A 140,597-nucleotide genomic window follows, 5' to 3' on the forward strand; every position below is an offset into this window, starting at 1 on the left:
TTAACCAGTGAAACTTCATTGTCACTGTGATTCAGCAGCAAATGTTGGGCAGATTTTATTCTGATCAAAAGCATCTAAAACTTGGAAATTGTGCCTGACACCCAGAAAGGATCTTCATCAGGTTGTCTTTCTGGCATAAAGAAGAGGCAATGCGGAATATTACGGAACACCATGATTGATGTGAATTGGAATGTATGCGGTTTTAAAATTATTTTAAAAGTAGGATACCATTAGTGAGCAATTCTATATTTCACATACTGTTTTTTTTTAAAAAGTCAAATAATTCCAATAATGCTTTGCCAATACAATCTTTAGGGTGATTAATTAAACATTTTAAGTGGTGATTTTAAACCCAAGAACAGGTGGGTTGGGGGCGGGTTGGAGTTGAGAATAGTTGTTTTTTGGGTCGCGACCGCAACCCGGCTTTATTTCCGGGTTTACCGTCTGTGTGTAAAAGTACAGGCTTCCCACTGGGAATGCCAAGTCCAAAAATTTTGCGGTTGCGACCCCAAAAAAACAACTATTTTCAACTTCCGCCGGCCCCAACCCACCCATTCTTGGGGTTTAAAATCACCACCATAATTTTCCTGTGGAAGAATGATGTTGGAGTTTTCTGTGGGTCATATTTTAGGATTTTTGATCAGTTTTCTTGCTCCACTTAAGAGACTTGGGGGTGAGGTGAGAGTTACATTTAAGGGTTGTGGTTCGAAAGCATTCACACAAGTTTTAAAATGGCCCTGAAATGAGAGGATTTTAAATGCTGATGATTTAGGATTTGAAGTTGTTTCCCCAAAGACTGCCAACAATTCATTAGATTGTTTGGGCATGGGGTGTTTATCAATTACCAATTGTGTTTGGGGGTCCATGGTTCTGGGCACTCAGCCAGAGTGTCTGGCATAGACACTCATCTTGGGTCGTAAATATAGGGAAATAAAAACAGCAATGAACATTCATTGACAGTCAGGTTTCTAAACAGAAAGCTGAGCGTTAGAATTCAGGATGGTAATTAGAGATTATTTTGTTTAAATCAAGCAATGATGTGGGGACGCATAGCATGTTCATTTATTTTGTATTATTACACACAGTCAAGTTGTACTATCAAACTAAGTGAGTCCATTCACAACTGTTGCTCTATAGGTTCACTTGCTGTGAAATAAGGCAGCTTACCAATTCATATTTGGTCTTGTCTGACCAAATGCTTTTTTGGACCACCTTCTGAAAAGATTGCAGAAGTACACATGGGGCGTGTACAAAAGACCTGAATATCCATTTCAGATCACAAGGGATACTATTGTTATACCCCTGGGTTATGCTATAGTATAGTTAGATATTGAGCAGTACGGGCACACTCTAAATGTAAGATGCTTAATTTGCTTACAGGAGTGCTGTACCTGAGAATATCTAAGGCATGAACCTGAACTGTGAAAGATAGTGATGTTCTGATAACTGTAATTTTCCTATTATTTTTATAGTACATGACAGAAATGGTAAGAGATTTTCCTACAATTGAATTTTTTTTTTCACGGGTGCCAAATGCTGCCATGGGGAGCTATGAAAATGTTAATGGCCATGAAATAAATCATACTGTGGCATCCCTACTCATCATACTGCTAACCACCTGCAACTTATGAGGCTTCATTTCCTAATTTATTTTGATGAGCAATGGAGCAGTCACATTAGAGGCAGCAACAGTTAACAGATGAAAACTTTACTGCCACTTTATGTAAAAATGTTAAGTTGAAATTATATGTGAAACAAAATGTTCTGAAGATCAGTGTTCTGGCAGCAATGTGGGAGGAATTTGTTGTGATGTGCAGTGTTTTTGGTTTATTTTGTTTGTACAATATGTACTCATTCAAATTAGATTTTTATCAGCATCTGCAAATAAAAATCTGGTGCTATGAAATTATCAGTGTGTCACCTTGAGGAAACAAGTGGTCAGGTGTATGGCAAGATTGTGCTCTGAATACCCCAACTATTTCAGGAAGTGGCTTTGTACATCATGTGTTTTCTTTTAAAGTTGTGGAGAAGGCACAAGTGGATCATTTTATTAAAAGACCCATGTTCTTTTTGAGATACTTCCAACAATGCTCTTTTTTAAAAAAGACTTTTGAGGGAATGGTACTCATTATTCTTACTGCTTTGCAGTGTAGAGGTGGGTGCAATACAGAGAAGCAATATATTTGTCTGCATCTCATTTATTTGTGCTTTAGCATCACTATGTGGAAGTTGGATGCAAAATAAACAATTTGTGTGATTGTAACCTGTTACACTCACATCCAACTTTAAATTTGCACCAGTGTAGATAACCACAGAATCATAGAATAATGCATCACCGAAGGAGACCATTTGGCCCATCGTGTCTGTGCCAGCTCTTGGAAAGAGCTATCCACTTAGTCCCACTCCCCTGCTCTTTCCCCATTGCCCTTCAATTTTTTCCACTTCATGTATTTATCCAATTACCTTTTTGAAAGTTATTATTGAATCTGCTTCCACCATCCAACGTGGACAAAAGAGCTGAATTCCAGAGGTGAGGTGAGAGTGATTGCCCTTGACATCAAGGCAGCATTTGACTGAGTGTGGCACCAAGGAGCCCAAGTAAAATTGAAATCAATGGGAATCGGGGAAAATGCTCCAGTGGCTGGAGTTACACCTAGCATAAAGGAAGATGGTACTGGTTGTTGGAGGCCAATCATCTCAGCCCCATGACATTGCTGCAGGAGTTCCTCAGGGCAGTGGCCGAGGCCCAACCATCTTCAGCTGCTTCATCAATGACCTTCCCTCCATCATAAGGTCAGAAATGGGGATGTTCGCTGATGATTGCACAGTTTTCAGTTCCATTCGCAATCCCTCAGATAATGAAGCAGTCCATGCCCGCATGCAGCAAGACCTGGACAACATTCAGGCTTGGGCTGATAAGTGGCAAGTAACATTCGTGCCAGGCAATGACCATCTCCAACAAGAGAGAGTCTAACCACCTCCCCTTGACTTTCAACGGCATTACCATTGCCAAATTCCCCACCATCAACATCCTGGGGGTCACCATTGACCAGAAACTTAACTGGACCAGCCATATAAACACTGTGGCTACAAGAGCAGGTCAGAGGCTGGGTATTCTGCGACGAGTGACTCACCTCCTGACTCCCCAAAGCCTTTCCACCATCTACAAGGCACAAGTCAGGAGTGTGATGGAATACTCTCTACTTGATTGGATGAGTGCAGTTCCAACAACACTCAAGAAGCTTGACACCATCCAAGATAAAGCAGCCCGCTTGATTGGCACCCCATCCACCACCCTAAACATTCACTCCCTTCACCATCGGCGCACTGTTGCTACAGCGTGTACCATCCATAGGATGCACTGCAGCAACTCACCAAAGCTTCTTCGACAGCACCTCCCAAACCCGCGACCTCCACCACCTAGAAGGACAAGAGCAGCAGGCACATGGGAACAACACCGCCTACACGTTCCCCTCCAAGTCACGCACCATCCCGACTTGGAAATATATTGCTGTTCCTTCATCGTCACTGGGTCAAAATCCTGGAACGCCATTCCTAACAGCATTGTGGGAGAACCTTCACCACACGGACTGCAGAAGTTCAAGAAGGCGGCTCACCATCACCTTCTTGGGCAATTAGGGATGGGCAATAAATGCTGGCCTCGCCAGCGACACCCACATCCCACGAACGAATAATAAAAAAAAATCCTTTCAGGCAGTGCATTCCAGATCATGACAACTCGCTGCGTAAATTTTTTTTTCCTCTTGTTCTTTTGCCACTTAACTTATGTCACCTCTTTTCCCTCCCTCCCAACACACAGACGCACCTATGCCCATACTGTTCAATTTATGAAAACCTGAAGAAGAAAGCTATACCGATTTATGAAGAGCTAAAGGTCCCTCCTGTTAAATACTATGACTATTTTACACTATTTTCTAAAGATATTGAGATTAGTGAGTTGAGGAGGGGCAGGGAGTGGTCTGCATTCCTTAGCACAATAACAAACTATTCAAAGTATGTAGAAAGCAACTTCCAACAATCTGCACAGTTAGTTTTGGACACAAATTTCCCACTGAAGTTAATGGAGGGAATAAAAGGTTTGAAAACTACATTGTACTTGCACTAGCGGTTTGATGTCCCCTTGACATGCTACAATCATATTTCGTACAGCAAGAATTGTCATTCTTGTAGTGTTGGTGACCTTTTATTTTGCTGGAGCAAGATATTTACCTTTTCCCTTCGAAAGGTTCAAAGGTGGCTCAGTTTTCTAAATGGAGTTAAATCTCTGACCTCTGTTGGAAAGTGGTGGTGAGAGTGTGGCAAGGAGTTTGTGTTCAGTTGTCAGGTCAGTTTAGTGTTAGAAGATCAGCAAGGTCATAGATGCCAGTTACTGAGAAGCATTCTGGATGAATGCTTTTTTTTTTAACCAATGAAAGCCAACTGCCACATCTGGTACTTTGAAAAGACATCATGTCGGTTTTTGATATGTGTTTCAGAAAAGAAACCGTTATTTCCACTCAAGCAAATAAATAAGTGAATATTTTTCCAATGCATGAATAGAAATTGAAAATCTAAAATGATTTTCTGTCTGGTCCCATCATATTCACTGCTGTTAAAGAAATACTTCTGACTGGAAACCAAATACCGTACTGGCCATGAGCACATTTTATACCATGTTTTCCGCCCAAAGAACACACAGTAACATTCTATCTTGTGTCCTACATTACTTCTGTGGTGTCCATGTCTCTGTGTGTATTATATATAATGTGAGTTTCTCTGACTCACTGCACATTGGTGGTAAATTAATCATAGAGTGGAGCCTTTGTAAGAAATTTTTATTTGATCTTATTCGAGACCCCTGCTTTTTTTTTCCTGAAATATAAACATATAGTAGAGCTTCTTTCTCCCACAGTACATCACTATTCCATGTAGTAACTGCTTTTGGAAAATTTTCCAAGTGTACTAAGCTACCTAGCAGCAGCCAAGAAAGTACACCAACATTTTATTAATCGCTGTGCAAATAGTGTGCTAATGGCAAGCCCATCAATTTATTTGTTAGCAAAGAAATAACTAGTTTTGTTCAGCTAAATATGAATTATTCTGAAGGATTAAACATTAGGGTTCAAATTCCTCCTTTATTGAAAAATGGGAGAATGACTTTTTTTTGCTTCATGAACAATTCAGTTACAAAAGTGTATTCTCAGAAATGGCATGATCAGAACATAGGAACAGGAATAGGCCATTCAGCCCCTCGTCCCTGCTCCGCCATTTGATAAGATCATGGCTGATCTGTGATCTAACTCCATATACCTGCCTTTGGCCCATATCCCTTAATACCTTTGGTTGCCGAAAAGCTATCTATCTCGGATTTAAATTTAGCAGTTAAGCTCGTATCAATTGCCGTTTGCGGAAGGGAGTGCCAAACTTCTACAACCCTTTGTGTGTAGAAATGTTTTCCAATCTTGCTCCTGAAAGGTCTGGCTCTAATTTTTAGACTGTGCCCCCTACTCCTAAAATCCCCAACCAGCAGAAATAGTTTCCTTCTATCCACCCTATCTGTTCCCCTTAATATCTTATAAACTTCGATCAGATCATCCCTTAACCTTCGAAACTCTAGAGAATACAACCCCAATTTGTGTAATCTCTCTTCGTAACTTAACCCTTGAAGTCTGGGTATCATTCTAGTAAACCTACGCTACACTCCCTCCAAGGCCAATACTCTAGGTGCGGTCTAACCAGGGTTTTGTATAGCTACACATTTCCCACAATGTTTGGTTTATTGGGCCAAAAGTTACAGAGAAGTGCAAACATTTTTTAATTTCACTCCAAGATTTTTTTTTCTAAATGGGATGGCATAGAAATTCCTCTGTGTCCTATTTTAATTTAACCTTTTTAAATGGGTTAGCAAAATAGCTATCCAAAGAATTTCACCTGGAACGTTAATCAATTCATTGAATTACCTACCTAACATCATTGTGGGAGCAACATCACCACAGGGATTGCAGCTGTTCAAGGAGAAGGCTGCCACCACCATCTTGTCAAATAAGATTCGTAAATGTACTATAAAATCAGATAGAGAAAGCGAAATAAAGAGATGGTAAGATTAAAAGATTGAGATAAAAGAGGCAATAAATGTGGCCTTTTCAGCATTGTCCACAATCCTAAAAGAAGGGGGGGAGAAAAGCTGAAATGGGATACTCATTGGTGCAGAAATTTTGAGTGTTATCCTATGTCCTACCACTTTGCCAGGTAGCACGTTGGTGTTCCACAGCTGGATCATTGTTGCCCCAGCAGGTTGTGAATATTTTTATTGCAATGACCAATAAAGTATAAGGGGAAATTGGATTGTGGATACATATTTGGAAAAATGGCTTTCTGCTTGGTGAATATTTCTTTCACAAGTAAATGCAGATAGTCTCTTGCTAGAGTTCAGCTGAATATCTATTGCTTTTGTTTATTTGATAGACCTATTAGATAGGTCATAATGTATTAGTTCATAGCCAGTGGAATAATGAACTAAAGCCATAAAGTCTGAGAAATCCCTCTTTCTTTCTTTCACCTACAGTATTCAGTTGTGCGTGTGCGTGCTCGCACGTAGTAGAGACTGAATATTTTGCCACCCTTCCTTGGTTTCCCTGGACTATGCATCACCTGCTGTTGAAAGGTTTAGTATTGACCTGCACCTATTTGTCCATCTGCATTGTTTTGAACCAATCTTGAAGTGTGTAAAAGCAACCCTGTGATGCATCTCCCCAGGGAGGAAGTGCTTAGTCCCAGCTTGGAATATCCCCACAGTGAGTTCTAAATGATTTGAAGACCACAGGCACAAACCTACATTCTGCCACTCTGCTTATTCAAGCTTCATACCAAGGAAAGACCATTCAGTCCATCAAACCTAGTCCTTCCAAGAAGCATATAAAATGTATCCTGTTGTGGATTCTAATCAACCTATTAAATCCTCTGAGGGAAGATTTTGCATGAATAATCTGTTCCCAAAAGCAATCAACCAGAATCCAAGAACGTTTCCATTCTCACTCCTCCAATATTTAATACTGACCTGCTGCTCTCCATAGATAACAATCCCCCTCATACAGCCATATGCAGTCTTAACCTCAGTTATAATCTCTGACTGTGATATAAATAACTCCAGCATTTTAGAACAACTATTACCTTCCTTAAGTATTAAAATTATATGGCAACTTGTCAAAATGTTTGGATCATAATTACAATAATTATAAGTGTGGAATCCTGTAAGATGAGGCATAAATGACATTTAATGATGTACAAAATGGTGATGTATTTTTATCCTTCCTTTAGCCAGGTATGTAATATTTGTGTAGAATTATCTTGGTGCTAATTTGCAGTCCCAATAAAGCCACCTTTGCAATAGGACAACAAGGAAGCTACATTGCTATTGTCCATTTTTACGAATTAAAATGATATATTGCTAGCTTAAGTCTCATACCTCCTGCTGCGGCAGGTGTCCCTTCACGACATTTCCTATAATTTATAAACTCTATTCCAAATGTTGCATGATCAGAGAAAAGGCCCTTCTAAATCTTGTGTGGGGGGGAGGGAGGTACTTATTCCTGTCCAGTGCTTGACACAATAAGGCCGTGGTAGCATAAAGTAGTAGAGACTAATTCTACTTTATTCTGCTGTACCATGACACAACTAAAACACTATTTCCTATTCGCATTAGATATAAATGAATTTAGCGTTTTGATACAACTGAGTGGCTTGCTCGACCATTTCAGAGGGCAGTTAAGAGTCAACCATGTTGGTGCGGGACTCGGTCCATATAGGCCAGACCAGGTAAGGACAGTAGGTTTCCTTCCCTAAAGGACGATAGTGAACCAGTTTTTAGGACAATCCGGCAGCTTCATGATTACTTTTACTGACACCAAATTTTAATGGATCAGCTTCTGGGGTTGTCAGAAGGGCTGGAAAAAGCTCTAACTGTTTTTCCCCTCCACCCCAAAACAGGGAATATCATTATAAAAGAAGCATCAAATATCAACCGCGAAGGAGTCTGTGGACCGTTGCTTGTTTTTTTTAACCTGCTCTCACAGCTACAAGAAAGTAAATTGTTTCGATGGCGAGGAATAAAAGGGGAAAAATTCATTCTTCCTTACAATTTTCTAATTAATAGTTTCTTTAAGGGAATTCTGTTTTGAAGAGAACTATGATGGAACTCTCAATAGCTCTGCACTTTTTTTTTCTCTGCTCCTAAAACTTTCAACTGCATTGCAGACAACTTTCAGATATAACAAATGAGATCCTTTCAACTATGATCCATGAGTATTAGCATGCCTATCTGCTAATAGAAAACAATGTTTATTATTTCCAGACAATTTCCAACTTTAAACTTTAATGTAAATGAATTTCATTCCTTTTGATAACTATTGTTGAGGATGGAAGGTTTATTATGTCAATGTAATGTTCTTTGGATTCATTGATGCTATAATTGCATTGATTTGTAAGTTCAGCCATTACTGTAATACCCTAAGCAATGCTAGGATACGTCTAGGTATGTTTCAGCACATTGTATGAAAGTAAACCATTGAATTCAGATCAGGTGCAATTGTCAAGAGATTGAGTAATGATGTATAAAATGTGATGATAATGTCCCCAGTGATACTTGAATGATCATTCAAAGACAGCATGTTACCTCCCTTTGGACAGTAGCTTGAGATTTAAGAATGAACCTAAAACAAAGACCTGAAAAATAACAGGAAACTTAGGGTAAAACCAGAGTAGGGCCAGTATACTTGCAGACATATAGTTACTGTTTTTTTTCATTCATTCTCAATATGTGGGCGTCGCTAGCAAGACTGCCACTTGTTGCCCTTTAGTGGTGGTGGTGGTGGTGGTGAGCTGCCTTCTTGAACCGCTACAATCCATATGGTGAAGGCACAATGCTGTTTGGTAGGGTGGTCCAGGATTTTGACCTAGCAACAATGAAGGAACAGCGATATATGTCCAAATCAGGATGGTGGGTGAATTGGAAGGGAACTTGTTCCCATTCACCTGCTGCCCTAGGATTTGGAAGGTACTTATGAAGAAGCCTTGGCAACTTGCTGCAGTATATTCTATAGATAGTACGCACTAATCCGGTGATGCAGCGAGTGCATGTTTAAGCTAATGGATAGGGTGCTGATCAAATGGACTACTTTGTCCTGAATGGTGTCGAGCTTCATCGGTGTTGTAACTGCACCCATACAGGCAAGTGGAGAGTATTCCATCACACATTTGCCTTGTAGGTGGTGGAGAGGCTTTGGGAAGTCAGAGGGTGAGTCACTCGCCACACAATGCCCAGTCTCTGGCCTGCTTTAGCAGCCATGATGTTTATGTAGCAGTTCCAGTTAAGTTTCCAGTCATTGGGACCCCCAGAATGCTGCTGATTGTGGATCTTGGCGATGGTAATCTGTATACTGTTAACCAATGTGTTGCACCGAGTACAGCGAAAATCATCTGCAAAAGTGCTACTTCCAAACATCCTTAGATCCAAGGGTGGTGCCAGAGGACTGGAGAATTGCAAATGTTACACCCTTGTTCAAAAAAAGGGTGTAATGATAAACCCAACAACTATAGGCCAGTCAGGTTAACCTCAGTGGTGGGAAAACTCCTAAATTTTCAGTCACTTGGACAAGTGTGGATTGATTAGAGAAAGCCAGCATGGATTTGTTAAAGGCAAATCATGTTTAACCAACTTGATAGAGTTTTTTGATGACGTAATGGAGGGTAGATGAAGGCAATGCAGTTGATATGGTGTATATGGACTTTCAAAAGGCGTTTGATAAAGTGCCACATAATAGGCTTGTCATCAAGATTGAAGCCCATGGAATAAAAGGAGCAGTAGTAGCATGGATACAGAATTGGCTAAGTATCCGGAAACAGAGTAGTGGTGAACGGTTGTTTTTTGGACTGGAGGGAGGTGTACAGTGATGCTCCCCAAGGGTCAGTGCTGGGACCACCGCTTTTCTTGATTATATATTAATGACTTGGACTTGGGTGTACAGGGCACAATTTCAAAATTTGCAGATGACACAAAACTTGGAAGTGTAGTGAGGAGGATAGTGATGGACTTCAAGAGGATATAGACAGGCTGGTGGCATAGGCAAACATGTGACAGATGAAACTTAACGCAGAAAAATGCGAGGTGATACATTTCGGAAGGAAGAAAGAGGAGAGGCAATATAAACTAAAGGGCACGATTCTAAAAGGGGTACAGGAACAAAGATCTTGGGGTATATGCACACAAATCACTGAAGGTGGCAGGGCAAGTTGAGAAAGTGGTTAAGAAAGCATACGGGATCCTGGGCTGTATAAATAGAGGCATAGAGTACAAAAGTATGGAAGTCATGATGAACCTTTAATAAAACACTGGTTTGGCCACGACTGGAGTATTGTGTCCAGTTCTAGGCACCGCACTTTAGGAAGGATGTGAAGGCCTTAGAAAAGGTACAGAAGAGATTTACTAGAATGATTCCAGGGATGAGGGAATTTAGTTATGTGGATCGACTGGAGAAGCTGGGGTTGTTCCCCTTGGAACAGAGATGGTTGAGAGGAGATTTGATAGAGGTATTTTAAAATCATGAAGGGTCTAGACAGAATAGATAGAGAGAAACTGTCAAGAACCAGAAGACATAGATTTAAGATGATTGGCAAAAGAACCAAAGATGACATGAGGAAAAACCTTTTTTTTTTACAGAGAGTGGTTAGGATCTGGAATGCACTGCCAGGGGTTGTGGTTCAGGCAGATTCAATCATGGCCTTCAAAAGGGAACTGGATAAATACTTGAAAGGAAAAAATTTGCAGGCCAAGGGGATAAGGTGGAGGAGTGGAACTAGCTGGATTGCTCTTGCATAGAACCGGCACAGACTCGATGGGCCGAATGGCGCCTCCTGTGCTGTAACCTTTCTATGATTTTCTCTGATACTGTGTTGATTCCTAATACTGCAACTTCCATACCATCTGAATCTATGAAAGGATCATGTTGAGCTTTAGTCCTAACCCGCTCTTCAATGTGCCTTGCTTTTCATTCTAAGTATTAATTAATTTAACGAGCTCCTTAATTTGTCCAAGTTCTGCCGCTACGCAGTGTTTTTAATTTTTAATTGTTGCTTAGACATTTTTGTTCCTTTTTTATTTCTAGGTATTTAATGGCCGGAAATTTCCTGCAGACATATCTATGTCGTGGGGTCTATTTTCCAGCACAAAAATCTCAGAAAATGAAGATGTAACTGAATCACTCCACTATTCACGCCATAATTTGCTGGGACTTCTGCCGAAACCCACGCCGACACTGTGAAAAATCGACAATCATGGTTCCGTCCCTGATTTAAGACAATTGTGATCACAAATTTCCTGGATTTAAGCTAGTTTTCTTGCCGCAACCACTTAGGCTGAAACATAATGGCGTGGGTGGGCCCTTAGTCAGCTGGTAGCAACGCGATTCATAATTTCCAGCTTGGGAGGACCATTATTCATAGATATGTCTTGCAAATGCATGGTTGAAAGGCTTACAAGTTTCAGAGTTTATCTTGTACAGCCCTGTTTTTATAAAATCCTTCACCTGTTGATTTTATATTTAAATCCAGATGATTTTCTCTTTTTTTTTTCCCCCTCTCCTTTTAAAGCGTTCAGATAGTTATATCAACAATGTGATTCAGCAAATTTAGTTTCATCAGGAGCTGCAAGATTAAACTATTACTAGTTTGTACAGTGACATTTATATTTTAAAAGCTGTCAGTCGGTGTAAGTGGGAATTAAATGACGGCTTTTTTGTGTCGTAATTCACTTTTTCGGTTCAGTGAAAAACATTGAGGGTTTTTGTTTTGCAATTCTAACTCAGAAAAGTGCCAGAAAATGAGTCAATTTTAACAGAATATATGAATTACTGATGAATTATAGGTGGGATTTTTTTTATCAGGCTTTTGTCATATACTCTGAAGTGAAATTATTTTTTTATTGTGAAGAATAGAACAAAGGTCTGGCTTTTTCAGACTCTAATTTCACTGTAATTCTGACATATTCAGACTGAATTGAATTTGAACATGTGGCCACCCTGTTTAAAAGCTATGAACCCTACTATAGTCTAATGTCAGGTTGCATCTGATTCAAGCAAAGCTGCTTAACCATTCTTGCGTAAGGTAACTGAATAGAAGCCTGAAGGCTAATACCTGAAAGCTGGTGCCTACGCTGAAGGTGTGAAAATAACATCAGTACCTCTGTGTACCTGCTTTAGATCTCAAAGCAACCTCTCTGATCCCAGCTACCTTTGCTATGGAGCAAACACAAGGTGCAATATCTTTCCAAACTGTGTTGGAGGCCACAATTGTGTGCAAACTTCTTCACCAACTTTAATTGAAACATATGCAAGTCCATCCTAAAACATTGAAATCCTCAGCAGCCACTCTTGTTCAATAACTGATGGGTTAGTCTTCAAGAGGTGGGAATTAATTATTATGGTAGACTGGAGGCCTTCAATAAACCATGGGCCTAATTCTAAAATGTTGTTTGTCCCTGACAGCTGGTAATCCCTCTCCCTCTGTCAACCGTGGCTCAGTGTGTAGTACTCTTACCTCTTGAGGTGGAAGGCTGTGGGTTCAAGTCCTACTGCATGGACTTGAGCACAAAATCCAGTACTGAGGGAGTGCTGTACTGTCAGAGGTGCTGTCTTTTGGATGAGACGTTAAACCGAGCCCCGTCTGTCCTCTCGGGTAGACATAAAAGACCCCATGGCACTATTTCAAAGAGCAGGGGAGTTCTCCCCGGTGTCCCGGCCAACATTTATCCCTCAACCAACACAACTAAACATAGATTACCTGGTCATTACCACATTGCTGTTCGTGGGAGCTTGCTGTGCGCAAATTGACTGCCGCATTTCCTACATTACAACAGTGACTACACTTCACCTCAAAAAGTACTTCATTAGCTGTAAAGCGCTTAGGGACGTCCTGAGTTCATAAAAGCCACTATATAAATGCCAGTCTTTTTTTCCTTTAATGTATTTGTATCTAATGCTTTATTTTTTTAAAAAAAAGCATCAGTGCAATAGTGTGGGCCAGTTCCAATGTAGTTTACCTGATATAATACCTGAAGGGAAGGAAAGGATAAGCTGTCAGTCCTGACTCTACATTTTACCTTATTATTGGGGAAAATTAATAAAATAATGGAGATCTAGATGTTTATATTGCAACAAAACCTGCCTTAAGGAGCAGACCTATCTTCTAATCCTCAATATTATAGACCAGTTTCATGGGATTATACTGGATCATGGGGGTTATCCTGCGTTCTGGCATATCCACTACGGAGCAGCACTCACGAGGTGCATCTCAGAAAATCGCAGGCATGTAATTTATGATTTTCCATCTACTATTGGTGGAAGGTTGTGAGCCATGTGCCTACAATTTCCCCAGATGCACGTCCTTCAAACGTGACTCCTAAATGGGAGCACCAGATTGTGGTATCATCCCTAATTTTTCATCCTTTTTAAAGTAGTGATGAAGACTAGGACATTATTTAAGTTGTCTTCCTTTAAGGACAAGCAACTCAACACCTACACACTTTTTAAAAAATAACTAAATAAATAAATCTGTGGTGAAAAAAGGTTGCACATGTATCAGTAAAAATCATTTCAAGATATTGAAGTAAGAGGACTCGCCTACAGTAAACTGGAATTGTAATCTTTACTTCAAAATGCTGAGATTTTTCCTAGATAAAGTTTTTCCCTGCAAAATGAATAATTAATTTAAAACTTAAATTTATAAATGACAAATTTTGAATGTTCAACTAACCTGGAGATTAAGTCTAGGAGCTGTGGAGGAGTAAAGGGATTTAAATGTCCATGCACACAAATCTCTCAAAGCTAGTAAACAGGTACAAATCAAAAAGGCTAATGAAATGCTGTCCTTTATCTCAAGGGGGTTGGAATTCAAAAGTGAGGTTTTGAAGTGATGTTTCAGTTGTATAGAGCCTTGGTCAGAGCCCATCTGGAGTACTGCGTTCAGTTTTGGGCACCAGACCTCAGGAAAGATATATTGGCCTTGGAGAGGGTAGAATACCAGGACTTAAAGGGTTCAATTATGAGGACAGGCTGCATAAACTTGGCTTGTATTCCCTTGACTAGAAGATTGAGGGTTGGTCTAATTAAGGTGTTTAAAATGATAGAGATTTGATAAGATAGGAATGGAGAAACTATATCCTCCTATGGGGGAATCGAGAACAAGGAGACATAATCTTTTATAATTAGAGCAAGGCCATTTAGGAGTGAAACTGGGAAGCAATTGTTCAACACAAAGGGTGGTGGAAATCCCAAAAGGCCGTGGATGTTGAGTCAATTGAAAATTTCAGTTGTAGTTGTTGGGTAAGGTATCAAGGGATATAGAGCAAAAGTGGGCAAATGGAGTTGAGGTACAGATCAGCTATGATCTAATTAAAAGGAAAAATAGGCTAGTGGGGCTGATTGGCCTACTCCTAATTCTACGATAGATTTTATATAAAAATTGGAAAAGTAATGGCCCGGATTTTGCTGTGAAATAACGGTGAGGCTAACAGCACTCACCGTTATTTATGTGCAAATCGGACAGCAACTTCCGGTGACCAGGAATTTGCAGTTAAACACGAAAATCCGGAAGTTGTTGTCTGAGATGCGCCGCTCCTCCGAAAGCTACATGAAAACGGCATCTCACCATCTGGTTCCCCATTCAAATGTATTGAACGGCATTCAGTTCCTGTACTGACGTCGTAGAAACAGACTAAACTCGCCAACAAAAGTTAGGGCTTGTCCATTCCAGTCTAAGTACCCTTTTAACAGCATGGTAAGTCTTAATTACTGCCAAACAACCTCGCTGGCACTGAAAATTAACTTTTACAAGTGGGGAGTCTCATTCCTTCAGCTTTTAATTATTGTTGGAGATTTTTTTTTAAATTGAATTTTTAAAAAAAAATTTCTCTCAATCCAATCTCTCTCTCTCTCTTTCGCTTTCTGATTTGACATTGAATTCACTATTCTAACTCACACTTCCTGGTTCAGACTCGGCGCTGCTCATTAATGATTCTCCAATCTGATTGGTTAAGGAGATACACAGTGGCGTGCCCTGTTCATCCAGGTCCCAGATGCCCTAAAGAGGGCACCACGCTTTTTCAATTGCCATGCAAAACCCCATAGAAAGTCTATGGGCAAGTGCAAGTCTAAGGAACAGCTGGTGCCCATTCATTTGCCACTTACAGCCAAATCCGGCCCATTACGTTGTCATTGATGAACACATATTTTGATGAAAGCCAACACATTCCATGTATTTCTAATAAAAGTTAGTGAAATGCACAAGTAATTTCCAATTCTACTAATAGATCCTTGCTTTCCACATCACATCCCATCATTAATCAATGAGAAGACAAATTGGTTCCATTGATTTTTGTCTTGACAAAATTAATTTTAGTGCATATCAACTGAAATTTCAAAATTTGCACTTGCAGGTGCCTGGCACCAGGTTTCATCAGGAAATGGCGGATGGGAGATCTAAAGGGAGAGAATACCCTTCTTAAACAAAAAAATACTTTTATATAGAAATCATATTAGAAAGTATAGTATTCTCTGCAGTGTTTTATGGACAAAAAATGTCATTTTGATATTTTCCATTTAAAAGGAAAATGCATTCAATTTTTATGTAGGTACCTCATCTGTCTACTTTCCTAAGAGCTCGCTTCTAATTGTGCATTTCCCTACTGTCTCAATGCCATGCTGTGTGGCTGGTTGATAACGATGCTTCCTATATCTTTCTCTGACACTCCCTGCTACTTTCTATCTCTATATTGTTTTGTGATTTATCTCCAGTCCTTATCGCACCCACTGTGTCACCCCTCTGTTCCCGGATTTGTAGTTCAATGCTATTCCCTACTTGCTGGTGGGCATTGACACCAACTCAGTTGGCAAGGCAGCAGGTGACTCACTATGGGAAAGAACAATAGCTGCAGAGATGAAACATTTATTTTCAATGAGAAGTATTATTGATCCAGCACCAGTGGTAGGTAATACTTACTTTTTCTGACCTTATTAATGGTACAGAAATGAATACCCTAGCCATCATCAGCATTCTCGTGCAATCATTCTGTCTCATTAAAAAATGCTCTGCCTTGCTCTTTTTCTATTGTGGTTCGAACAATTTCATCTTTTTTCTGTTTCTTTTCTTCTAAGTCTTTTCATTCATAGAACCATGGAAAGGTTACAGCAAGGAAGGAGGCCATTCAGCCCATCGAGTCCACACTGGCTCTATGCAAGAGCAATCCAGCTAGTCCCACTCCCCCGCCCATTCATTTGCTTTTAATCCACAATGTTGTAGTTCTACAAAGCAAGTACAGTTTTTCTCTGCTAAGCACACTAAGAACAAAAGCTTTTTACCCTTGAACACAAGAAAAGGCATTCATAACTCTTAGCGTTGGTTAAGGATGTGGGTGAAAACTACAATTGTTTGGTTTTACATATGACTGGACCACAAAACATCAAGGCCTGGAGTTGCTTCGGGTGAATTGACTTTTGAACCAACGTAAAAGATCGCGGGAACCCTAGCATGTATGGTTATGGGTATAACTCACTTGCGTTTTAAATTCCGCAATCTTATGTGCTATTTCAGTTGATTTTACCCAAATTGTGCTGATATCTGGGCGGAAAACATATGGAAACTCCGTGTCCCAATATTGTCCAACTATGATTTTTGACCTAGATGACATCTATATAAACTGTAATATATTAATTCTGCTTTTCTGTATGAAAACATGTTATAGTTGGCAGACATGGTTTAAATTTGAAAACAAAAGTACATACCACCATGGGAGTTTGATTTTTAGTTAGTCATTATGAAGCTTTAAAATTCAATGTCATCATAATCAGGTCTCCGTTTAATGCCAGTATATTTATGCATGATGCTGTCTTGCTGTGTGACAGGAACAAACTCTGAAGCAAAGATCGATTCTTCAATCATCCCAAATTCCTAACAGCGATTTTTAAAGACATGTTCCCTAATTACACTAATGACAAATTAGTAATCGAAACAACAGCAGCTCACTGCAAGATTAAATCGATGTCAGACACTTTGTCAGAGGAAAAAGCGCCACTGAGTGAAGGTCAGAGTATTTGACAGCCTCTGAAAATTAAAATGAACACCATGGTGTCTTCCTTCCTGTTAATACAGTCAATTGGTGTTAACGGGAAAACACTTAGTTGTCACCTGGGGAACTAGGGATGCAGGGTACTGGAATGCTATAATTTTACCTCAGGAAGCAAAAATTAAAAATACATTGATAGAAGGGATCAAGATCTGCTCCTAAAATTAGAAGTGTGTGTAATAAGCTCTGGCAGCCTCCAAAGGAGTTTTGCTTTTGTGTTGTTGAGTAAATTTGGAGCATATTCATTCAAAATGCTGCAAGAAAATTACTAATGCACCAAATGTAATTTTAGCACTTTTTAAAGTGATACCCTATTTAGAGCTAGAAAAGAACAGCTGACCCTGGTTCAGATTGCATTCTTTTTATCTTTTTTTCCACTCAGTCATTATAGATGAATAGCAGGGTTAAGGCTTGAACAATGAACCCCCCCTACAAAAGTGGACAATTGGACAGTGGTATCAATGAGTGAAAAATGGAAGAAATGAGGAGCAGGTGGACATTTGGAGAATGGGCTGAAGATATAATTGGGCAACGATTAGGATTGGGTAGAAGCATCTCCATCATGAACTAGGGCAGAGACTAACGTGAGTGCAAGAAGCAAGGCTGAAGCATTTGCAAACATCTTCAGCCAAAAGTGTCAAGTGGACTATCCCACTTGGTCTTCTCACGAGATCCAATGTTAAGCCAATTCAGTTCACTCCGCATGACATTTGAGAAAGGGCTAAGTGCATCGGAAACAGCAAAAGTTATGGGTCCTGACAACATCTTGGCTGCTGAAGACCTGTGCACTGGAATTAGGCAGCCCCTTAGCCTAGCTGTTTGGGAGAGGGCATGTGTCATAACTATGCTAAAACAATGTGGAAAATCGTCCAGGTAGGTCTTAGCCACAAAAATCAGGATGAATCTAGCCACCCTATCAGCCTCCTTCCAATCATCAGCAAAGTGATAGGAATTATCAATTGTACCGTTAAGTGACACCTACTCACCAGTGCTCTGCTCACTGATGCTCAGTTCAGTTTCCACCAGAACTGCGCGACTTCAGACTTGATCCAGGTATGGACACAGGCTGAATGAACACAGAGGTAGCAGCATTTCACCATGTTTGGCGTCAAGAAACCTGAGCAAAACTGAGGTCAATGGAGGGGGGAGGGGGGTTTCAGTCGGTCTATGACAAATCATCCAGCGGCTGGAATCATACCTGACATACAGGAAGATGTTTATGATTGTTGGAGGCTAACCATTACAGCCCCAGGACATCACTACTGGAGTTCCACAGAGCAGTGTCCTTAGGCCAACCATCTTCAACTGTTTCATCAATATCCTTCCTTCCATCAAAAGGCCAGGAGTGGGACTGTTTGCAAACAACTCCATAGTGTTCAGCTCCATTCACAACTCCTCTGATAATGCAGCAGCCCATGTCAGCCTACAGCAGGACTTGTCAGCCCCAAGCCTGGATTTATTCAAGTGGTAATAACATTGCCTTGTGCTTACTTGGTATGAATTACCATTTCCAATAAGAGAAGGTTCTACCACCTGACTTTCAAGGACATCACCATTGCTGAATGCCCAACCATTAACATCCTGGGGAATCACTATTGACCAAAAGCTTAACTGAACCAGCTATATTAACAGTATGATGGAATACTCCTCACTAACCTGGATGGGTGCAGCAGGACATCAATCAAGAAGTTTTACATCATCCAGGATAAAGAAGTGTGCTTGATCAAGGACTCCATCATCCACTCCCTCCACCACTGGCGCACTGTAGCTGTAGTATGTATTATCTGGAGGATGCACTGCATTAACTTGCCAACTTAGCCTGCAACCTCTATCAACAAGAAAGAAGAACAGTAATGTCCTAGGAACACCATTACCTCCAAGTTCCTCTCCCAAGTCACACACCATCTTCACTTGAACATGCACTGCCATTCATCCAATTTAACTTGGTCAAAATCCTGGAATTCCCCACCTAGCACCAACATGGAAGTGCCATCACCTCAAGGACTGCAGCAGTTCAAGAAGAAGGCCCATCATCACCTTCTCAAAGTAACCAGGGATGAGCAATAAATGTGGCCTTATCAGTGTCCCCACTTCCTGAGAACAAATTTTTTTTAAAAAAAGTATTGATGGGAAAGGCAGGAAGCCAGCACGAGAAACAATAAGAGGGCTGGACACATGAAGGGAGGTAGATAGAATTCAGCAGGGCTGTGGAAATTAGGCCAGTGTGAGTAATAGCAAAAGGAGACATGCGCATTGAAAGATAGATGTGGTTTGGAATAAATAGATTAAATGCTTATAAAAGACTTGCATTTATATAGCACCTTTCACAATCTCAGGTCGTCCCAAAGCGCTTTACAGCCAATGAAATACTTTTTGAAGTGTAGTCACTGTTGAAATGTAAGAAACGCGGCAACTAATTTGCGTACAACGAGGTCCCACAAACAGCAATGTAATAAATGACCAAAAAATCTTTTTTTAGTGATGTTGGTTGAGTGATAAATATTGGCCAGGACACCAGGAAGAACTCCCCTACACTTCTTCGAAATAGTGCCATGGAATCCTTTATGCCCACCTGAGAGCAAACGGGGCCTCAATTTAACGTCTCATCCGAAAGACGGAACCTCCAACAATGCAACACTCTCAGTACTGCACTAGAAGTGTCAGCACGAATTTTGTGCTCAGGTCTCAAGTGAAAACAACAAAAATAAATATGCCAGAAAGCAAAATGAATGGCAGGCTTTCTCGATTTAATTCCTTTGTTATCCATAGCTGTACAAAAAAAAATCCTGACATTTGGCACTTCATTCAGTAGTCTCTCTCTCTTATCTGTGTGAGAGAAAGTAAACACAAACATCAGGCAAGAAGCTTCACACTAGCAAGAGTAAGATAGATCCCATCAGTTTTAAAAATCTGTAGCCCGAGTTTCACTCAAAGCAGGAATTGGGAGGGTGGCACCTGAGGTGGATAACAAACCGTCCTAATCTCGGCAGTGTGAGGCCTGGGCAATTTGAATTCCGGGCCTCATCTGCATGTTCCTAGTCAGTTGCCCACCCAAAATTGACGGGAAGCAGCAGCTTGTTAGTGGGTGGGAACAGAATGTCGGGAAGCGGAAGGCCGAAGGAACAGTCCCCGGCGCTCAAGAAAGAGGGGGTTTCAGGAGGCCCTCGCGATCGGGAAGGGGGGAAGCCAGGGGGCAGGGGAGGCCTAAAGTGTTGTGGGGCCTGGAGGTTTGGGCCTCTTTTGGCCCCAACTCTTCCTCTCACTAGCTTAACCTAGCAGGAAAACCACAACAGCTTCCTCGCTCAGGCCACTGGATAAAATAGCAATTGGGCTCCAATGATGTCATCAGAGCTCAATCTGCATATTTAAAGAAGGATCCCACTGGCTTCTGGTGGGTGTCCTTTCGACAGGCTCAGAAGAACAGGTTAAAATACTGTGGGAAGGGAGTTGGCAGTAAGTCTCTTGGGCAATTTTAACTGCCCACCTGCCCAGCTTCCTTTGCATTTCTGTTCTCTTTCTGTCCACATTTTAACACAATAATAAATTGAGAAACATGGCCCCCTATTTTTGTTGAAATAAAGATTGACTCCCAAAAGCTTTTCCAATTTATAATTAGTTTTTGGATAATTGACTATGGATAATGAATGGGCCTGAATATTTTCTTGAGGGTCTAAAAAGGCAAATGAGAACCTCATTTATCAACTAGAGGCACTTTCTCCGGCATTTCCAGATCATGTTGTAAAATATGTTTCGAACTGATCTCAGAGGAGGTAAATGTCTCCAGCAAGTGTGCTAATCAATATCAAAGAATTAGAAATTCTTTGTACTCGAATCCTGAGGTTGTGAAAGGCTCAGCACTTGCGGATTGTTACTGATGGCACGCGAGAAATAGTTACACCATTACTAGAGAAAATGTTTAACAGATTTAATTTAAATCTTTGCGCAATTAATCTATTTTATTCACAGCAGTAGAAAAGCCAGCTGCAACTGACTTGCAGGGAAAGAGCCCAAAAATCCCAGCATCATCTTTTGTTATGATGGCGACATGCACAAGTAACGTTATGAGAATTCTCTGGTGCTATTATGGCTTTGTGACTTTGATGATAACTTAATGATGTCATTTTGCCATTTGTTTGTAAACTGAGAGGGAATTGGTTTTTCCAAAAACTTTAAAGTGAGGGGCAATCACCCCTCTGATTATACTGCTTCTGTTTCTCTTGATTTAAAGCGTTGCTGCATATTGGGTTTTTACCGAGTGGGTCTGCAAGACCTACTGCTGGTGCTTCTCCTATAGCTACTACCTTGAATCTCATTCAGCTGAAAGTCATTATAATAGAATGTATTTCAGTCTGTGTTAGGTTATTGATTTGAATGCTTTATTACTGGTAACAGTGCACACAGGGTTAATTAAGGTTTCTGTGGGTTGCTTCCTGCAAGGTGCAGAGCTGCACATTTTCATTCTAGCGGGAAAGGGTCGATTACAATGTATTTGGGCTTTTATTTCCATGAAACAAAAGGTGGTTTTAATATGCTCGTGTCAATTAAATGCAGATTCTTTGGGTTGTATTCTGTCTTATAGTATCAGTGGCTTTCCAATTATCAAACTGGGGGACAAACATCCTAATGCAATTGACAAAGAATGGCTAACCATCCAGATTAATTATGGAAAATGCAGTTCTTTGTCAATGAGCTTTGCTGGAGTACACCTTCCAAGGTTTTTGAATGATACTTCTGTGGATGAATTTACCTCAGAAATCAATCTACAGTCTTGAGCCAACAGTGCTAAGTCGATGGTAGCATTTTACCATTTATGAAGTGAGCAACGGTTTCAGGGATCTGATTATGTTGAAAACTTGGTAAGCATTTTATTGTTTTTGGTATGTCTCATGAAGGATAGCAAAGTCTGCAAACTCACTGTTTTACATTGAATGCTGTTCTATGTTGAAGCAAATTGCTTATTGTTTTATAGTCTTAGTCTGTCTGATGCAGTGTTTATACAATCTGCCTACCAATAGAAGGAGAATTGTGTGGCACCATATGACACATTCCAGTATGTCAACATACAGTGACAAGGGTTCTTTTGTTCAACCCCTGGGTCTTGCAACTGTTTATCTAGATATTGGGCAGGTAACAGCACACTCTGGTTCATAGGGATATGAGGTTTAAGTGATCTATTTTAACTAAACCCGAGTAGAATATCTAGAGCAAAACCCAAAAACGCAAGCGTCATCCAGACCAGCAAACCTTCCACTACAAGATTCATCAGCATCAGCTATTCTGGTCAGGATGTAGGAATCTAAACAAATCAGGCATTGTTAAACCAGAGTAAAATAATGGTAATAGTATCAATTGCAACCTGCATTTTCTTGTTTCTAAAATTTAAACAAAACACTGCAACTTGAAAAATATACTTATTTGCCCTCAAGGCATCCGTAATATGATTTCAATATCAAACTGATTTGTCTTGGTCTGGTCCATTTTGGATTGCCTGCATCCTAGGGAAAAATATATCTAAAACTGCAGATTTGAACCCTGCAGGCACCTATACAACATTTTCTGTCTATTCTGTTTGGATGCAGTTTGCTCATCCTTAACTTTCAATATCATTACCCTGGCCTTTAACCATGTCAGAAATAAGACCACCAACTGCGAGAGTAGTTCAAACTGCCATCATGGTGTTCCCTGTGAGATATGAGTCCCTTTCCAGATTTCAAGATGTATTAAGGAAAACATTTTTGTCTGGAATCATTTCATCATTCCAATGATGAAGTGATAGCGAGCTGCTCGCAAAGTATTAGTACAATCAGACACGACTCATTCTGGAAAAAGAACATTAATCGAACGACTGCAGAAATTTCATCCGCAGCATGGTATTTCATCAGAGTTCTAATGACAATGACAATATCTGAGCTGCTTATAATTAATCAATCATTGGAATCTTATACCTGCTAAATTTAGAGTAACATCAGAAGTCAAAAGTAAATGGCCCAGAATTTGTTGTCAAAATAACAGTGAGACCAATGGCGCTCACTGTTATTTATGTGAAAATCACACAGCAACTTCAAGCGAGGGCAGATACGCGGTTAAACGCGGAAATCCAAAAGTTGCTGTCCAGGATGCACCGCTCCGCCGTTAGCTTTATGAAAACGGGATCTTGCTGTCTGCCGTACCATTGAACAGCATGAAGTTCCTGTATTTGTGTGGTAGATACAAACTAAATTCGCTACAGAAATTTAAGTCATTTCAAGTACAAGTATCCTTTTAACTATGTGATAAGTATTAATTGCTGCCAGTCAAACTCACTGGCACTGAGAATTAACTATCACAAATGTGGAGTCTCATTTCTTCAAGTTTTAATTGTTGGAGATTTTTTATAAAAAATTTAAACTTAAAATGTTTTTTTTTACTTTGTCTCTTTTCTCTCTCTCTCTCTCTCTCATCTTTATTTCCCTCTTTTCTAAATTTCTCTTTCTGTACCTGATTTGACATTAATTCACCATTCTAACTTATACTTCCTTCTCAGTCCTTGCGCTGTTAATTTCACAATCTGATTTGGTTAAGGAGATACACAGTTGCTTGCCCTGTTCACTCAGATCCCAGATGCCCTGTAGGGAACGCCACGTCATTTCCATCTCGCACTTCCAGCAACTGGCGGTGCAAAATATCATGGAGATCAAATGGGCAAAGGCAAGTCGAACTAAAGACATTCGTTGACCGGCTACAGCAAATTCTGGCTGATTAATTTTGGTAGCAACAGGCTACCTGGCAAAGGATCTGGCCTTGCCTCCAGCAGCTTATAAATGGTGACTAAACTGCAGTCTTTATCTTTCAAAGGAATATCATAGTAACTGGCCTTTCTGTCATAGAGTCATAGAGTCATAGAGTTATACGGCACGGATAGAGGCCCTTCGGCCCATCGTGTCCGCGCCGGCCATCAAGCCCTGTCTACTCTAATCCCATATTCCAGCATTTGGTCCATAGCCTTGTATGCTATGGCATTTCAAGTGCTCATCCAAATGCTTCTTGAATGTTGTGAGGGTTCCTGCCTCCACAACCCTTTCAGGCAGTGAGTTCCAGACTCCAACCACCCTCTGGGTGAAAAAGTTCTTTCTCAAATCCCCTCTAAACCTCCTGCCTTTTACCTTGAATCTATGTCCCCTTGTTATAGAACCCTCAACAAAGGGAAAAAGCTCCTTAGTATCCATCCTATCTGTGCCCCTCATAATTTTGTACACCTCAATCATGTCCCCCCTCAGCCTCCTCTGCTCCAAGGAAAACAATCCCAATCTTCCCAGTTTGTCAGCACAAACATTTTTCAACATTCTACAAAATAATGGGCCAGAATTTGGTGTAGCAGGGCATTTAATGGCATCTGCCATTAGTTAGACTTGCCCTTGCACCCTTCAGCTCAAAAAAATTTTTGCCCACAAATTTGCTGAAAGTGCAAGCTGATAACGGCACAGCGAGGGAAACAGGGCATCTGGGGCCTGAGTGAATCAATAGGGTATCTCCCTAACCAAAGAGATTTAAGGATTGGGAAATAAATAGTGGAAGGACTGAGAAAGAGGGTAAATTAAAGGGAATGAATTCAAAGTCAAATCAGGTACAAAAAGAGAAATAAAGAGAGGGAAAGAAAGATTGTATTGAGAGAGAGAAAAAAAGAGACAAAGATAAAGTAAGAAGAAAAAAAAAATTTGACATTTTTTAAATCTCCCCAAAAAATTCAAAACCTGAAGGAATAAGACTCCACACTTGTAATAGTTAATTTTCAGTGCAAAGAGGTTGATTAGCAGTAATTAACAATTATCACATCGTTAAAAGAGTACTTGTGCTACTAACTACTAGCCCTAAATATTTGCGGTGGGTTTAGTTCTCATCTACTACACAAATACAGCAACTTCATGACATTCAATGGTGAGGCAGACAGTGAAAAGCTGTTTTTGTGAAGCTAACGACAGAGCAGCGCAACTTGGACAGTAACTTTCGAATATTCGCATCTAACCGCCCATCGGCTCCTGATCTGAAGTTGCTGTACCATTTATACCCCATTAGCCTCACTCTTTTATACTGACAGCAAGTTCTGGCTCATTGAATTATCACTGAATAAATAAGTCATGAGCACTATATTCTAATACCAGACAGTGCATTTCTCTGGTCCAAAAATAGATGGTAATTTGCCAGTCATCTAGGCCTTGTGCTTACTTTGACTACAGCAAAAAAACGTCATCTACATCTCACACAACAACTTGCTTTTATATAGTTTCCTTAATGTACAAAATGTCCCAAGGTGCTTTACAGCTAAATAAATGGATGTCAAGCCATCGGAGAGAAGTTAGGAAAGGCAAGGTTGAAAAGATGGGTTATTGAGGGGGTTTGTAAAGCAACGAAGTGTATGATTTAGAGAGGGGCCGAGGTGACTGAAATTATTATTGATTTCTGTTGGCTGTTTCTTCAAGGTACAGGAATGTATGTTACAGTATGGTAAGTCAAAAGCATTAAAATGCTTTTCAGGTTTAGTTCCTGTCAAACACCAATAATTTGCATGTATATAGCACCTTTTTTATAATATAGAAAAATGTCCCAAAGTGCTTCAAAGGCATAATCAGCAAAATGGACACTAAGCCAAAAGAAATATTAGGACAGGTGACCGAGCTTGGTCAAAGAGGTGGGTTTTATGAAGGGTTTTCATGAAGGAGGTGGAGAAAAATAAAAGGGAGTTTAATATGCTAATATCAATTGAATGAAATCATTGGTTTCAATCTGTCAAATAGTGTCCTTGATAGTTGGCTGAAAAACATATTGTCATCAGTTCATGCAAAGTGTATTGGAACAAACATGCTTTGGAATTTACATTGTGGGGGTTTCCCGGTTTTTGTTTTGATTTGGCAACTGTGTGAGCTGCAGACCAGAGATTCTTTGAAGTCCCTTTAACAGATAATTTTGTGACTACAGAGCTATCCATTTCTCAACTTAGATTTGGCAATGTGAGTTCATTAAGTCAGCTAGAAGCCAGCAGAGAGACTGACTAGCATTTTACCATGAACCAAATGTGCAACTTGTGTTCCAAATGTCAATGCTATATTGTAAAGTAGCACAGGAGAAGTTTGAGTTGTTTTGACATTTCTATGAAAATAGTGAATATTGTAACTATACTGTTTGTGCTGAGTACTGTTCATTTACCAGTTTAATGTTAAAAAAAATTAATCTCACATTTTTGGCACTTAATATCTGCATCAAGCATAATTCGTATGTAAAGTAAATCTCTCTACTGTGCCTCATCAATCTGGTTTAATTGCAACACCAGCCCCACTGTACCTGCAGGACTTCTTTTTCCCCTCCCCCATTTCTCACACAACCACTCTTTTGCCTTCTCTGAGATTATCAATTTAGTGCCAATTTTTGTTTTGGACCTACACCCTCTAGGAGCTTAAAGCTGCCCAAACTAATTTAACATGGGATCCTTTCAGCCAGCAGAAAGAGGAGACACTTATCTCATCAATCTCTGGGTTAGATTGGAAGGCAGATCCCAGTGGTATATTAACTGTGCCATCCAATTCTTTCATTTAAAACAACAACTTACATTAATATAGCGTTTTTAATGTTAAAAATGTCCAAAGGTCTTTGCATATGAAAAAGGAGATTCATTATCACACTGAAAGGGTTCAACATATGCTTACTTCACACCACACCATGTTTCTGCGTGGCGTTTTTTTTAAACATGGTAACAGACTATTGCATCAAGGGGGAAAACCAAGTGCTCAGGCATTTTGTTGTTTACAATCTCAACATCATGGTTGCAAAACCCATCCTTTATTTAAAGTCGTTTAACAAAAATTAATATTTCATATTCACAAATATGGTTTTCTTATGTTAATTAGAGCCACTTAATTCTACACCGTCCCCACTGAAATGCTATTAGTCAAGTTCATTTGCAAAGGTCAAGTGGCTAATTTTTAGTTATTAAAGCTGGTAAATTTAAATAATTTTGGCTAATTTATCACTATGATTAACATGCAGCAAGTAAGAAAATAAGATTTATTTTTAGCTCAATGCGAAACGCGCAGGGTTGATACTCAATTTAACCGAAAATGTTTTTAAACAGCCATCAAGCTGAAAACAAGCCAATGTTTTTCATAATGGCTTTTCACTGATGGCTCCAAAGTATGTCAATGATTTAGACTTGAATCTGAATTAAGAGAGCATCTGCCTATAAAGACCCCCATGAAGTCAATACCAAAGGCAATCATTGTAGATGGAGTTCGCTGTCTTAATTTGAATAGGTACTGTAGTTCTGAGAATTTATTCAGTACAGTCTTAAGGTAAAGATGTTGCCTGTGGGAATTGGTCAGATATGTACAAACTGAATATTGAAATGATAAATGCAGTCACCATTTAAACCCACATGACTGTGTAACACAGCTACCCATCTGTCTTCAGAGCAAGGAAAGCCACTTAAACCAGGTTTTAAAATAAGCTGTCAGGTCCAGTTAGTTGACAGCAGAAATTTTTAAAAGCTGTTTTGGGGAAATGCTTACAAATGCCCTAAATCTGAATGTCAACATCACCATAGTATGGGTTCAATGCATCATTTCTAAGTCTTTTGAAGATTCTTGAACCAACTCCAGGCATAATTCCTGTAATGTTTTTCTTTCTCTAGTGGATCTCCCATGGCATGCTCACAGTGAGTCAGAGGTTATTCTTGTGTGGCTGGAGGGGTGCTAGGAGGCATATAACCCACAAAGTATTTGGGAAGAAGTTTGTGAGAGTTGGGCTCAGAAATTGGTTCCTGGAAGATAAATAAATAGAGATGCCAATTTTCCCTCTCAATACAGCGACTACGAGCAAATGTTAGAAAAGATCAAGAAATGAAAGGGAGGACTGCTTGAAATTCAGAAACTGCTTGACACATAAAAAGAGGAAAATAAAGCAAAGTTGACAACTGTCAAATAGACGTACAGATATGTTCGAGGGGTAATGATTTCTTTCGTCATTTAAAACACCCAGATGTGTCTCTGGACATGAAATGGAAGTTGTTATAGAATGGGACTTGCTATCTTAGTATAACTCCGAGATACATTATTAGTCTTTTGCATTTAACATGAAAAGTGCATGTGAAGTCACCCTCTCTCTCTGTCTGGTCTTGCTGAACAGGCTAAGGAGTACTAACCCAAGACAATGGCTTGACTTCTGAACCTTACATTAGAATGGTTGGATTTATAAGTTTCATTTTTTATTAATTTTAATGAATTGTTGGAAATTGACCTCTGTCCATCTGTTTGATGTTTTCCTTGCCCACTGCATGTAAATAAATGTAATGTACTTGCATAAATAAATCTATGCAGAAAAGGTGTGAAGCATGAGTAAGAACCATGTATAATTGTTTTATCAAGGCAAATATTGTCGGGAATGAGGGCAAAGCGGCAATGTGCTTAATTGCTGACCACCTTTTAAAGATAATGGGAGTGGTGCAAGGGCCCCAGTCTCCTGAACCTGGGCCTGCACACTGGGAGGAGAACTAAAGCAGAATGTCCCAAAGAGCTTCAAATCCAATTAATTACTTTTATAATGTCATTGGCTCCTTCTGAAATGATACACATCAGAGAAGAAGGAAATGGTTGCAGACACTCTCAAATATGGTCCGGGGCATTTAAAGATGAAAATCACATTTTTGCCACCAGCAAAAGGGCACCAAATACTGCCAACATACTGGATATAGAAATTGGATTGAACCTTTTTAAGCAATCAAGGAAATCAATGGCCCAGAATTTCCTGGAAAATTTTGGTGTAATTACAGCGGAAGAGCGGATTTGCGCTGAAACCCCACTTAGCTCATTTTCGTGGGGGCAGAGCAATGTTAAAGACCAGAGAACGCAAGTTTCCTCCAGTTACACCAGTTCTGAACATGGATAAACTTGCGGCCACAATTTTAGGCGCAGCAGGATCCACAGTTACTATATCTGTTGTTTTATAGCGATTTGTTTTTATTATTTTTCCCAACAGACCTGCACTGTTTTCACTATGTCTTTGAATTTTTTATGCCTCCAGAGTATGTTACTTTAAAAAGAGAAAAGCTTCCACAATTGCATTTTCTTACACATGCTGTGCTAAATGTGCAAAAATTGTTATGAAAATTAAAGATTGAACCTTCAAACCATTGAAAAGATAATGAGGGACTTAAAGAAGATAGATGGCATATGTTCTGCACTTACCTTGAGCTCCTATTGTTTAGTGATTTCTACTTGTTTTACGCCAATTTTTACATTCGGGTGAATGCTCAGGAAATTTTGGCGTAAATTACAATCGGGAAGATCAGCAGTGAAACCAGCATAAATTTCAACCTAACTTGGATCGAGCATATTCTGACACAATGTGTCCTGCAAAGATTTCAAGGATAGACTTGCATTTATATCGTATCTTATTCTGAAACATCTGAGAGCTTCATACGAATTACTTTTTGAAGTAATGTACTTTTAAAGTTTGTACCTAAATGCAGCTGTTAATGACAGCAAGATCCACAAACAGCAATCAAATAAATGCCCAGATAATCTATTTTTGGTGGTTCTGGTTAAAGGATGAATGGTGGCCAGGACACCTTTTCTTTAGTAAATGGAATTTTGTCATGGAATTTTTTTAGTGTCCACCTGAACAGGCAACTGAGATTTCAGTTTAGCATCTCATCTGAAGGATAGTACATCTAGCAATGCAGCATTGAAGTATCATCCTAGATTATGAGATCAAGTCTTGGCATGGCGCTTAAACCAACAACCCTCTGGCTCAGAGGCAACAATGCGACCAACTGACAAGAGGTTTCATGATGTGAAAAGACTGCAGTGGAGCTCGAAACAGTGGAAGTCCAAAGAGACTTAGGGGTCCATATATATAGGTTATTAAAATGTCATGGACAGGTACAGAAAATAATCAAAAAGGCTAATGGAATGCTGTCCTTTTATATTTAGAGGACGAGAATACAAGGGGGTAGAAGTCATGCTACAGCTATACAAAGCCCTGGTTAGACCACACCTGGAGTATTGTGTTCAGTTCTGGGCACTGCACCTTAGGAAGGATGTATTGGCTTTGGAGAGAGTGCAACGTAGATTTACTAGAATAATACCTGGACTCCAAGGGTTAAATTATGAGGAGACATTACATAAACTAGGGTTGTATTCCCTGGAATTTGGAAGATGGAGGGGTGATTTGATCAAAGATTTCAAGAGATTAGGGGGAACTGATCGGGTAGATAGAGAGAAACTGTTTCCGTTGGTTGTGGATTCTAGGACTAGGGGACATAGCCTAAAAATTAGAGCCAGGACTTTCAGGAGTGAAGTTAGGAAACACTTCTACACGCAAAGGGTGGTAAAAGTTTGGAACTCTGTTCTGCAAATGACAGATGATGCTTGCTGTGAGATTGATGGATTTTTGTTAACCAAAGATATTAAGGGATATGGGGCGAAGGTGGGTATGTGGAGTTCGGTCACAGATCAGCCATGATCTCACTGAATGGTGGAATAGACTTGGGGGACTAAATGGCCTACTCCTGTTCCTATGTTCCATGATGACCAAGGTACTGAAGTCGAGGGGTTCTGAGGACAGGACAAGTGAGAATTCTAGGAATGTCTCGCCAATGATAGTAACATGAGTGAGGGTAGCATCAGGGTAAAGAGTTTAAAATAGCTTCAACAAGAATTGACTAACTTCATTCTAAACATTCATGAACACAAAAAAAATTGGATAAAGAGAAAAATGTTCAGCTATTTTCACAGAAATAACCCATAGAGTTTACGCGGACTAAAGATGTTTGGATTCAATTGTGCCCCTTTTCGGTAGCCAACAAAAAAAATAATGATGTGCTATGGTTTCCAACTGGCTACCATCTGTTGAAGTATTGTTGGATGAACTCCCTACATGTATTCCTGGCTCCCATAGACACAGCCTCCACAAGAGCAGAGATAGACAATGCCACCACCTGCTGTTTGAAAGCCACCTTTTTCTCCTTGGGAAGGTCTACCAGACATCCTCTGTGCATGCCAATATTGTGAAGTGCAAGGATTGCCAAGAAAAGTTGGCAGATCCGATGAGCAATGTATTGCGATAAGCCTCTGGAGTGGTCCAGACATCTGAACTGCATTTTTAGTACTATAAAGATCACTCAGTGACACTACATGGAGCAGAGTGCCTGATCCTTGATAGAATTACTGAGATTTAGTAGAGGGCCATCACCAATATATCAGGCTATAACCATTGTCAGCCACCAGCTGGCTACGCAGAGTTCTCCTTTAATAAAGATGTAATCGGGCTGAATGATGCATAGTCCTAGCATGATCCTATATAATCACCAACACAATTAATATTGCTAGCATTACAAACTATTTAAATATCCTTTCCACTATTAAAACTGTGTTCAATATTTATGACAGCATGTATTTCATAAGTGCACAATCTGCACTCCCCTCCCCAGAGCTTAGAACAGCTAGATGACCTATAATGTTCTCATTTTGTTCTCATTGCTCAGGTATCCTACATATATACAGATATATCAATCTACTGCTCTGACCATTGCCCCGGTAGGCTGGTTAATGTGATTTGAAATTGTTGAAAATGTCATGCTGTGGTCACCTGCTGAAGCTTGGAAAGGGGCAGCAGCTAAGAGTGATTACTGTATTCTTCTTCTTTGCTACTGACAGGCCTTTAAATAATCTTCTCCCCCACTCCCCACCCCGAAATAAAATCTTGTAAGACCTGACAAAGGCCAATTAAAAGAGGGTACTTACTCACTTGAGTATAATATTACACACTGCCAAACCAGATGAAAGATAAGATGTCTTTTCCCTTCATGACAGTAGATGTGTGGAATATTTTTCCATCAAAATCAGTCATCTTGATTACATTTTTATTTAAAGAAAAACTAGATGACAATCTGGTTAAGAATGGGTTTGAAATTTGATGTGATGATGTATAGATAAATAATATGTATGAATAGATACATTAATCTATGGAAGGCTATTGCTCCAGTACTACTGATACCAAGGAAAAATCACATGTGGAATGCAATTGGTTGGTGTTGAATAATATATACTGCAGTGTTAGATTGGTATCCTGGAGTTCTTGCTTCACTAATTTTGGGATCATGGAAAAGTTTTTGTGTTTTATTATCTTGGAAGTTTTAATCTTTTGGTTATGAGTCTACATCAGGATTTTTTTTAAAATGGTGCAAAGTGTACAAGCTTTTCAATGATTTTTTTTTAAAAACTTGCTATTTTCTTATGGTGGTGCTTTAAGTTTGGCTGTCTATGAAAGCCAGGAGTTGAAACAGGATCCATCTATTCTATGTAGTGAATGAGGCATCTCTTCCTATCCTCTCACTCCCCTATGTTCTGTACTTTACTATCCTTGCTTATGTGTGTGTGTGCTTGTGCATGTTACTACTTTACCAAACATAAAGCACAGGATTGAGCAGAACTGAATTACCCACACAATTGCTTTCACTCCATACCAAAATTACTAAAATTGGATGGTTTTTTTTCTTGGATCCTCCACCTTTTTAATGAGGTTCTGGATAAAACTGGGGAACATAAGCATGTGCTTTACATGTGGACAATCCCCAGCCAAGGAAAATGTGTACAGAGGAATGCACTCCATGAGGACAATTTTCTGTGTGCTGGGTATACAGAAATCTTGAATGCTTTTATAAATAATGGGTTTACTGTGCCTTGTGCATGAGGGAAATCCTCCCCAATAAAAGCACATTTGCACAGTGTGTTTTAAAAGTTATGCAGTGAAAAAAAAATGACATGTCATCCTGCTAAGTATGAGGTGTTCTTCTGAGTTGAATTTTAAGAAAAATCCTGAGTCCCAACTTTGAGATTTATGCTGAAAGATATCAGGAACAGAAAGTGAAAATTAAATTCCAGAATTTAATGAATAAAAGCAATGATCTCCATCCTCCAGAGGCTGGGAATTTGGTTGGTTTTTGCTTGGTTTTCTAATTCTTTCTGGCAGTTGCATGTTCTAGTGAATGGTCATTTTAATGCTTGGCTCTTTATGTGCCTGATCTCCCAGGCAACTGAGAAAAAAAGCCATGGCATTGCAGAAGCATTCCAAATTCAAATGAAATTGTGAATAATTAGTTTACACCACTAAAATCTACTTCACACTACTAAATAAAATGGCTTTCAGTAGCACGATGCTTAGAATTGCTCTTCCCAACAGACTTTGTGCCAACAACTGTAGGGAGAATGAAATCTTACATTATTAGGGCCATATGTTATCTCCATGAGAGCAACAAATCATAGAATAGAATGGTTACAGCACAGAAGGAGGCCATTCAACCCATCGAGCCCACGCCGGCTCTTTGTAAGAGCAATCCAGTTCGTCCCATTCCCCCGCTCTTTCCCTGTAGCCCTGCAAATTTTTTCCCTTCAAGTATTCAATAGAATCAATTATGTTTCAAGATTCATAAAAGATTTATATTGTTTTAAACTACACAGGATAATAAGTTACCTACTTATGCTAACATGCTTGTGTAAATCTAATTAGAAACTTTATTAATGTGTTCTTTGGTGAGTTGTTTTTTGCACTCAAGGTAAGGAATATCCATGTTGGGAAATGGAGCATGATGTTGGGCATCCAATGTCAACACCAAGCATTCTCCAGTGGATTAGATGCAAACTGAAGCTCTTTATGATACTCCAAATTGCACTTTAACTCCAACTCCAAGAGGAACCCTATACCACCTCCCTTATCAGTCATAATTGTGACTTCTCCTGAGTGAGCTTTCCAATTTATATTTAAATGTGATGAGTCTTATGTTGTGCCTACTAGGAACTGGGTTGAAACTGCCCAAATTCATTTCTTGTTAGGACACAGCCAGCAGGGAAAGGAGACATTCATCCAACAGTCTGGATTGAGTTCAAGCCCCGGGCCTGGATGTGATGGACCATCTGCTCCGTCACTGCACGTTGCACTGCTCCATCTTTCAATTTTCATGAAGGAAAAATGTTTATTTTTCTGAATTTTAGGGAAATTCTTTTTCAGAATAACCTAAATACAAAGTAAGTTTAAATTTAGTGCAATTTATAATTGTATCCCTTTGTGCATAGCCAAATACTCTCCCGGCTTTGTTTGGGTTTGGAGTTACGAGAGAAAGGTTTATGATGCCAATGCTATGTACAAATAAAAGAATGAAGTATAATTGCAAATTGTTTTTAATTTATTGTGATATATAAAGGCATGTTTCATTTTTCTTCGTTTTATGATGTGGTTACATTTTTCCAGGATTTAGGCAAACTATAAAATTAGCAAAACATAAAATTGGCAGACATTTGAGCCAGAAAGGGGCACAGGAAAACATTCATCAGTGACTGTACATGCCTCTACCTATTAGTTATATTACTAGAATTGAGAAGCTGTTTTGGCTGCCTGCAGCTAGTTACATTTGTGTAGAGAGGCAGAAACAGCAGGTTTAATTTGTAACCTATGGGAAAGAGGTATTGATAATCTGGTCTGACTCATTGGGCTGGACTTTGCTGTAAAATAACGGTAAGGCTAACAGCACTCACCGTTATTTATGTGTAAATCGGACAGCAACTTCCGGCGACCGCACACGCACAGTTAAACGCGGAAATCGGGAAGTTTGCTGGCCGAGATGCGCTGCTCTTCCAAAAGCTACGCAAAAACGGCATCCCATTGTCTGACTCACCATTCAAATTTATTAAACGGCATGAAGTTCCTGTACTGACGTCGTAGATACGGACTAAACTTGCCAAAAAAATGTTAGGGCTTGTTTATTCCAGTGTAAGTACCATTTTAATGGTGTGGTAAGTCTTAATTACTGCCAAACAACCTGTCTGGCACTGAAAATTAACCTTTACACATGTGAGGTCTCATTCCTTCAGCTATTTATTTTTTTTTAAATTTAAAAATTTCAGGTGGACAGTTTAGTGTGATAATGGCCTTCAGACCTGTCCTCCTCGCTGCATATTGCCCCCACTATTTCTTCTAGCAACACTTGAGCCTGTCCTTCTTGATCCTCTTACTACAAGGTTTCTCCTCTGTATGCTGAAATAGGCAAAATACATCAGACACAGATAATTTTGGACAGCTTGTCAGAACTATAGAATAGTACCTTCCATCTGATATGTCCAAAACATCAGAATCTATGAGTATGCTAACTGTATGTTTCACCACAATTCTGGCAGAGGAATCAACCTAATTGTATCTCTGGTCTAAAAACATAAAATTCAGGACTTCGACCTGAAATATTAACTCTGTTTCTTTCTTCACAGATGCTGCCTCACTTGCTGAGCTTTTCCAGCATTTTCTGTTATTTCAGATTTCCAGTATCCACAGTATTTTGCTTTTGTATCTCTGGTCTGCCTCTGTTCAGGGGATTCTCAATGGCATTTTTAGCTAGAGCTGCAGTGAGTATCCTTCATACCCTAGGAGCTAGGGGCCCAGTCTGTTTTTCTTCTTCAAATGATGATGGGACAGTGGATTGCCACACAATGTCTACTGCCAGGGTGTCGAGCATTACTTGTATTATATTCCTTTGGTCTGACACCATCTGTACATTAATGGAATGAAAGCTTTTTGCCATTAATGTATACCATTGTGTTTCTAGGAGAACTGATAGCCATGTGTATCCTATCAATGAGGCCCTGCACATTTGAAAAGCCTGCTTTCTGGTCATAGTGCTGTGCCACCCCCCTCCCATGCCGAGCTGATTTCCATAGAGAAAGTGATGGTGTTTCCCCTGGTAAACAAGGTTTCTGTGACTTGTTTTATGCGTTGGCGGACTGATTATTGTGGCAAATGTCTTGGAAGGATCATATTGCATAAAAAAATTAATGTTGTGGTAACCAACAAAGCCATGAGTAGGACTGTCTCTATGATAGGTTTTATCTTTAAGTGGCGCTTGAGGAGATGGCATAACTAACTGTTTTTATCACCAAGTGAAAACTGAGAAAGTGAAGAGTCCGATGCCCCCATGTAGGTGTGCCTAGGTCTGAAGAGCTGACTACTGGGATGAGGCTGGATGGGATCCAGGTGCCCGAGGTGCAATTGCATCTGCCATTATTCCCTCCACCTGAACTCTTCCTCTCCCAAATCCATCACTGCCATTGAAATTCCTAATAGAATTCCGATGTTTTATACTATGGTTTCTGCTAATGAAGCAGTTGTTGTCCATCAACAATGCTGTGGGAAAAGGTGTGTGTAAAAGGACAATTGCAATGCAAAAATACAGTGGCAAAACTTATGCACCGAAGATAATGTGCATAGGGTGGAACAAAAAACAAAATGGGTGTTATATTAAACTGTAAATCACACCTTTTAAGAAACAAAGTGCCAGAGCAGGAAATCCCATCAGCGCTTATTTTAAATGGGGAAGCAGTGCTGAAAGAGTGTTGAGGTGAAAAAGATTGTCCATTTCTGTGTGGAACCAATTTGCAGATGATTGATTACAATTATTGGTGTAATAAGGCTCATGTATGCTCTGCAAGGCCTTAAAGATAGCAGTAATTTTTTTAACTCTGGAATTCAGTGCCTTGATTCAGGTTTCAGGCCTACTAACTCAATTCAGTGAGGTGCGCTTAGAGTTACCAACTCCTGGAGGTATCGTCACATGACGCAACCAACCTGACCCCCCCCCCCCCCCCCACCTCACGCTCCCACCATTTGTCACCTGACGCACCCAACATCACGGCGTTCCACCTTCCCACACCAATTGGAAAGCGAACGGACTCTCCTTTACCCGATTGGATGATTCTTGACTGTCTGTCAAACAGCCTTTTTGCCCCCATCTCCAATATTTTTAGAATTAATAAATGAAAGTGTTCAAAGAAAATGAAAAAGAAACTTTTTTTTATTGCCCCAATAATTTTTCTCTTGGGTTGCAGTGTCCAGGGGATTAATCTTTAATTCCTGGAGACTCCTTGACAATCCTGGATGGTTGGCAACTCTAGGTGCGCTCCCAGAATGCACTGACACAGGGCCTATGTTTTTTTTTGAATATTACTAATATTTTCCAATTTGCCCACAAGAAGCTTTCAGTTTTGCACAACCTGGGTTGACGAGAGTGAGGAATGTACTTCTCTCCTACTCCAATGTCATTGTAGCTTGTGGGGTGAGGTGGCTTGCACCAGTGCTCCTTAGCCGGAGGTGAAAGGCTGTGCTACTGTGAGAGATCCCACCCAGCAAACCAACTGAGAAGTATCAAAATTAATCTTCGCTGTGGTTGGAGAATTGAAATATTTTATAACAACAAAGGTCATAAAAGCCCTGGGGTCTAATTGATTAGTTCTACATTCTACACAGATTAAAAAGGTAAAATAGGTCCTTGAGGCCTCCTCCATATATATGAAGAGATGACTTTTTACAAATTAGTTATTTTGAACTATGTTTTAGTTGTCAATCTTATCAAGCAGCTGACTATATATAGAACCAGAAAAGGACAACTGATTCTAAACAGACCAGACAACATTTCTATACGTTCTCTTAATTTGGTTTTCACCCCCTCCACTCTTTTACCCTCTCCTTATTTTCTCTCCCTTGTTTTCTTTCTCCACGGACCTTTTGAACTGAAGAAAATTGGGTGGGGTGTAAAACGGGCTACCAATTTGCTATTGCCCATTTTTCACTAATGCCCAAAACTAATTTCACCCCCTATTACCGTGAATTCATGCAGTGTAATGACATTGAGAAGATGTTTCCACTTGCGGGAAGACCAGAACTAGGGGCCATTAATATAAGATAGTCACTAATAAATCCATTAGGGAATTCAGAAGAAACTTCTTTACCCAGAGAGTGGTTACAATGTGGAGCTCGCTACCACAAGGAGTAGTTGAGGCAACTAGAATAGATGCATTTAAGGGGAAACTAGATAAACACATGAGGGAGAAAGGAATAGAAGGATATGCTGATAGGGTTAGATGGAGGATGCTCGATACAGCATAAACACTGGCATGGACCTGTTGGGCCGAATGGCCTGTTTCTATGCTGTACATTCCATGTAAAAGACATTTTTAAATGTGCAAGAGAAAAGAATTAGATACTGAGCATCTCCATTATTGGAGAATCGGATAAATAAAATGGTGGATGACTCCTCTGATCACAGTTTAATTTTTATTGTTTCACATTTGGAATTCCCAACAAAATCAATTTGCTGGACACAATTAGTCTGTGAGCAATATTAATAACAGTAATTTTTTATACTTTGACACAATATTTTAAATTATAATTTCCCAAGCTTGTTTAGATGACTATTGATAATTAATTCCAAATCAGTAATACAAGCCAAGTGTTAGTAGAGAGCAAATTTCATCAGATTTTTAAAAAACATTTCTCACTGCTTTTCTTCCTCTTCCTATCCTGAAGGCATTGGGCCAGATTTTACTGTCAAAATAACGATGAAGCTAATAGCATTCGCCGTTATTGATGTGTAAATGGTACAGCGATTTCAGGCGGGGAGTAGATGCGCGGTTAAATGCGAATATCCAAAATTTGCTGTCCTAGTTGCGCCGCCTGCCGTTAGATTCGTGAAAATGGTATCTCGCTGTCTGCCTCGCTATTGACACGCATTGAATGTCATGAGGTTGCTGTATTTGCGCAGTAGGTATGAACTAAACCCGCCACAGATATTTAGGGCTAGTAATTAAAAGTGTAAGTACACTTTCAACAATGTGATAAGTGTTAATGACTGCCAATCAACCTCTCTGGCACTGAAAATTAACTACTATAAGTGTGGAGTCTCATTCTTTCAGGTTGTCAATTGTTTTAGGAGATTTCAAAAATGCCAAGTTTCAAATTTTTTTTCTCCTTACTTTTCCTTTTTTCCTCCTTACTTTTCCTTTTTTTCTCTCTCTCTTAATCCAATCTTTCATTCCCTCTCTTTATTTCTCTTTCTGTACCTGATTTGACATTGAATTCACTGCCTTTAATTCACCCTCCTTCTGAGTCCTTCCACTGTTTATTTCCCAATCCTTAAATCTCATTGGTTAAGGAGATACCCTGTTGGTTGCCCTGTTCACTCAGGTCCCAGATGCCCTGGGCCACAAATTACACACCCGAGGATGTCGTATTGTAGCGCGTCCTCTCTGACCGCCAGCGAATCAATGGAGTAAGTTTGCGAATGCGCATATGCACAGTAAAATCCCGAAATCGCGAACTTGCTCCCATTGGTTCGCCGGAAGTTTGACAGTTACGAATTAAAGGGCCACCTACGCTACAATCAAGCACAATTGGGAAACATTCATAAACTTACCCATCCGCCCAGCTGGAATGAAGACACTTACACTTATGCTGGAGTACAGTCCTTTTTGAAAGCACGGAGACTGTTAATGAGTGCGAAACAACAAAAAGTTAAATTTTAAAAATGTGGAATATCAAATTACTCTCATTTGAACATTTTTTTTATTTTTTCACTTAACTTTTGCAAGTTTCAATAAATTAAACAATTTCCTTGGCTTTTTATAATAAAGTATGTTAAAATTTTTATTTACACTGACATAGGGAATGTCACTTTAAATGAATGAATTTTACTTGCCTGCTTGTGGGCGGGGCTCCCATTCTTGTAGCCATTTGCTATGCGCAGCAGCCCACCCTGTTCAAGGCTGGCCTGATTTCACGATTTATTTCCAGACTCTCAATTCAAGCAATTCCACGCCATGGATACAGGGTAAGTTAAATTCATTCATTTTATTTGTCGGGGCTGCTGCGGACTTTGCTGCACCGGTCGGAGCAATTTCCAGCCCCTGTTTCCCTCGCTGCGCCGTTATCATCTCACACTTTCAAACACTTTGTGGGCAAAAATATTTTGAGTTGAGGGGTACAGGGGCAAGTCTAACTAATGGCAGATGCCGTTAGATGCCCTGTTGCAGCAAAACCTGGCCTATTGAAACCGTGTTGGGGTACAGATCGACAGGCGCAGCGACTTCACTCTTTTATTCATGTTTGGTGTTAGCAGAGTATTCAATCATGAGGCATCACCACTTAGCCTAATCCCACCCAATGTTCTTGTATGCACACTTCCAGCAGAGGTTTTTATTTTTTTTCTTCATTTAAAGAGGTGTCGAGGCCAATTATACCACATCTATCACTCCTTTGCTTAAGAACAGCTAACTCAGCACAGATTGAGGATTGTACCTTTAACCTACCTGATCTCTATGGTTCAGGTACTCACTGGATAAACTTGCAGAGCCACCAGAAGAGAGATCTCATGTAAGATTTGTACACGTTATTTGAACTTTGAAATTGCCCACTGCCTTTAACTCTCCCTTTAACTCATTTAATTTCCAAATGTATACTTTTATATTGTTGTTTTTGGTTTTGTAAATTCTTGATGATTTACCTGCATTCAGAGTTGCTTTACATGATCAAGAAGTTACTTCAGAGTGTGTACGTCATAAGCCTTAGTGATAGGAGCTAATGCACAATATCCATTGATAGAGAGGCACAAGGGTGTTATATGGCCATTTTCCACAGGAAAATATATTTTAAACCTTTTTTATAGTAATATTTTAACACAAGTGGTTTCCTTGCCTAAACAACTTTTGTCCTCTACCCTTACTATGGTAATGTCAAGGATTGCAATGAGTTTTGGAACTAGTCCCTCACAGTCAGCTACCAGATTGTTTTCTACATCTTATCTAATATTTTCAACATCCAACAGAAGGTACACGTTCACATTTACATTGACTGAACCCACGAATAAGTTGACAGGTGACATTTTTTGAAGAAACATCACTGAGTGCAGAAATATACTCAAGTTATTAACATTAAAGTGACTGCAAGGAGTAAGGGTCATCATGTGAATGCACCAGGTATAGCCTAACCACACATGCCTGTCATCATTTCTATTGTCCTGACAGACTAATAGCTACCTCTGGCAGAAAATCCATACCATATTTACAGTCTGTATACTGGCTATAGTAGTGCAGTGAAGCGGCAGTATCAGCAGTGGATGCAGACCTGATCTAGAGAAAATGTGATTCCTAAAGTATGCAACAGTCATACAGTGGAGTCAATGTATTGTGATACCACTTTGTGTTAAAATGCACTCTCCATATATATTATGCTATCTAATATTTAAGCCCATTTTTGACATTTCTATCTTGTATTTAATTTAGTTCTCCTAGTTCATAGATATTGTTCAACTTTTCATCAGAGAGCACCCATTTAAGAAGGAAAATTGAAAGCAAAGCACTAGGGAGAAGATATTCTGTCACAAAATGCAAATAGCAAATCTGCAGCCTGTATTACTGCTTGCCTGATTTTGTTTTCCATTGACTGCATGTCGATTTGCTATCACCCACTTTGCGCTTCAGCCCAAAACCAATTTCACCCCCAACACTAGAGTAAAAATTCTTTATGGCCCTTTCAGAGTGCCGAACTGACAGCACACTTCCAGCGGCGCCTGAACCAAGAGGCTGAAGGCTCGACAGAAATTGGACTTCAGGCCACATTTTAATCAGGGTGAGCTGGCAGTGTCTTCAGAGACAGCTCGCCCATGTGGTAAGATTGAACATGGGCCATTTGCCTTGCCGGCAGTGGCTCTCAGGTAACTCCTGGAAAGGGAGATGGAGAACAGGAGGGGGTGGGATCGCAGGCCGGCAGTAGGCAGCATAGTGCTGTGGAGCCGGGAGGAGGGCTCCTGCCGCCCTCCCCCGTTCCACAGAAAGGTAAGATTAAAATGTTTTGCTGCCTCCATTGGTTAGGCTGCTGCAGAACTGTATAAACTAGTCAGAGCATGCAGAGCGCATGTTCCGACTACTATTAACGAATTTCACAAATGGGTTCTAAAATGAGCGCAGGACCCCCTCATTACAATATAGAAATGGGGCCTGCACTTGTTTCAGGCAGCTGCCTAAAGAAAGGTCCTGACGAATTTTGCAGTGGCCCGAACACATGCGCAGATCGGGCGCGGCCATATCACTGCTAAATTCGTCATCGTTGCACCCGTTTTACAACCCGAGGCCAATGGAGTTGAATTTCTTCCTCATTGGTAAAAAAGTTGCTAGATTCTGGGGGTGAAATTGGTCTTCAGCATTAACACAAAATGGGTGAAAGTAAATCAGCAGCCCAGTTGACTACAATAGAAAAGAAAATCAAGCAAGGCATAAAATGGGCTGTCAATTCACTATTGCCCGTTTGCGCTACCGCCAAAGTTCAATTTCACCCCTTCTGTTGCTTGACGTCCCTCAAAAGTCATTTCCCATGGAAAAGATAAGGCCAAAGTAAAAGTCTATTCACATGGCTTCCAAGGGTGCCAGAAAGTGTATACAGCTAAAAAATATAAGAACTGCTGAAACTCATCCAAGTCCAAACAAAATAAAGACTCAATGTTGGTGAAATCAGTTTTACATTTTTTTAATGCAGCGAGTTGATATGATCTGGAATGCACTGTCTGAAAGGGTGGTGGAAGCAGATTCAATAGCAACTTTCAAAAGGGAATTGGATAAATACTTCAAGAGGAAAAATTTGCAGGGATATGGGGAAAGAGTAGGAAAGTGGGACTAATTGGTAGCTCTTTCAGCAAGCCGGCACAGGCACGATGGGCCGAATGTGTTGTATGATTCTATAATTCTATGAAATCGATCCCTTAGAAGCTTTGCCTGAGACTGCATATTTAGTCACAAAGGGCAAGAAAACATCTTCAGTTATTAAACCCTGCATAACTACATAAGGAAAATAACCTTTCATTATCAATATACATTTTGGTTAGCAACAATGTTCAGAAATGCTATCAAAGTAATGGAGTCAGTGGTGATAGAGGCAAATGGAAACACATATAATGGTAATATGATTCAGTGATACCAGTGCGACAATGATAGCACAAAGCTTAAACTGTAGTATTGCAATAAAAAGGTGCGTCAGTGGTAGAGATAATCAAGTGTCTTGGAAATGAAAGGTACTATCTCAATGGGCCGTCCATGAAATGTACAATACAGTGCAATAATACTGTAATAGAAATCTTTCCACTCCAAAATAGATACAAATCTCTCCATGACTCCATATGTCGGTAGCTCCTTAACAAAATATTATTTATGTACATAAGTATAATATAATTATGTTCAAAATGGTTAAAAAGTATAAAAAGCATTTGTACCCAAAATTTTCCTGAAGCACAATGGTAGTCTACAAAGTGCAGCCTCTGGTAACAGATCTTTTCCAACCGAGTGGACAACTCGAGACAGAAACCATAAATACTGCAGCAGTTTATTCCCCCACCATGTGCGTTGGGAATAAATTTGCTGCACTGCTAAAATACAAATTGCACTCTATTGAGACCTGCTGGAGGTTTATTGTTCCCAATGCAATAAAGACAAGTGAGGTGGCACCTGCAAGATTCGATTTTCTGTGAGAAAACAAACGGTTTAATTTTGTAATGTTAACCCTCCAAGGACACTGTCTTACCAGTTCATAAAACAGAACACGATTAGAATGTTTTACTCTTTCCAGAGAACCCTATTAAAGTAACAAAATCTTTTTTTTGCAGTCACTTATCAACATCAAGTCAATACTCAATATATGTGCCACAAAAATATTAAGTTCTACAATATTTTCAGACAAGTTAAATTATCGCTATCTTTTGCGAGGAAAAAAATAGCTGCACCGTAATGTTGCAGTAATGATTGGCAAGTTCAAAATGTAATCGAGGAAAAATAATTTATTTGAAGATATTTAACTAGAGAAACCAATTGGGATGCCATATCTCATTTATGTTCATGTTCTGGAAGAGCTTCCCTGGGGGAATGATGGCATGGTTTTTTTTACAATAAGTGATGCAAAATCTTTCTGGTCCAGCAAAACAGTTACTATTCATAGAATCATAGAAGTTACAACATGGAAACAGGCCCTTCGGCCCAACATGTCCATGTCGCCCAGTTTATACCACTAAGCTAGTCCCAATTGCCTGCACTTGGCCCATATCCCTCTATACCCATCTTACCCATGTAACTGTCCAAATGGTTTTTGAAAGACAAAATTGTACCCGCCTCTACTACTGCCTCTGGCAGCTCGTTCCAGACACTCACCACCCTTTGAGTGAAAAAATTGCCCCTCTGGACCCTTTTGTATCTCTCCCCTCTCACCTTAAATCCATGTCCCCTCGTTATAGACTCTCCTACCTTGCAGCTCGCCGATATTGAGATCTCACTAATAAAATGGTTCAGACCTCCATGGAACATCAATGAGCGGGCAGTGGGCTTGCTCCGCCCATCGCCCACCTGATGAAAGGGGTGATATGAAAATCAGCCCAAAAATACCCTCAATCTCACTAGCTTTACTACGTTTCACTCCGAAGTATCCATCATGTTACATTCATCAGTGGCAATGCCCCAAATAGGGCACTATTAGCTCCAGGTTACCCAATAATGAAATGGGTTGGTTTGTCTCAAACCAGCTTCCAGACCATATCACAACATTATCCTGTTAATCAACACAAATTTCAATCCAGTAGGTCACAATGATACAACATGTGTGTAGGGTTTAGCCAAATCTAGCCCAAAAATTGGAGCACATTTAAGTTTGCTCAGTTTCTTTGTAATGGAACAAAACTGAGTTCACTTTGGTTGGAGATTTGACATTTAATTATAATTTTGTTTCAATTCAATAACGTTGGGAATGAAACTGATTTCCCACTAAAAGCTAGTGAAAATTTTATAATAAACAAGTGGATCTCCAATGTTGTTCAGTGATTGTCTGAGATCTGGAGTACAGTTGTGATATTGTGGTGGTAAGATGGAGCTGTGTTTAACATTGTCTTCCCCTTTGCAGGTCACTGCTCGGGTACTCTTGGTGGAGCAGTAGTCTAAATAGGCACATTTGTGGGAAGTATCTAAAAGTGGACAGCTATCAAATCCTCAGGTGCTGCCCTTGGGGAAAGGCCAAGGTTCTGAAAAATCCAGCAGGAAATGAATAGCTTTGCTTTTTTTAATACAACTGACGTACTGAAATGTGATGGTTGTGTGCTTATTACAAGACTTTCATATTTATATACAAACAGTTTGGTATTGGAGTATGTTTCATCATTTTGATTTGAATTTCTCAGTGACAAAGTTTAATGGCATTTTGCTATCATCAACTTCTTCCTATACTTTGAAACTTTTTTGAGCTTTGTTCATAGTTGTAGAGCCCAGAACTCCAGCAGTGGATCAGAAATATCTTACTGACTTTCACTGTTATAATTTCACCTTGGCCCAAATGGCACTCTTGAGGAAAATGACCCACCCTGCAATCTACAAAGTCCAAGGCCAAACAATTTTTGTGTTATCCTATTACAATCGTAGAGCTGATTGCAAAAAGTTCCACCATTTGAACTCTCAACGACTGAGGCTATATTGTGGAGAATGTCGATGGCGTGTTGCTTCTAAATTTCATCTCTGAAAGTCATTTGTCCCAGGATTTTACACAGTACAAAATTAGTTATTTAAATATAAATATAATATGTAAATGTTATAACTATCTTTTAACACTTCAAACTGTACATTAGTGTTGTGTAACTTTTTGCAATGCAGGACTTGAAACAGAGTGAACTTATTGTATGGCTAGCAGGACAATTTTGCAATCGAGCCAACATTAACATTCCCAGCAACTCTCATTGCTGCACTATTAATCTGGAGCAGTCACCTGCCCCCCATCTCCCAAGACTGATTTGCAGCAGGATTTAAATGGTCTGAGTTAGGATTTCTAGTAAAGAATTTCAAGTACCTCGGCAAGTGTACAATCTTTGGAGAAGGCACTTTCCAATGTGGATTTTGATGGAATTTAGGCAAATGAACAGTAATCATCAGGAAACCCTTGGTTAGCTTTTGGTCTTGTAACTCAGATGTTAACTAGAACATTTTGCAATGAACAGAAATAATAATTTTTTTTCCAAAGCAGCTATTAATATGGTCCTACTTGCAATAAACCATATTCCACAATTCATCACAATGTGAACTGATTGCAGAAAGTGGGTAATGCATATTTTAAATGTTTTCTAGCCACACCAAAATGTAATCCAGCAGTGAATTACTCTCGGTTGGCACTGTCGAACATTGGGGAATGAACACACAGCTGTCGTGATCTTAATTTTTCATCATTCTTTTTGGATGAGAGGATACATCTCAACAACTTGACATTAAAAGTTGCTGTGTACAACATTCTAGAAAAGTGGACCTCGATAGCTAACATACATGCGTATGCAGTAAAAGAAATGCTCTGATCCCCACTGAGTAGTCACTGTTTTCAATTTCCTTAGAAGAACTTGGGAGATATTTTTATAATTTAGAGCTATAACATTCAATTTGATTTTTAAACTTTTTCAATTTTTTTCTCCTCCTCTGCCTCTTTAAGGCACTGACTCTTATTGGGGAATGATTTGTACAGGCATTAACAGTCCTTCTACTTCAATACCAAATTTAAAATTTTAACTTTTTTACTTTTTATTTCTCTTTCTGCACCTGATTTGACATTGAATTCACCCACTCTAATTTGCACTTCCTTCTGTTTATTTCTCAATCCTTCAATCAGATTGGTTAAGGATTGGTTAAGTTGCTTGCCCTGTTCACTCAGGCCCCAGATGCCTTGTTTCCCTCGCTGTGACATTATCAGCTCGCACTTTCAGCAACTTAGTGGGCAAAAATGTTTTGAGTTGAAGGGTGGAAGTGCAAGTCTAACTAATGGCAGATGTCATAAAGATGCCCTGCTACAGCAAAATCTGGCCCATTATATAAGTCTTTGAGTTGATAAGGAAACGTTGTCTTTTAGTCCTAAATATTTTCTCTTCAAGTTCCCAATTCTAAAAGTTATAATGCACAACAAAAAAGCATTATCTTTTCATCGAACTCTGGTTTAATTTTGGACTCTTCCACCAAACTTCTTAAATAATGGCAGTTTAAATTCCCTATGGGTTTTTTTCTCCTTTTATTCAGAGTCCCACAGTCTCTTTTATTCTTCAAAATAAAGATCGGTGAATCAGATTCCTATTAATTTTGTTTGTGTGTGTGCGCGCGCACTGTAGAAGGTGGCAAAAATACATCCCCCATGATGTCCATTGTGAGATATCTATTAGAGCTACAGCAGGGATTATTACAGTGTCTTTGTGTCTGCGGAGCATGGAAGAATTCACTGACAGATTGGAAAGGAACAATAGTAACGGAACAGTATTAGAAAGATTCATGATTCAGAAATTATAGATCTTTTCCACTGAAATATGACTGCTAGCAAAGACTGAAAAAAAAAATGAAGCTGGAAAATTATAAGATAATTGTGGAACAAAACACAGAGGAGGAATTTGTAGGAGAAAATGCAAAACAATAAAACAATTACTAAGAAGCAAAAGAAAAAAATTAGAGATAGAGACAAAATTGAATTGGAAAAAGGGAAAATAAAGCAGAATGATGAGAGCAAAAGATGAAATAGGAAAAGAAAATGAAATAAAATAAATTTTAAAAAAGGAAATAGCACAGGAAACATAGAAGAAGTTTTAAAAATAAAATGTAAAAGAACGGAAGAAATAAAACAAAGTCTATAAAACTGTCATCCCGCCAAATTAAAGCCGGCAGGATGACAGTGAAAGAGCCAAATGTACCTCATTGATGTATTTAAGGCACTTTACCTGTGACAGATGAAGCACTTAGAAAGATTTTTAACTTACCTGGGTGGCTTGCGAACCGCTTCTGATTTGAAGGGTCGGATCAGGGAACAAGAAACTAAATAAATTAAATTAAAAAACCATAGACGGAAGTGAAAACACAAAATGAACCTACCTTTGCACCCTGCTCCGATGTCCGATGTCTCCCGCTCCAATGTCCCCCTCCCCCGGTCTTCCAGTCCAGCGCTGGATCTTCCACCCTCTCCCCGCTCCCAGTCTTCTAGTCCAGCACCGGATGATGTCTTACTCTCTCTCTTTCTTGCCCTCACCCCACTCACATTGCAGCTCGAGACGGCTGCCAGCCTGTCAATCAGGCTGGCTGCCAGGTGCAAAACTTGGAGAGGACATTAATCATCAGCAATCAACATGCGATCTCGTTGGAAATGATAAGTTTTGTTCATATGAGATTGCCACGCACACCTTCAACCCCCGCCCACCCCCCACTGCCAACCCGCCACCATTGTAAAATTGAGCCCAATGTGTTACCAGCAGAGGGTCGATTGCATCTTTGGAGCCAATAATACATTATGTAAATGGTCCATAAAGGGATTTTCAACAGTGTACAAAATGCTTACACTAAAGCACAGGAACTATGAAAGTGCCCTCCACATTTACAACAGCACAGACAAAAAAGAAACTTATTATTAGATTTCTCTGTTATATTTTATTATAATAGAATCAGTATGGGTGGAAATAAGAAATAACAAGGGGCAGAAAACACTGGTGGGAGTAGTTTAAAGGGCCCCCTGACAGTAGCTATACCATTGGACAGAGTATTGATCAAGAAATAATAGGAGCTTTTAACAAAGATATTGCCATAATCGTGGGGGACTTTAATCTTCATATAAACTGGACAATTCAAATTGGCAAAGGCAGACTGGATGACTAGTTCATGGAATGCATTCAAGACAATTTCCTAGAACAATGCATCATAGAACCAACCAGGGAACAGGCTATTTTAGATCTTGTCTTGTAATAAGACAGGATTAATTAGTAATCTCACAGTATAGGATCCCCTGGGGAAGAGTGATCATAATATGATAGAATTTCACATTGAGGTTGAGAATGACGTACTTAAGTCAGAAACTAGTCTTAAACTTAAATAAAACCAATTACATAGGTATGAGGGGTGAGTTGGCTAAGGTAGATTGGGAAATTAGATTAAAAGGTATGACGATAGATAGCAATGGCAAACATTTAAAGAAATATTTCACTATTCTCCATTGAGAAATAAAAACTCCATGGGAAAAGTGATTCATCCGTGGCCAACTAAAGAAGTTAAGAATAGTATTAGATTAAAAGAAGAGGCCTATAATGTTGCAAAGAAGAGTAGTAAGCCTGATGATTGGGAGAGTTTTAGAAACCAGCAAAAGATGACCATAAAATTGATAAAAAGGGAGAAAATAGAATATGAAAGTAAACTGGCAAGAAATATAGAAGCTCTTACAATCCATTTTTATGAAGTATGGAAAAAGGAAGAGAGTAGCAAAAGTAAACATCGGTCACTTAGAGGCTGAGACAGGAGAAATTATAATGGGAAATAAGGAAATGTCAAAGACATTAAACAAATATTTTGTATCTGCTTTCATAGTAGAAGACACAAAAAGCATACCAGAAATAATGGGGAACGAAGGGGCTAATGAGAGTGAGGAACTTGAAGTAATTAATATCAGTAGAGAAAAAGTACTTGAGAAACTAATGGGACTAAAAGCCAATAAATCACTTGGACCTGATGGCCTAAATCCTAAGGTTCTAAAAGAGGTGGCTGCAGAGATAGTGGATGCATTGGTTATGATCTTCCAAAATTCTCTAGATTCTAGGACGGTCCCAGTGAATTAGAAGGTAGCAAATGTAACCCCACTATTCAAAAAAAAGAGAGAAAAGAGGGGACCACAGGCCAGTTAGCCTAACATCAGTCGTCGGGAAAATGCTGGAATTCATTATTAAGGAAGTGGTAACAGGGCACTTAGAACATCATAATATGATTAGGCCGAGTCAACAGGGTTTTATGAAAGGGAAATCATGTTTGACAAATTCATTAGAGTTTTTTGAGGATGTAGCTAGCAGGGTAGATAAAGGGGAGCCAGTGGATATCGTATATTTGGATTTTCTAAAGGCATTCGATAAGGTGCCACATAAAAGATTATTACGCAAGATAAGGTCTCATGGGGTTGGGGTTAATATATTAGCATAGATAGAAGATTGATTAATGGACAGAAAACAGAGAGTAGGGATAAACGGGTCATTTTCAGGTTGGCAGGCTGTACCTAGTAGAGTGCCGCAAGGATCAGTGCTTGGGCCTCAGCTATTTACAATCTATGTTAATGACTTAGGTGAAGAGACAGAGCGTAATGTATCCAAGTTTGCGGACGATACAAAGCTAGGTGGGAAAGTAAGCTGTGAGGATGATATTTTTTTAAATTGTGAGAAACTATTAAATATTGGTGTTCAGAGAGATTTGGGTGTCCTCGTACAAGAAACACAAAAAGTTAACATGAAGGTACAGACAAGCAATTAGGAAGGCAAATGGCATGTTGGCCTTTATTGAAAAGGAGTTGGAGTACAAGTGTAAGGAAGTCTTCCTGCAATTGTACAGGGCTTTGGTGAGACCTCACCTGGAGTACTGTATACAGTTTTGTTCTCCTTATCAAAGGAAGGGTATACTTGCCTTGGAGGCAGTGCAACAAAGGTTCACTAGATTGATTCCTAGGATGAGAGGGTTGTCCTATGAGGAGAGATTGAGTAGAATGGACCTATACTCTCTGGAGTTTAGAAGAGTGTGAGGTGGTCTCATTGAAACATACAAGATTCTGAGGGGGCTTGACAGGGTAGATGCTGAGAGGTTGTTTCCCCCGACTGGAGAGTGTAGGGGGCATAGTCTCAGGATAAGGGGTCGGTTATTTAAGACAGAGATGAGGAGGAATTTCTTCACTCAGAGGGTTGTGAATCTTTGGAATTCTCTATCCCAGAAAGCTGTGGATGCTCAGTCATTGATTATATTCAAGGCTGAGATAGATAGATTTTTGGACTCTCGGGGAATCGAGGGATATGGGGATCAGGCGGGAAAGTGAAGTTGAGGTCGAAGATCAGCCATGATCTTATTGAATAGCAGAGCAGGCTCAAGGGGCCATATGGCCTACTCATGCTTCTATTTCTTATGTTTTTATTACTGATAGCAACAGCAGCAATTAAATAATCTCACCATGATGACTTCCTAAACAAAACAGTTGATATTGAGCCGGGGCTGACGGAATTTAATGGTAGATGGCGAGAATAAAACAGGAGACCAAGTAGAATGGAGAGGGAAAGATTGAAGCAAGAAAATACAATATGGAGTCACAAAGAGAGCTAAAGGTTTTAAAATTTTAAAGGCAAATTATTGAGAACCACAGTGATAGTTGACATGGAGATGCCAGTGTACTGAGGCAAAGAAAGGATTGAAAAGGAGATGCTGGAAAACAAATGAACAAGGCAATTTGAAACAGTTATCTGCCTAAACCCAGATAACAGTAGTTTGCTAATAGAGATTCTAATGCTAACAGCAATACTGAAACTCCTATTAAGATTAGTCTGGATAAGTTGTCTGTTGAGAGATAATTATAAAGACTACAGGAATAGTTATAGAGATATGACAAAATCCTCAATGGAATATTATGATTTCAGTCCTGTTGACGGCATTGAAATGCAGACTGTAAAATGCAACCAGTAAGTGTTTAATAATTTAGGTTCTTGTATTAAATTGATATCCTGACTTCTGAGGGTCAAGGAGAAATTTCAAAGTTGAATTTTCTTTGAAAAATGCATGGTTCCTCACCTCTCTGAGGAAATTGATTTGATTGGAAGAACCCAGTGAAAAGGACTGGAATGCTCATGCTCCTTCACCAGATTTGCCATGTTGAAATTGCATCATCATGGAAAATTTGAAGCCTGTTCTTTTTCTTCTTTATAATATGACAATACACTCCCTTTCCATTTCTGCCTCTATTGAGGGTAGATGCAGTAGACTGCTCGCTGAGGGTGATGGAAATGGCAGATTTCAGAGTGTCCTCCACCAAGGATAAGTATTGGCTCTAAAGTCTACTCCTGATCCCAAATCAATGCTTTACGTGCTGGGCCTTAATTTAATATTGAGTACTGGCCCCCGATTTAAGAATCATGGAAATTCACAGCATAGAACGAGGCCATTCATCCCCTGTGTCTGTGCTGGCTGTTTGCCAAAACAATCCAAAGCTAATCCTACTGCCCTGTTCTCTCTCCATTGCCTTGTATCATCTTCTATTTCAAATGTTTATCTACCCTTCCCTTAAAAGAGAACAATTCTCTGCATTAAGAAAATTCTCCGAAGCTCTCTCTTCACTCTCTCTGACAATTTTAAATTGATGACCCCTTGCTACTGACTCTCCAACTAGAGGAAGATTTTGGTAAAAATATGTTTTCTGGATGTCTGCCAAAGCTGCATTTTTTGCCTATTCCTTGCCCTAAGAAGTGGTATTGGGCCTTCTTCTTGAACCTCTGCAGTCTTTGTGATAATTGTGCTCCCATAATAGTGTTACCCTATCAGAATCCTTCATAGTTTCAAAAACCTCAATTAAATCTCCTCTTAGCTTCCTCTGTTCCAGCGTATCTCAGTTTCTCCTCATAACAATAGCTTCTCATTCCTGGTATCATCATGCTGAATCTACCTTGCAGGATTTCCATACCTTTTAATATGATTTCTATAATAGAGCACCCAAAACTGTGGCCTAATCATTGCCTTGTATTATTACCCTTATGCATGTACACAATGCCCCTATTAAAACCCAAATTGGTACTGGCCTTTTTTATGACTTCATCTACCTGCATTCAACTTTAAGGAATTCTTTATTTGCACCTGTAAGAAATACGATTTCTGGTCCAAATCATACTCATCGGTCACATCCTGCAAAACTTCAGGCGCTTGGCTAAAAAGCGAAGCGCAGACTTTGCGTCTGTGAGAATACAAAAGGAGCCAACATTCCACAGGAAATGTCTGACATCAGGCAAAGTGATTGGGAATATTGCAGAGACAATAGAAGCGCGAATCATAGAAATTTACGGCACAGAAGGAGGCCATTTGGCCCATCGTGTCTGTGCTGGCCGAAAAAGCTATCCAGCCTAATCCCACTTTCCAGCTGTTGGTCCATACATAGCCTTGTAGGTTATGGCACTTGAAGTGCATATCCAAGTACTTTTTAAAGGCGATGAGGGTTTCTGCCTCTACCACCCTTTCAGGCAGTGAGTGAAACCAACACATTGAAGACCAATTGTCAGAAACAGATAACAAGAAGTCCCAAGGCATAATCAAAGACTCAGCTCCTGGACACAGACTAATTCTGTTATGTTTTTTGCAGGAGCTTTGTTCAGATAATTAGGTAACCTTCGTGGTTGGCATATACAAGATGAGACATCTTAAATGTCTGCATCCAATACACAGAAAGATCCCTCCCCCATAAGCTAGATAGAATTGATAACAGTTAACCCCATAGAATAGGTTCGGACAAACAGTTAACACCCTAGAATGGATATCCGAAAGATGTCTGGAACAATGGGCACCCTGGGGGAGAAGATGTCCTGGACAGATGACATCATGAAACTAACGTTGTTAAACTACTAGAAGCAAATATGTTTCAGAAAGATGTAAAAACTGGGGCACTGCCCCACTAAAAGTTAGAAGCAGCTTCTCGGGACTGGTGAAGTCCACACACCCTACGAGCCAGGTCTGATCACCCTGAAGTTTCCTAGGGATAGTTTGTACCGTCCTTGTTTATTTGATATAACTATATTGGAACGTTGTTATATAAATAGTTATTGTTCTTGTGTCTATAATAAAGCTTGCATGTTCGGTCACACTCGGGCCTGAATCATCATGGAAGTTATTATTAAGAAAGATTAACAACCCTTGGTAGCATTAATAATAACATATTTCCAACAGCACCCCATATGTGTCTCTGTTCTTCCACACCTTCAGTGTCTTTCCATTGAATGTATACTTGTTTTCCTCCCAAAATGCATCACCTCGCATTCTTCCACATTGGTCTGCTTATTCTGTTAACCTATGTGTTCTCCTGAAGTCCTTTACAGTCCTCCTCACTGTTTGCCAAATCCCTTGATTTTATGTTGTCAGCCAATTTCAATATTGCATTCTCTGTGCCAAATCCAAGAATAGCATAGGTGGCAAAAGTGGACCCAGCACTGATCCCCATAGTACACCATTTTCCACCCTTCTCCAGCTTGAGCAACATCCATTCATCCAAACACTTTGTTTCCTGCCCATAAACCAATTTCTATCTATGCTGCTACGTTTCCTCTTAAACCACACACCTGAATTTTTGTAAGACAAGAGTTATTACTGACTTTGAGCATCGTGACACTTTTTTTTTAAAAAAAAGACTTTATCTGTACTTGTCTTCTGTATAGAAATTCAAAGAGTCAGATAAAAAAAGTTTTCAAAAGATATGAGTGCGTGTTCATTTTCATATCATTGGATGTCATGTCACGGGAAAAGGGGGATAGACATCCAATGCCAGGTCTCTACACCTTTGGTGCATTTTTGGGGGCATGTGGAGGAAGCTCCCACCTGAAACAGGCAGGAGCTTCATTATAATCAGATAATGGAGGAGTGATGTAAGAATATCTCCTGAATATTTTTCCAGCCTTTACATGGGTCCACACCGCTTCCATATCACGTCTGTAGACAACCAGGGTTGCTGAGCACTAAGCTGTACACAGAAGTAAGCTTAAAGGACCTAGAAAGAAGATTCGTACAACAGTTTTTTTTAGGCCATTTCTTGTTGGGTTTTCTTAGTTTCTTCTCTCTAATAGCATTTAAGTTCTCATCAATCTTTGTGCCAATTGTTTTAATTCTTTTTTACTCCCATCACCATTTTGGCACCAATCAGTTTTCCAATGGGAATCGCTCTATCTGACATGGCTGTAAGAAGAGGAGAAAAAAACAACTAAGTGGTGCCTAACAGGTCAGGCTGCATAGTAGGTGCTCTGTGCCCACCCTCCAGTATCTGTGTACCCAGACAGAGATGAGCAAACCTCATTTAGATGATGAGTTTATGCAGAAGTTCTAACTCTCAAATGAGTGAAACAGTGGCAGATGAGGTACAGCATGAATATGTCTACTGTTGTAACAGCAGGTCCAATGGCATAATATATACGAAGGCCTGATTAACCCTTACACATGTGACCTTCCCAGTATTCATTTATCCTCTCAAGATGGCAGTTAACACTTTGCAAATTTTATCCTGTAACTCAGCATTCTGGGATAAGTAGCACCAAACCTTAGGAGTTTTCTTTGAAATTCTTTAAGCCTGACTCAGAGCTACAATTTATTGATGTCAAGTTTACTTGGATTATCTTTGGTAATGGACAGCATGCTACTAGCGTCCTTTCCAGTGGACACTTCAAGAAAGTAAACTTTGAGTATACAAACTATTTTATGTTCTCTCCAAATGGCAGTTGCAGTAGGCTTAGACTGCATAATTGACCTAATTTTGGACTTTTTCTTTTAAGTGGAACACCAAAGAAGTATGCAATTCCTGCAATTAATATAAACTTAGTTTATGAGTGGACTATGGATGTGGAAGCTGAAATTGATGCCCAAATTCCCAAATGGACACAAAAATTGCTCTAAGTGCAGAACCGGTCAGTCAGCATCTGAAAAACGAAGAGTCTCACCGAGAACATTAGCCTTTCTTTTTTCAACATTTATTTTTAAATTTCTACTGTTGAATCTCTTTTTACCTTCCTGGTGTTATGGCTATATTTTATAGTATCAGAATAAAAAAAGGACTAACATTCCAATGAAGCTTTATCAGAAAATAATTTAAGAAGTTTAAATCAGTTCCATACCAAATTTCCATTTTTTTTTACAGCAATCACAGGATGCCTTATTGAAATGAATAAAAAGACAGGGGGGATGGCATTTTCTGGAATGTTCTACATCCAAATTCTTAGTAATTAGTTTCAGATTTCATCTTGCGTTAATGAGTTTTTAAAAAAAACTTCAGTAAATAATCAGAATGCTTTTGCGTGAAATCATTTATTCAATCAGCAATTCTTAAAAATTCCAATGTTTTTTCATTTTCATTAAAATTTGTCAGCAGTTTTATCATAAGGATGATGTATTGCTTGTAATTTTATTCATTTTCTCTACAATCTTCACACATGCAAATTAAAATCATCATATTATATTGGTGATGAAGTGACATTCCTATTTTTCTGCATAAACTAAATAAATCATAATGGTAAATTATTGTGCATTTCACACATGTCAGAATGTAGACCAGATCTTGTAAATTAATATGATCTACAACAGTCTCCTCTTTATATAAAACTAGCAGATCTCCTGTGGCATTGCTCCTGTTGAGTCAGAGGTTAAGCTGTTTCAGAAGGAACGGCATAGCTGAGGTAGGAAGGGGTACACATCGTCACAGATAGAAACTGGAAATCAGTTTGGGAAATAAATAGGCACCTGCAATTTCCACAAGGATTCTTCTGATCTCCCGTTATAACTTTGGAGGAAGATTGGCGGAAATCTTAGCGAAACAGAACAAATGTACGTTTCTCCGCGATTTCCACTGAACTTCTGCCAAAGTTACGGTGGGAGATTGGGGAACCCACGTGAAATTTCTACCCAATTAGTATTTCCCTTACACACTGCAAGTAGATAAATAAATTGGTTCCACTCACATACCACATATGCGTAAATCAATAAACTTCCATTTAACAAGCTTTTTACCATTACTGCCCATCTGTGTAGGATATGGGATTTTATGGAGAACGCTGAGAAATATATAAAGCTTTTAAAAATTTTTAATTAATTGGCATCTTTACCAATATCTCTGCAATAGTACTTAGTGTTACCAAAATCTTCTGCTTCAGCATATGTTTAAACTCATTACTTTTATTCCAAACCTTTCAAATTTAAATAATGATACAATCCTTCCAGAACTTGAATTATGACTTGATTTTGAGTTCTAAGATAATATAAATAAAAGGTAAATATTTATAAATGAAATACAAGTACAGCTGGTGTGAGCATTTAAAATATATCAAAAATATAAAAATCTGGTCCAAATCATCTTGCCTAAGTCAATTTTGGCCTCAGTTGAGCTTTGTTTGACTCTGTTACTTTACTTGCTGACTGTAGTTGTGGGAAGTCAGCTAGTATTGAGATAGATGGGGGGAGTTTTCACCTCCCCAGCAGGCAGGAGAGGGTTGGGGGGGAGTTAAATTGTTAAAAAATCCGACCCCAATCCACTGTAAACGCGCCTACTTTCGGTTTTACCGCGGTGGGTTTGGGGGCACCGAGTAACCCGCTCTGGAGGGCGGGTCAGTGATTATAATGTTTAAATGAGGCTGCGTTGCTCAGATTTTGGCAGCTATTTGAATTTAATGGCAGCGGGCCGAGTTTCCCAGTGTTCAGGAAACCCGGCAACTGAAGGGAGGCGAGAGCTGCCAGATCCAGCAGGTAAGTGCCTGCTCAGCACTGCTTGTCGGCCAGGAGGAGCAGAAGAGCCCCCCACCCCCCAGTCCCACAAGCAAACATTCTGCGATCTTTCCATCCAAGAGATCAGACGACCCCTCCCCACCGCCCCCCCCAAAACCCTAACTGCAAGCTCAGTCTCATCCCCCCGGGAGCTCGTTCTCTTTTCCGCCCCCCCCCGCCCGCGCGCTGGGTCTCTTTTAGTCCCCCCCCCCCCCGCCTGCAAGCTCGGTCTCTTTCCTTCCCCGCCCCGCGAGCTCGGTCTCTTTCCTTCCCCGCCCCGCGAGCTGGGTCTCTTTCCCCCCTCCCCACCCCGCGAGCTCGGTCTCTTCCCCCCCCACCCCCCCATCTGCGAGCTCGGTCTCTTTTTCCCCCCCCCCGCCCCGCGAGCTCGGACTCTACCCCCCCCCCCCCCACTGCGAGCTCGGTCTCTACCCCCCGCCCCGCGAGATCGGTCTCTACCCCCCGCCCCGCGAGCTCGGTCTCTACCCCCCGCCCCGCGAGCTCGGTCTCTACCCCCCGCCCCGCGAGCTCGGTCTCTACCCCCCGCCCCGCGAGCTCGGTCTCTTCCCCCCCCCCCCCCACCCCGTCCCACCAGCTCGGTATCTTTCTCCCCCCCCCCCCCCCCCACCCCGCGACCTCGGTCCCTTCCCCCCCCACCCCCCCATCCGCGAGCTCGGTCTCTTTTTCTCCCCCCCCCCCCCCGCCCCGCGAGCTCGAACTCTACCCCCCCCCCCCCGCAAGCTTGGTCTCTACCCCCCCCCACTGCGAGCTCGGTCTCTACCCCCCACCCCGCGAGTTCGGTCTCTTTTCCCCCCCCCCACCCCACGACCTCGGTCTCTTTCCCCCCCCTCCCCCGCCCCGCAAGCTTGGTCTCTTCCCCCCCCCCCCCCCAAACCCCCACCCCCCCGCGTTCTCTGTCTCTTTCCCCCCCCGCCGATCTCCCCGCGTTCTCGGTCTCTCTTCCCCCTTGCAATCTCGGTTTCTCTCCCTCCGCCCTCACTGCCACGCTTCGATTTCCCTCCCTCCAAACTCCGATTCTCTCAATTGCCGGAGACCGTCCCCAGTGCGCCCCGCTGCTGACTTCTACCACAGAATTTCCCGCCTGTCAGCCGGCCAGCCTCTCAATCTGGCCGGCTGCCGGGTGGGAAACAGAGCAAAATTTCTAATTACGTCCTGCCGTTAAATTCAGAAGGACCTCCGCTCTCCGGTATTTCTGGGTTTCTTGGCCACAGACACGCGCCCCCACTCCCTCCCCGCCTCCCTGTAAATATCGGGCCCATAGTTTGCTTTCAAAGTTACCTTAGAAAATGTTGATAAGTTCATATTTTACATTTGTTCTGGTGTTTCATACAAAGTAAAATAATTCTGGTTACTTTCATTGATCATATGCATATATGATATATAGTACTTTTTCTTTGGACGTTATGGTAGGCACATTGCCTGCTCCCAATTGGTACATTCCCTCCCTGTTTAGTTGTTATTACTTGCAGTTTTATGAACATAAAATTTGAGTCAGCCAAGTACACAAACTTATTTATAGACCAATATGACACTCCAAGTGTGCTGGACAAAACCATGCATTAGGTGCAACATTTTCATATATATTTAATGGATCCACTATGGACTTGATCGTGGTCATTGCCCAGAAAAGACTCTGCATTCCATCTGACCAGTCCCAGGAACTAATATCCCTTCATCACCCGCTCCCTCAAATATCTATCCAGTGATTCCTTACTTATTTCCACATTATTTATCCCCCGAGGCAATCTGTTCCACATGTCCATCACCCTTTGCAAAAAGTATTTAAGTAGTTAAATCTAAACTGTGAAGATATAGGCCCATAATTTCTTACAACGGCACAATCGATGAAATTCGCTGTAAATGTCACTGTTTTCCTCCCCGATCTCGCTACTGCCAACTTAGGACTAAATTTTTCTGGTTTCCTTATTGGAATTGCGGCAGTGAACATAGCGATGAGTCAGAAACTGTGCAGACAATTGTGTTTTGCAAATATATGTCGAAACATCAAAGGTTCCAAGCCAGACATAAAACAGAGCAACATTCATTTTAGGTTATTTAACGTTTCCATAAAAGTAAAAGAGCGAAACAATTTGTGCAGGTTTACCATTTTCGTATTTTAAAAACCTGAGTTGATTAACATGAACAGTTTTTCCTTATTTTGTAATTATTGCTCGTTGCTTATTCTTACATTTAAGATATCATTTTAATTTCATTTGGATCCGTTTATAATTGTGACAGCCTGAAAGGACACCAGTCAGCTAAAACAGGACCACTCACTAGTTGTAAGTACCTTAAAATCTGAAATTGATTGGGGAAAATGAATGGCCTGTGATTAGAAAAATTATCCTCGCAAAATCTTATTTTACAGTTTGACATTTTACTGCACCTAAAGACCTAATCAGCTTGAAAGATAATCTACTGAATGTTACAAGAAATTTGTCTGCATACTGATCATATTTCAATCTGTTTCAGTTTACCATTATTGTTCTGTTTTATCGAATGGGGATGGGCAATAAATGCAGCCTTGCCATCATCACCCCCATCCTGAGAACAAATGAAAATATGCCTCTATTTTGTTCTAAGTTACGCTCAGTGAGGTGACCCTGAGGGAGCACAAGCCATGGAATTTGGGGACTCCAAAGCCAATCATCTTCATTAAAATTATGATAATGAGCTCCTGGCAGCATCAGCGAACGAACACATGGAAGGCCCCAGATCGCATCACCAACCATAGTGAGTTCCGTTCCAGAATCCACCTATAAAAATTCTCATATTTTTGTATGCTAATTTTAAGGCAGAAATTCTTGAAAAATGGGGCATGATGTTTAATGGACAGCTAGAAGAAAGAGAAAGGAGGAGAAGGAGGAAGAGAACCACAGATGGGAGGCCCAGTGTGAAGCACCACCAGCAGAGACAGAACTCCACACCCAAGTAGCTGGCCCAGAGACTCTGTAGACCTCGAGTTACATTTACCTGGCAGTCAACTCACTGTGCCAAACTTTCTGCTTACCTGTTCCTGCCCCAGCCTGCTGCTGCAATCTTCAACCAGACTTGGATTTTTAAAAGACTGCACGCTTAGTTTCCGAAACCCCCACCCCCAGAGTTCTACTCCTATGTTGCACTACTGAAATACTAGAGGATATGCAAAAGAGCTGACTCCACACTTTATGGTGGTGGGGGGGGTGGGGGGAGTCAATGCTAGGGAGGATTGGTAGGTGGAAGTCCTGCCTCTGGACGTAACACTGACATTAGAGGCTGTGTGGATTTTCGGGGCCCAACTCTTCTCTCATTCCCACTCGCTCTCAGACTCTCTCCCACTCTATAAATGTTCTTTTTTATTCTTTGCTTGTCTGACAGTTTTGCTATGACTTTCCATATTTTAGCAATATGGGGCTTTTTTTGTACCACATGCACATATGGCGATCTGCTGGACATCTTTTTCTCTCATGCAATTTACCACAGTAATAATAAGCCATGACCTATCATTGATTAGCTAGATCTTTTTGTTTCATTGCATGAAATGACATCTCAGCTCCACTCCCAATACTTGTGGCACTGCTGGTATTGTGTAGGTGTCCTAGTTGTGTTTTGCTGGCCTCCACAGCTCTGCAAATATAAACTGCTTTCTGTAAATATAGATTCTGTACTTTCAGTAATCTGGTTCTGACTTGATCATCTATGAGCCCAGATATAATTCTGTCTTTACTGAGGCCATCTATGAGGCATCCATACTCACAACAGCTGGTTATTTTTTCACAAATCTATTACATATTGATCAGTGCTTTCCCTTTGTGTTTGAAACCTGGTGTTAAACACATTTCTTTCATTTGTAATATTCTTCTGAGGTGTGAAATATTCCTTAAAATTGGCCATTAATACCTTCAGTTTCCATTTATCCTCCCCCTCACCATGAGTAAATGTATAATACATAGTATTTCTCTTCCTTACTTATCACATATAGGGAAGTATTGGTCTGCACTGTTTTGTTTCCTAAGCCTGTTGCTGTTGCATACAACTTAAAACTTTGCTTCCATTTTTTTCCACGCATCCACAACACTTACTTCCAGAGCTTTGAACCTTCCATTCCTATCCCAGTTCTGACAGGACATAAAGATTGTAGCTTGTTTAAATGACTCTCAGGAGACGACAGCATGTCTCGAACATCATTTAAAACATCTGCTTCCTACTCTGAGCATACGCATCTGCAATTTCTTCAGCCGGCTGAAGATCGGAAAAACCCCTGGAGAAATGGCATTTTCGGCTAAAAATGTCTGTTTGCACTGTTTCTCCAAGGTTTCTACCGATCTTCCGCTGAAGTTAAGGGTGGAAGTTGGGAGAACCCCCATGGAAATTCTCCTTCATGGTGTTTAGATATCAATCCCATCTCTATACAACTTTTTACATATCATAACAAGAATGAGTTTTAAAAATGCATCCTGTATGTGTTTACACTCTATGGGATTTTATTATATTTGGGTATTGCTTGATGGGTAGCTAATTGGCTTAGCAAATGTTTTTCAAACAATGTAAAATTGATCATCCTTCAGATTCACTCTTTGAGACAGAAGCAGCCACCATGCCCTATGTTTATCAGTAGCTCTGCCTGTGAGAGTGATATAGCATCAGTAACACATGTTGGATTTCTACCTTGACAAATAAATTGTTCCTTGAAGATACACAGGGGGAGGATCAATGAATTATGAAAAATAAACCGTCAAGTGACGTAAAGCCACATAACTCATGACTGCCAGATATGCCATCCAACATCCTGAAAGCTTTATTTTTTCATAAATCAGTGGTTCCTTGTGTATATCCTATTTATACTACATGTGTTTCTGCTGCACAACAAGATACCTTGCAAAAGCAGATTATAGTTCATTATTCAACTGAAACTGTCAATTGATCTGACATTATTTTGTTACTTGACCAGATTGAATAAATTTGTATTCCTAGAGGTAATACAAAAAATTGGAAGCCTGGGGATAGATATATATTTACAGATAAAGTAGAATGCTCACTAAGAACTTTGGAAATTTTCATATGATCTATATGGTGAGTGGGTGGCATAATATTTTCACTTAGTTGTCATAGAATAAAAGCTCTTTAGGCCTTTGCCCATTGTTTCATCCTTGCTAGTGCAACATTTGCAGTGGTGCCAATTTCACCATCCAAGAAACGCCACCATCATGCTAATATTTAAACCATTCCTGGTGGCAATGGGCAGCTGATGGAGGGCATGTTTAGCATTTGACTCTACAAGCTTTGTGCAAAGAGCTTGAGGCAAATTATTATCAAGCAGGACTACTGCACAGTGTGTACTGCTTTCTTTTCTGATCCAAATTCACTCAGCATTTGTCATTTTATTTATTCTCTCTATTTCATTCCTGGTACTTCCATCTGAGATTATTATGAAGGGAGACATCTGATTTTTTAGTCTTCTATCAAGTTTCTATAATGTAAATTATTATTACGTTCTGTGTGGCTTATTATATTCGTGATGTGATTTTTGAAAATGTGGCATATGTAAGACATAAACCGCCATCTGTAAATCACCACTGAAAAAGCCACAGAAATAGTACAATTATTAGTTAACCCGTGTGTACTGAAACTTCTACAGTGAATTATAGGTGATGGGCTAGAAGAAATAGCACCTCTGGAACTGCTCACTCATAGAGTCATAGAGTCATAGAGTTATACGGCACGGATAGAGGCCCTTCGGCCCATCGTGTCCGCGCCGGCCATCAAGCCCTGTCTAATCTAATCCCATATTCCAGCATTTGGTCCGTAGCCTTGTATGCTATGGCATTTCAAGTGCTCATCCAAATGCTTCTTGAATGTTGTGAGGGTTCCTGCCTCCACAACCCTTTCAGGCAGTGAGTTCCAGACTCCAACCACCCTCTGGGTGAAAAAGTTCTTTCTCAAATCCCCTCTAAACCTCCCGCCTTTTACCTTGAATCTATGTCCCCTTGTTATAGAACCCTCAACGAAGGGAAAAAGCTCCTTAGTATCCATCCTATCTGTGCCCCTCATAATTTTGTACACCTCAATCATGTCCCCCCTCAGCCTCCTCTGCTCCAAGGAAAACAAACCCAATCTTCCCAGTCTCTCTTCATAGCTGAAGCGCTCCAGCCCTGGTAACATCCTGGTGAATCTCCTCTGCACCCTCTCCAAAGCGATCACATCCTTCCTGTAGTGTGGCGACCAGAACTGCACACAGTACTCCAGCTGTGGCCTAACCAGTGTTTTATACAGCTCCATCATAACCTCCTTGCTCTTATATTCTATGCCTCGGCTAATAAATTGTAAACAATTTTACAACACCAAGTTATAGTCCAGCAATTTTATTTTAAATTCACAAGCTTTCGGAGGCTTCCCCCTTCGTCAGGTGAACGTCAAGCTTTCGGAGGCTTCCCCCTTCGTCAGGTGAACATCTATTTGCTAGTTCTGAAGTAGGAACAAGAATCCAAGGAAGCGTGCAAAAGGTACATCTACCTTGGGTGTTCAACAATTGCCAGCTTTACCCCACCACCCATATATACAGGCCAAGACAATCGCCCCTGGCTCTGTCCAAGGAGATTTATATGAAGAGACTTTTCATGACGGATGGTGGGATGGAACTATGCAGTCTCCTAGAACCACACTTGATTGACACCCCATCCACCACCCTAAACATTCACTCCCTTCACCACCGGCGCACAGTTGCTGCAGTGTGTACCATCCACAGGATGCACTGCAGCAACTCGCCAAGGCTTCTTCGACAGCACCTCCCAAACCCATGACCTCTACCACCTAGAAGGACAAGGGCAGCAGGCATATGGGAACACCACCACCTGGCCAGTGATGCCCACATCCCATGAATGAATGAAAAAAAAGTTGTGGCTCCTCCACTATGCTCAATGATTCATCAAGTTCTCTCTCTTCCAGCTCACTAACTGAACCACCTGGAGTGAACACATCCATGGTGGTGCTTACCACTGTAGAAATGAGTGACAGAGTGCTGCAAGATGCTCATCCAGTGTAGACATTGGACTCTGCCACCTCCTCCTTTTGGATGCTAATAAAGGTCAAAAGTACAGCATATTTTAGATTGCCCTTGAAACACAGCTTATAAAGTATACACAGAATACTTATAGGACTCAAAGGTCGTAACTGCACAGAACACCAGTCATCTGTTACATGCAACTGTCTCCTGAAAGATAGATAGATAACAGCTATATGTTGGACAGAAGAAGGTGAAATAAGATCCGTCACCCAAGTGCCCAACCCACCAGTCACTTTATATTAATGCCCAAGAACTTGAAGCATTCAGACAACTTACAAGAATTATGTACAACAGTGCCAGTGCATTCGTTCAGCAGCAGTACAGTGCGCCCTGCAGGAACATTGGGCAAGTCTGTGCATTTGAAAAGCAGGTGAACAGTTGGTAGAGTGCCAGAATGCTGTGTATGTTTCTCTGTGATGTTTACAGTGAAGTGCTGCTGGCGTGCATTGTAAGGCAAGATTGTAAAATTGGGCATTGTGGAAGCACGCTTACCTTGGCAACCTTTCAGAAACCAACAAACTTCTTTCTGATCTGTTCACACAGTTGATGCATGTGACGCCACATTTACCCTTTCTGCAAATTCTATTCAGATTGTTCTGATGCTGCTCTTGACAGGAGGATGTCCCTCCACTCCAAATAGCAGCATCAATCGATGGAGGAACTGTTGCAGCAGAATCTTCAAATGCTGCAGTTCACCTTCTTTCAATTGGTAGAGCCATTTCTCCCTCTTCAGTAGCAGTAGTGTAAGGGTGACTGCAGCCCTTTAAATGCTGCTGGCATTGAATTTCTCGTTCATTGACCTTGGGGTGCTCCACATCATGCAATTTGTGCCAGGAGCCCTGCAGGAAATGAACTGGCCTCATTTTATAGTGGGATCTTTTCTTTCAGTGCAAAAGGTGAGCACCGTAAAGAGCAGCAGCCCTGCTGCCACAGGACTGCAATATGAGCCCCCATCATATATCAGAGGATTTTGAGAGAGTTATTTTATAGTCTTTTTCCATTGTCATCTCTAATTTTCTGCTTTGTAGCCTGAATACTGCTCTTGTTTAAACCCATGTATTCTATTTATTATGTGCACATCTGTATCTGACCGCTTTGTGTCCTGTCTTAAAGTTTTTAAAAAATGGTTTAATATAATATTTTTAGTTACATGCTCAAACTTTTTAAATTCCTTCTCAACATATTTTTCTCTTCATACATGCTTTTGATATGATATCTGCCATTTCAATTGTGCAGAGACGAGGATGTTCACTTCACAATATGTTGCATGGAGCTCTTTCAGTTTTTCGTCTGCTTACCAGTCATGACCTTGCACGGAAATGCATCTCAGCTCGGAGCGAGAGAGAAAATGTTGACAGGTTATATCCAGACCCTGAAACAGTGTGCTACTTATTGCCTAAGCACGAGCAGTACCGCCACTGAAACTATGGAAAAGTCCATTCTTTCTTGCCCTCAAACCTGAAAGTGAAAAAATACAGCTAGGAGCTCATTGGAGAGTTAGGAAGGCAGAACATAAGAAGATAGTTAATGAAATCATTAATGGCAGTTGGAATTTCATTTGGATCTGCAATGCCAGCACATTAGAACTTACAGGCCCATTAATTTGAAATGAGAAATAAAGCAATCTTAGTCTAAATCCACAATGCTCCATTATGAAGAACAGGTATTTATGACTTTCACTTTATAATTAGAGTTGGCTTCTTAACAAAAACTGCATTGCTGATGCATTTCACTGAGAGACATTTGGATTTTTGTGCAAGAAATCAATATTTTGCTTTGTTTGCAACAGCCTCCCAAACCATGGCCATCAATCAGAGTGATCTAAAGTTTGAGACGCTAATACACTTTGTTTCTATCAGTCACAGAGCAATGAGTGGCATCACAAAACTCATGTCATTCAAAATGACAGAATGGCCTCTTTAAGGAAGGTAAAGATGTGAAATTCCACCCTCTTAAAATTCAAAGGATATTCCAGCATATGTGAACTGAATTTATGAATTTAAAAAATGTGTTAATTTGCTTCTCATTTGAAATTAACTAGAATATGTTGACACTGTGATGATGGCACCAATGTGCTGCCACCATGTTCCGATAGTGTTCCAGGAACTATGGTTTGCTAACAGCACAGTCATAACAAGCCTTACAGCTAAGCACGTGCGTATACTTAAGATTCACTCAACTTCTTTCTCCGCCAGGACCTAAATAAGGAGACGTTAAATGATTAAATCATTTTCTAATCAAATATTTCAACTCTCATTTATGTGATTGACAAAGAGTACTGTCGAAACACAAAAATGCGTGACATTGTCTTTTCAGCACAGCTATTACTGTCTTAACCTGAACAGACAGCAAAGGGCTGAAGGCTGCCGGTAAATCCTCAATTCTGCAGGCAGGTCGGATTCATTCGAGAAATATTCTTAGCCGGATTACTCATAGAAGCAATTCGAAAAAGATGCTTCAGAGAGCTGAGCTTTACATTTTACAAGCACTCAACTAATCAGTGTCTTTATGCGGAAACAAGTCACTAAATGAACATACGAGTGCTTGAACCAACGCAAACTAGTATAAGTGCAGTGTGAGCATTGACAGGGGTGAACATCTGTTTGAGAGCAGCAGATTATTTACTGAGACATGGGTATAGCAAAGATGGTGAATTGCAAGCATAAGTACTGGTAATGTTATAGGAATATCTATTTATAATTTTTTTTAAACAAATGTACAACGGCACATACTTCCCATCCATCACACTTCAGGTGTTATTCTTCATGAGCCAAATTTCTGTCACGATTCAGATGCAACAATTAATTAGAAGCAAACACAAAATAAATTCAAAGCAAATTTTTTTCACACTTGCAGCTGATTGGCTGATATGCAAATGTATTTATCTCAAAGCAAATTTCTTCTAGCTGAGGTGAATTTATGAATTGTTATTTGTGCCTATGCAAATTTCTTAGCAAGGAGAAAGCAACCAAGTCAAATTGCTCAAAATACTTTTGAGTAGTTTGTCATCTGGTATTTTTTTCTCCTTAGCCAGCCAAGTTTCAGAATTACATGTATTACTTTCCCTGTAATGCATGAAGACATTTTGTAGGTCTGTTGGTCAGAATTGTTTTCCTTTTCCACCTTTACTGATTGATATCCCTGCATAGAGTACAGAGTTTTCCTGCTCTAGTTTCCAGAATTTACATTTATCCACATTAACATCCATTTGCCACTCCATTATTTGACCATGTATCTTGGTGTCATCACTGAAAATATTAAAATTAGTCATCATTTTATTCTTGGCACTCAACAGCACGTCTTCCATAGGAACCAAGACCATATCTTCTGTTAAAAGTTAGTAGATCAGTGGTTTGCAACAGATCTAGAAAGATCTTGGTGTGCAAGTTCACAGATCCCTGAAGGCGGCGGAACAGGTAGATAAGGTGGTAAAGAAGGCATATGGGATACTTGCCTTTATTAGCCGAGATGTGGAGATGCCGGTGATGGACTGGGGTTGACAATTGTAAACAATTTTACAACACCAAGTTATAGTCCAGCAATTTTATTTTAAATTCTAGTGGGATATACACTGATTATTGAGGCACTAGACAATTAGCATACATTTGGCAACCACCGACAGCTTTAAGAAGGTAATATTGTTCCAGTGGTGAAACTAAAACAAAAAGCATTCAGCATTGCTGTATTATTTTATGACAATTTAATTCTAATACCTACCAAGCAGACTCGCCTTTAAGAAAAGGGCCTCAAATGCCCAAACAGCTAACAGCCATTGCCCACTTTATGTGGGTGCTCAGCGACTGCGGAGTATTTCAGATGCTCTGACCACATTATGAGCCATCATTTAACATAAATAATTTTGGGGACTTCATGAATCTAACGCATGCCAGGTGTACAAGTCCTTAGTACCACATGCACTTCCCTGATGCATGTTGGTGTGTTAAGTGAAACGGACACAGAACATGGCAAAGGCTTGAAGACCTGATAGTCTGGGTCACTTGTGCCCAAAGCGCATCTGCACTATTGGTGCTGATCCCCACAAAATTGGACCCCATGACAGTAAAAATGATCCAGCTGATTCACCCTTTGGGTGCAAAGCCCAAATTTCTTTGCACTAGTGCTAAGCTTGGAATGTACATCAGGTGCCAAAACCCCGAGCAAAGCAGAGTGAGATTACTTCTTCCAGGGAGTCACACTGAACATTGTTCTAGTATTGAGTTGGACCCCAATGCCGGGTTCAAGTTGCATTTACCTTGTAAGTAAAATGTTACTGCAAAGCTTTGCACTAATGCTACAGTTGGAGTGTGAACGTACTCTGAGAAGCAATATAAAATTTATAGCATACACATGGCTGTCTTGTGTGTTATGTATTGTGTGCAATATATTTTATGGAAATGGAGATAAAATATTCATATAAATCTCCCCATTGTTACTCCTTTGTAAAATGAGTTTAAAAGAATTACAGTTAGCTGCAACATAATTTTATCTGATTGCATGTTTATCTTTTCAACCATTTTCACATAAATAGTAAATAATTTTTGAGCTCCAATATGTTGTACCATAGACTGTGTTATCAGAGCTCCAAGTTTTAGCTGCCCTGTGAGCTGAGGCCAAGCATCCACCTCTTTTCCCCCATCCCATGCCTCTAACGCAAACACTTAGAAACAAAACTGTAAAATGGCTCGTAATAGAAAATGCTGGCAAACACCCAGAAGCTTGGTTACCTGCCAGCCCTCTTGGTTTAAGTGTGAGTATGGAATGGGAAGGCCTAAAGAAGGGAAGGGATGAATTATTGAGAAGAAAACTCACAGTTTAAAAAAAAATTCTCATGGCTTCATTGAGCGAATTGGCATAGAAATGCTATCCAGCTAGTCATGTGAGGAAAATGAATTAACATCAGTAAATACAGTCATTAACACAGAATGCTTCAGTAATCATTGTCAATTCAACTGTGTATGCTAATTCAACTCGCTTGACATCTTTCAAGCCATTTCCCTCAATTATATAATCAGCATTCTCTGTTTAAGCAAAAATATTCAAAATATGTTAAATTTGATCATTAGGCTTTGTAACTGATTTTTTAAAAAAGTGTTGGTGATGAGCGGTTCTCCCTAAGATCTTTATCTAGGGCCTTACCACATCTCTCAGAAGCAAATAATTATTTTTTAGTGCAGTTAATGTTATGTTACCAGAAATGAAAACCATATTGTGTACAGTAAGATTCAAAAACAGTAATGAAACGATTGACCAGTTAATCTGTATTTGGTTGGTGTTGGTTGAGGGAAGCATGTTGGCCAGGCTACCAGGAGAACTCCCTGCTCTTTGACTGCTGCTATAGGATCATCAACATCCACCTGAACAACCAGCACAAGCAAATGGGACTAGTGTTGACCATCTCATCAGAGGGACAGAATCTCTGACAACGCTCCACTCCCTCAGTTCTGCAATGGAGTATCAACCTATATCATGTGCTCAAGTGCTGGAGTGGGGTCCGAACCTATACAATTGGAAAAATGATAAAGAAGAATTGGAAGAGACAATAAGGAAAATATTTGGTCCAGGCTGTATTACAATCAGCATTCCGCACATGAGAAATAAACACGTCTGTTTAGAAATTAAATATATCAAGCGATTTTTCTAGCTGCACTCAGCGTATTTATTCCTGCTAGCTAAATATTGTTTTTGCCATTACCTCCTTTGTTTTAATGTGGAGATGCCGGTGATGGACTGGGGTGGGCAAATGTAAGGAATCTTACAACACCAGGTTATAGTCCAACAAATTTATTTTAAAATCACAAGCTTTCAGAGATTATCCCCTTCGTCAGGTGAATGAGTGAAAAGGTTCTCAAATCGCATATCTTATACTAGGCTGGGACAGCATCACACCAATCAAAAGGTGTCGTTGTTATTCAAACAGGCCAGTCACGGAGAACAGCACGTCCCAGTACACTGGATATACATTGGGCTCGATTTTAGCGTCGGGTTTCCAGCAGGGGGGGCCCCGAAAATCCCGATATCCAGTCACGTGACCGGATCGCGCCGAGATCCCGGCCGCTTCCGGGTGCCGCGCTGACGTGCGGGGCTGCGTGCGCAGGCCCCGCTGGTGGGAATCCCGCAGGCAATTAAAGCCAGCGGGGTTCCACTTGAGTGTACTTACCTTGCTTGTTGAGGTCATTAAATGAGCTGAAGCAGCTGTCAAAACAGGAAGTGTGGGATTTTAGGTTCAAGGCAGTGTGTTTCACACACTGGGGGAAACAGTCTCCCTTCAACCGGTCGTGTTCCAGCCAGCAGCCTGTGGCAGCTGCCAAGGTGCACTCCACAGCGGGTGGGAGAGCCCTCACCCACGCAGGAGGCCACCGCGTCACGTAGGGCAACCCCTGCCTCCACCACCCCCCGCCAAGCCAGAGGACAGACCGACGTGAAACCGCAGCCCCAGTGCGAGGAACCACCTACCTACCCTGCACAACCTCTCAGACCAACACCTGCCAGATGGGTGGTGCGTTGACATCCTCGGAGGACGAACAGCATGACCAGCCCCAGCAGCCTCGCAGTCCACGCCGTCCACCTCTGACACGTGGAGCTCCACAACAGAGTGCTGTGACACATCCACCTGTACAGCAGGAGGGAGGGCTACCGCAGACAGAGACGCGTCGCAGAGGGCACTACCCTCCGCACAGGGTCCACAGACCGAGGCGCAGCTCCCCGGACCTCTCTGAGCAGCAGTGCACACGGAGGCGCAGATTCACTCGACATGTAGTCGTGGAGATCTGCAGGCTCTTTCATGCCGAGCTGCTCCTGGCTGGCCCCAGCACCATCTGCTTACCTGTCGCTGCCAAAGTCACCACTGCCCTCCACAACTTCTCCTCCGCATCCTTCCAGGGTGCAGCCGGGTACACCGCCGATGTCTCTCAGTCGTCTGCGCGGAAGAGCCCTGCAAATACACCTGCACCTACTCTGCAGTAACACGATGGGTGGCATCAGTGGTGGGTCCTCATAGTGATACCCAGGAGCGGGCATTATTGGACACAACAGACAGGATTCGCGGAGACATGGCAGTGGTGGTGCCAATATAATGTGTGATGTTTGTTGCTCTGAAATTCAATATAGGTAACACCCATGGCAAACCCTCAGACACCCTTGTGCATCCCCTTCATGCTCACGACACGTTTGCCGTACGCTGCCTACTGCACATATGCGATGCATGCTCTGTGGCTGCAGCACAGGTGGTGGCAGGTTGAGTGAGGCTGGCCGTGAGAGAGATGCACGAGAGGGTGAGTATGGGATAGAGCCATGAGATTGTATGAGGATTGGGTTGCGTGTTAGTGGCGGGTGAGTACTGGCGAGGTGAGTAGGTGCAGGTAAGATGAGGATGGGGTTTGAGTGGGTATGAGGGGTGATGTGACAGAGTAGTGTTGGCGGTGCCGAAGGAGATGTGGGGTGGGGGCAGTGTTGTGGCAGACGGAGTGTAGGGGAAAGACTACGTGTTCTCATTGTGGCTGACCTACTGCGGTCATTGGAGCGCCTCCTGCACTGTATGCAGGTGGGCGATATGTTGGTGGTGCAGGTGACCCCCTCTGCCACCTCGAGCCAGGCCTTCTTGGTGGCAGAGGCAGGCCGCTTCCTCCTGCCCGCCGGGTGGAAGATCTGTGTCCTCCCCCTCCTCCTCACCCCATCTGATGATACCTGGGGTGAGGCATCATTAAACTGGGAGCAGCCTTCCCCCTGGGCTGCTCCATGCTGTAATTTGTTCCATTGGTTGCAGCATCTGTCAGTGGAGGACTGCCCCTTTAAGTAGAGAGCCTCCAGCTGACACATCGTACTGCGCATGCGCAGCCCGCCCGACGCGCAGACCAGCAGCGCGGAGCCCGGAGGAGCAGGTAAGTGATTCCAATTAGTGCATTGCCTGCTACGATCGCACGGGCAACCCACTAATTTCACCGGGCGCGGAGGCCGCGCACCCGAAACCCAACCCGCCGGAAACCCGCAGGCCTGCTAAAATCAGGCCCATTGTGTCAATTACACAGACAGACAGAAAGAAACCCAAATGGCAGAGAGAGAGAGAGAGAGAGAATATTAAAAACATAACTTTTTTTTCCCCTTTTTGCTGGTGGGGTTACGTGTAGCGTGACATGAACCCAAGATCCCGGTTGAGGCCGTCCTCATGGGTGCGGAACTTGGCTATCAACTTCTGCTCGACGATTTTGCGTTGTCATGTGTCTCGAAGGCCGCCTTGGAGAACGTTTACTCGAAGATCGGTGGCTGAATGTCCTTGACTGCTGAAGTGTTCCCCAACTGGGAGGGAACCCGCCTGTCTGGGTTTCTTTCTGTCTGTCTGTGTAATTGACACAATGTATATCCAGTGTACTGGGACGTGCTGTTCTCCGTGACTGGCCTGTTTGAATAACAACGACACCTTTTGATTGGTGTGATGCTGTCCCAGCCTAGTATAAGATATGCGATTTGAGAACCTTTTCACTCATTCACCTGACGAAGGGGATAATCTCCAAAAGCTTGTGATTTTAAAATAAATTTGTTGGACTATAACCTGGTGTTGTAAGATTCCTTTCCTTTGTTTTAAGCCAAGGTTACACAATTTGTCTTGTTTACACCTAACTTACACAGACAGCTTCTGTACAACATGTTGCATCATGTTATTCCATCAGCCTGCCAACCAGCAGCAAGTTAAAGACAATAACAATATGAAACGGTTTACAATTTAATTCAAAGTATGCAATAAATTGAGCAACAGAAAACTTGTAATACTATTTCACTGTGAATTGCTGATAACTAAATGCTCCTGGGAAGTAAATTAATTGTTGTGTCAAGCAGATTATTCACTTAACACAAATTAACCGCAAGTTAAAACACAATCTGATACAGATTTCCCAAATGTGATACCCCCTGGGTTAAGCAAAGGAAGAAATATCCAGAGTTCCCATCCCTGATTTGTATCCAGTGATCCCTGCTGGTACTCCTGTGTGGAGGTTGGGTGAGGACCATGAATGGGGCTTAGCTGCGATTTCCCCAAAGCACTGTACAGCCTGCCTGCACTCGGCGCTTAAGGTCACAATTGGGCGAGGTACCGGAGGTCAACCATTGCCTGTGGAACAATATCCCAGGCAGAGTGAGCACCTTCAGAAGAGGAACAAGGTGTTGGTGGTTGGGAGGGGGTGGAATGAAAGGAGAAAACACTACATCATCTCCATAGCTACTGATTATCAGCTTGGACATCAACCCAGTAAGCTGCCATTTTATTGAGCTGGCAATCTGCTGCAAGTATTGCAGAATCCCACTAACTCTAGCCTTCATTAAAGATTTAAAAGTTGGTTATTTGGGTCTTTGGATTTCAAGTAATTGCGAACCCTGTACTTATTGATCTTGTGGTAGATGAAGATCAAGTGTGATGTTATTGGAACTACCGTTTTTATCAAAAAAAAATTATTTGAAGGTTATTCATGCCATCTCTCACTACAGAAAACTGAAATGAGACGTTAATTTCTAAATGTCAACCGGATTAAGCAGCTGCAGAGTAATCAATAGAATAATGATTTTTAAAAAATGTTTCTTTATTTATACACAGCAGCTAATGTTGGCTGAATTTCACAAAGTTATCAAAATAAAATTTAATTTGTACCCTTTAGATTTTAGATATTTTACTAATCTTTTATTTAAAGGTTACATTAAATTGCATTGGGCCGGAACTTGCTTGGAGCGGAGCACGCCGTTAGTTAAATTTTTATCTGAGCCCTTCAGCTCGAAGATTTTGTCAACTTGCACTTGCTGGAAGTGCGAGCTGATAACGGCACACGGGCAAAGGGACCTCAGTAAACAGCAGGACCGACAACGTATCTGCTTAATCAATGAGATTGAGAAAGAAACAGAGGAACAATGGAGAAGGAGGGTGATTTTGAGTCAAATCAGGTACAGAAAGAGAAATAAAGAGAGGGAAAGAAAAATTGGATTTAGAGAGAAAGGAAAAAAGAGACAGACAGGAAAAGTAAGAAAAAATGTAAAAATTTAAAATTTGACACTTTTTTCAAATCTCCAACAACAATTGACTATATGCAGGAATGAGATTGAACAGTTTAACTGTTCCCTTTCTGGGGCAGAGAGGTTGATTGGCATTGCATTAACAATTATCACATCGTTAAGAAGGTACTTGCGCTGTTAAGGTCCAGCTCTAACTTTCTGCGCCAAGTTTAATAGGCAATTAATGTGCAAATCTGGCAAGTTCTTAAGAGTAACATGGAGGCTACGGGCAGATTGCTGTTTAAACACAAGAAATAGGAGCAGGAGTAGGCCATACGGCCCCCTGAGCGTGCTCCGCCATTCAATAAGATCATGGCTGATCATCAACCTCAACTCCACTTTCCCGCCCGATCCCCATATCCCTTGATTCCCTTGGAGTCCAAAAATCTACCGATCTCAGTCTTCAATATACTCAACGACTGAGCATCTACAGCCCTCATGGGGTGGAGAATTCCAAAGATTCACAACCCTCTGAGTGAAGAAATTTCTCCTCATCTCAGTCCTAAGTAGCCGACCCCTTATCTTAAGACTATGGCCCCTAGTTTGTGCAAAGCAAACGGCGGAGCGGTGTAAATCGTCCAGCACGCTCTGGAAATTCACAACTCACAGCGTATCTCTGAATCCGCTGAACTCCCGATCACATCCCCTCCCAGTCACCCCCATCTCCCAGTCCCCTTTAAGGACTTATCTGAGGGTCACTGCCAGCAAGCTGCTTGGAGATGCAACTCGCCAATTCGATGATAATGAGGCCTGAGGCTCACTATTAGGCGCACCTCGGGCCTATCCATTCAGGTGCATGGATGGTTCTCTGGGCCCCCTGTGAGCCCATTTTTGGGCGTGAAGGAATTTTTACCCTTTAGTTGGTCAGCGTCAGTCTGAAATCAAAGACGGAATCAACATAAAAGAGCATGTCTGTGCAGTCTTACACAGAAAACCTGTACAAAATCATTGTTATTTTACAAGTACATACTTTAAATCTCTGTGTGACACTTGAATTCACCAGCTGCAAATGTGATGGGTTCGATAGTCTTAATTCCTATCACTAGCACCTTGAAAAATCAGTGTTTCCTCAAATCAGGAATTGGAAAAACTGCTCAGGCCAGTATGCTGTGCATGAGTGATTGTGGACCAGCCTGTAACAATCCCTGTCACAAACACAAGTCAAACTAAAAGGTCAGATGAGAAAAGGGGAAATTAGGAGTATTGTAAATGCAACTGTGATAAGAAAAATAATCAATATAAGAAATTGAAGAATACTCATCGTTATTTGTCAAATCTAGATTAGAGTCTGGACAGTCATAAATTCAGCTATTCTGGGAAATTAAAGTTACACTATGGTAAGTAGGGAGTAAAAGAGAGTGCTCATCTCAGGTTAGCATTAACTACATTGCCAGATAAGCTATAAGTGAAGGAGATGTTCTTCACTTGACATGAGAATGCTTGTTAATGATACCATCTAGTACAAAATAAAGAAACGATTACACCTTCCAGCACAGCCATTCCTTTCTGTGATAAACATAAGAAAATGGAAGACATTGTGTAGCTTTTATAATGAGCCCTGTTGAGTAGTAATGAAAGGAGACACTGTAACTTTAACATCAACTCTTTTTTGCAAGCATCTACTGCTGTGAAAGAGCCTTGCAACAAGCAGAGAGCTCTGATGTAATTACTGGGCTGACACAAAGAAAATCGGCCAGCAGAAGAGTTCAGCTTAATAGGTGAAAACTGTGCTGATGGTTTCAACCTTGGAACATCCCAGAAGATTGAAGTTGAAATAATATCATCAGTACAAATTACGCCCAAATGAAAAATACACTTACCGATTTTAGAAATACATTACAGAGTGAGTCACGGTTCAGTCGGCCAGGATTGTTTGGATTGTAAAAGAATACAGGCTGGAATTTGTGAACACAGCTCAGAATCCTCAGACTGATCAATAAACCATTTAAATTTAATGTCTTGGTCAATGCCCTGGAACAATAATCCGACTCGGTGTTGTGACTTGTATTTTGTCCAAGTTACTTCTCCTTAGAAGATATTTTTAAAAATATGTTGCAAAGATTTTTCATCAAATTATGCGGCTGGGAAATGAATTGAAACGGCAGCATTAATCTTGTACTGTTCACCCACCCATCAAGATCTATGCTTGAAAGAACAGCAACATTCAGATTTACTTTTTATTTCCCCAGTTTTTCTTCTCGGGGTTGAAATCGCCCTGTGGTATATTAGTAACATACTTACCATGTTTCATTTGAAATTTCTGTCAACTAATTTAACAAAAGTACGAACCCATTAAAGAAACCCATTTATGTAGCCTCAGAATGTCCCAAACCGTTTTACATAATAAAGTATTTTTGAACTGTAGTCACTGTTGTAATGTAGGAAATGCAGCAACCAATTTACAGCAGCAAGATCCCACAAACAGCAAGGTGATAATGTCCAGATAATCTGTTCTAATGATGATGTTTGAGGGATAAATATTTGTCAGGACACCAGGAGAAAACCCCTGCTCTTTTTCAAATAATACAATGGCATCTTTTACGTCCACCTGAAAGGACCAAGGGCCTTGGTTTAACGTCTCACCCAAAAAATGGCACCTCTGACAGTGTTGAACTCCCTCAGTACTGCACTGAAGTGTCAGCCTAGATTATGCACTCAAGGCTCTGAGAGCAGGACTTGAACCCACAACTTTCTGACTCAAAAGGTGAGAGTGCTATGACTGAGCCACGGCTGATATTGGATGAGGACCTTCATTAAAATAGTGAACAACAACTTGCATTTATATAGCACCTTCAACATAGTAAAATGTCCCAAGGCACTCCACAGGAGCAATCATCAAACAAAAATTGACACTGAGCCACATAAGGAGATATTAGGGCAGGTGACCAAAAGCTTGGTCAAAGAGGTAGGTTTTAAGGAGCGTCTTAAATGAGGAGCGAGAGGTAGAGTGGCGGAGAGGTTTAGGGAGGGAACTCCAGAGCTTAGGGCCAAGGCAGCTGAAGGCACGGCCACTGATGGTAGAGCGATGAAAATCGGGGAGGCGTAAGATGCAAGAATTAGAGGAGCGCAGAGATCTCGGAGGGTTGTAGGGCTGGAGGAGGTTACAGAGATAGGGAAGGACAAGGTCATGGAGGGATTTGAAAACAAGGATGAGAATTTTTAAATCGAGGCGTTCCCAGATCAGGTACCAATTTAAGTCAGCAAGCATAGGGGTGATGGGTGAATAGGACTTGGTGCCAGTTAGGATACGGGGTGCAGAGTTTTGGATGAGCTCAAGTTTATGGAGGGTGGAAGATGGGAGGCCAGCCAGGAGAGCATTGGAATAGTCAAGTCTAGAGGTAACAAAGGCACGGATGAGGGTTTCAGCAGCAGATGAGCTGAGGCAGGGGCGGACACACGTAAGGTTACAGAGGTGGAAGTAGGCGGTCTTGGTGATGAGCGGATGTAAGGTTAGAAGCTCATCTCAGGGTCAAGTAGGATGCCAAGGTTGCGAACGGTCTGATTCAGCCTCTGTGTCCAGGGAGAGAGATGGAGTTGGTGGCTCGGAACGGAGTTTGTGGCGGGGACTGAAAACAGTGGCTTCGCTCTTCCCAATCTTTAGTTGGAGAAAATGTTTGCTCATACTGGATGCCAGACAAGCAGTGTGACAAATCAGAGATAGTGGATAAGTTGAGGGAGGTGGTGGTGAGGTAGAGCTGGGTGTTGTCAGCATACATGTGGAACCTTTTAGATGATGTCGCCAAGGGGCAGCATGTAGATGAGAACTAGGAGGGGGCCAAGGGTAGATCCTTGGGGGTCTCCAGAGGTAACAGTGTGGGAGTGGGAAGAGAAGCCATTGCAGGTGATTCTCTGTCTACGACTGAATAGATAAGAATGGAACCAGGCGAGCGCAGTCCCTCCCAGTTGGACGATGGAGGAGAGGTGTTGGACGAGGATCGTGTGGTCAACCGTGTCAAAGGCTGCAGACAGGTTAAGAAGGATGAGGAGGGATAGTTTACCATGGTCACAGTCACATAGGATGTAATTTGTGACTTCGATGAGGGCCGTTTCAGTACTGTGGCAGGGGTGGAAACCTGATTGGAGGGATTCAAACTTGTAGTTGCGGGAAAGATGGGTATGGATTTGAGAGGTGACAAAATGTTCAAGGACTTTGGAGAGGAAAGGGAGGTTTGAGATGGGTGCGATAGTTTGCAAGGACCGAGGCATCATGGGTGGGTTTTTTGAGGGGGGGGGGTGATGACGGCAGATTTAAAGAGGAGGGGGACAGTACCTGAGGAGAGGGAACCATTAACAATATCAGTTAACATGCCAGCCAGGAAGGGAAGTTGGCTGGTCAGAAGTTTGGTGGCAATAGGATGGAGGTAGCAGGAGGTGGGTCTCATGGTCAAGATGAGCTTGGAGAGGGCATGAGGGGAGATGGGAGAGAAACTAGAGAAAAATGCAAGTTCAGGACTAGGGCAGGGGGGGAACCACAGGGGAAGTTTGGGTTGGTGGGCTAGGGGAAGAGAGGGAAGTGGCAAAGGCAGCCGAATGGATGGTCTCAATCTTGGAGACAAAGTAGTCCATAAGCGCCTCGCACTTGTTGGAGGTGCGGTTAGTTGGAACTAAGGAATTTCATACAAAGTGTTTCATAACAAACACCAGGTTTGTTTCCAATATCGCACCATGCAACTTCAACCCATAAACTCTCATTCTTTATATAAAAATATTTGTTCTATTATTTTGTGGTTTGGTCCTTGGCCATTGTAATACTTCCTCTTTCCGAATGGTTTAGTGAGCAAACTTTTCCACAATTGTCCGTTATTCTACTGATTTTCTTTTCTCTATTAAGATTCAGTGTTGCATTAGATTGAGGTGAGCCATGCTGCATTCTAGCCAAGAACTAGGACATTGGAGTTATTTACATTTGAACATGTGTTTAACCTGTGCCTTCTGGCCTGGGACTTCAGTGCTGTTTTGCTCGGGCTGCCAGGCTATTTAATGTTGGTCTTCTCTAATCGGGTGGCCAAGTTGAAAGCTTTAGGCTAAAATTCTGCCAAAAATATATATCGTTTTTATTTTTTGAACATTTCAGGAAAAAAGATCCAAAATTAAAAAAGGCAAAGGTAAATAGGCATATGTCCAAGGACACAAGTAGACAATTAATGAGCCTCAACAAGGATTGAATATTGGAAAGAATTATTCCCACAATATGGTGTATATGTGGAATAGATTCCCAATATAAAGCTCATTTAACTTTGATTTACTTGCATAACAGCATAATCACTGCACTTCAGTAATAATTAATTATGTGAAGTACTCTGATATTTTTCAACATTAGGCACAATATAAATGCAAGTTTTTTTTATATATATATAATGTATTAGGATGTAGCCAGGGAAATGCCTATCTGTCTTGTTTTGGGATTGATGATTATAAGGATATGTACAGTTGGAATTGAGCAAATGCTTATGGAACATCTTGGTTCCTCAGCTGCTGGAACCAGAAAAATGTCATCTGTGAAAAGCAACTGTCCAAGATTGAATAAGAATAGATAGATATTGTGTTATTTCATTGTATTATGTTGGGATCAGGGAGAAATATTTCAGTAATTTTCATCAGGGGGGTTAAATAAGTGGAGTAGGATCTATGACTTAAGGAGCAGATTTCATGGCTAAAATGGTTTTTACTCATTCCATGATTTTTACTTGCTGGTTACCCTCATATTTAAAAAAAACCGTAATCAATATATTGCCTACCTCCAGTTATGCATATCCTATTAACTACACTGCTGAAACTTTTGTTTCTCATCCTGGAAACTCAAATTCACATTTCAGTCTCAGCTGACACTTCGGTTGTCTTGGGGGTGGGATTGCTATTAAAGACAGGTCTTTTGGGATGGACGGGAGGAGGAAAACTGACCGGAGAATGACTGTTTCTTGAACTCAATTGCATCTGCTGACAAGCTGACCAGAGATCAGCATTGATAACATCAATAGAGATGTCTATAGGCTGGAATAGCCCATACTTTTGATTAAGGAGGAAATAATAAATGTAAGAGACAATCAAAGGGAGCAGGAGGTTGAACAGAGTGCCAACAAGTTTCAATATAATTTTTTTTTAAAAGCCTTGATGTCTTAGCTGCTATAGTAGTAATACTGAAAAAATATGGCTTCAAACTCAACACTGGAGAATGTGCAAAGCTCTTGGATTGTTCAGGTCTAAACTAACTTTTAACAGCATGGTAAATCTGAATGACTGCCAAAAACATCTCTGAAAATTAACTTTTAAAAACATGGAGTCTCATTCCTTCCGATTTTAATTATTATTGGACATTTAAAATAATTTTTTAAATTTTTTTCTTTCTGTCTCTTTTATCTCTATCTTTTAATTCAGTATTTCTTTCCCTCAATTTATTTTGCTTTCTCTAACTGATTTTACATTGAATTTACTGTTGTAGCTTTCACTTCCTGGTTCTGACTCTGCGCGGCTTGTCAAGGATGCTTCAATCTGATTGGTTGAGGGGACAGAGGGATCCTTTCCCTGCTCACGCTCCTCACAGATGCCCGGGAGAGGTTGCTGCAATTTTTGCAGCTCACCATGCGAGGAAGTTCCCACTCTAAAGCCTGTGGATCGTTTGTAGGTAAGTTTAAATTTAATAAGCGGCAGGTGGCATTCTGGGCCAATATCATTCAGTTATATTTATTCTTTTGTATTGGTACAGTATGGAAAGAGTTTCTGAAATTTTCTAATCCATCATTGAAATATTGATGGCAGTCTGTAAATTTCTAGTGAGTGTGTGCGACACCAATTTATCACTGTGATTAGTGTGTAAATCACTCGCCTTCCTCTGGTTCTGTAATTGGTGAAAACAAATGTGAAATATATCCTGATTGATGACTGATGTATAATTGAGGGGATTGCAGATTCAGGGCTAATATTTGTCAGGTTAGTGGCTGAATATACTTAGCTGCAAATTGGAGAAAGCAATGAGTGAATAACTAGAACTCACTGAATCAGAAATCATTATCCAGGGTTCTACTATGGCTGTAGCACATCTCAACATCAAAACCTCTTTTTATTCTCATTAGGGCGATGGTTGACAGCACTTGAGATTGGAATATATTTCCTTTGTATACCTATGATTGCTACTAATAATGATGCAATAATCATTTAGTCTTTGCTTTGATTTCCTATGATTCTCCCATTCAAGAACGAACCAAAGCAAATGACAAAAATTTCCATACCTCACTAAGCTGTCTTGAAATCAACTTATCCACTTTTTCACAAATTCAGCACTGTAACAATTTGTTTCTCTGTAACTGCCACAGACCTGGTATAAGTGCATCGTGAAGACGGGCATTAATGCTTTGCTGTATTTTTTCCTGTTTTTCAGTGCCACAAGGGTATGTTATTTTCTTTTGTAACATCTGGGCACTTACAACTTCTAGCCATCAGGCTCTATAAAGCTTCTGTATAAGAAGGTTGTAATCGTCTCCTTCCAAATCCCATATTGATGCTCTTAATTTTAAGTAGCAGACACAAATTTTTTTTACAGTTGTAATCTGCGGATTTAAAAACTAAAATCTTACACAAATTTTTCTAAAAATCCTATTTGTACAGATAATGTACAATTAATGGGTCTTCATTTTATTAGCTTTCCCTGTCAATTGCTAAAGCTGCCTTCAAGAAGATCAGTTCTCTCGTTAGTGTCAAACATTTCTTTTCCCCTCACCAACCCTTAATTCCCCATAAAGGCCAAGTCTGTCTCAGACTCAAATACTGCTGCAGTATCTGGGGAATGATTTCTAACACCCCTCTCGCACACCTGAACAGGACACAAAAATATGTTCCCCGCCCTTGTCTGCCTTTCTTTATCTCTTTTTCTTTCTCTTTATCTATCTTTATTTATTTCATCAATACCACTATGGTCAATACTTCTCAGAACATTCCTCTCTTATTTCTTCTAAGTTCTCTGCATGCGGTTCCTTCTCTCCATATCACACCATCTCTTACTCTAAGGACCTCAAAACTATGGAACTGTTGTCTCTCGATCTTTCCTTCCTCTTACAATCATCAGGCTATAATATAAGCTTGTCATCCTGTATGGGCATGGACTTTCACCTTTGCTTCTCAATTAAAAAAATAACCGTAACACTATCTAAAAAGAAGAGATAAGTGTATATTTTAGATTTAAGTTTAAACTATAACTAATACTTTAGTTAGTTTCCCACTTAGGTCTGAATATATTAGGAATTTAAAGTTAACTGCCGTATTTAACAGTGATGTGGAGATGCCGGTGATGGACTGGGGTTGGCAAATGTAAAGAATCTTACAACATCAGGTTATAGTCCAACAAATTTATTTGAAAATCACAAGCTTTCAGAGGCTTTCTCCTTCGTCAGGTGAGTGTAGAAATGAAATCCTTGAACGTTTCGCATTTATATTCAGAGAACAATACCTGGTGATTACAGATAATCTTTCCAACTGCCCGTTGTCAAGGCAATCAAAGTGTTCAGACAGAGAGGTGTTACCTACAGGACCACCGAATATACAAACGGCCAGAACACAAAACAGAGAGAGAGAGGGAGAAATACTATTTTTTTAATATTTAACACTGCAGTACTGTTAAATATTTCTTCTAAGTTAAGAGAGGAAGGTTCTGAGAAGTATTGACCATAGTGGTATTGATGAAATAAATAAAGATAGATAAAGAGAAAGAAAAAGAGATAAAGAAAGGCAGACAAAGGTGGGGAACATATTTTTGTGTCCTGTTCAGGTGTGCGAGAGGGGTGTTAGAAATCATTCCCCAGATACTGCAGCAGTATTTATTTTTAGTATTTAATTTAATACTGCAACAGTATTAATTTTTAGTATTTAACAGTGCAATGGCTCTACCCTGTCAGATGTTATTGAAGATTTAAGGCTGTTCATAGCAACCCCTCTTGTATGTCAACAGCAACTTGAAGAGCTAATTAAAACCAATTGCAATGTAAATGATTTGTGGAAGTAATTCCAGTTAATTAGATTTTAAGGAAACTTGTAGTAATCCAGAACAAATATATCTATTTAAGAGTCTTTCGCTCCAGTCTAGTGGGTATGTTTGGAAATCGTAACGGTATTGCATAAAGAATTGTTTCCCTCTGCTAAGTTTGAGGACTCCAATAAACGTTTAGAAGATGACCTCTCGTGTTTCAGACTGCCTTTCTACATAACAGTACAAATGGTTCAATAGTACAGCCCTTCTTGCTTATCTACTAGATTGCATTGCTTATCAACGGCATCACAGCACAATACAAGGTCATTCTCTAATGCAAATTGCAGACTTCCTGGTGTTCGAACTAATTTTGGTAAATCAGTCTTCAACATTTCTGGTACTAAATTATACCACTCAGTTCCAATTACCATAACATTATCTCAAAGTATGCGTGTGTTTTAAGAATTTTTTATTTATTTATATAAAAAACCCAGTAGAATCGTGGATGAATCAAATTTTTATGTTATTTGTTAAGTGTTCCGCCTTTTATGGTATTCTATTTTAATTGCTGTATTTTTGTGATCTTCCCATCGGCGAGATCATTTAAGTTAGATTCATAGTTAAATGCATTACTCAGTATAATCTATTAATAATAAACATGAACATGTGAATGTAAAACTGATATTCATAATGCCACTAAACTGCCCATCCACTAAATCAGTTTTATGTTGCAGTATTTCATGAGTAAATGGACTCTCCTCCATAAATGTTATTTTAAAAATTAATATATGCCTGCTTCATTAGTGTCAATCTCCCATTGACTACATCAATTTATGTAATATTGTTTCTGTAGAACCACTAATAGGACATGTCCTATTTGATCACCAGTATAACTCAATTAGCTGATAAAGGAATCCCTGAATGTGCAAAGCAATAAATAGAACTTCCACACTGAATAAATACATAGGTTGTAGGATGTCCATTGTAACTATATATAAAGTACCAAATGAGTGCAATGAGGTAGTTGAAACAGAAATTAGAATTTCCAAGGGCACCGTGTGCTTTCTTTACATAGGATAGTAATTAAGTTTAAAATATATTTGGGTAATGAAGAATTATCATTGCTCTTACCAAACAATAGTTTGTTTTCATCGTGAAACTCATTTTCTCAGATTGGTTCTCTAACACCTTTAAAGTATTTCAAAACATTTTGATTCCTGTCTCAATTTTATTTCTGAATATTAAATCTTGATCAAGTTCAATCCATAGGTGAGTTATTGGTAGAAATGAACATGACAGTTGGACCCAAGCTCCATTTTTAATTGGGATTCTGATTCAGAACTATATTTTTGGATCCCTCAATCCAAACAGGCTTTGCAATTGATTGTGTCATGGGGTTATTGTTTTCTGAATAAGGCTCCATGGCCTAGAAAAGGGGCATGCAGGGGGAGCGCGGGTTGCACACGCCTGTTCAAGTGGGCACGGGACCATGTGAAATTGGTGTTGGCAGCTCATTATAACAAGTCAGGCGTGCAGCCAGCACTACCCGCGATGCTTGTTGGCTGTGCACCAGTTTGGAGGGGGGGTTCCGAAATGTAGGCTGCCCTCACGCCACTTAAAGGTACCAGCACCTCTTAAAGGGGAGGTGCACTGTGGCTGCAGACAAGAGGCAACACTTATGAAGAGAGAAATGGCTGCACAACCTGTAGATTGGGCCCACCAGGTTCACCAATGCTTAGTCTAAGCGGTGGACAGGAGGTAGGAGATCCTATTCCCTTAGGGGGGCAGAAAGCCCTCCTGGCAACACCTCCATCGTCATTGGAAAGAGATGGCTGAGGCGGTCAATGCAAGGAGCTTAGCTCCCAGGACAGGCTGCAATGCTAGAAAAAGTTCAATGACCTCAGCAGAGTTGTCAAGATAAGAATCCTACCTCTCACTTCACTGATGGCCATTCACCAGGAAATGCTAGGGGCACTGGGCAGCCTGCCAGCAAGCTTGTGCACAACGGTTGAAAGCATAGAGAAGTCCAGCTCCAACTTGTGTCGGGGCTTCGCGCAAAGCATGGAGATCATTCTGTCGAGCATGGAGCCCGCCATATTGGACCCTTAGGCACCCATTTTATGCTTTAGAAATTGGCACGGTGTGACCGAAATTTCAGGGTACCAAGTCACAACACCTGTCTTCAATAAGTTGAATCTGCACATACCTGAACAGCTAGTACATGAGTTTGTCAAATTTTGAATATGACTTTGGAGTAATTCTATCAGTCACTTGGAATACTATATCGCAGCTCCATAGGAAGTGACCTTCATTATTTTTTTCAGTTCAGATATTTCTATAATGTATTTTTTAAGAAGTACAATAGAAATGTATTTGGTACATGCATACTACGTTGGCATAAAAGCTACAATATTCTTCAGCTGCTTTGGCCTGCTTCCGTAATATTTGTCAAGCATGATTGACTTTTACTGCCTTATACAACCTCATAACAGAACTTGTCATTAAATTAAAGTACATTATTCCTTTTCCTGGCTTTTTTATACGCCTGTATTAAAATCTGTTAAAAATGACTTTTGTAATAACCTTATCAATTTTTTTTTTCAAGGTAAATTTAAATTTGCTGCAGTAATCTGTTTACTGGTGGTCTTGCTTCTGCATCAGCCTGAGAACCCACTTGGATGAGTTTTATTTTTTGCACAAATGGTTTAAAGTTGACGTGTAGTTTGTCAGAAATGGATTATCTCAGTAATGGTCATTAAAGGCTCCATCCCCAAAATGATTCTCAATCTATTCAAAAGCATTTAACAACTAATTTCCACAGCAAAAAATGCTTTTAAGGGTGCTGTTTCATTTGTGCTATTCTTAAGGAGGTCGAGTTTTCGCTCCTTTATGGCAGTTAATTCAGTGCAATCCGGGCGGAATCAGCTGAACGAGCGCAAAAGAATAGGGAATTTTAAACGTAAGTGAGTTACGCCCAAAAACCGCTTACATTAGGGTTTTCTGTGACCTTTTATGCTGGTTTAAAATTCAATTCGTCCAGATCAGGCCCCACCCTCAAAACTGGCCATGGCCCCAGGTCAAAATTGCGAGTTTCCGCTGATTGTGCTGGTTAGGGAAGGCTCTTCAAATTGTGCTCATTTTCATGGCAGGTTTTAAAAGTTTTTACATATCAAAACATTTTTCATTTACTAAGAAACTGACGTGTACACCAATGAAATTAGTAAATGGTTCAGTATTGTTATTTTAAATCATTCTCAGTGATTTAAAATCAGATTACTAACAAATGGAGGACTGGACACCGTATTGAAAATGCTTATTTTTTGTGATAAACCCATTTTCAGCTGTATTAATAAAACTGCACCAGGATACACTCTTAAATACATCAAGGAATACTTCTTAATGCAAAGGGAAAAAAAAAAACAATTACATTCTATTACCCTGCCCAATTGTGCAGGTTCACGGAATAGCTCACGTTTGTGATTATGCAAATGCATTTTAGCGGAAACATGAACTGTAACTCAATCAGCGCAATTTCGCTGGCATTTTGGGTGTAATATATGAGATGTAAAATTTTTGAACAACACAGCCCAGCAGAAACTATCTTAAAATTAAGTGCATAAGTCACACCTTCATATAGGTTTTTATTTTTCATGTACAAAATATTTTTCATAGATATTGCAAAATTGAACTGGATTTCTACGCTCCTCCATGTTTGTGTTCGAAACAAAACAGAACAAACAACATATATCTAGGGAGTCATCCCATTCCCTTTGGACCACCTACCACACAAAGTATCGCATCAGGAGAAGTCGGCAATTCAGTAAAATCATTGATGGGACTCAGACATTTACCCCAAAACTTTTTCATAATGGAAGCTTGCAAAGCAGATGAGTTAGATTCAGCTTGTCACAGTTGGTAGCACTTTGGAACACATTGTAAAACTAAAGGGTGAAAAACAGCTAAAATACCAAGCTGTTAAACCATAAAACAAAACTGGGAACTAGAGACGTTAATTAAAATAGAAAATCATGACATAATATCAGTAACTTATACTGCAATTATATAGAATTTTAGAGCACAGAAACAGACCATTCAGCCCAACATGTTTATGTCAGTGTTTATGCTCCACATGAGCCTCCTCTCACCTTATTTCATCTCACCCTATCAACATATACTTTTTACAATTATATTGGGAGAAAAAGGGTAGTCAAGGGTACCGTGGGCCCTTTAAAAACAGATGCGGGTAATATTAAAAATGAAAAAAAGCAAATGGCAGACTTGTTGAATAATTATTTTGTGTCAGTCTTCACAGCAGAGGAAGAGAATAATATACCTGACATTCCAGGGCAACTAATAATGAATGAAGGACTGGAACTCACTAAAGTTAATGTAAGCAAGAAAACAATATTAGAAAAAATAATGGCACTAAAGTCTGACAAATCCCCAGGACCTGATGGTTTCCACCCCAGGCTTTTAAAGGAATTAGGTGCGGAAATTGCAGATGCTTTAGCCATAATCTTCCAAAGCTCTCTTGATTCAGGAATTGTCCCTTTAGATTGGAAAATTGCAAATGTAATTCTGTTATTTAAGAAAGATGTGAGAGAGAAATCAAGAAATTATAGACCTGTTAGTCTAACATCTGTTGTGGGGAAGTTATTGGAATCTATAATTAAGGACAGAGTGACTGAGCACTTAGAGAAATTTGAGCTGTTTAGGGGAGGTAATGTCTAACAAACCTAATTGCATTTTTTGAGGAAGTAACTACAGTAGTAGACAGGAGAATGTCTATGGATGTAGTTTCTAAGGACTTTCGGAAGACATGCATTAAGGTTGCACATAAGAGATTGTTAGCTAAAATTAATGCTCATGGAATTGAAGGCAAATTATTGACCTGGTCAGGAGATTGGTTAGGTGGTAAAAGGCAGAGAGTAAGGATAATGGGTATGTACTCGAATTGGAAAGAAGTGACTAGTGGTGTTCCACAAAGATTTGTACTGGGGCCTCAACTATACACTATATTTATTAATGACTTAGATAACACAATAGAGAGCCATATATCCAAGTTTGCCGATGACACAATGATTTGTGGCATAGTAAGTAATGTAGACGGGAGCATAAAATTACAAAAAGACATTGATAGATTAAGTGAGTGAGCAAAACTGTGGCAGATAGATTTCAACACAGGTAAGTGTGAGGTCATCCATTTTGGAACAAAAAAGATAGATCTGAGTATCTTTTAAATGGTGAAAAGCAAGGAACAGTGGAGGTCCAAAGAGATTTAACGGTCCATGTACACAGATCACTAAAATGTAGCAGTGAGGTACAAAAAAAATCAAAAAGGCTAATGGAATGTTAGCTTTTATATCTAGAGGGCTAGAATATAAAGGGGACGAAGTTTTGCGACAGCTGTACAAAACCCTGGTTAGACAACATCTGGAGTATTGTGTTCAGTTCTGGGCACTGCACCTTAGAAAGGATATATTGGTCTTGGAAGGAGTGCAGTGCAGATTCACCAGACAATGTTAACAGGGCTCCAAGGATTAAATTATGAGGAGAGATTACATCAACTAGACTTGTATCCCCTGGAATATAGAAGGTTAAGGAGTAATTTGATTGAGATTTTTAGGATTTTGAAAGGAATTGATCGGGTAGATAGACAAAAACTTTTTCCGCTGGTCAGGAAGTCTAGGACAAGGGGACATAACCTTAAAATCAAAGCCAGGCAGGTGAGAAGTTAGGAAATACTTCTTCACGCAAAGGGTGGTAGAAGTTTGGTGCTCTCTCCCACAATAAGCAGTAGATGCTAACTCAATTAATAATTTAAATTCTGAGATCGATAGATTTTTGCTAGTTATGGAGCCAAGGCGGGTGGATGGAGTTAGGATACAGATCAGCTATGATCTCATTGAATGGCGGAACAGGCTTGAGGGGCTCAATGGCCTACTCCTGATCCTAATTTCTATTCCTTTCTCCCTTTTGTACTTATTTAGTTTCCCCTTAAATGCATCAATGCTATTCACCTCAACCATTCAATGTGGTAGCGAGTTTCACATTCTCACCATTCTCAACATTTTCAGTTCGAATTGACTTCGATGGGACTGAATACCGAGCAGGTGGTATAACAGGTGGCTAATGCAATACCGCTCGTTATGCACTGACAGACAAAACAAATATCTACTACATAGACTCTCCAGCCGAGAATGATGGCAAATCAGAGAAAGCCTTAGAGAATTGTGTATGATATTGAGTTTAATAGAAAAGGTTAATCCTGAGCATTGTTTCAACTTAAATCATGATTACAGGACAAAGAAACGTACGTACAAACTGGTGAAAGGCAAGTTCAGGACTGATGGCAGGAAGCAGTTCAGATTGATCAAACCTCTTCTGGGTAGGAAAGTGGAGGTAAAATACTCTCAAGTCATCCAAGAGACAGTTAAATATAGTGATTGGGGATTGTCGGTTTCTATGGAAGGATGAGTGGGATGGAACACATAACCTTCATCTGTAGTTATCTTTGTGAACGAAATAATTTAAACTGTTTTTATATCGATGTTTGGCTACCACTTTCATAGCCTCGATCTCCTGTATCTGACAGCCAGATGAAGGTAAAACTCTCAGCTTTAGACAAATGGATGGCCAGGAAGAGTTGTTATTTCCCTTGGTCTTAGTGCCTGTCACCACTTTAACTGCAGCCACTGCAAGCTTTGTGCATTTTAAGCACTTCCTTCCCTGCTGAAGTCACAATGTTACACCATGATGTCAGCATTTACATGTCTGTCTTGCGATGACATCATTATACCAAAATTTGAAGCCATAATGAAGTTACAGAGTGCGTGTGCAGTGGCCAAATTATCATAGCCATTCTGTGGTTGTGCACCCTTCTAAACACACCTTGCTGCCAGTTCACAAGGAGGCCTGCAGCATGACTTGCAGTGTAGAGTGGTGCTCTTAGCTTGATCCCCCACGACCTGACTTACACTATAACAGGTCTATTACAGACACATGCGAGAAGTGCCATGTCCTTTGAGCAGCTGTAAAATACCTGCTGTTCATGACATTTCATGCTTTAGTCAGTGCAGAGCTGTGATTCAGTTTAGCACCTTAGTAAGCAGTACATGAGCCTCTTGATCCCCTATCAAAATTTTTAAATCACCAATTTAAAGATGCAGAGGGAAGGTTTCTTCTATGCATACTGTGTAATAAAATCATAACCTTGTTCCTTATAAATGCATTTTATAAGGTGTCAGCAGTGGCTCAGTTGGTAGCACTCTTGCCTCTGAGTCAGAGGCACTCAGAGTCTTGAGCCCATAATCCAGACTGACACTCCAGTGCAGTACTGAGGGAGTGCTGCAATGTCGAAGGTGCCGTCTTTCGGATGAGACTTTAAATCGAGACCCCCGTGGTGGATGCAAAAGATCCTGTGGCACTACTTGAAAATAGCAAGGGAGTTCTCTTGGTGTCCTGGCCAATATTTATCCCTCAACCAATATCATGAAAACAGATTATCTGGTTATTATCACAATACAGTTTGTGGGATCTTGCTGTGTGCAAATTGGCTGTTGCATTCCTTACAATACAACAATAACTACACTTTAAAAAGCACTTCATTGGCTGTAAAGTGCTTTGGGATGTCCTGAGCTTGTGAAAGGGACTATATAAATGGAAGTCTTTCTTCTTCTCTATGATGTTTCAATAAAGAATGCTTCACTAATATTGAGGTATCAATTATTATGGATGAGGTACTAACCATGAGGGCAGTAATATCCAGCTCAAGCATTCACCCCATCCCACTCTACACAGCAAAATAAGAACTCGGAGGACATCAGCAACTGAGTCAATCTCATGTCTACCCCTTTTAAAACCTGGCATGATGTGATAACCAATGAACCAGAAGCTGCCATCAACTGCAAGGCAGAGAATACCATAGATGAAAACCACAAAGTTCATACATGCATTTCTCATGCAAAGCAAACAATAAATTGATTTTTGATGGCTCACTTTTTCTTTGATCTCTCTGTTACGCATGCCTTGGCGTAGAGCAACAGATAATGGCAATAGTTGCAAATATAACAAAAGTAGAAAGATAAATTGCACTATGGAGATAATTTATCATATCCAGTGATCATTATGTACAAATCTGCATAATGTTTCCTGCGGATGCAAGGTTGGCAGGACGGGTTTATATGCGTGCCTGATAGCTAACAGAGGTGTATGAAGCTTCTTCCCTAGTGACTGCCCTAACTGAAGTGGATGCCAATCAGATTGTTCCTTACCTCTTATTCCAATGCTCCGTTATTTTCTGCTAGTGCAGATAATTGGGGTCTTCCATGGTCATAGCACATCTGCAATCCTTATTCAGTTTAAAGTGAAGCCCCTTCTTGATAGCGATGCTGCAGATGGCAATCTTTCTACCCACTTTGTGCATTTATCTGAGATTTATCAGGAACTTTTTCATTTTACAATTATTCATGCCTAATTCTTACTTCCCCTAAGAGGAGGAAGTATGTAAATTGAATTTGAAGTTTTAACAAGTCTCCTAATACTCATTCCCATGGTTTTTCTCATTAAAGGCATCTTACTGGCTTTTTTGTCATTAATATCCCCTGTATTCTCATGTGCTTTATTTGAACAATAGCGATGCTTCCTGCTGGCTCCCCTGACACATGTTTGGCTCACATCTACTTACTGAGGCATTACAGTGTAATGTAGCTGTTTAGTCTATTACTGAGCTAACACGCAGAGGGTACGACCTAATTCTTCATGTCAATGTGTCTTTGCTACACTTAAATATACAATCTATGTTATCTTTACTCGGCAAGCGTTTACACTGTCTAGTCAGCATGAAGTAAAAAATGTACCATGTCCGCAGTACATATAAGCACTTTAATGCACTATAGATATTGTGCAGCATATCTAGAATTATATATGTAATTATCTAGACAGATCTGGGAGGCCTGTTTGTGCTAACCACCTTTATCGTGACTTAACATGAACCAAATTAAGATTGAAATATAATCAACTATTTCTGTGCAACTAGCCATACAATGGCCTGAATTTTCAAATGTGTAGATTGCTACACCAGTGCAATTATGTTGATCTGATCTCCCTTTCAGTGTCAGCTGTGGTTTTTCATGTATTGAATTATATGGTTATGCAAAGGCAGAGCTTCTGATTTTTTGTGGTAATCAGGTTGGAGCTGGCACTGGAGAGAAGGTGAACGATCGAGCGTAAAAATATAATCACCTGCACATCTGCAAACGTTTTCTTGTTCCAGGAAAGGCTTAGAAAAATAAAGGTTTGGGTAGTCCTTGTGCCAAAACGTGGATAAAAATATTTTTAAAAATAAACATTTTGGGTTTTGTTTTGTGTTTACACCAATTTGTGAGTTGTAGAGTGTACTCGCACTGCTCCAGCGCCGAGAATAAAAATTACAGCAGTGCTGATGCACAAAACATTTTTGCAGTTGCAATGATCTGACATTTGACACAGTTTATGAAAGTTTCTGAACATAGTTCCCTGTGCGGAGGAGTCCTAAACTCTAGGCCCCCCAAGTAGTTATTTCAATTGTCCTCCTTTCTGGTAATAGGTTGTTTCACGATATAATCTTTTACACACAAAACATCCTTAAGTGTTGGACAGTTACCTGAAAAGAGACCATGATGTTTACAATTGGGAAAGGAAACAAAATGGTGACAAATAATACCCTCTTTAAAGTAAAGCTCTCCATGGGCACAAAAGGCACAAATATTGGGGCAAGTTATGTGGATCCACCCAGTGCAAGATGCACAAATTTAAACCCAGATTTCATGATATGGATTAATGATTGGCGTTGGCGTTGATTTATCATGGGGAGACTCCTGTTATTATCAAGTCTTTGAACTTTGACGTTTTTGACATCAAAAACTCAGATCAGCCAAAGAGATAATTAATCAGGTGGAATTAATAGCAAAGTGTGCACCCTATGCTGGACACAGTGAGATTGCATGGGGAAAATCGATAAACCAGAAAGGCTGAAGCTGCTGTTAGTCTCTGTATAACCCCCACCCCCACCACTGTCTTGCCCTCAGATTTGGGGGAAATGCATTACACAGACTGACATCAGTTTAGACTCTTCCCCACCTCGCATATGATTTCATCAAGTTTACCTATTTTGACAATTAACTTCTCCAATGCACTCCAAGCCAGCCTCCCAAATTCCACATTACCTATGTTGTGGGAAAAATCACCACTCGGAGTCAGACTTAAAGATTCAACATGCAGTTTATTGGACAAAGTACTTTGGGAAAAGAACTGGACACTCCGTAGTGTACGCAGCTACCTTCTCAACTTCAAAATGGTTGTCATGCTTTTTATACCTTTAAAATACAGACTTTCAGTAGCTTTTACATCATTAATCTTGATTACACACATTAACCAATTAAGCCCGCATGGCAACAACGGACTGCTTACACATTAACCAATTAAGTTCGCATAGCAACAGCGGACTACTTACACATTAACCAATTAAGTTAAAACAACTGTTATCACCTTAAGACAGTATGCCTTTGTTTCACGCAGTCTGGTTCTATAGTTTTATCAGTTCGTTGTGAAATGTCTTTTGTATTCCCAGACTGTAAGTCAGTTTTGGAATGTACAAACTCAGCGCTTCTAACTGTCTTTCCCACAGTCACAGAATCCATTTTGTTTAGTAGTGTCCATTTTGTTAGTAGTCAAGCGTTATATTTAAGCTTTTAATTAGGGTTAGTCTAATCTACACAAAGCGCATTTCGGTGTGGTTTCAGGGTAAAGACCACCGCCATGTACCCAATAGTCACTTCATCGTTGCCTTTAACTCAACAGCCCAAATTTTACGCTAACACCTACATTCAAGCTCATCCAGAAGTCCACTGCATGCCTCCTATTCCATACCATGTCCAGTTTACCTATTCTCCCTATCCTTGCTGACCTACACTCCCTACCTATTCCCCAACAAATTGGTTTCAAAGTCTCCATTTACAAATCCCTCCAGGGCCTTGTCACACCCTACCTCTCCAGTCTACTCCAGCCCTACATCTGAACTCTTGACTTGTATGGCTCACACTCCTCCTGTTCCACCATTGGTGGCAGAGCCTTGTGGCATCATCTCCCTGAATTCTGGAATTCTCTTTCTAAGTCACTCTACTTCTTCAACAATTTCTTTGGTCACCTCCCCTAACTGTTCTCCCAAACTCCTGCTTAGTGTCTGATTCCACCTTGGAATATTTTGCCACATTAAAAATCAATTTTGCTATGTTAAAAGTTGAGCTGGGATATTGTACATGAGCAGTCAAGATGAGGTGAAGTAGAGTTAGAGGGCGAGGGATAATTGAACTAGGGTGTGTAGAAATTCAGTCCCCATTTTATGGTCATACATTCTGTCTTTATTTTAATATTTCCATTCTAGATTTCTATGTCCACATTTATAATAGAAACTAAGTAAACTTGTAACACTGTAATCATAGGCTCCTGCCATAGGAGCGCCACCGCTGGTGGAAGGGTGTAGTTACAATATGTCAAGTTGATGTAGGTCGTTTTCATTCTAAATGTAGACAGAGAGATTTATAATGGAGAAAGTAGACAGGAAGTGTATGCAGATGTATTTTTTTTTATGTATGTGTGTGTAAGACCAGGCAGACCAAAAAATAGTGTAGAACTGTGGATGCCAATGTAAAAAGAGAGTGGGCTACACACGGGGTCAATTGGAAGTGGTTGCCCAAAACAGAATTAATGGTGAAAAACAGGAGAGGATTTATACTCCACACAGAGTAACTATATGCGTATGTATATATATATATATATATATATATATACATATATATATGTGTAGTTGTTGTATAATGAGCAGATTTCATAAGAGGTAAGCAATGATCAAAGACTGGTTGTGATACAAGAAGTTTCAGCAAACCTTAACAGGAAACTGGGATTATTCCTTTTATCAATGAAAAAAAATGTGAAACAATGATTCTGTATTTTAGTCTATTATGTCCACCTGCAGAAAATATTGGTGTGGCATTAGCACCAAGGGTTCAATAGAAAGGCCACACACAAATGGAATTACTCACACTTTTTTTAGGAAATATTTGACTTTGATAGCTTCTTTAGATGCTGAGGAAGCATTTGATGTGGTTGAACTGAATGTACAGCAGATAAAACTTGGGAACTTTAACTGTAGGGCCCATGTTAATGAACCAAGCTTTGTAAGAATGTGTCTCACATTTCAGTTTCTAACACAGTGTATCATCTCTCATCTTGGTGATTACAAAAAGATAATCAAAAATGAAAGGTTATATGACATCTGTTTCATTTCAGTATATAAAGCTAATCCTACTGGTAATAGGTATAGTCACATATCAGTGCTTCAAGAAGCAGTGACAGAGCTTTTTTTTGGTTAATCTTTATAAAATAAAAATTGCATTCCCAGCCATATTCAGCCCTGAGCCAAGGCAAATCAGGTTTAAAAATCCACACAGGCAGATGTAGACAGCATTGTGCCTCAAACTCCTCAGGGCTTTGTGTGCTAATTGTTAGGGCTATTTTTCTCATCAAAAGTATTGTGCTGCATTCAGGAGGGAGATACTGGAACCTGGAGCTATACAGCCCTTTTAAATCTCAAACACTTTGAGGGTTTTTTTTGGCTCTGTTATGGGTCAGAGTTTTTGATCAAATGCAACAGCCTGATGGCAAGGCAGTAGACAGCAATGGCAGTGAAACAAAAATGGCTCTTTTACTCTCTGAGGCCTAAAGGGAGAAATCATTGCATTGCATCATTTAATGCCAGGGTTAGCATTTTCCAGTTTATTCAGAGAATACTATTAATACACAAGTCTTTGTGGCTTTCTGTCCTGTGTCTGCATTTGATGATAATTAAAAAAAACCTTAACAGCTGGAGGCATGGGTCACCAGTGAAGCACAATGCTAGCTCTCTCTCTATGCCTCAGTGAACATGCATTCGCAGCACATAATTCTCAATGTCAAAAAACTTGGATTCATGTACTTATTTCCATATTCAGTGTAACGGTAGATATAGGACAATAATATTAATGTATATTTTACTTAATTCAACTGAGTACCCCATTAGTGAATACTGCAAAATCTAGATAAATGCAGACCAGGCTCAAATGTAATAATTATCCAACCATTCAGTTGCAATGTAATCATCCTATTGATTCCTGTTTGTGTAAGAGCCCAAAATCTCTTGGAAAATTTGTTATGGATGTCAAAATGTAACTATTGTTTTCAACAAAGTGGGCTGTCATTAGATAGGGTTTGTCTTGATATCCCACTTATAAAGGTTTGTGTCCAACTGTACACCCTTCATTGTATAATTTTATATTTGCTATTTTAAGCATTAAACATGAAATGGCATCTACTAGTTGATAAGTGCCAATATATAGACTTGAACGTTTTGTTTTCCCATTTGGCTTGTAATTACATTAACTGTCAGAACCATTAATTAATATTACAAGCAGGTTCTCAGAATGGATCCCCAGAGAAATCTTTTGTTACCATTGATAACTACCCTTGTTTCCAATTACTTAACCAACTAATAATTCAGTTTACAACTTGGATCCTATAGCTTTCATGTTAGGCATAAGCCTCCTGTGAGGAACCTTATCAAATACTTTCTTAAATTTAGCGTACAGAACATTTGTCCACTTACCTTAATTCACCAACTCAGTTCCATAACGAAAGAATTCTAAAAGATTTTTTGGCATAAATTAACTTTTATGAATTCTGCCTGTCATAAAACAGAAACTGACAAAAGAATGGTTCCCTAATAGGGAGTCTTGATTTACTGGTAGAGAATATGAAACATTCCTGCATTACTTTTGAAACTAAGCCCCAAAATCCCGTAAACTAAAGATGTGTAGGAAAGGAAGAAATTGCAAATGTATGTTAAGGCAGCCTCCAAAATAAGGGGGCGATGGGGCCAGCGTGTAGTTGAAGATACATGGTCGTATACATATCAATCAAATATTGACTGCCATCCTATGTTTGTTCAAAGCACCAGGAGTGCCTTACACCAATGGAGCTGCCCATCTTCACGAACCAGAGCTTGTGGAAAACTGACAGGGCAGAGAGTGATTTAAGGGCACATTTTAAAACCAAGTTTGAATCCAATAAATTCAAGATGTTGCATCATTCTTCGGAGAGTCACAATAACCTTTTGAGGTTTCTGTGTTTTGATAAAATTTGCAACAAAGTAAAAATTGTACATCTCAGCATTATAAAGTAGCCAACAACCTCCATTAATTGACTATATTCACTTGCATTTATGCTGCAATGCATGAAATTATAAATGAAACAATTACCTTATAATATCATCCAAAGGGATAGACAACATGTGCAGACCAAAAATTTCACTGCAGTTTTCATCAAACAAGTCTAAAGAAGGAAAACAAATTTTATGTTATATAAAATGTTGTTTTTCATTAAGACACAGCTTCCTGGGTTATTTATATTACCCTAATATTGACACTTCTAAAGGTAAATTTATATATAAATTCACAACCTATCACATGTTTCATTAGATACTTGAAACATGCCAGGTACAGTTTGTCCAAATATGCTAATACCATGGTGAACTTTCAAATGCAACATTGGCTTTATATGGGAGTCAAAAGAACAATGTTTTAATTCTAGCTATTCTTAAATTATATAATAATTTTCACATTTGTGAACTAGTTACTTTAAGTAACTGATGCAATCCTTTGCAAGGTTGCAAATAGTACTTGGTTATTTTTCTGCTGTTTCAATTAGTTTAATTCAAGAATCCAATAGCTCCTCCACATGGAAACATGCCTTGAGCATTTAAAGTAAGATCCACCTTCTTGGAATACTGCATGCCTACCAATCTCTAAGTAAAAGACATCTTCTGTTGCCTTGATTGAAAAATGCTCAGTGTAAAATGAGTTGGACTCCATTCTGGTGATAGGTGCTGAAGGCAATATTGACAGAGAGTAAATGGAGAGTAAAATCGGGCGGGTGTGAAACAGGCGGCCAACTCAACTCCATCAATTTTCCGCCAGGCAGTTTAGGTTAAAATTACCCCCAAAGTTTCACAATTTCAACAAAAACAATTTTGGTAATGTTTACACTGATTTACAATACGCCATAATTTATGTGCAAATAGTACAGCAACTTCAGGGGAGGGGCCGATGCCTGGTTAAATTAAAATATCCAAATGTTGCTGTCTGAGTAGCGGGGGTCCACCGTTAGCTTCGCAAAAATAGCATCTCGCTGTCTGCTTCGCCATTGAAATGCATTGAATGGCGTGAATCATAGAAATTTACGGCACAGAAGGAGGCCATTCGGCCCATTATGTCTGTGCCAGCTGAAAAAGAGCTATCCAGCCTAATCCCACTTTCCAGCACTTGGTCCATAGCCTTGTAGGTTATGGCACTTCATTTGCGTATCCAAGTACTTTTTAAATGCGATGAGGGTTTCTGCTTCCACCAGCCTTTCACACGATTTTGCGTTGTCGTGTGTCTCGAAGGCCGCCTTGGAGAATGCTTACCCGAAGATCGGTGGCTGAATGTCCTTGACTGCTAAAGTGTTCCCCGACTGGGAGGGAACCCTCCTGTTTGGCGATTGTTGCGCGGTGTCCGTTCATCCGTTGTCGCAGCGTCTGCATGGTCTCGCCAATGTACCATGCTCCGGGGCATCCTTTCCTGCAACGTATGAGGTAAACAACGTTGGCCGAGTCACAGGAGTATGAACCATGTACCTGGTGGGTGGTGTCCTCTCGTGTGATGGTGGTATCCGTGTCGATGATCTGGCATGTCTTGCAAAGGGGGGAAAAAAATTATATGTTTTTTAAAATTCTCTCTCTCTCTCTCTCTGCCATTTTGAGTTTCTTTCTGCCTGCCTGTGTAATAGACACAATGTATATCTAGTGTACTGGGACGTGCTGTTCTCCGTGACTGGCCTGTTTGAATAACAACGACACCTTTTGATTGGTGTGATGCTGTCCCAACATAGTATAAGATATGCGATTTGAGAACCTTTTCATTCATTCATCTGACGAAGGAGATAATCTCCGAAAGCTTGTGATTTTAAAATAAATTTGTTGGACTATAACCTGGTGTTGTAAGATTCCTTACATTTCTGTACCTGATTTGACATTGAATTCGCCTACTCTAACTTACACTTTCTTCTCAGTCCTTGCGCTGTTAATTTTACAATCCTTCAATCTGATTGGTTAAGGACATACCCAGTTGCCTGCCCTGTTCTCTCAGGTCCCAGATGCCCTGTTTCCCTCACTGCGACGTTATCAGCTCGCACTTTCAGCAACTTGCCACGCAAAAAATGTAACAACCTAAACATGCTAAGATAAGTCTAACCATGGCGGATGCCATTAGATGCCCTGCTGCAACGAATTATGGCCCAATATATGATTTAACATATGGACAATAATTTTAATCATCTGGCCAGCTTTCATCAGGCAGTGACAGATAAATTACGCAAAAAGGTAGAGAATTCTTCACAATATCTCCTATGTTTGATTGAGGTGCTATATTACAATTTGTTTGCCACATTATTTAACATGGCACAGCAAGTCATGATGACCTCTTGAGTCTTTCTGTATGTGGTTTCAGAAACAAAGTCCTCAAATCCCTTCACAAGAGGATCAAACAAATTTCAAGCAGTGTCCACAATATTAGCTTTCATAGATCAAAAGAATGTGCAAAGTTCAGAGAGGTTGAGCACTGGAGAAACTAAATACAGTCCCTCCAAAAAAACAATGTAAGTAATTGATTTTGGAGAGGGGGAGGGGGGCAATGCAAAAAATGACAAAGGTATTATTTAAATGTTTTCTCTTGTGCGCTCAATAGATAACTAAAATAATCACAATTCTGCTATTTATCAAAATAAATGAACTAACATTCAGCTTTGTATTTCATCTCCTATTTTGTATTCTTTCCCCGAGCTATCTCTCAAAGGAACGATCCTGTGTTGTGATTCAATGCTGGTGTATGTCTATGTACAATTGACATGCATTTAATGACTGATTTCAACACATTTTATTAACTCTACATAACTTATTCAAAAATTGGAAAGGAAAATTATTGATGGTGAACACTGAGCTGGTTATGAACATATCTGAACATAGTTCTTGTTCAATAAGAAGCCAAATGAAGGGCCATTGCCAAAAGTGCAGGATACTGCCAAAATTGAATAGAGTAAAAGAGAAAAATAGGTAAATCAGGAAGTAATAATCAGTGATGCCAAGCTTGGGTTTTAAAATTCTGTTGGTTGTAGTGGAAGGAAAGTAAGAAAGATGTAATGAGTTCCACAATTTTGAGATCTTGCAGAAAAATTGGGGTGGAATGGGAGACTTTGAAATGAATTCTGATTTCAATACATTGAGAATTTAGGGAACAGATAGATTATACATCACAATGGATTTGCAGCTTAGGAGAAACAAGAAAGGAAAGTTCAGCAGAGCATTGATCATAATAGTGTCAATAAAATTGAGACAAAATGAATTACGGTGGAATGAGAAAGATCACTGTCATGTTTCAGGATGTTTTGACCATTTTTTCCGTTCTTTTTCTGAAAAAAAAGTTACTTTTAATCTCAGATAGTGAAGGTATACTCCACTAGACGATATGTGGAACTGTAGTTAGCGCAAGCGGTCAGAGGCATCAGACACAGGGATTACATGTCTCCCAGGCAGGTTACCATACAGCTTGTATGCTGCTGAGGCTGAGGAGAATTGGCAGTAAACGTGGCACATCTAGTAAGGAGCACACGGATTTTGTGGAGGTTGGAGAGAGATTGGGGTCTTTGGGGTTTGGATCATGGGGGTCGGGGAGAGATCGGGGTCTTTGGGATTTGGATCATGGGGGTCGGGGAGAGATCGGGGCCTTTGGGGTTTGGATCACAGGGGCCGGGGAGAGATCAGGGCCTTTGGGGTTTGGATCATGGGGGTCGGGGAGACAGTGGGTCTCCCGGGAATCCTGGCCTGCAGGTGTTAAAAATGAAACTTGAGTTAAAATGGAGGCACGCAGCCTCCTTAAAATATTTTAGTGACCAACCCGCCTCCTGAGAGCAGGTTGGTCGCCCACTGCCTGACCCGCCTCCGTTAAAAGCGGAAGTAGACGGGTTGGACCCGGGTTGCGGTCGGGTTTCTCGTTTTTTCATTTTTTACCACCACCCACACTGGGGGGTTAAAATTACCACCCAGCAGTCAGTCAAGTTTTTTGAAACAGAATGCTGTGAGGCAGTTAGGTAGAATGGACTGCAAGGAGGTTGGAATGCAACTATTATGTTAACATTATTATAATTAAGATAATCTGCAGGATCATGAGATTGAAATTATAGACTTTGATCCATCATGGATGTCTATAGAACGGTGGGTTGGGTGGCCCGAATGGCTTCCACCATCTGTATTTATTCTTGTAAGGAATCTTACAACACCAGGTTATAGTCCAACAATTTTATTTTAAAATCACAAGCTTTCGGAGATTATCCCCTTCGTCAGGTGAAGGGGATAATCTCCGAAAGCTTGTGATTTTAAAATAAAATTGTTGGACTATAATCTGGTGTTGTAAGATTCCTTATATTTGTCCACCCCAGTCCATCACCAGCAGCTCCACATCATGTATTTATTCTTGTCATTCATTTGATATGATTCAACCTTCCATCAAAATGCAGCAAGTTGAAAATGAGAAAAGATACAAAAATATTACACCATTAGTCTTTTCATATGATAGAAATTTGTTATCGACTGTATGTGGTGATGCAAGAAAAAGAAAATTATGTAGTACAAAAGGTTACTTGGCTTAAAAGGAAAGGCATTATATCAAAGATTTCAGCAGATGTTTTATCCAACATTGTGTAACATTGATTCCAACTGATGCATGAATGCGTTGGATCTCCCTCAAACAAGAACCACGATTGCCCAACCCAGAACGGTTAGCTTATTGCTTTGTTCATTCCAAATCTAAAGAGAAATTGTACCTTTTTATCAGGTGAAAGATTTGTATTTAAGATTAAATTCCATCTGACACTTTTCATTATTTTAGTAGTATGAAGATAATGCTGTTTCCTTTAGCTTCTAATGTTAACATTAAGTAACGTGATTTTTAAAATTTTAAATGTTGATAACGAAAATTCATTTTATTGGTATTACTTCAAACAATGCATATATTAAAAACCTTCTGCTTTTGCACACTTTCTACCTACAAACTCGTACTTCATATTGTCACATTTATGTGACCTTTTCCCCTTAATAAATTTCTATGTTTACATTTATAGTGGAAACAGTCTATGTAAATTTGTCATACTATAATCACATCAACCTTCCAGTGGTGACATTGTAGTACCTCAGTTCTACGTCTCCCAATTCGAACTAAGTCCACTTCTGTGCTTCCCAAATTGCCCTAAATCTTGCTATTTAACTATAAATAATTTAAAATCAAAATATTATATAAAAATAAAGACAGAATGTATGACTTTAAATGGGAACTAAATTATGTCTTGCGTGCCCTGGTCCAATTATCCCTGCTTTCCAACCCCATTTCATCTGAAAACCACATTTCTTCTTCACTCCCCATGCATAATGCCATGGGCGACTAACTCGGGTATCATTAAATGTGCCAGTCTACTGTGACTTTTTCACTAACAAAAGGGTTTAGACATGAATGGTTCCTCCCAATTTTTTACATGTGAATTTTGAGGAAAATACATTTTTGGGATCATGAATCTTGCATTTTGACATCTACAGAGATTTAGGGCTCGATTTTAAAAGTAAAAAACGGGTGGGTTGGGGGCGGGGGGCATTGAAAATTGCCACCATTTCAGACACGCTCCAACCCATCCATTTCCGGTTTTCACGGGGGTGGGACGAAGGGTAGGCGGCCAACCCACTCCCAGAAGGCGGGTCAGGCCTTAAAACCTTTCAAGGAGGCTTCAGGCCTCCATTTTTAACTAATTCCCCATTTCAACCCCGGGGGGCCGGGGTTCCTGGGCCTTCTGTTTTATGCCTCGTGAAAGGAGGTGAGAAAGCCCGAGACCGAAGGTACGTGCCTAGAAATGCACAGCTTGTGGGCCCGGAGGAGCAGGAGTACTTCCCCCAGGCCCAACTAGCCTACCTGCACCGACCGCCCCCACCGCCCCCCCGCCGATCGTGGACCCCCCCCAACCACGGAACCTCGACCCCGACCCCGATCCTCCCCCTCCGACCCCAACCCCAATCCTCCGACCCCGATCATCTGATCCCGATCCCCCGATCATCTGACCCTGATCCCCCGATCCTCCGACCCCCAACCCTCCTCCTCAATGATCGCGGACCCCCACAATGACCCCCAATCCCGCCCCCCCATGACTGACCTCTGATCCCATCCCCCATGACTCATGATCATGTGCCCATCTATGCCAACCAGTGCCCATCTATGCCCACCCATGCCCACCCACACCCCTTGCCCACCCGATCCCCTGTGTTCACCCATACCCCCCCCCCCCCACATCCATGAAAACAAAGACTCACCTGCAGATGTCCTCTCCCTGGCTGGTCTCCCGTCCAACTGCGACCAGCCTGTCAATCAGCCCGTCAGTCGGACAGGAAACCGACAAAAAAAATAAAAGATGTTCTTACGTCAAAATCGTAAGGAAGTCCGGGAAACCTGTACTAATGGGTTTCCCGACCTCAAATTGACCCCCCCCCCCACCTCCTTCCCGGCTCCGTTTGAAAATTGAGCCCTTAACCTCTTTACTTTTATTAATTATTGTCTGAACCTTCATCTGGATTATTAACCTTGCTCTCATGAAAGCTTTCAGGAATCCAAATATGAATATCTGTCTATGACTCCTCTTTTAGTTCTTGTGATTTTCAATGTTCTTTGTGAAGTTGCCTGAAATGTCACAGAAAATGGCACAAAACGTGGGAACTTAGCAACATTGGCATCAAATGCCAACTGTATAAATGATTAAGTGACACTTTTCTATGAGTTCATGGATTTACACAAGAATGATTGAGTTCCCTAGGCATTACTATGCCAATAATCCTTGTTTTGTGTTCTGTTGGAAAAGTCCTGTCTCTAGCTAAAAGCCTTTGGTTCTTGGTCAAAATGACCTGAAAAAAATTCGCTTCAAAAATACGCAGGAGAATTGCAAATTACCCTTCCTGTCCCTGCACCTGCCCCACAGATCTTTTTTACTGTAATCCCAAGTTTTGAAAAAAAGTGTAGGTTTATTTCACAAGCAATGTGCTGGCACAAACATTTTAGTAAAATCAGGCCAAACGTGTTTGGGTATGCTCTCATGTACCCAACTTATTGTCTGACTGTTGAACCCCAGCTCAGTCATATACTTTCCTGTTTGAAAAGAAAGTAGAAGTCTGATGACCAAAAAACTTTCCCAATTTTTGGGAAGTCCCAACACGAAATGTGCAAAAAGTATCTTCTGTAGTTCATACTAATGAAGGATAAAATTAGAACAGCAACCACTTGCCTCTGCATCATCGTCACCAACCTGTATAGTGAAACAGTTAAGTTTCATTTTTTCAACGATAGCCTCGGAAGCAGCAGCACTTTTCTTTCAGCAATAAGAATTCTGCTTCCTTTACAATAAACAAATCCTGAATCATGATGGACCTTTTGTGCACTGCTGCCTAAACTGTTCCTGTCGCACTATTTGTCATTTTCACCTTCACATATTTTCACACCTCCATTGACATGTTTGATGCCAAAGGGGGATTCTGAGAGAAGAAGAAGCTTAATCATTTAATGAAGTGTTTGAGTTTCAACTTACTAAGCTATTAACTTTTTGACATTTATGAGGCTGTTTGAAAAGCTAATCGTTATTTGTCAAACATTTTGCTTAAAAGGGCTTATACTTTGCTAACTCATCTGTCTTTGAAAGGTGAGCTATCCTTATGAAAAAAAAACATTTGGTAAACTTCTTTCATTTGTTTATAAACGTGAAGATTTTCCTTTTCTGTCAAGCGTATGGCCTAGATTATCCCAAACTTCTGCGTGAAGGATGATATGGTGGGGAGATTAAAATTGTATGTAGAGAAAGAAATCTCAAACTGAGTACTATAACCAACTTTGGTCATTGAGACATGAAGAAGACATTCAATCACTGTGGGTAGTGCATAGTCATAAGACTGATGCCTAATAGCAGAGGAAAGAATGGGAAAAATGTGGGCTTTGCAGCCTTGAAAGGAGGTAACTAAGAGAGGATTGTCAGTTTTATTGGATGGATGAACAAGCATGGGCCAAATGGTCTTATGTTTATCTAGCTTGTGAGACATGCAATGACATAAATCTCATGAAAAAGGTATCTTTGCATTATTAATGTGTGACATTATTATGATGAAAATGCCATTTGAAAATACTAATTTATTAATTTGTTTGCTATTTTTATTCACACAAATTATTTTCATTTAAAAAAAATGACATAATAACAGCCATAAATGGAATATTCAAGTTAGAATGAAGTTTTGTATGTACCCCACAAGGGTTGATCTTTGGACTTCTGATATTTAAATTATTTGGATGAGGCTATCAAAAACAAGTTCTCCAAGTTTACAGATGAGACTAAAATTTCGAAGTAGTGCAAATAATGTGAAACAATCCAATCAGATTCAGGGTACAGTAGCCTAGTGGTAATAGTAATGGACGAGCAACCCAATTCAAATCCCACGATGGCAAGTTTTGAAATTTAATTAAATAAATCTGGTAATTTGTAGGTTGACACAAGGAGAAATGGCCATAAAAACTGCCAGATTGGTGTGAAAACCTCAATAGTTCACTAATCTCCTTCAGGAGTCATTAAGTACTACTGAAGGAAAATAGCAGTAGCAGTGATTGATGTGAGGCAACCTTATGCAGGGCAGGGCATAAACCTTAGAGGACCTTGTTTCACATGGAGGCAAGCACATCACTAGGCCAATATTCAAGAATCACTTATCTCTTTGCACTCAAGCGTGAGAGATAGCCTTGCCCATATGGAGGAGTCTAAAACCCAGATATGCACACTTATTCAAGAATGGTTGTCTTCACTGCAGTGTGCCATTGAGCATTTGGCAACACTAATGGCATCTGCAATGTCAATCTCAGCTGAACAGACCAGAGGCACAGTGGAAACATTTCTCACTAATGCACCTTGTGTTGTTATGGAGGTTTTGGGATTCAAATGATAAGTAGTAGTCATAGCTGGTTTCAACTCACTAGGGGGACTTTTGGAGACATGAGGGTAAACTGTAATAACCTAATATTCCTTGATCATACAAATGAGTGGGAAAATGAGTAGATGCCCTCCACCTGTGCCATGCATGGAGTGCGACAGGAACAGCTGGTTAGCAATCATGTCAGTGGTGCTTTTTTTTGTTCTACGGATGTGGGCGATGCTGGCAAGGCCACATATTTTGCCCATCCAGAGTTACCCTGAGATGGTGGTGATCCTTCTCCTTGAACCATTGCAGTCCTTGTGGTGATGTGCTCCCAAAATAGTGTTAAGCAGCAAATTCCAGGATTTTGACCCACCAACAATGAAGAAACAGTGTACATATCCAAGTTAGGATGGTGTGTGACTTGAAGGGCAACTTCCAAGTAATGGTGCTGTGATGATGCTGTTGCACTTGTCCTTCTTAATAGTAGAGGTCATGGGGCTGGGAGGCATTGTTGAAGTAAGCTTGGAGAGTTGCAGTGCATCCTGCAGATAGTATGTACTGCAGCCACAGTGCACCGGTGATGGAGGGCTAGAAACTGAATTTCGTGGCAGGGCACCAGTCAAGTAGACTGTTTTGTCCTGGGTGGTGTTGAGCATCTTGAGTGTTGTTGCAGTTGCACCCATCCAGATAATTGGTGAATATTCCATTACAATCCTGACTTGAGCAATGTAGATGGTCGAGAGGCTTTGAGGGGTCAGGAGGTGAGCCATTTGTTACAAACTGCCCAACCTCTGCCCTGCTCTTATAGCCAGAGTGGTTCAGTTAAACTTATGGTCAATAGTGATTTTCAGAATGTTGATGATGGGGAACTCAGTGATGGTGGTGCCCTTGAAGGCCGGGGGGAGGTGGTTAGGTCTTTTCTTGTTGGAGATGGTCATTGCCTGGCACTTATGTGGTGTGAATGTTACCTGACACTTATCAAGCCTGGATGTTGTCCAAGTACTGCTGTACACTGGCATGGGCTGCTCCATTATCAGAGAAGATGATGTTGTGAATGGAGCTGAACACTGTGCTATCATGTTGCCGAACACAAGTCACAGTAGGTACTTCCTCTAAATTCACTGAATTCACAGGGACCCCAGCAAATGAGATCCCTGACAGTGTTTCAACCAATGTATCTGTGTCCAGTGTAGCTCATTAGTGGCTATAAAGTTAACCATCAGTAGCACTGCATCACTTAGGGGAACATCTGATAATAGGGCAACTCAATAACTGACATGCAGAAGTTCATAGCACAAAGAGAAAAATATAGCAATAAAACACATTAAACGCATACATTGAAACACAAAATACAATGAATTCACTTGCACTACATCTTGAAGCCTGTCATTGTTTTATTATGCAGAAAAGAAAGCATCAGTTATCCAAAAGCCAAACAAAGTTAACTGAGTCTCGAGATGTTCCTTTCTAATAACTTTTGTAGATGCCTGGAAGAGCTCTGTGGCAAAAAGTAAAGGACACTTTGACTGCCGCTGGCAGTATATGGATAATAGCTGACTTGTCCCAATATTTGATGAAGGTATATGAGCATTACTCCCAGCCAACAGTCATCCACATGTCTCCCATATTACCAGATCTAAAACACATAGCTGACCTGGGTGCAGATTTATGGCTTTAGGGAGATCCCAACTGCATTGTTGTTTCTTTACAGCCTCCATCTGAGCCTGAGACTTCTCATGCACTTCATCCGTGGCCAAGGAACTGATTCTGTTGTGGCAATTCCACTACCCAGAGATACTATGCCATATGCCTCCTCTGCCCTTTGCACTGCTGAACCAATATGTTCTTCTCTTTCTCCTGTTGCACTGAAATGTACCTGCCAATGGTCACGACATTCATTGACAAAAAATGTTGGTTGTTATTCATTTCTATCAGTCCTTTGCTGATCATTCCAAATCTTCCCATTTGATTAACTCAATGCTTCCAATCTCAGAGAAAATATTGTTCTGTGGAATCAATCATGAAACAAAACCTTATTATAGAAATAAGGCCACACAGAGATAAAATATGCGTGTACCTGCAAGAAATCCATGCCACATGGAATGTCTACCTCTTGCTGCCAACTGGTGTGGATCTTTCAGTTGTAACATTTTATTTTTTCCCTATGATTCCAGTTAGGTTTTCAGTCGTTCATATTGGCGCCGGCTTTCATAGCTGAACTGTGTAATGTTAGATATCTTCATTAATTATTCTGAGCATAGTGCAAAGTAACTGGAACTGTTCAAAGTAAACGCTTTAGATGCAAATCATTGATTTAAGGAATAAACAACTTCTGTTGACCCTATCAAGTTGCTTGCTGCAAAAACTATTAACCCTGGTTTAATAGATGTTCCACTATAAAGGCAAAATATTTATGGAATCCTAGAGTTCAGCATTAGAATTTCATATTTTAATGAAATACAAGGAACCATTTAATAAATATGATCTGCTGGAATCTGAGATGAATGCACTGGCTTTAAAAGAGACTTAAAACAAATTGAAAGATTGTAAAATTTGGTAATAGCACCTATGGGGAGAAGTCCTCAGTTTCAGAACTGCTTGACTTATAGAAACTGGATAAAGCACATTGAAGTATATCCATAACATTTTGAAGGGCTTAAATGGATAAATAAATGAAATGATTATCAGTGAGGCACTGGTAATTTGAATATAGATGTGTTTTCTCCTATCATATTGTTCCAACATAATCGTTAACCTTTCAGAAGACATGTCTCTTCCATTTTCAGGATCAAGCACTAGGGTAAATTCACTCCAGGCAGGGAGCTATGCTTGAATGGATTGCAGGTTGGAGATCATCTTCAGCCAGAAGCGCTGAGTGGATGATCCATCTCGGCCTCCTCCCTATATCCCCACCATCACAGAGGCCAGTCTTCAGCCAATTTGATTCACTCCATGTGATATCAAGAAACGACCGAATGCACTGGATACATCCAAGACTAGGGCCCGGACAACATCCCGACTGTAATGCTGAAGTCTTGTGCTCCAGAACTAGCCGCATCTCTAGCCATGCTGTTCCAGTACACCTACAACACTGGCATCTACCTGACAATGTGGAAAATTGCCCACGAATGTCCTGTCCACAAAAAGCAAGACAAATTCAATCCGGCCAATTACCACTCCATCAGTCTACTCTCAATCATCAGCAAAGTGATGGAAGGAGTCGTCGACAGTGTAATCAAGCGGCACTTACTCACCAATAAAACCTGCTCACCAATGCTCAGTTTGGGTTCCGCCAGGACCACTCGGCTCCTGACGTCATTACAGAATTTGGTCCAAACATGGACAAAAGTGTTGAATTCCAAGGGTGAAGTGAGAGTGACTGCCCTTGACATCAAGGCAGCATTTGACTGAGTGTGGCACCAAGGAGCTCCGTCATAAGATCAGAAATGGTGATGTTCGCTGATGATTGCAAAGTGTTCAGTTGCATTCGCAACCCCTCAGATAATGAAGCAGTCCGAGCCCGCATGCAGCAAGACCTGGACAACATCCAGGCTTGGGCTCATAACTGGCAAGTAACATTCGCACCAGACGAGTGCCAGGCAATGACCATCTCCAACAAGAGAGTTGAACCACCTCCCCATGACATTCAACGGCATTGCTGTCGCTGAACCCCCCATCATCAACATCCTGGGGGTCACCATTGACCAGAAACTTAACTGGACCAGCCACATAAATACTGTGGCTACAAGAGCAGGTCAGAGGCTGGGTATTCTGCGGCGAGTCACTCACCTCCTGACTCCCCAAAGCCCTTCCACTATCTACAAGGCAAAAGTCAGGAGTGTGATGGAATACTCTCCACTTGCCTGGATAAGTGCAGCTCCAACAACACTCAAGAAGCTCAACACCATCCAGGACAAAGCAGCCCGCTTGATTGGCACCCCATCCACCACCCTAAGCATTCACTCCCTTCACCACCGGCAACCGTGGCTGCAGTATGTACCATCCACAGGATGCACTGCAGCAATTCGCCAAGGCTTCTTCGACAGCACCTCCCAAGCCGGCGACCTCTACCACCTAGAAGGACAAGAGCAGCAGGCACATGGGAACAACACCACCTGCACATTCCCCTCCAAGTCACACACCATCCCGACTTGGAAATATATCATCGTTCCTTCATCGTTGCTGGGACAAAATCCTGGAACTCCCGACCGAACAGCACTGTGGGAGAACCTTCACCACGCGGACTGCAGCAGTTCAAGAAGGCGGCTCACCACCACCTTCTTAAGGGCAATTAGAGATGGGCAATAAATGCTGGCTTGCCAGCGACGCCCACATCCCATGAATTGATAAAATAAAAGATAGGACTACAACACAGGAGTGCCAATTCTCCAAACTGCACTCCCTTTTCAGCGCCACTCCTAATTGGGAGTGTGGGATCAATAACTTTATCCTATTAGTTGTAGGACTGCACGTTACTTATATATGAGCAAACTAATGTGAGAACCTGAACCCTTTTCATTCTGTTGGGCTCCATATCATATTTTCTCGGGTTGATTTTTGACTTGTTGCAATGCTTACCACTAATTTTTAAATAGAAGATGCAGAAATAAGGTGAGTAACAATGTAGCATTCTTTTAGAATCATATATTGCATTTAATTTATTTTTTTAATAATCTTCAAGTAATAAGTAAAATTACCAGTCAGCTGGACATGAAAGCAGTATGGAATTGCCTTTAGTTTCTCAGAAAGTGACAGAAAAAGTAGCAGCAAGACCAATGCGCTGAAATCTCAACTGGAAGATTCAAATTTGAATTTTGGTCATGATCAGTTTTAATACTCCCTCATGTTTCCCTGTAGGGGCAAGTTTTTCGATCATGGCCAGGTGCCTGGGTAGAGAAGAAATTCTGACGAGGGAGGGATCCCTCACTGCTCATGTGCACTGCACGGTGAGACAATTACAGAGGGGATAAATCTGGGGTGTGGGGGGATTGAAATGATTTTCTACAAAGTAAAAAAAAATCATGCATGATAACTTTGTCTGAAGTTCAAGTTGAGTTTTAATATATCCTGACATCATGAAAATATTTGACATTCTGATATTTTAATTTTAAAAACCAAAATAATTAAAAGGAAAACAGCAAAGCAATAAATAATGAAAGGGGCAGAACAGAGTTGGTCTGTTTTCTCCAGCAGTAACATCTCGGATTGCCATTCAGACACCTCATTTCAAGCTACCTGTAGTAAGAAAGATATAGCGCTTGTAAACCAGACAGCTAGATAGAATGCTTCAGCATGGAATAACGATTCATCTCAGGGTGAAGGAGCAACAGTAGACTAACAAGGGTATTATCTCACATCATGAAAGCACAGCACTTGATGGTGAATAATGTGATGGCATTGGTAGTGTGTATGCGCAAGTCCCTGTGCTGGACTATTCTGCCATCCTGACTGAAAAATAAACCAAGGGCACGAAAGCATGAAAGTAATGGGAAGAGAAACTTTCTAACCTGCATATCATAAGTGAGGTAAAGGTTTATTTTTAAAAAGTGGGTTGTTGCAAACATAGCACCACAAGTGAGAAGTGGTCAAGAAATGTAAGGATAAGTGTTGAGAATAAACTACCTTGAAGTATGAGCAAGACAAGTCAAGGTATAAATTGACTGCTTATCATTCAAGGAATGAAAATCCAACCAAAGTGACAACATCATTTAGGTTCAATTTCAAATTTCTGGAATTTCTGTGACAACATATAATGAGATCTAGTGTTACCATAGAACCATACATTACAGAAGGAGGCTATTCGGCCCAGCTTGCCTGTGCCAGCTCCTTGAAAGAGCTATCCAATTCGTCCCACTCCTTTATCCTTTCCCCATAGCCCTGCAAATTTTTCCTTTTCAAGTGTATATCCAATTCCCTTTTGAAAGTTACAATTGAATCTGCTTCCACTACCCTTTCAGGCAGTGCAGTCCAGATCATTACAACTCACTGCTTTAAAATTGTTTCCTCATCTCCCCTCTGGTTCATTATTCCACCAGTAGTGTTCCATGAACTGTGTACATATATATAAGTAGGAAGCTGATGTTGAGAAATTCTCATGATAATTAATAGATTATGGCTTAAAACAATTTGTAAGTGGATCCCACAACATTTATAAACAATCCTAGCTACTTAATGGTCAGACAAAGTTTAAAATTCTTTATCAATGTTTGAAATTAATTTGTGATATGCTATAGCTGCTACTATAATAATAAAATATTTTACATTATTACACCAGTGGTTTTATTTATAGAATCATTGCATCATTGATAAAAAGGAAGAAAATAGAATATGGAAGTAAACTAGCAAGAAATATAAAAATGATTGTAAGAGCTTCTACAAGTATGTAAAAAGGAAGAGTAGCAAAAGTAAACGTTGGTCCCTTAGAGGCTGAGACAGGAGAAATTATATTGGAGAATCAGGAAATGGTAGATGTGTTAAACAAATATTTTGTATCTGTCTTCATAGTAGAAGAGACAAAAGCATACCAGAAATAATGGGGAACCAAGGGGCTAATGAGAGTGAGAAACTTGAGACTGGAGAAGCTGGGGTTGATCTCTTAGGAACAGAGATGGTTGCGAGGAGATTTGATAGAGGTATTCAAAATCATGAAGGGTTTAAACAAAGTAGATACAGAGAAACTGTTCCCATTGGTGGAAGGGTCAAGGACCAGAGAACGTAGATTTAAGGTGTCTGGCAAAAGAACCAATGGTGACATGAGGAAAAACTTTTTACACAGCTAGTGGTTAGGATCTGGAATGCACTGCCCGAGGGGGTGGTGGGGGCAGATTCAATCATGGCCTTCAAAAGGGAACTGGATAGTACTTGAAAGGAAAAAAATTGCAGGGCTACGGGGATAGGGTGGGGGAGTGGGACTAGCTGGGTTGCTCTAGCATAGAGCCGGCGCAGACTTGATGGACTGAATGGCCTCCCTCCGTGCTGTAACATTTCTATGATTCTAACTTAAAGTAATTATTATCAGTAGAGGAAAAAGTACTGGAGAAACTAATGGGACTAAAAGCCAATAAATACCCTGGACCTGATGGCCTACATCTGAGGGTTCTAAAAGAGGTAGATGCAAAGGTTATGATCTTCCAAAATTCTCTAGATTCTAGAATGATCCCAGCAGATTGGAAGGTAGCAAATGTAACCCCGCTACTCAAGAAAGGAGGGAAAGAGAAAACAGGGAACTGCAGGCCATTTAGCCTGACATCCGTCGTCGGGAAAATCCTGGAATCCGTTATTAAGGTAGTGGTAACAGGCCACTTAGAACATCATAATATGATTAGGCAGAGTCAACATGGTTTTATGAAGGAGAAATTGTGTTTGATAAATTTATTAGAGTTTTTTGAGGATGTAACTAGCAGGGTAGATAAAGGGGAACCAGTGGATGTAGTATATTTGGATTTTCAAAAGGCATTCAATAAGATGCCACATAAAAGGTTGTTATGCAAGATAAGGGCTCATGGAGTTGGGGGTAATATACTAGCATGGATAGAGGATTGGTTAATGGACAGACATCAAAGAGTAGAGATAAATGGGTCTTTTTCAGGTTGGCAGGCTGTAACTAATGGGGTGCCGCAAGGATCAATGCTTGGGCCTCAGCTATTTACAATCTATGTTAATGACATAGATGAAGGGACCGAGTGTAATGTATCCAAGTTTGCTGACAATATAAAGCTAGGTGGGAAAGTAAGCTGTGATGAGGACACAAAGGGCTCGATGTTACCAGGCCTGCGGGTTTCCGGCGGGTTGGGTTTCGGGAGCGTGGTCAACACGCTCGGTGAAATTAGTGCGTTGCCCACGCGATCGTAGCAGGCAACACACTAATAGGAATCAATTACCTGCTCCTCCGGGGTCCGCGCTGCTGGTCTGCGCGTCGGACGGGCTGCGCATGCGCAGTACGATCTGTCAGCTGGAGGCTCTCTAGTTAAAGGGGCAGTCCTCCACTGACAGATGCTGCAACCAATGGAACAAATTGCAGCATGGAGCAGCCCAGGGGGAAGGCTGCTCCCAGTTTAATGATGCCTCACCCCAGGTATCATCAGATGGGGTGAGGAGGAGGGCGAAGACAGAGATCTTCCACCCGGCGGGCGGGAGGAAGCGGCCAGCCTCTGCCACCAAGAAGGCCTGGCTCGAGGTGGCAGAGGGGGTCACCTGCGCAACCAACATATCGCCCACCTGTATACAGTGCAGGAGGCGCTGCAATGACCTCAGTTGGTCAGCCAAAGTGAGTACACGAAGTCTTTCCCCTACACTCCATCTGCCACAACACTGCCCCAACCCCACATCTCCTTCGGCACCGCCAACACTACTCTGTCACATCACCCTTCATACCCACTCAAACCCCATCTTCATCTTACCTCCACCTATTCACCTCGCCAGTACTCATCCTGCCACTAACACGCAACCCAATCCTCATACAATCTCATTGCTCCATCCCATACTCACCCTCTCGTGCATCTCCCTCACGGCCAGCCTCACTCAACCTGCCACCACCTGTGCTGCAGCCACAGGGCATGCATCACATATGTGCAGTAGGCAGCGTAAGGCAAATGTTTCGTGAGCATGAAGGGGGTGCACAAGGGTGTCGGAGGGTTTGCCATGGGTGTTACCTATATTGAATTTCAGAGCAACAAACAGCACACATCATATTGGCACCACCACTGCCATGTCTCCGCGAATCCTGTCTGTTGTGTCCAATAATGCCCGCTCCTGGGTATCACTATGAGGACCCACCACTGATGCCACCCATCGTGTTACTGCAGAGTAGGTGCAGGTGTATTTGCAGGGCTCTTCCGCGCAGACGACTGAGAGACATCGGCGGTGTACCCGGCTGCACCCTGGAAGGATGCGGAGGAGAAGTTGTGGAGGGCAGTGGTGACTTTGGCAGCGACAGGTAAGCACTTGGTGCTGGGGCCAGCCAGGAGCAGCTCAGCATGAAAGAGCCTGCAGATCTCCACGACTACATGTCGAGCGAATCTGCGCCTCCGTGTGCACTGCTGCTCGGAGAGGTCCGGGGAGCTTCGCCTCGGTCTGTGGACCATGTGGCGAGGGTAGTGCCCTCTGCGATGCGTCTCTCTCTGCGGTAGCCCTCCCTCCTGCTGTGCAGGTGGGCGTGCAACAACACCGTGTTGGGGGGCTCCACATCTCTGCGGCGGACCGCGTGGACTGCGAGGCTGCTGGGGCTGGTCATGCTGTTCGTCCTCCGAGGGTGTCCACGCACCACCCATCTGGCAGGTGTTGGTCTGAGGGGTTGTGCAGGGTAGGTGGGTGGTTCCTCGAACTGGGGCTGCGGTTTTGTGTCGGTCTGTCCTGTGGCTTGGCTGGGGGTGGTGGGGGGCAGGGGTTGCCCTATGTGACGCGGTGGCCTCCTGCGTGGGTGAGGCATCTCCCCCGTGGAGCGCACCTTGACAGCTGCCACAGGCTGCTGGCTGCAACACGCCTGGTTGGAGAGAGACTGTTTCCCCCGGTGTGTGAAACAGTCTTCGATGCAGGTAAAATCCCACACTTCCTCTTTTGACAGCTGATTCAGCTCATTAACTGACCTCAACAAGCAAGGTAAGTACTCTCAAGTGGAACCCCGCTGGCTTTAATTGCCTGCGGGATTCCCACCAGCGGGGGCCACGCACGCAGCCCCGCACGTCATCGGGGAACCCGGAAGTGGTCGGGATCGCGGTGCGATCCGGTCACGTGACCTCATATCGGGATTTTCGGGGCCCCCCCGCTGGAAACCCGCAGGAAACCCGACCCTAAAATCGAGCCCAAAGAGTCTGCAAAATGACATAGACAGGTTAAGTGAGGGGGCAAGAAGGTGGCAAATGGACTATAATGTGGGGAAATCTGAGGTTATTCACTTTGGTAGGAAGAATAGAAAAACAGAATAGTTTTTAAATGGTGAGAAACTAGTAACTGTTGGCAATCAGAGACACTTGAGTGTCTTCGTACAAGAAACACAAAAAGTTAGCATGCAGATACAGCAAGCAATTAGGAAAGCAAATGGCATGTTGGCCTTTATTGCAAGATTGTAAACAATTTTACAACACCAAGTTATAGTCCAACAATTTTATTTTAAAATCCACAAGCTTCCTCCTTCCTCAGGTGAATGTGGAACTGAAATCCTCGAACCTATCGCATTTATAAATCACAGAACAATGCCTGATGATTACAGAGAGTCTTTTCAACTGCCCGTTGCCAAGGCAGCCAAAGTGTTCAGACAGATAGGTGTTACCTACAGGCCCACCGAATATACAAACGGCCAGAACTAAAAAAACAGATGATGTGGAGATGCCAATTAAAAAAACAGAGCGAGAGAGGTAGAAACATAGAAACATCCGGAAGGAAAAGACAGCAATTGACCCAGATAACATTTGTTCGCTGGTGGGGTAACATGCAGCGTGACATGAACCCAAGATCCCGGTTGAGGCCGTCCTCATGGGTGCGAAACTTGGCCATCAATTTCTGCTCGACGATTCTGCGTTGTCGAGTGTCTCGAAGGCCGCCCTGGAGCACGCCCACCCGAAGGTCGGTGGCTGAATGTCCTTGACTGCTGAAGTGTTCCCCGACTGGGAGGGAACCCTCGTGTCTGGCGATTGTTGCGCAGTGTCTGTTCATCCATTGTCGCAGCGTTTGCATGGTCTCGCCAATGTACTATGCTCTGGGGCATCCTTTCCTGCAACGTATGAGGTAGACAATGTTGCAAGAGAGTTGGAGTACAAGAGTAAGGAAGTCTTACTACAAATGTACAGGGCTTTAGTGAGACCTCATCTGGAGTACTGCATACTGTTTTGGTCTCCTTATCCAAGGAAGGATATACTTGACTTAGAGGCACTGCAACAAAGGTTCACTAGATTAATTCCTGAAATGAGAGATTTGTCCTTTGAGGAGAGGTTGAGTAGAATGGGCCTACACTCTTTGGAGTTTAGAAGAATGAGAGGTGGTCTCATTGAAACATATAAGATTCTGAGGGGGCTTTACAGGGCAGATGCTGAGAGGTTGTTTCCCCTGGCTGGAGAGTCTAGAACTAGGGGGCCGGGTCTCAGGATAAGGGGTCGACCATTTAAGACTGAGATGAGGAGGAATTTCTACACTCAGAGGGTTGTGAATCTTTGGAATTCTCTACCTCAGAGGGCTGTGGATGCTTAGTCATTGAGTATATTCAAGGCTGAGATAGATAGATTTATGGGGCCCGATGTTAGCAGGGCTGCGGGTTCTCGGCGGGGGGGGGGCGCTATCGGGCGCGTGGGTAACGCGCCCGGTGAAATCAGTCAGTTTCCCGCGCGATTGTAGCATCCAATCCACCAATTGGATGCACTTACCTGCTCCTCTGGGTTCCCCACTGCTGATCTGCGCGTCGGGCGGGCTGCGCATCCGCAGTAAGATCTGTCAGGGGTAGGCGCTCTATTTAAAGGGGCAGTCCTCCACTGACAGATGCTGCAACAAAGAGCAAAAATTACAGCATGGAGCAGCCCAGGGGAAAGGCTGCTCCCAGTTTAATGATGCCTCACTCCAGGTATCAATACATGGGGTGAGGAGGAGGGGGAGGACAGAGATGTTCCTCCCGGCGTGCGGGAGGAAGCGGCCTGCCTCTGCCACCAGGAAGGCCTGGCTCGAGGTGGCAGAGGAGGTCACCAGCGCAACCAACATATCGCCCACCTGCATACAGTGCAGGAGGTGCTCCAATGACCTCAGTAGGTCAGCCAAAGTGAGTACACGTAGTCTTTCCCCTACACTCCGTCTGCCACATCACTGCCCCCACCTCACATCTCCTTCAGCACTGCCAACACAACTCTGTCACATCATCCCTCATACCCACTCAAACCTCATCCTCATCTTATCTGCACCTACTCACCTCGCCAGTACTCATCCCGCCACTACCACTCAACCCAATCCTCATACAATCTCATGGCTCTCTCTCATACTCACCCTCTCGTGCATCTCTTTCACGGCCAGCCTCACTCAACCTGCCACTACCTGTGCTGCAGCCACAGGGCATGCATCACATATGTGCAGTAGGCAGCGTAAGGCAAACGTGTCGTGAGCATGAAGGGGATGCACAAGGGTGTTTGAGGGTTTGTCATGGGTGTTACATATATTGAATTTCTGAACAACTCACATTACATATTATATTGGATCCACTACTGCCATGTCTTCGCGAATCCTGTCTGGTTTGTGCAATAATGCCCTCTCCTGAGGATCACTATGAGGACCCACAACTGATGCCACCCATTGTGTCACTGCAGAGTGGGTGTAGGTGTATTTGCAGGGCTCTTTTGCGCAGACGACTGAGAGACATCGGCGATGTCCCTGGTTGCACCCTGGAAGGATGCGGAGGAGAAGTTGTTGAGGGCAGTGGTGACTTTGACAGCGACAGGTAAGAAGATGGTGCTCGGGCCAGCTGGGAGCAGCTCGGCATGAAAGAGGCTGCAGATGTCCACGACTACATGTCGAGTGACTCTGAGCCTCCGTGTACACTGCTGCTCAGAGAGGTCCACGAAGCTGAGCCTCGGTCTGTGGAACCTGTGGCAAGGGTAGTGCCCTCTGCGACGCATCTCTCTCTGCGGTAGCCCTCCCTCCTGCTGTGCAGGTGGATGTGTCACAGCACTCTGTTGTGGAGCTCCATGTGTCGGAGGTGGACGGCGTGGATAGCGAGGCTGGTGAGGCTGGTGATGCTGTTCACCCTCCGAGGAGGTCATGACTGCAGCTACGGAGGCCCCCATCCGCAAGATGTACATCTGAGGGGGTCCGCAAGGTAGGTACATGTCTCTGGACCCCGGGGTAAGTGTGCAGGTTGGTGACTTTGACTGTCAGGAGGCCAAACTTTGTCCCAAGTGACAGAGTGGTCTCCTGCAATGTGTGAGGGTCTCCCCCCACCGACCTGTCAAATGGACCTTTGCAGCTGCCACAGGCAACACGTCCATTTGACCTGGGAGTGTTTCCCCCAGTGTGGGAAACAGTCCCAGTTTGCTCTAAAATCCCACATAATCCTTTAATCAGGTCAGTTAATGACCTGAAATACCTAAGTAAATACCTTCAAGTGGAACCCCGCTGGCTTTAATTGCCTGCGGGATTCCCACCAGCGGGGGCTGTGCGCGCACGCCGGCGCGTCAGCGGGGAACCCGGAAGTGCGCGGGTTCGGGGCGGGCTCCGGTACCGCGCCGGGATTCTCCGATTTTCGGGGCCCCCCCGCCAGGAACGCACCCGATAGCGGGTGCTAAAATGACGCCCATGGACTCTAGAGGAATCAAGGGATATGGGGATTGGACAGGAAAGTGGAGTTGAGGTCAAAGATCAGCCATGATCTGATTGAATGGCGCAGCAGTCTCGAGGGGCCGTATGGCCTACTCTTGCTCCTATTTCTTATGTTCTTATGATTCGATTTCCAGTATTTTGCAGTTCACACATCTTATTATGCTATGATTTCAATGGGAATCATGTTACAGCAGAATCCATTTGTAGTAATCACCACTCGTAATGATCATGTAGATATAAGGCTCAAATCCTGGTTGCCAAAACTGCTGCATCAATGTGCAGGCTTCCTATCAGTTGTACTTATCTCTATCAATTGGTAATACTGATTAGTTTGTGCTGGACTCTTACTGTACCCTGCAGAACTGCTCTGTGCCAATGGGCACTTTAAACAACTGATATATCAGCTGTCTATCCTCTCTTCTCAGCTTATTCCCTTAACAGTACTGCTTATACTATCAGTTGTAATTTAAAACTCAACTGTTTAAATTGCTTTAATGTCTTACATTACTACAGTAACTACACATCAAAAATGCTTAATTGGCTGTAAAGCACTTTGGGACGTCCTGAGGTCATGAAAGGCACTATATAAATGCAGCTTCTTTCTTTATAGCTGTTTAAAGTGCCCATCTGCATTGAGCAGCAGTACATATTGGCCATAATGATCAGTTATAGTGATTATTTGGACTGCCGGCCAAATTGGTCACTATAACTGGAGTACATTGTTTTGCAATGTAATATGTCTTTGTGAGTAGTTCAATGTAGACAGGTCAGGTCCACCACTTGAGTCAAAGGTTGGAACCCAGGTATTCCAATACCTCCCAATTGGGTTGTCGGTGGCTTACCACAGTAATAGTGCTACATTGTCAAAGAAACTGAAAGTAATCATAAATTATATAACGATACTCTGTGCCTGTATGAACATTAAATATACTTTACAGGCATGGGTGACTGAGTTTTATGTTTTTTTGTAAATGAAATTGGGAACATGAAGAAGTACAAAAGGAGATGTCCAAAAGATTTAGGTTGGATAGAGCATCATTATTTAAAATGTTATTATTCCAAGCAGCTAAAACTATAACTTGAGTTTTGCCAAATTAGGTTTACGGAATAGTGCAGCTTAAAAATATGTCATACATATAATGAGAAAGGAACACTTATGTGTATGGAATTTGCTTAATTTTCAGTAAGTAACTCAGAATAATGCTGAGGCTCTGTTTCAATTTGGGCTTTTCCTGGCCATTTTGTCATGTGTTGACAGCTAAATGATGATTTCTACCAGCAGACTGAGTCTCCTGTGAGCCAAAACCTGCACCCTTATATTTTCCATGTATGGGTTAATGGTTTAACAATTAATCCCTAATTGCAGTACATTGCTCATGAGATCAGACCAATGTGCACAAGCTAAACTATTAGGTTACATTTCTTTACAGGTTAAATAATGTATAGAAGCAGTGAGACACAGCACGATACTGAACCAGTACAATAATTAAAAACGATAAAAATATAACCAGTCCATAAGGAGCAAACAGACTTTTTTTTAGAAGTATTTCTTAAAATCTGATAAGCAATAGAACTTGTGGATGAAATAGTCAATTATGTCTCTTAGTAGAACACCTAGATGCATTGGTGTATGTGGACAGCACAAAATTCTGGTTTATCCATTGCATTCAGGTCTCTTGCCAGACTAAAGCTTAGCAACCAGAACTGTGCTCTTTATACCTTGGGATGTCTTTTATGATGTAGCTATTTTATTGGTGTAAACAAACAGACTGAGTTTAACAGATCTGACATCTTGTGGGGTAATGTGCTAATACTTAGATATTGGGCCGGAACTTGCTCCGACCGGCGTGGCAAGGCTGTCCGTACATCCTGCAGACAAACACTACAAAAAACTTACCTTGTGGACTCCAACGTCTGCTTGCTCCCTCTTCAATTTTTTTTTTAAGTTCAGCACTGTGAGTTCAGCGCAGGTTCATTCGGGTCCAATACAGACTGTGGGAATGGAAGCCACGCCCACAGAATCTATTAAGAAGAGAAGTCACGCCCACAAGCAGGCAAGTAGAGATCATTCCTTTACAGTTAACTCCTGTACGTTAGTTTAAATAACATGTCTTATAAAAAGCCAAGCAAATGATTTAATTTAATGAAACTTACAGAAGTTAAAAGAATTTTTTTAAAATTAATTATCAAAAAATATTAAAATAAGACTAATTTGACATTCCACATTTTTAAAATTAAATTTTTTGTTGTTTTGCAGTCATTAACAGTCATTGTGCTTTTAAAAAGTAGTGCAGAGCTGGTATTTTCCAGCGTACTTTTTGGTGGCGTAAGTATCTTCATTCCAGCTGGGCAGATGGGTCTGTTTGCCAATGTTTAATGATTCCATTGATTGTAGTGAAGCATGGCCCTTTAATTCGGACCTATCAAACTGCCAGCGAACCAATGGGAGCAAGTTCATGATTTCCTGGTTTCAGTGCGCACTTGCTTTCTGGACTTGCCGGCGGAGAGAGAGGACGCCATTGATGAACGGCATCCTCAGGTGAGTAATTTGAGCCCTATTGTCACTTCCTCCATACATTTCCCTTAATGGATCAGCATTCAGAGAGATTCGAATAGTCAATTTCACTGTCTGTCAATCCAAATATGTTAACATTTTTTAATAGTCGCGGGTGAGGTTCATTCTCTCTTTTAATGTTACAATACTCATACCACCTTAAAAGTTAACAATTAAAAATTGCAACTCAATTTGGTCAAAGTTTTATTTACAAGTCAACAAAACAGCAAAAATGGGTCACATTTAAAACAATTTGCTCTTCCCCTTTTTTTCCAGTTACCAAGCAATTTTAGACTTAATTAACTTATGAACAAGCCCATTGGATGACAAAGAAAATCCATTTTGGAGAAACATTTCCCATTGAATGCATTGACTAGATCTGATACATACAGCCAGTTACATGTATTAATGTCATCGGAGCCCGATCTTCATATTTAAAGAGGACCCCACTGGCTTGGGGCAGTTTGACTTGCTGCCTGCAATTTAAAATTGCAGGCAGTCAGATTGGGGCAGGAAAGGAGTAGGCAAGTCCCCCATTCCATTTTAACTGTCCTTCTGCCTGGTTTCCACCAGGCGGGGGGAGTTAAAATCGGGGCCTTTAAGTTCCTTTTATGGGACTTTCAATAGTTGTACTTTTTTCGGCAGCCATGTTTATCTATTATCCAATGCAGGACTGTTTTGGTGTAATGGTTGTTGGGATGGGCACAACCTTGTTTCTTTCCAGAAGTGAAATCAAGGCTTACAGAAAAACATTTGGAATGTCTCACCTGATGGCTCCATTGACAAATACACTTCCCAGTGTGGAACTGATTTACGTTTTCTGTTTTATTCTTTTCAACCTTTGTGTTCTCTGTGCTATAAAACATGGCATTTCACCTTCATTTCTCAATTTAAAAAAATGAACCATACAGATCAGAAAGGTTCCAGATTCAATCTTCCGTCCATCATAAGTCTGTTGATCTCAACTAGGGGTGACAATAAAAGTGGAACAATGGCCTCAGCACCTCTGACCGAGGGAGGAAGAAATCAGCCAGGGTTCCCTCTTCTGATCGTTATCCAGTAACAACTGCTGAAAAGTCCATGTGTGGACACTTTGTGAGCACAGGATTTGTTACAATCAAATTGTCTCAGAGTTGAATTGCAGTCTGTTGGCTGGCTTTAATGGACCCATTCCCCAGCAATGATTCAAATCCTTCAGGGGAAAAAGGGAGAAAATTGAAAGCAAAAAACCATGCAAAGAAGGAAGTTTGAATGCTATTGGTGCAGAAAAGTTAGAGATCATAGGCCCAGAGGGTAAACTCTGGAGTTGATTGTTTTACTGTAGTTACTGTGCTTTGTCTGAAAACCCTAGAAATAATAAACAATGTAATAATGATTCTGTTTACTTGCCTATACACCAGAGGTTGCCTTCGATAGGCATAAGTAGCTTTTTGTTTCTTTGTGAAAGATTAATACTGAATAAAATTCAAGGATTCAAGGCATTACAGAATCAATTTGTTCATAAAATCGATGGATGAATCATCACCCTAAACAGAATTTTATTGTCATTTCCATTGTAATTGCACAACTATTGTTCAAATCTCTTGTGTTTCATTTAGGATTAGAAGAGAACCAAGTGTTTCATAAAGAAACATTTGAAGCATTGGTTAATTCAGGCTGTGGAATATTCTGGCGAGAATGGTGTGATCCATCATCTTTTCAGGAAGTGACACATTTTTCTCATTTTGGACTCTTTTTCTGTAAATTAGAGCTGACTATTGAACAGTTCTGCTTATATCCAGGGGAATTTTCTAATTGCCACTGTGACTAAATGTGACAGTAGCATCTTTACTCACTATAAAAGCCCTCTGGGCAGCCACTGTCCCCACCTCCCAGCCCCCTTTGTGAACTTCTATAGCTGCGGAAAGCAAAATTACAGCAGGAGTCAGTGTGGGCTGAATTGTTACCAGCAGCAGGGGGTGATAAATGAAATGCAAGCTGGCCATTTCATAGCAACTGAAAATTGCTATAGTATTGCAACCTATTCTGAGCTCCTGGGGAGAAAATTAATCTAACAGTGTCAAAAGGAGGAGGCAGAAGCAAGTGAGGAATGAGAATTGAAGAGAAAGAAAATTGTGATTCCCTTACAGGCATGGAAAGGTTTTGTTCATATGTCCTGGCACTTTAAAGAAACAAAGTAATTGGGAATTTTTGCCACACATAATGAAAGAGAACACCTTCTTTCAAAGAAGAGAGAACATTGAAATTTATGTTTCTAAAAAAGACATTTTTATCACATAAATAACAGCAACCATTTGAAGAACGAAAATGGTTATGGGTTTCTGAGCACACAACTGTTATAAAATAAAAAATTGGGGGCAGTTTCAAAGGCGTTAATCTCCTTATACAATCTCAAAATTTTACAAGAATTTAAGGCTATGGGTGACAGTGTCAAATATTGTGTCTGTTCATGGCTCCCTCTAACTTGTATTCTACTGTTCTGAGTTTCTAAATCCAAGTCATTGACGTAAACTAGTGGTCCCAACAATGAGCCCTGGTACATTCCATTCAGTACTTCCCGCCACCTCCCCCCTCACCCTGACATTACCCCTCTAACCAGTACCTGTTGTTTTCTACTGTTCAGCCAATTTCTTATCCATGCCCAAGTTTTGCCCTAAATCTCCACAGCTTTGAGTTTAATTAGAAATCTTTTTTGTGGAGCTTTATCAAATGCCTTTGGCAAGTCTAAGTACAACATTTGGGGTTTGAAGCTCGGTTCTGGGTCAAATAGGATGCCAAAGTTTAGCATTGTCTAGTTCAGCCTAAATATGTGGCCAGGGAGGGGGATGGAACTAGTGGCAAGATAATACTTGAAGGGAAAAAATTTACAGGGCTATGGGAAACGAGCAGGTGAATGGGATAGCTCTTTCAAAGAGCTGGCACAGACATGATGAGCTGAATAGCCTCCTCCTATGTTATACCTATTGTGATACTATGATGAGAATGGAATTTATGGCAAGAGCTGAGAATGATAACTTCAGTCTTCCCAATTTTCAGTTTTTCCCAAGTGGAGTAAACTTGAGTGTTTCACTGTTTCCCTTTGTGAATTAAGTTTGTAATAATGAAATGTAATGAGTATGGAATAAAAAAATCCATTCAATTTCTTGAATTTATTCCTTCCAACATGCCTTGCTCTGTAATGGACTTAATGTCCTGAGGAAAGTGAGTATCTACAGGTGGAACTTTTAAGAAGAAAAAAACTATGAAATTTCACCATGACCCACAAAGGCAATCGACCATAAGCTTCAAGACAGCAATCTTTTGTAATCTACATCATTCCATTTTGACTAGTTGCCTTCCACGGATGACATTCCAATATTATTTTATTAGGTATTTGTCTGTGCATATATTTAGACATGCCCATCAATTCCATTTGTAACCAAATATTTGTCTCACTCCATTTTAAAGGCTTTTAATTGACGTAACATTAACTTATTTTAATAGTTCTACATATCACCTATTCCATAAATGAAAAAGTCTGGTTTAAGGCTTGCAAAATTTTTGTTTTATGTTAACCACACCATTCGGCATTTTAACAATCTGGATCATGTTCCTCGTAACTTATAGTTTTAAATCTCAGAATCATCTTTGCATAATTGCTGCGAGATTTGTTTAATGCTTAATGTTAGTTTTTTTTTCATGTGGTTTTAGTTAATATTATTACAAGTGAGAAAGGGTGTATTCTCTTGGCCACCAACTAGTGGGAAGGATGTAGAGGAGCAAATTTGCAGGGAAATTTGCAGAGTTGTGATAATGGGGGACTTCAACTATCCTAACACAGACTGGGATAGTAACAGTGTAAAGGGCAAAAAGGGGGAGCCTCATACGTTGCAGGAAAGGATGCCTCGGATAAAGTGCCCTTGGAATAAAAGGGGCAGCGGCAGCATGGATATGAAATTGGCTAAGTGACAGGAAACAGAGAGCAGTGGTGAATGTTTGTTTTTCGGACTGGAGGTAGGTATATAGTAATGTTCCCCAGGGGTGGATACTGGGACCACTGCTCTTTTTGATATATATTAATGACTCGGACTTGGGTGTACAGAGCACAATTTCAAAATTTGCAGATGACACAAAACTTATAAGTGTAGTAAACAGTGAGGAGGATAGTAATGAACTTCAAGAGGACATAAACAGGCTGGTAGAATGGGCAGACACATGGCAGATGAAATTTAACACAGAGAAGTGCGAAGTGATACATTTTGGCAGGAAGAATGAGGAGAGACAACATAAACTAAATGGTATAATTCTAAAGGGGGTGCAGGATCAGAGAGACCTGGGGGTATACATGCATAAATCTTTGAAGGTGGCAGGACAAGTTGAGAAAGTGGTTAAAAAAGCATACGGGATCCTGGGCTTTATATATAGAGGTATAGAGTACAAAAGCAAGGAAGTTTGTTGAACCTTTATAAAATACTGGTTCAGTCACAACTGGAGTATTGTGTCCAATTCTGGGCACCGCACTTTAGGAAGGATGTAAAGACCTTAGAGAGGGTGCAGAAAAGATTTACTAGAATGGTTCCAGGGATGAGGGACTTCAGTTATGTGGATAGACTGGAGAGGCTGGGGTTGTTCTCCTTCGAGCAGAGAAGTGTTCAAAATCATGAAGGATTTAGATAAAGTAAATCAAGAGAAACTGTTCCCATTGGCAGAAGGATCAAGAACCAGAGGACACCGATTTGAGGTGATTGGGAAAAGAACCAAAGGTGACATAAGGAAAATCTTTTTTACGCAGCGAGTAGTTATGATCTGGAATGCGCTGCCTGAAAGGGTGGCAGAAGCAGATTCAAGTGTGGCTTTCAAAAAGGAATTGGATAAATACTTGAAGGGAAAAAATTTGGAGGGCTATCGGGAAAGAGCGGGGGAATGGGACTAACTGGATTGCTCTTTCCAAGAGCCGGCACAGGCTTGATGTGCTGAATGGCCTCCCCTGTCTTGTAACCATTCTCTGATTCTATGTTTTGATACTCCCCATTGGTTTGACTCTCACCTCTTCAGATATGACTGGCTATTATCTTGACATTCCCCTTATCACAAAGTTCATGGAGACATTTTAGTCCCAAAAAATATACTCTTTTTATAAATGAATCATGCAATTTATACAAACGAATAAGAATTTACATCACATTGTGAAATTCCACTTTATTTCTATAAATCAAGATGCAAGTGTGGTATTATCACTGTAAAGTGTCTGTAGACAGCAGATTTATGGCAATAATCATAAAATGAGAAGGAGCAACAATCACAACATTAATGTGATAACATTGGTTTTCTCCCATTGTTATACATTACTCTCTAATCATTAAAGTGGATGAGTGGCTTGTTCCCAGGTTTTTTTTTAATGCTGGTCTTGAGCCAGCTGCTGATAGCTCTACACAAGTCATTTCGGTTCACTTTTCCTTTGGATTTATTTTTGTCTCTCCACTGTGGGAATTATCTAGCCTCCACTCAGCACTTCTCCTTAATCTTCCTCACCCAAATCAAGACCTCACTGTGTGGGGAATAGACATGATCTCACTTCCTAGCATTCTGTGACACAATTAATTTGTTCTGCCAGATGTATAAGCATTAGTAATGCATGTTCTGCTGTGCACTGGGGTAAATGATAAGCACTTCAGAACTACTATCAACCATCACCCACAGTTCATTGTTTTGGAAAGAAAATTATACCAATTATTTTTCAGATATTTGACTAATGTGTCAGTTTGGCCCAGTGGGTAGAGTCTTGTCTTTGAGTTTCAAGGTTCTGGTGTTGCCGCTCTCAGATTTGAGTTCATAATCTATGCTGGGGAATGGAAGGGTCTACACCTGGTGGTACAGCTCCATTTAGTGGAATGACAGGGAGCTGTGACGGGTCATTGATCAGGTTAACTATTAGAGTGCCACCTCCCGGTATGACAAGGAATCATGACAGCTTTGTCTCTAATTGTAATATTGCAAATCCCATAGTAAATATTTACATAGAAATGAAATGCACAACCCACATAATCCATTATAGATTCGGAGCCAAAAGAGACCATAATAACAAAAAACATTAGTGAATAAAGGTATGAGCTAATCAAGGACAGTCAACACGGATTGTAAAGGGGAGATCATGCTTGTCCGATTTGTTAGAGTTTATGGACAAATGGAATGCAGTGTACGTGGCATATTTTGCCAAAAAAGTTTGATAAGGGACTTTTTATGAAGAGTACAGTCCATAATATTAAATATGAAACTCGTGGAATGTCCCAAGGAGCTGTGTTGACACTTGTAATTCTCCATTTAAATGAATTTGGACATAGACTTAGAGGAAATAACATCAAAATTTGCTAACCAAGTTAGGAACCATGATGAACTGAGAAAGAATGAGACAGACAGAAAGAGCACATCGGTGGTGGGAGCATAAGCATCGGCATGGAGCATAAGCACCAGCATGGACCAGTTGGGCCGATTGGCCTGTTTCTGAGCTGTACATTGTATGTAACTCTATATAATAGATGTTTAAGTGGAATGGACAGATGTGTGGCAAATGTAGTTCAACATAAGTGAGTATGGAGTATGCTTTAGGCAAAATAACAGAAAATGGAAATATCCTATCCAGTAAACCCTCAATGTAATGAAGGGTTAGAGTGCTCTGGAAGTGCAGATACACAGATCTTTAAAAGCAGAGGCATTGAACAGCAAAGCAAGGAAGAGATGATGAATCTGCACTAAGCATTAGTTAGGCCATATTTGGAACATAATATACAGCTTTAAGCACCTCATTGTAGGATGACTTCAAGGATCAGAGGATAGGGTTATAATGAGAGTCTTGCAAAACTAAGACTATATTTACTGGAACAAAGGAAGATAAAGAGAGATTAATAGAAATGTTGAAAGACTTTGAGAGGGTATTTATGGTTGGTGACTCAGTAACAAAGGGACATAAATTTAGGATTAGTACTAGAATGATAAAGGGGGTAGTTAGAAGTTTTTTTTCACATAAAGAGTTACTTGAATATGGATTGCATCATCACAAGTGACTATTGAAGCTCAATCAATCACAGCATTTAAGAGGCAATTAGATAAATGCTTGTAGAAGAGAAATATTAAAGGGACTGGGATACAACAGGGTAATGGGATTTGAATCAATAACTCCATTGCGGAACCAGCAATCACAATGTGCCAAAAGGCTTCCTTCTAAGTTAAAATTTCCATGTGTCCATGAATGTCTTAAAGAGACAAATATGTAGGGTTCAATTTTAATGCCCAACTGCACAGGTGGTGCTGTAATAGGAATCTGCATTGAATCTTTAGACTTAATTGATAAATAATTGGTAATGTTGGCTCATTGATTTAGAACAGATATATGGGCTCTTTGTCATACGTCTTCAGAAAATTCATGTTAGTCTCTGATTTTTAAAAATTCATTCTCTGGGTTTGGGTGTGGCTGGCAAGGCCGGCATTTTTATTGCCCATGACTAGTTGCCCTGAGAGGGTGGTGATGCCTTTTACTTGAACTGCTGTAGTTGGTATGGTGAAGGTGCTCCAACAATGCTGTTAGGTAGGGAGTTCCAGGATTTTGACCCAGCAATGATTAAGGAACGGCAATATCATAGTATCATGGTAAGTACAGCAGAGGAGGAGGCCATTCGGCCCATCATGCCTGTGCCAGCTCTTTGAAAGAGCTTTCCAATTAGTCCCACTCCCCTTTTCTTTCCCCACTGCCCTGTAATTTTTTCCTTCAAGTACTTATCTAATTCCCTTTTGAAAGTTACTATTGCATCTACTTCCACCACCCTTTCAGGCAGTGCATTCCAGATCATTACAACTCGTTGCGTAAAAAAAAAAATGTTTCCTCGTGTCGCCTCTGGCACTTTTGCCGATCACCTTAAATCTGTCCTCTGGTTACCAACACTTCTGCCACTGGAAACAATTTCTCCTTATTTACTCTGTCAAAACCATTCATGATCTTGAACACCTCTATCAAATCTCTTCTAACATTCTCTGTTCTAAGGAGAACAACCCCAGCTTCTCCAGTCTTTCCACATAACCGAAGTCCCTCATCCCTGGTACCATCCTAGTAAATCTCTTCTGCACCCTCTCTAAGGCCTCGACATCCTTCCTAAAGTGTGGTGCCCAGAATTGAACACAATACTCCAGCTGAGGCCTCACCAGTGTTTTATAAAGACTAAACATAGCTTCCTTGTTTTTGTACTCCAAGCCTCTATTAATAAAGCCCAGGATCCCATATGCTTTTTTAACAGTCTTCTCAACTTGTCCTGCCACATTCAAAGATTTGTGTATGTGCACCCCCAGGTTTCTCTGTTCCTGCAACCCCTTTCAAATTGTACCATTTAGTTTATATTGCCTCTCCTCATTCTTCCTACCAAAATGTATCACTTCACACTTCTCTGCGTTAAATTTCATCTGCTGCATGTCCGCCCATTTCACCCATCTGTCTATGTCCTCCTGAAGTCTGTTACTATCCTCCACGTTGTTTACTACATTTCCAAGTTTCATATTATCTGAAAACATTGAAATTATCCCAGTATACCCAAGTCCATGTCATTAATATGCATCAAAAAGAGCAGTGGTCCTATTACTGACCCTTAAGAAACACCACTGTATGTTTCCCTCCAGTATGAAAAACAACCTTTCACCACTACTCTCTGCTTTCTGTCCCATAGCCAATTTTGTATCCATGCTGTCATTGTCCTCTTAATCCCATGGGTTTTAATTTTGCTAACAAGTCTATTATGTGGTACTTTATCAAATGCCTTTTGAAAATCCATGCATACAACATCAACCGCACTACCATCATCAACCCTCTCCGTTACTTCATCAAAGAACTCAATCAAGTTAGTCAAGCACGGTTTTCCTTTAACAAATCCATGCTGACTTTATTCATTAGCTCGTATTTTCCCAAGTGCCAACTAATTTTGTCCAGGATTATTGTCTCTAACAGTTTCTCCACCATCGACGTGAGGCTGATTGGCCTGTAATTGTCGGGTTTATCCCTCTCCCCTTTTTTGAACAGGGGTGTAACATTTGCGAGTATGTCCAAGTCAAAACATTGTGTGACTTGGGGGGGAATTTGGAAGTGATGGTGTTTCCACAGCTGGATGTGCATTCGTAGAGTCCTGGTTCGACACCTAGGTCGCAGCTGAGTGGTCCGTCTGATTTTATTCTTATTGTTATTCTTTGTAGTGGTTTGGTGCAGCTGAGTGGCTTACTAGGCCACTTTAGAGGGCAGTTAAGAGTCAACCACATTGGTGTGGGACCAAAGTCACATATAGGCCAGACCAGGTAAGGATGGCAGGTTCCCTTCTCTAAATGGTATGAGTGAACCAGTTGAATTTTTATGACAATCCATCAGCTTCATGGTCACTTTTATTGATACCAGTTTTTTATTTCCAAATGCTTTTTAAACAGAATTCAAATTCTCAAACTGCAGTGCAGGACTTGAACTCATGTCATCTTGATTATTAGCCTACACCTCTGGATTACTCATCCAGTAACATAATCACTACACGACCATATCTCTAGAAATTTTAAAATTTCCTTTTGTGTAGTTTATCTGCAATTATGATTATTTAAGGTTACGTACTCAACGTGGAGAATAACTCTGTTAGGAAGAGCTCTGTCTTCTATGTATTTGATTTGAAAACATGAAATGTAATAAATTATTCCTTAGAGTCAGTGGTTTTAGTCCTAATGCATGAGGTAAGAGCGAGTTTTGAATATCTCTTGATTTTCAAAAAGAAATCTCAGTTTGTGCGATGAAGAAGTTTCAGTTTGAGTTCCTCTAGACATATACGTGCAAACCTTGGACCCTTACTCTCATGTCATGCATGCATTTAATAAACCTGTTTCACTTGTAAATTTAATATTATTGCTTTTGTTTTGCCCATACATACAAGTGACCTACAGATTCAAATAAAATAAATACAAATCACGTCTATGTGTGTGAGAGAAACAGATTATCTCAACCAGAAATCTGAGTATACCTGGGTAAAATCTGGATTTAATAGTGAGCCTTCAGCCACACAGTGGGAAATCATGTCACTTTATTTTCTGTAAATTGCTTGCCTTAGAGAAAATGGATCATGCATGTCTCCACAACCATTACGATGTAATGTTTTGCTGTAATATGATAGGCAAATGCCCACTTTCTCGAAATGACTGGACTTGGCAAAATAAATGTATTCCCCTCCTGTCAACCATAAAACTTTTAATAGTCGCTGAATTTGGTTCAGATTTGATGACTATTTATTCACCTCTATCTTTCCTTCTCTCTCAGCAATGTCCTTGTTGAACATTAGCTTTAAGCTTGACAACAGCCATTTCTCCATTTTGTTTGATTTTTTTTTGCAGTTGGCCAAGCATCAAATGAGTCTCCCCAAAATCTTAACATTGCTTTGATGATCTGACTTGGCATTGTGTGCCCACAACTGTGTTATATAATGCACATTTGAGCAGCTGGCATGCATCTATTTGACAAATATAACCCTTGTTGTCTTCCTGTGCTGTTGACAAGCTGTTTATTTCTATCACCTGTCTTTAATGTTCTAAACAGGCACTGACTTCAGAAGAAAGTCAATTTTTTTTGTGGCTTGGAGAGGAAAACGAGTTGTGGGTTGTTTCTATAATAATGATGCTGCCATGTGCAAATGATGCATATTGTGAGATTGACTTATGTCATCCTAATGTGTTTGAAGAGAAATTAAAACAGGCTTGTCAGTGACTGTATTATATTCTTTCAAATTGCTCCCGAGTTTTCTCCCAATCTTTGCCGAAGTTGATGACATAGGCACCAGCAGTCCTCTTGTAGTTCGTCCTAGTGGCAATTCTTCATGTCGAGACAGTCAGCGTTGGCAGGTTATTTGACCATGGAGGCATTACAGCCAAGCCTGCTCTGTCTGCCCCTAACATCCACACATGCGCACTGATCATTTAATGGGCTGCACAAAATGGCATCCAAACATCTGCCTCATCCATGGATACAGAGGCCAATTATAGTGCCTTCACCTCTGCCCTGCCAGAGATCAGCTACCTCAGTGAAGCACTTTTCACGAAGCAGATGCCCCTTTAAAAAAATTGCAAAGAACTTATGATCCCAAATAAAAATATTACACTACATTTGTTTGAAGTGTGAAGAATAAGTTGTCATTAAAATCATAAAGTTTCACAGAAAATGTTCCAAGATGTCAAAAAAATCTCAGAAATTGCCAAGCAATTTTTTTTAGTCCATTCTCAATAATATAATAAAATAAGTGATTTTGTAGCTGAGATGAAACAAGAAATAGCATAGATGGGAAGAAAACATAACTATATTCTGACGCACATCTGAGGTTTGCTTGGCAATTTTTGCAGCATGTCTATATATCAAGCAAATTGAGGAAAAGTGACTTCCTGGCACAGAGATCTGTCAAGTAGAGTTCTATTCACATTGTTGTACGGAGATCACAGCAATGAAGAGTTAAGAGGAGTGAATATTTGATCTGTTTTGGAAGATGACATTCCTGCTGAACAATTACCAGACAAGGAATTACTGTAGATTTTTTTTCTTAAAGACTGTTGAAGAAGTGTCTGGGATGACAGGAATGCTGTACCATAAGGAAACTGTTGAAAGTTGCTTAGAAGACAAAGAGGGTTAAATTGGATAACCCCCGAAAACGGGCGTGGGGATAACTGTCCACGATTTACCTGTGCCTGTTCATTGCGCTGCAGGCAGTACGTTAACTTCACGCTGCCTGCTAATTTATATGATTGCTGCATGCAGCCAGCGCTACCTGCACTGGCTGCACACATCAGCAGGGGGCCTGATATTGTGAGTGGCTTGCACTTCTTAAAGGCAGCTTGCGCCTTTTAAAGGGGAGGTGCAGTGTGACTGCAAGAAGTGGTGGGAATCCTTTGTGAAGTGAATCAGTGCCCTAATACTTGGAAGAATGACTGAGCCTGGGAGAGAGCATGCACCAAGGTTCTTTGATAATGCACTAGAGGCCATGGTGCAAGAGGTGGTGAGAAGGAGAGACATCCTGTAACTGCAGCGAGGCAGGAGACCCTCCAGACATATGCTCAGGAGGCAGTAGGAGGAAGCAGCGGCGGAAGTCAATGCCAGGAGCATAGCTCCAAGAACATGGATGCAGTGCAGGAAGAAGCTCAATGATCTGACACGAGTTGGCAAGGTGAGTGAGTTCAATCTTCAAATGGCATACCCACCAACTGCACCACTAGCCTCAACCACTGCTCAAATCATTACCTCCCTCTCATCACCCACCTACCAACAATCTCTATCAATCAGTGCTCAACCCTTCAATTCATGTGCTTTACCTCACACACTTAACACTGTTACAAGCCTCACACCCACAAATCACAGTTCACACACACTGGCAGCTATTCAACCATGACAGCCACATCACGCAAACATCTTGCAGGACACTCACTGACACACTTCCCTCTTTCTTGTAGGAGAAGGTGGCGCAGAACAGTAGGCAGAAACAAAGAAGTGGAGGAGGACAAGCACGCCTACGTGTTTTAACCCCCATGGAAGAGACGGTGCGGGCCATCATGGGAAGGGGCATCGCTGAGGCCATGGCCACTGGTGGCGCTGGAGGGATCAATGATGAGGGCCTCTGTACACCAAATCCTTCTTCTCTCTTCCCACTTCTTCCTCATCCCACAATCTTTTCTGACTCACAAGCTGCAGGTGGTGTAAGCACACACTTCTTACTTTCTCTTCTCCCTTCACCACACCCAACCCTTGTCCTTCTTCATTTCAGTTACCCAAGAACTGGGACCTTCCCCATCAGAGGTTGAAGAGGAAGATGATAGTGATGATGAAGAGACACCGTCACTCGATCTTACACTCACAGCCACCAGCTCAGAGACTGACAACTGCGTGTACTTCAGAGGATAGGATAGAGGAGGGATCTGCACATGGTGAGACACTGCGCCGGAGCCAGGGTGGGATGAAAGAATACCACAGGTTCAGTTCACCGGAGGGCGAGGTCACACACTAGTTCTGCTGCAAAGAGGTCAGATGAGGACTTTAATGGCCCAGGGTACAAAAGAAGGCTGAATGGCAAACACAACCAAATGCTTGGTGCATTGGAAAGCCTGCACACAATATCAAGGAGCATGGAGTCCAGCTCCAACTTGGCACAGGGCTTTGGGCAGAGTTTGGAGCCCATCCTTTCTCACATAGAACGGGTGGTCACCTCCATCAGCACATCTGTGGAACCCACCACGATGCAGCGTCTGATGACCAATGTCACAGCTTCCATCAAACATCAGACTGCTGCTTTGGAAGCTCAGGCTGCTGTTATTGTGGCCCTGGGTTCCACTGTTTTTTTTACTTGTTCATGGGATGTGGGTATCGCTGGAGAGTAGACTGATGGGACGGTAATTTGCCGGATTGGGTTTGTCCTGCTTTTTGTGGACAGGACATACCTCGGCAAATTTTCCACATTGTCGTGTAGATACCAGTGTTGTAGCTGTACTGGAACAGCTTGGCTAGAGACGTGGCTAGTTCTGGAGCACAAGTCTTCAGCACTACAGCCGGGATGTTGTCAGGTCCCATAGCCTTTATTGTATCCAGTGCACTCAGCCATTTGTTGATATCACGTGGAGTGAATCGAATTGGCTGAAGGCTGGCTTCTGTGATGGTGGGGATATCGGGAGGAGGCCGAGATGGATCATCTACTTGGCACTTCGGGCTGAAGATGGTTGCAAACGCTTCAGCCTTGTCTCTTGCACTCACGTGCTGGATTCTGCCATCATTGAGGATGGATATGTTTACAGAGCCTCCTCCTCCCGTTAGTTGTTTAACTGTCCACCACCATTCACGACTGGATGTCGGAGGACTGCAGAGCTTTGATCTGATCCGTTGGTTGTGGAATCACATAGCTCTGTCTACAGCATGTTGCTTCCGCTGTTTAGCATGCATGTAGTCCTGTGTTGTAGCTTCACCAGGTTGGCACCTCATTTTTAGGTACGCCTGATGCTGCTGCTGGCATGCTCTTCTACACTCCTCATTGAACCAGGGTTGATCCCCTGGCTTGTTGGTAATGGTAGAGTGAGGACTATGCCGAGCCATGAGGTTACAGATTGTGCTGGAATACAAATCTGCTGCTGCTGATGGCCCACAGCGCCTCATGGATGCCCAGTTTTGAGCTGCTGGATCGGTTCTGAACCTATCCCATTTAGCACGGTGGTAGTACAACACAACACGTTGGATGGTGTCCTCAGTGCGAAGGCGGAACTTCGTCTCCACGAGGACTGTGCGGTGGTCACTCCTACCAATACTGTCATGGACAGATGCATCTGCGACAGGTAGATTGGTGAGTACGAGGTCAAGTAGGTTTTTCCCTCATGTTGGTTCTCTCACCACCTGCTGCAGACCCAGCCTGACAGCTATGTCCTTCAGGCCAGCTCGGTGCTACTGAGCCATTCTTGGTGATGGACATTGAAATCCCCCACCTAGAGTATATTCTGTGCCCTTGCTACCCTCAGTGCTCAACATGGAGGAGGACTGATTCATCAGCTGAGGGAGGGCAGTCGGTGGTAATCAGCAGAAGGTTTCCTTGCCCATGTCTGACCTGATGCCACGAGGTCCGGAGTCAATGTTGAGGACTCCCAGGGCCACTCCCTCCTGACTGTATATCACCGTACCACCACCCCTGGACATACCCAGGGATGGTGATGGAAGAATCCGGGACATTGGCTGAAGGGTATGATTCTGTGAGTGTGGTTATGTCAGGCTGTTGCTTGACTAGTCTATGAGATAGCTCTTCAAATTTTGGCGCAAGTCCCCAGCTGTTAGTGAGGAGGACTTTGCAGGGTCGACTGGACTTGGTTTGTCTTTGTTGTGTCCGGTGCCTAGTGGTCCATCCGGTTTTATTGTTATTATGACTTTTTTTAGCGAGACTTTACAACTGAGTGGCTTGCTAGGCCATTTCTGAGGGTGGTTAAGAATCAACCACATTGCTGTGGGTCTGGAGTCACATATAGGCCAGACCGGGTAAGGAAGGCAGACTTCCTTCTCTGAAGGACATTAGTGAACCAGATGGGTTTTTACGACAATCCGGTAGTTTCATGGCCACCATTACTGATACTAGTTTTTTTAATTCCAGAATTTTGTATTTAAGTAATTGAATATAAATTCGCAGGCTGCCATGGCAGGATTTGAACTCATGACTCTGGATTACTATTCCAGTAACATAACTACTATGCTACCGTACCTCATGTTAAAAGAGGCTTCCAGGGCGTCACAGTACTCCAGCAATCTGTTTTCCAACGGGTCACTAGGATTGCTGAGAGCACTGCTCCAGGAGAGAGTGGCAGTGGCTCCATCGAAGAGGAATCTGATATCCTCTCTCAGGATGACAGCATTCCTGCTTCCACTCCTGCCACTCCGCCAGTGCCCTGGCTGTTGCCTGTCAGCCAGCCAGCCCAGACTACTGCAGCCCAGGCCGAGATGGTGCAGTCTGAAGGCCCAGAGCTGCCCGAGGTCATCCTCCAAGGTCATTTGCAGTCTCCTCAATTGAAGGTGAGCAGCCTTCAACCTCCCATGCTCCAGCCACTGGGGAAGCACCTCGTAGAAGCTCAAGGAGAGGTAAAGGCACATGAAAGATAGGCAATAAGGGAATGAACAAGGGTGAATAGTTTCATTTTGTATTCATTATTTAATGAGTTAATTTATAAATGTGGATTTGCATTTGCATTTGCATTTGGTGGTGGTTTTTATTTCTGCGGTGAGCTGAGGGAGGAACCAACGTGTAATTATAAAGAAGAACATTTGATGGTCAGTGAGAGAGGAAAGGCAAGGAGTGTGAGACTGATGGTGAATGGGGAGGTGTAGTTGAGGCTATTGGTATCGCTCATTCATAATTTGTTCACATAGAACCTTGGCAGAAAGGGCCTGTCTATGTTGTAGCCTCCCTTCCTCTTCCTCTTCCCCCACTTGTCCTTTTGCACTTCCTCCTCCTCCTCTTCCTCCACTTCATCCTCCTTCTCCTCTTGCTCATGCTCCTCAGCTTCTCGCCTGATAGTTCAGATGAAGAGCATGCAAGGCAATGTGCGTGCAGTCAATGGCACCCTGCACCATGGGGAAGCCTGCAATCCAAGCAAAACCTCGTGCTCACTCCTCCTGCTTGTCTCTAGCAGGAGGGAATTCTCCCAATCATGTTCAATTCCCAGAGGAAGCCCTACCAGGCCACTCATGTCTGGAAGCAACTTTTTTCAGCAGTAGATTTTAAATGCCACTAAAACATAAGAACATAAGAAATAGAAGTAAGAGTAGGCCATACAGTCCCTCGAGCCTGCTCCACCATTCAATAAGACCATGGCTGATCTTCGACCTCAACTCCACTTTCCCACCCGATTCCCATATACCTTAGAGTCCAAAAATCTATCAATCACAGCCTTGAATATACTCAACGACTGAGCACCCACGGCCCTCTGGGGTAGAGAATTCCAAAGTTTCGCAACCCTCTGAATGAAGGAATTTCTCCTCATCTCAGTCCTAAATGGCTGACTCCTTATCCTGCGACCATACCCCCTAGATCTAGACTCTCCAGCCAGGGGAAACAGCCTCGCAGCATCTACCCTGTCTAGCCCTCCCAGAAGCTTATATGTTTCAATGAAATCTCCTCTCAATCTTCTAAACCTCAGACAGTATAGGCCCATTCTACTCAATCTCTCCTCATAGGACAACCCTCTCATCCCAGGAATCAATCTAGTGAACCTTTGTTGCACCGCTTCTAAGGCAAATATATCCTTCCTTAGGTAAGGAGAGCAAAACTGTACACAATAATCCGGGTGTGGTCTCACCAAAGCCCTGTACAATTGCAGCAAGACATCCTTACTCTTGTACTTCAACCCCCTTTCAGTGAAGGCCAACATACCATTTGCCCTAATTGATTGCTGTACCTGCATGTTAATTTTTTGTGTTTCGTATACAAGGTCATCCAAATCCCTCTGAACACCAATATTTAATAATTTCTTATCATTTAAAAAATATTCAGTTTTTCTATTCTTCCTACTAAAGTGAATGACCTCACATTTTCCCACGTTATACTCCAACTTCTTGCCCATTCACTTAACCTGTCGATATCCTTTTGCAGACTCTTTGTGTTCTGCTCAAAGCTTACTTTCCCACTTAAATTTGTATCCTCAGCAAACTTGGATACACTACACTCAGTCCCTTCACCTAAGTCATTAATATAGATTGTAAATAGCTGAGGCCCAAGCATTGATCTTTGCGGCACCTTGCTAGTTACAACCTACCAACCTGAAAATGACCCATTTATTCCTACTCTCTGTTTTCTGTCTGTTAACCAATTCTCTGTCCATGCTATTATATTACCCCCAACCCCATGAATCTTATTCTTGTGTAACAACCTTTTGTGTGGCAACTTATTGAATGCCTTTTGAAAATCCAAATATATTACATCCATTACAGATCCCCCTTATCTACCCTGCTAGTTACATCCTCAAAAAACTCTAATAGATTTGTCAAATACCCTTTCATAAAACCATGTTGATTCTGCCTAATCATATTATGATGTTCTAAGTGCCCCATTACCACGTCCTTAATAATGGATTCCAGCATTTTCCCAACTACCGATGTCAGGCTAAATGGCCTGCAGTTCCCTGTTTTCTCTCTCCCTCCTTTCTTGAATAGTGGGGTTACATTTGCTGCCTTCCAATCCACTGGGACCGTTCTAGAATCTAGGAAATTTTGGAAGATCACAACCAATGCATCAACTATCTTTGCAGCCTCCTCTTTTAGAACCCTAGGATGTAGGCCAACAGGTCCAGGGGATTTGTTGGCTTTTAGTCCCATTAATTTCTCCAGTACTTTTTGTTTACTAATAATAATTACTTTAAGTTCCTCATTCTCATTAGACCCTTGGTTTCCCCATTAGTTCTGGTGTGTTTTTAAATCGTCTACTGTGAAGACCAATACAAAATATTTGTGTAACGTCTCTGCCATTTCCTGATTCCCCATTATAATTTCTCCTGTCTCTGTCTCTGCCTCTAAGGGACCCACGTTTACTTGCGCTATTCTCTTCCTTTTTACATACTTGTAGAAATTTTTACAATCTGTTTTTATATTTCTTGCAAGTTTACTCTCATATTCTATTTTCTCCCTCTTTATCAATTTTTTAATCTAAAAGTACTGCAAGTCCAGCCAGACCACTCCTTGTAGAGAACTGAAACTTTAGCCAAGTACAGGAAACCTCCAAAA

The 140,597-nt window shown here is 41.1% G+C and overlaps 1 long non-coding RNA gene across 1 annotated transcript; it reads right to left on the reverse strand.

Moving 5' to 3' along the window:
- Positions 1–18,915: 18,915 nt before the first annotated feature.
- LOC137344706 (uncharacterized) lies at positions 18,916–99,152 on the reverse strand. Its single transcript, XR_010968447.1, has 3 exons — positions 98,899–99,152; positions 97,694–97,766; positions 18,916–18,998 (listed from the first exon to the last, which is right to left on the reverse strand). It is a non-coding gene; the product is annotated as an uncharacterized lncRNA (long non-coding RNA).
- Positions 99,153–140,597: the final 41,445 nt, after the last annotated feature.

This window comes from Heptranchias perlo, chromosome 27 (assembly GCF_035084215.1).
Source record: "Heptranchias perlo isolate sHepPer1 chromosome 27, sHepPer1.hap1, whole genome shotgun sequence".
Taxonomy (NCBI): domain Eukaryota; kingdom Metazoa; phylum Chordata; class Chondrichthyes; order Hexanchiformes; family Hexanchidae; genus Heptranchias; species Heptranchias perlo.